At 38.3% G+C, this 144,179-nt stretch overlaps 1 protein-coding gene across 4 annotated transcripts; it reads left to right on the top strand.

The window, feature by feature from the left end:
• The first annotated feature begins 65,555 nt into the window (after positions 1 to 65,555).
• Positions 65,556 to 143,410, top strand: ZNF236 (zinc finger protein 236). 4 transcript variants are annotated; one of them, XM_082276549.1, is made up of 33 exons: positions 65,556 to 65,834; positions 76,254 to 76,396; positions 77,835 to 77,999; positions 82,849 to 83,027; positions 84,147 to 84,271; positions 87,435 to 87,607; positions 90,248 to 90,394; positions 92,219 to 92,290; positions 97,090 to 97,260; positions 98,381 to 98,609; positions 100,324 to 100,596; positions 102,325 to 102,528; positions 104,282 to 104,426; positions 106,754 to 107,014; positions 107,268 to 107,518; positions 108,157 to 108,258; positions 113,146 to 113,297; positions 114,437 to 114,543; positions 114,638 to 114,789; positions 114,905 to 115,117; positions 115,631 to 115,910; positions 116,438 to 116,541; positions 120,260 to 120,625; positions 122,583 to 122,728; positions 123,937 to 124,180; positions 126,234 to 126,413; positions 126,942 to 127,094; positions 127,712 to 127,902; positions 130,887 to 131,018; positions 132,263 to 132,460; positions 138,177 to 138,306; positions 141,105 to 141,281; positions 141,722 to 143,410. In XM_082276549.1, exons 1-33 carry the CDS (start codon positions 65,774 to 65,776, stop codon positions 141,847 to 141,849), a joined length of 5,754 nt encoding a protein of 1,917 aa, XP_082132675.1. In that variant the 5' UTR covers positions 65,556 to 65,773; the 3' UTR covers positions 141,850 to 143,410. The 4 variants fall into 4 exon arrangements, with proteins under 4 accessions (XP_082132675.1, XP_082132674.1, XP_082132673.1 ...); XM_082276548.1 differs by having other exon boundaries at positions 97,057 to 97,260; positions 122,613 to 122,728; XM_082276547.1 differs by having other exon boundaries at positions 97,057 to 97,260.
• The last annotated feature ends 769 nt before the right edge of the window (positions 143,411 to 144,179 follow it).

Genomic DNA, 144,179 nt, shown 5'->3' with positions numbered 1-144,179 from the left:
CATTTGGCCAAACAGTAGTGCTTGTTTACCGATAACCCATTAAAAACAGTAAAATAAAGCCTGCATTAAACAATAGTCAAATGTAGAGAATTTACATAATTGCTTGATCTTTCTGTGTGGAAAATAATGGAAGAAAGTCTGGAGTTACTAATGAGAGGTAAACAGGAGTACATCTTACCACTAGATGTAGCAGAGAAAGCTCACTGCCAAAGTATCCTCATCTCATTCCCCACCCAGATCAGTGCCTTTTCGATGACGTTAAGTCCCTCCTGATATAAATAAAGCACTAGCCTTTCTTAGTACAACAGATAGTATAGTGTGGTTTAAAACTCCCTGTTGTTTCAAGCTATTAATACTTAACTTTTAGATCATAGTAGCACCAAAAGGCAGCTGATCAAGGCCACATGATTCTACATTTAAGCAAAAACAGAGGAAGTAACAGTCTGCTCAGCGAGCTTAAAGTTGTCTATGTGGCCCCATAAGGCAATTTCTGTACCATTTTCTAGATTTGTCTCCTAGATGATACAACCCCAAGTTCACTGTCAAAGTGCTATTTTTGCAAGCTATTTCATGAGGACTTGGGTTTAGAATCATAGAATCATTCCTGTGCAGCTTATGCCAACATCTGACAACCCTTTCAGTGAAGAAATTTTTCCTAATATCTAACCCAAACCTTCCCTTGTGCATCTTGAGGCCATTTCCTCTCATCCTATTGCTTGTTATCTGGGAGGAAAGACTGACCCCCACCTGGGTACAACCTTCTTTCAGGCAGTTGCAGGGAGCAATGAGGTGTCGCCTGAGTCTCCATTTCTACAGGCTGAGCATCCTCAGGTCCCTCAGCTGCTCCTCACAGGACTTGTGCTCCAGACCCTTCACCAGCTTTTCTGTGCTTTTCTGAACTTGCTCCAACACCTCAATGTCTTTGTTGTCCTGAGGGGCCCAAAACTGAACACAGGCTTTGAGGTGCAGCCTCGCCAGTGCCAAGTACAGGAGAATGATCCCTCCTCTGGTCCTGCTGCCCACACTGTTCCTACTACAGGCCAGGATGCCATTGGCCTCCTTGGCCACCTGGGCACACTCTGGCTCATGTTCAGCCACTGCCAGCCAGCACCCCCAGGTCCTTTTCCACTGGCAGCTTTCCAGGCACTCTGTCCCCAGCCTGTAGGGCTGCCTGGGGTTGTTGTGACCCAAGGGCAGGAGCCAGCACTTGACCTTGTTGAACCTCACACAGTTGGCCTCAGCCCACTGATCCAGCCTGTCCAGATCCCTCTGCTGAGCCTTCCTGCCCTCCAGCAGATCAACACACCTGCCCAACTTGGTGGTGTCTACAAGTTTATTGAGAGTGCACTCAATCCCCTTTTCCAAATCACTGATAAAGATTAAACAGGACCAATCCCAATACTGAGTCCTGGGGAACACCAGTTGTGACTGGCTGCCAGCTGGATGTAATTCCATTTACCATCACTCTCTGGCCCAGCCATCCAGAAAGCTTTCAATCCACCAAAGAGTGCACCTGTCCAAGCCAAAAGCAGACAGTTTCTCCAGGAGAATGCTGTGGGAGACAGGGTCAAAGGCTTTACTAAAGTCCAAGTAGACAACATCCACACCTTCTCCTTCCTTCACTGAGTGGATCATTCTGTCATAGGGGGAGATCAGATTGGGCAAACAGGACCTGCCTTTCACAAAGTCATGCTGGCTGGGCCTGATCCCCTGGTAGTCCTGCACATGTCATATGATGACACTCAAGATAAGCTGACCCATAACCCTCCCTGGCATCAAGGTCAGGCTGACAAGCCTGTAGTTCCCCAAATCCTCCTTTCAGCCCTTCCTGTAGGTGGGCACTGCATTTGCTAACCCTTAGCCAACAGGTACCTCCCCAGTTAGCCAGGGGTGCCAGTGAGTGATGGAAAGTGTCTCAGTGAGCACCTCTTCCAGCTCCTTCAGTACTCTTGGGTGGATCCCAGCTGGCCCCATAGAGTTTTATGTGTCTCAGTGTATCAGATCACTGACTATTTCCCCTTGGATTATGCAGGCTTCATTCTCTTCCCCATCTCCCTTTTCCAGAGAGTTCAGGGAGCTGGGTACCTTGATGACAGCTGATCTTACTAGGGAAGACTTAGGCAAAGAGGGCATTAAGTACATCAGCCGTTACCTCATCCTTTGTCACTGTGTTTACCAGTGTTTACCATCCAATAAAAGATGGAGATTCTCCTTAGCCCTCCATTTCGTGATAATGTAATTATAGAAACATTTATTGTCTTTCAGAGTAGTAGCCAGATAAAGTTCTCGTTGAGCTTTGACCTTTCTAAATTTCTCCTTGCTGCCTGCCCCATCTTCCAAAGGTCATAAACTCTCTTTTTTTCCCCCTGAATTTCAGCCAAAGCTCTCTGTTCAGTCAGATCAGTGTTTTTTAGCTTCCTTCTTCAGCACATCTTCAAGCCCCTGATGCTGCCTGCTGGTGGGTAGGAACCATGAGACCAGAGCTGGGCTGAGTTCTAGAGGGAAGATGCACTGGCCATACTGTGTGGGCCAAGCAGGGCTGGCTCACAAAAGCAAAGTCAGCACACATGCCCCTATGCAAAGATACACCCCTCAAGTTTGCACTGCTCTGTCTAGCAGGTGAGGACTTAAGAGAACACCTTTGTAAATATATCATGACGATAAAAATCAGAGATGAAGACAGGCTACAAAAGCTAAAAATATCTTTAGTACAAAAAGAAATAACCAGGGGATTTTGAATTTGTTCCCCAACCATCAGCATGAGATTTCAGAGTAACCAGTCTACAGGAAGAAAAAAAGAGCAAAATTCTTAGGTATTTATAAGACAAAGCACAAGCCATTCATGAAAAGCACAATGTGCTGTGATCACCTGGAACAACAGAGGACTGGCATTGACAAGTTTCTAAAGGGTTTCAGGTTTCTAAGGGGTATTTCCTACAGCATTCATGTGTTTACCATTTTCACACAATCCAGGATTCACATGATGTTGACAACTGTAATATATTCTTCATAAATTGCAATTGAATCTTTGAATCTTCAGACAGCTGAGAAACTAGTTTCTCTCACCTGTTTAATTAACCATGTCATGTTTTCCAAAGAAAATTAATTGTCTCAGTGAAGCAGTAAGGAAACTCAAAGGTTCGAAAGAAAAATAAATATGAGCATGCAGCAGAGTAAACATTTATCCAATAAACATTTTCACAGCTGAGTTTCAAACTTCTCATGTTCCAACTTCTTATATTTTATAATCTCATCCCACTTGGTGCTGGCACCACATCTCTTTGAGATATGCCTCATGGGAAAACACTGCCTTGGTAATCAAAACATTTAGACTGCAGAAGAAATACAAAACAATTCTCAAGGAAGTTTTATGGCGCAGCAACTGCTCCAAGATCAAAATGTAACTTTTCCCTGCCTAGTCCTTAAGAATTGATGAATAGAATTGGTTTTATATCAAGCTAATTCTACCCTGATTGGCTCAAATTTTGGCAGATGTTTCCTCTAAGTAGAAGCCAGTAACGCTCCTGGTGACAAGTGTAGTGTGTCTTCTTCCTCACTCTTCTGCCCCTGAGACTGGCTGTTGTTGTTGCTTTCCATAGCCAGAGTTAACACTAAAAGTCTCAATTTTAACCAAATTGAAATTGCCTTTTTTTTTTTTTGCAACGGCTTTCATTTCTGCTTTTACCAACTTTTTTTAAAAGACATTACTCTGAGAATGGAGTAAACAGTTGAACGTGAAAAGGAGAAATGAAAATGATCTTCAGATAGTTGTTCCTACAGCGGAAAGCATTTTTGGTGTAGAGCTGTGGTTATATGATGGAAGAAAACCTTTAGGGTATCTGTCAGATGGGTGAAGTGGCACTCATTGAAATAATGATGTTAATCATTGTCAATTCAATGCTGAGAGGGCTGAGGCCTTTTCCAAAGATGCTGAAAGTTTCTAATTCTCTGTAACTTGATTCCACACAGAATGTTAAAGGGAAAGACCAGGTTTCAGCATCTAAGCTGAGCAACTTCTTCCTTGCAAAAAGGAATCTGGATAAGCCATGAAAAATATACCTGTGTTTCAATGACAAGAATTTCAGGTTTTGGGGGGGCTGGGGGGTTGTCTTCTGTCTTTGGAAATATTCACAACATTTTTCAAATTTTATACTTTGACCTTTTAATATTTCTTAGTCCTTAGAAAAACTGTTTCAGTACCTGCATTTAGAAGCAGATTTTAGTGCCAGTGTCCTCAAAGGTTTTTTAGCTCTTTAGGTCAGATATTAAAAAATCAGACCAATATACCATAGCCTCAGTGAAGTCAGTGGAGATAAGCCATTTATCATAACCAGCTAAAGGTCCCCCTTGGCATATTTCAGCTCTAAAGAGCAGTAAATCTCACAGAAGAAGTAGACACTGTGCTGTCTGGTAAGTTTTTGAAACCCAGTGATATATTAAGTATGGTTTAGATTTTGCATTAGTCAAACAAAACTGAGAAACACCCCTTTGATTTGTTCCATTTCTGAGTGGTTCAGAGTGGGTCTTAAATGATTAGTTGATGCTTTAATAATTCCATGTCTGTATGACCTTGATCTCAGTTTAACTTTTTCTTTCACTTCTGCTCTTGCATGTGCATATCTGTATTTGAACCTGTTCCTGTCCTCACTAGCAAAATTTCTATAGCTGCTCTTTCTTGGTTTTCTGAGTATCAAAGACCTTGGAAGCACCTGTACAATCCTGGGTGTCCAGCCCTTCTGAACTCAAACTCCAGGTGTCAGAGGGCCTCAGCAGTGGAGCAGGCTATATAGATATTCTTGAAACAGACAGCACTTTCAGATTAACAGAAATGCAGAATTTGTCTTCCTGTGACTAAAGGGGGAGAGTCAGAAAGTGCTACAAGCCACCTGATTTTCTTTGCTGAACACTACCCCAGTGCTTGGAGCAGTTCATGGACGCATCCCAAGATGCAGCACAACTGTCTCTAAACCAGCCCAAGTGGGCAGTGTCAGAGGAAAGTGCATTTACTCCACTTGAACCACAACTAGTGTGTCTTGCCTGCTCTTTCTGAAATGTCTGCAGAGGCAAGACTGTGATTGCTGCTTGTTGAATACCTGCCTGAGGAGACGAAGGCTTTGAGCTTCCTCACCTCCCCCTCATTCACACACCTGCTCCTGGGCAGCCACAGTCTGGCCATTGCTAAAAGCAATAACCTGTGCAGCATGAGAAACAAGCACACTGCTGAGCCTCATGTGTGTACCAGAGAGCCATCATGAGGAACTGAATAAGTGATTTTTTATAAGACGTGCTTATAAATCATTAAAGTGACATAGTACAGGTTTGGGGTTTGTTTTGCAAGCTAGAATGGGGATTGTAACATCCGTGTTTCAAAACATATACTCACCCTTATGCTTCCATTTCCTGTGGAAGGCATCCAAATTTAACCTTTAATTTCTTGAAGAGCAGCATCTTATATTTATTTGTTAGAATAAGCAAACAGCTGACTACAGCAAATCCAGGGAGCTCTTTGAAAACTATCCACAAGCATCAAGATAAGTGCATTTCAAACATCCCCCAGGAACTTTAAAAATGCACCACTCACCTGCTGCCAGCTGTTTCGCTTACTTTTACTTTACTGCATCTGGCATGGGCTTATCCCAATTTGCTGTGACCCCCAAAAGTCTGAAACCACCTCCACCTCTGTTGTGTTGAATACAGTGGGAAAAGGAAGGCTGAAAGGAGCTTGCTATCAAGCTAAGATTTCCCAGTGAGCCTTTGAGGGGCCACATTATCTCCGAGAATTGCTGGCCAGGCACCTGAGCACACCAACCACTGTCAGAGTGCCCACCTGGTGGGAGATGGTAATGCTCAGGAAGGGCCATTATCCCAGCCAGGGAGGTAGACAGGATGGGTGATCCAACAGCTACATGGTCACAGACGTGGGGACTTGGGTTATGGGATTTGCTGCCTTGGGGAATTAAGGTAGCTTGGGTGCCTGTTGGAGTCTTACTGCATTTAGGTTCAGGCTCCAGAGACACGGCTTGCAGCCCAAGGAAGCCCTGTGGGAGGTGGGCAAGTGGGCTTGGTCTGAACAGCAAAACCTTAGGTAAAAATTGGTCACCATAAATGACAGCAGTAACAAACACCATCTTTAGGGGCACTTATACAGTGACTGTGGGAATGGCTCTGGCTCTTGTGCTCATGGGAGGGGTGGGGAGGTGCAACGATGCAACCCATGGCATAAGGAAGAGCATATGCAATCCCTGGCAGAGACTGATTGGGATTATAGCCCTCTTTAATTTGCACCCCCTCCCTACACTCGGAAATCAGTGTGTAGGTTTTCTACAATATAGTGGTCTGGACCTGATGAATCAGGAGTCCAGTGCTCAGGAATTTGCTCTGAAACCTCACATATCCCCCTATGATCAATTTAGACCTGACCCAGCTTGCAGCCAAGCTAACCCTCATCTGTGATGTGTGGTGAAGATGCTGGTTGCTGCAGCACTTAACTATTTCTACTTTCCCTTCTGGCTGCAGCTTCCTTCAGGGACTGAGCCCATGCACTGCTTTCTCTGCTGCAGCTTAGTCTGGGCTGTCAGCAGGCGGTGGCTGCTGGTAGATCAGGTTTTGGTTCTTATAGCCCTCGCTATAAGCACCTCATCGTGCTGCCCTTTCAGTGAGGGCATTTTTAGTTTTATGTATGTAAATTTGAACATGCAGGCAGTGTGTCACAAATCACAATGCACCAGTTTCCATTTGCCACAAAGACCTACACAGGGGTGCATCAGCAGAAGGAGCAATGTCTGATGGCCCTTCACTGCCAAGATTTGGGATTGCCATGAGGAACTGATGGCAATTCTTTTCCATTAGCAGGAGTTGCAGGACTTTTAAAAACCTCACTGAAGTGCTAGAGAACTTGTAGCTAGAGTATTTGTAGGAGCTTGAGGACAGGCCCCAATGCTTGCAAGGGCTGGCTTGAATTACTAGAGGTTAATAAATGCTTGATTGATAAATCTGGCTCTGATGTTTACACCAAGGGTTTTGGAGGGTGGCAAAGCTGGGGAAGGGAGGGACTTTTCACATTGGTAGGCTCATCTGAGAACTTTTTAATCCTTATTACAGTTACACTTTTCTGTGCTTGCCAGCCCGCAAGAAGGTTTGAAAGTCAGCCTGACCTCTTGTGTGTCTGATCTAGGTCCAACAGGGAATGAGATCAGGGAGTTGTGAGAAGCAAGCTTAATGGGGAGACTGCTGCAAATGTAGCAAAACAAATAATAGAGGCTCAAGTTTTTTGTTGTAGAAAATACAGTGCTATGGCTTTTGGGTGCCAAGAGGCAGTTCTTTTAATAGCTACATTCTTTGTAATGCTGATGAGTGGCAATATAGAAAGATGAAAGTAGGAGGGCATTGTATTATGGTCTTACATATATTATGCCACAAAGAAAATGCGGTTGCTGGGTGGGGATTCTTCACCCTCCTCCTGCTGAGCTATTCATACAAACTCTCCTCTGTGGATGGCAATCCCCATTCCATCTCTCCTAAATCCCAAAAGGTTTGCCAACTGACTTTCAATTTTTCAAGTGGTAAACGCAGAACTGAATGGTGCATTGAAGTATTTCCTCCTACACCTCACTGCTCCTTTAGGAAGTGAGCAGACATTTTTTTCCAAAAGATGTATGCCATCTCCTGGGAACAGTAGAAACTGCAGGCCACTTGTATGGAAACTCCCCGTAAATTGTATTTGCCACTTCTCGGAGGGCATTATAAAACCACCAAATAAGCTCTGTGTAGCTAGGACTACCCTCCATGTGTAAATTTATTGAACTGTCCACAGTTCACACCAGAAAAAACTCAAATTACATCGAAAATGTCATTGTTTACTTTGTGCACCGGAAGATTTGGATGTATGCCAAGTAGTGTGACAAGATAAGATACACCAATACATGTTACTAATCAGTTACAAAGCAGTGGTGGATCTTAGCATATCACTGACGAGATGTTTTAACTCAGTGGTATGAGTCTGAAATGCATCCCACAACGTTGCTTACGTGTCTTTCTTGTCCTGCAGGACATGTGCAAGAGACAGAAGAAAACCAGAGATTCCCTTCTTAAAACACCATACGATTCTTTAGCATACTAGAGAAGATATGTTTCTCTTAAATCATAAACTGCAACTTGCATGTGTCAAACAACAGACTCATCTCCTCATCACCCTTATGCTTTTTATTTGCTACTGACATGCCATTAAGCTTTCCCTTGTCAAGAAGACATAACAGGGAATAAAATCCATGGATGCAAATAAATACATTTTTGCATTTTGAATTAATAAGTATAGGTGAATTAACCCTTTGTCTTTGAACTGGTCTTTAAAACGATTAAGTTATATCATGTGGACAGGTTGTTGAAATAACGTGTGCAAGCATGCTTTCATATATAAAATGTTTTTCTGGGTTATGTCTATTAAATATACCTGCAAATAAAGAAAAACCTTTTTTTTTTCATAAAGGTAGATCAATATCTACTTAAAATAATTAGGAATGACATAATATATGCCCATGCAATTTGCTTTTATGTGGTAAGCAGTAGATTTAATCATCTTAATTTATCACTTTTTTATCAATTAATAATCTTTTTTTTATCACTTTCCATTTCTTCCAAAGACTTGAGGGGCTTTGAACAAGAACTGAAATGGGGCTTTTTTTCTTTTTTTTTTCCTAAAAAAGTATCATGTCATAATAGCAGAAGCTTTACAGAATGGCATCAAACAGTAGGTAAACAATGACTCGGGAACAAGAGATGACAATGTCAGGTATCCACATTGACTAGTAGCTGAGCTTTAGCAGAGAGACATCTCAACTCCCTGAAGTTAAGTCAGGATTCTCCAGTCCTCGCCACCAAATTCCCAGTTTAATAGATATTTTGCTTCATGGTTTGTCTTCATGTCCCCTTTCCCGAGATCTGCAGACTGCCTCTAGCTACCATTTGGGCTGTCCTTCCTGTGCATGGGTGGTGAGCGTAAAGGTGGGAAAAGGCAGGGGGAGGTTCATTGCAGACAGGGTGCTGGAGAGCCCTTACTAGAAGGAAGCAGGCTTTTCCTTAGGGTGGATCCACCTGCACACAGGTTTTACTAGACCATGTTCTTTCATTTATGTACAGCTGATTGATTAATAAAATGAATTCCAGATCTCCAAACACACAAATGAAATACAGTTATGTCACAGGATTTGTGAAACTCTCCACCCAGGGAAGTGGAGGCAGAATATCACTAAATCACCATCTAGTGACAGTGACCTGTCAGTGATTTGTGTCCCCGGCAGTCAAGTTGCAACTACTCCAGCCCCTCTGCCCCCCCCCAAACCATCAACATAAGCTCCTGTCATTTAACCCCTGGCTCAGTGAAATCCCTTCGGCACACATGCAGGTACTCACACCAGCGTGGCTTGAATTTTTAGGGAGAAAGAGGGTAAGAAGTCTTTGCATGAGATTCCTCATCTTGATAATTTTAATACAAAAATCTCTAATCAAGTCAAAAACCTTCAAGCACTACAAAATCATTTAGCTCCACGCTTACACCAATATTTTTGAGTTTGAGTAGCCAGAGCTACGCCATACTTAGGTGCCCAAAAAGGAGGTACCTGGCTTGCCTAGAAGCTGCAAATCTCCTCAATGTCCATGGTAACTGTGCATTTCTCACAGTTTTGAAAATCTGACCATTTCCTTTTATGCAGCTTAAGTATAGTATGAGGAGTCTGCCTGTAGGAATCCATGCTTCCAAGATCTGGGCTTACACAAGGGAGTACCCTGCTGCGTGCCTGCTTCCTCAGGAAAAGTGCAGAGAAAATCAGTGGAAAGTTAGTGCCATCTAAGTGGATTTCTGCAATGTGTTTGCTGTGTGCAGTAAGCATTTGTTGTCTTTTGAGACCATTAATTTTATATATGTGGAATAATTAGAGCTGAGACAAGCCACTCTTTTATATACCATCAGCATGATGCAGGACATCGTTCCACAGGTTCTCGTTATAACATCTCCATTGTTTGGGACGTCTCAGAAGTAGACTTTTGGAGTGTGGCCAAAACCAGAGGGAAAGTATATTTCTAGAGAGATAATATTGCTATGCATACTCTCTCTCTGACCTGGATTTTTCTTCCACTGTCTCTGAGATTACTTTTCTCAACAATGCCTATATTTAGGATTTTTAAATCTTTAAGATTCTGTGTTTATGTGGGTGGTTACTGTATCAAATTTAGCATCATGGTCAAAGAAAGGCTATTTTATCCCATTTTAATTTTGTTTACTTTAACATCCATTTGCAAACTCCATCTGACAAAAAACCAACCTGTTTCTGAAACTTACAAACTCCCACAGCTAAAATTTCACTCATCTCTGCTCTGAGGCAGGCTGTAGAATACTCTGGGTTCCCCATGCAGTCTCCTGGAAAACAATGAACTTCTTAGGGTGCTTTTACTTTGGAAAACTTATTATTCAACTCTCACCACTGATTCCATTAATCTGGGAGTATTAGTGGACTGTGGAATCCTGATGTAGTGAGACTTAATTTTTGTTATTGAAATAAAAAAAGTATGAAATAAGCAATAACCAAAAAAACCCCTAAATACATAAAGAACTGGTGGTATGAAGTAAAAGGGCACTGTTTTTGAAGTCTGTATTCTCAATGGATTTTCAGTCTATGCAAGGACCCTGCACCGCCAACACACTACAGCTGAGCCCTGCTTGGCACTGAAGAGTCACCACCCCTTATGACCCCACAACACACTGTATCCCTGACCACCTGAAAGATGAAAATATCAAATAAGCTTTAAAAAAATGTTTTAATATGAAAAATAAAATCACAGTGGCAGCAGCTCTAGTATGAAATGCTGACAATATTTAAAGGAAAATGAGGAGAAAGTCCCCTGACTTTATATTCTGGTGATTTCACATAACAAAAATCATCTGAGTGTATGAAGACTCAAGCAGTTGTTGTTGGGGGGGTTTTCTTATTGTTTCTCCTCTTCCTGTTTAATCCCCCAGCTGTTGATTGCTGAGCTCAGGCTCCTCAGGCTCCTGTTGCAAAAACTGTCCGACGTCACTACAGAAATCTCCCTTCAGTGGACAGCAGCACTTAAACTTGCCCAGTGTTACCCAATAAGGAAGCTTCTGTGTCCCTCTCGTCACTGGGAAACAGCAGGACCCAAGAGAAGGAGGAGGGAAGGAAAGTTTGAAAGATTGCAGGCCACTGAGATAGATACAGAGCACTGAAACAAAACATGTTTTATTTATTTGCAAGGTCAGTGCCCTCAGCTGGAACAGAAGTTTTGGAAGTGTAGTAGAGGAAAAGTTTAATCTATCACAAGCCAAGGCATGTTTAAATTCTGTTTATGAAGCAGTTTAGGTAAATTTGGGCAATGGGACTTAGGAAATTGTAACCACATTTGCCTGGTAGATTGCAGAAATAATAGCAGCCAAAAAAAAAAAAAAATTCCAACAAACCTCCCTATAAAGTGACCTAGACAACACTCAATTCCCCTGTCAGGTAAAATGCATATATTGACTGTTATGAACAGTGATGTAGATGAACTTGACTTAAAACAACTATTTTCATATGCCTTTAACTTAAACCTAAAATGCCTGTGAAAGATACAGCAGTCAGGCTTGTCACAGAGCAATAAAATGAAAGGCACTTGCTCTCTGGCACGTCTTTGATTTCTTTCTGAACAGCTTGGCTCAGTCAGATAATTCTGTTCATAGTTATATCTATTTAGTCTTGGAGTAATGCCATCAAATTCAATGGTGTTATATGGATTTACATTGCTTAAAGGAGAAGAAAGTATTTTCATTACAGCTCTAGAGTTACTCTAGCAGTGTATTTAGCCTAGAATGTGCAGCTAATATGCTAGATTATTTAACTGTTACTGCAATGAGAAAAGCATGGGGCATAGTTTCAGAGGCCATAATGTAGCAAATATCATATTGTTTTACTGTTCAGCATTTCCATATGATTTGTCTCTCTCTTCCCACACATGTGGGTGATTATCCTTGAGGCCACAGTGCATTGCACGCACACAACATACATAGTAAATGCTTAAGAAGTTTAGGGAGAGGGTGTTACTGTGTGCTCAATAATAAAAGGAGAAGTGGCACTCCAACCTGATGTTTTTGAAGTACTCCTTGCAAACTCCATTATCTTCTTCCATATGCGAGTAGGCACACGCTGTGCTTACATGTACACAATCACTTTGGTGTCAGCTGGTTAATGTTACCTGTGGGTTCTTGACACCTACACCTTATCTAAGTGCAAATAAATTATGTGAATTATGCATATATAACAAGTGAAGAATGAATCCACAGGTTCTGAACAGTATGGCACAAGCCAGGTCAGTGGTAATAATTTGTTTAAAGAGTGCCATGATGGGGAGGTAAGAGTAGAGACCTCCTCCACTGGAAGCAGAAGATGTTCATACAATGGCAGCTAGCTTGTCATTAGAAAGATGTTCTTGTGTAGTAACACTGGCCAGTATTTTCAAAAGATGCAGAATGAAGCAATCTGAAATTAATCTGATGAGTCAGACATGACTGCTGAAGCACATCTAATCATGCAGCTATTAGAGCGCTGGTTTACAGTCACTGCACCAGTGTGCAAGTGTAGGTGCAGTGAAACTAGAAGAGGTCTGGTATTATCATGACAATATTAAGTTTTCATTGCCTTCCTGGTGAAGGAAACAGGCAAAAAGGTAAACAAGTTGTGTAGGGAAAAATTGTGAGTATCAGTAAGAAAGTATGTAATGGATATTCTGTAAGGTAAATTGTTGGCATGAAAGATGGTGTGTATGAAAATTGGAAACCCTGGTGTTTACTTGTATGTATGAAAAGAAATAGGTCAGTGACTTTGTTTCCATGGTGACCATTGATGAAATAAAACAGACACCAATGCTGATTTATTTCCCTATTCTGCACCCTTTTAAGCAATCTTTAAATATGAGGTTGCTACTGAATGAACAGGATGTCAGAATGAACTTCCACAATATGATCTTCACAGGATTATTAATGAAAGAAAGACCTAAAGAAAAGGTCTCCTTCAGAACAATTCCATCCTCTGAGCAGGTGCCAATTCCCACTATCCCGCAGTAACATAGCTGCCGTGCTGTAGAGTAGGTGCTCTTTGACAACTATTAGAACTGGTTTCAACAAGGTAAAAAGAAAGAAGATTCATCATCATCAGATCCATAACATTTCCCAAAAGGATAGTTTGGTGACTGTGAATCATTCCTGGGTTTGCTGGTGGCCCACACCCTGCTTTGAGTCAGAGCGTTGCTGTAGTTATTGGGGTCTGCGACTTTAGGAAGACTTAGGCATCTAAACCTAATTTATGTGCTTCTGAGTGCAGGTACATTTTAGTAGTATTGCTTGTGATGTTTACTTCCAAATACATAAAGTGATAATTATGAGAGTTTTCTCTTTCACAGAGGTTCTGTGAGGTTCAATTCACTGAAGATTTTGAGATGAACCAACATAGGTTTATACAGACATGCTGGAAAGATAAATCTTGCAGGTTGTTGACACAATCTACCCGACCAAGGATATCAGCCTTGTTATCTTACCACATCACATTAAAAACATTAGAGACACCATGTTTGTTTGGCAATGTTTGTTGTATAAGAATTGTCACAGATATAGAAATGAAGAAAAAGAGCGTGGTGTAATAATACTTGTGACAACAACATCAATATTTGGGAGTGGTTGAATGTGCACAGTTTGTTTCCCAATATCATTGTTTTGATCTGTTATAATCATAGCCAATAAATTTATTTAGGCAAGGTAATTAGTGAGGAACATCCCAAGTCAGAGTTTTATTGTTTTTATCCTGCATATGATATTGCAGCAGCCCTGCTTTTTTCATTAGCACTTGAAGGAAAACAAAAGATGAAGGAATGCATGAACACTTTTTAAACCTCAGCCTGTGAAAGCAAAGGAAGTACAATGTTTATCAGAAAATGTATGCCTATCTACAAGCATGTAAGTCTCTAAGGAAACAGAAGCATAAAGAACTGAAACCACAGCTATTAAACAAAATGAATTTCTCTCTCAGTTTTGTATGATGAAGTCTGTTACTTCAGTGGAAGCAAGATTAGACTCTATCTACTTTGTTTTAAAGCAAAGGAAATAGTGTCCCCCTCAATTCTAGCCCTGAGCCTCAAAAATGTTTTACTGATATTTTTGGTTAGGATGAAATTTTTAAATTAAACCTCTTTTCTTAACATCCTTTCAGTGAGTTTCAAGTGGAGATCTGGATGTCATAAAAGTAAAAAGAGTGACAGATGTTGTTGCTGCTCAGAACTGTACTGACAGTAGCCCAGTGCAAGCTAATTTTTATTATTGGTTGTGATTTCCTATACCATAGTTTTGCCATCTGAAAATCAGTAGTAGAGAATTGTGGCTACTCATTATCATGGACAGCAAGGCTTAAGGTGGACAACCATCAATTATCATATATTAACTTTTAAAAACAAGAAAAGTCATCTTTTAAGTTCATTGTATACTGATCTGCATCATTCAAGTTACCAAGTTATTCTTCTAATTATTCTATGAGTAAGATGATAACAAAATCAGGATTATAGGAAGAGTCCTTTTTTGTCTTAGTAAAATGGCCAGTAACTCAATGTCCTGAATGTTTCATGCAATGCTGTGATGGTTATCTTCTTATTCTACAGGGCCTCTTCTCTCAATCTTTTTTTTAAGATTTACCTAATCCATTTTAATTATTTGGGGTAAATGCAGATTCCTGTAAATTACAATGATCTTTTGATAACTTATTTTGCTGCTAATGTTAAGCTAGCTCTTATTCTGCAGTCTTCTTATCTTGTAGACACATACTTTCTCAGGAGATGTCACCTCTCTGATCAGGGAAAAGATACTTTCCTTGATGCTCCCCTTTCTGGTGGTTGTTGCTCTTTCACCATACTTAGGCTCACTTTTGCCCTCTACAAGTGCATCTTTGTTCAAAGCTTGGACAAAATCCCCTGCTTTTGTTTCTACATGTCTTTAAAAAACTCTGGCTTTGATATAGCCATAAATAGAAAGGAGTTAAGAAAGATCAGTCTTTGCTTCAAATTCAGCCCACTGAAGTCAAAGGTCTAGAAGTGAATGGCTAATTCTGATCCATCACACAGCTTTCACTAAATCCTGCCTTTTGGGCAAGCAACGGCATTCCTTTGAATTCCCAATGACTATTACAGGAATATGAAACTGTAAATGTCTACCATGAATGGATATATTCAAGACAAAATGTCAGAGCAGTGAAGAGAAGCAGATGTCTTTTTATCAGGGATAGTTTTAGAAAGATTAAATCAAATTTACCACAATACCAAAACATAGATGACTCATCAGTGGTCATATGCAATTCTGAACATGCAATGAAGTACTAAATTACTTTTGTATAACATCTTTAAGCTCCCACAGTTCTTTTTTTTAATTTAATTGGCCATTCTAGACCAAAAAAGAAAAAATAATAAAACAAACAAAAAAACCCCCGAACCTCAGAAAAGTATCATTTTTCTTTATTATTAAATTTTCTTATCAAGAAGGATGTCAGCTGAGGAATGTTTCACTTGATTTGAAAATAGATCATTAACACAAGGAATGTAGAGGAATATAGTGTGGATAAATTGAGGAGAAACACTTACAAACAACCCAACCAAAGTCATTGAACCATGAAATTACAATGGTACAACTGTTACCAAGACTTGGCTAATAGTTTTCTGTTATGTTTATCTGATTTTCACACTTACATATTATCTTCCAGTGAATAAAGAAGGTCTAGGGATAGCTCTACCTTGTTGTCAGAACTCTTCATCTATTACATAGTGTTTCTCAACATCTCTCTAATTATACTGCACCTTTTTTTCTCTCATCACAGACCAAACTTCTGTAAATAGTACAGGCATACACTTTTCCATTGTCAAAACTATCTAGAGGGGAATTAGGTTAAACAATTCCACACAACTCACCTAAAATTATAGAACAGGGTTTTTTTTAATAAGGTATTTTTCCTCTGAAAAACATGTTTGAGCTGCACAAAATGTAGGAAACACATATGTTAGCCAAGCTATGCAATTTGCCCAAAATACAGTGTGCTTTGTGTTCTGGGCTTCAAAAATACAGATGCATTAGGTTCTAGGTAAACGAGATAAGATGCTTTATCTCTGGGAATTTTTGGCTACTATAGGGCTCCTCCTTACCCAGAGGAAAAAGAGTCATTGCTTTCATAACCTTGCCCTCAAATAAACTTTAGGTTGTACCATGCTGTCACAACTATTCTATTTACATAAAAATGGAACAGATACATTGTGGGTGAGAACATATTTAGCACTGCTAAGGATATATGAAAGGATATGATTTCCTCACTTTTGTTCATATTTGGCCAAAGGGAAAAAATAACTCTCCTGTGGCACAACTTTTGGAAGAAGAGGTAGTATGGCTGCCTGGGCTCCCCTGAGCACTAGCTGAGTGAAACCAGCACAAGAGCAATATTTTGTCTCAAAAAAAAAGTGTTTGAGTAGCCAAGAGGATGCCTAAACTGCTGGAATATTTTTGAGCTTCTGAGCCCAGGTAAGCCTCTTGACAAGCCTCTCACCCCATACTGTGGTGAGATATACTCATGCCTCAGACCCTTCTGTCTTGGTTTTTGGTGCAAAATTCATGTTTCTGGGCCAGAGGGAGCCCTGAAAGTTTGGTGAGTGGCATATCTAGGGTTTTCTCTGGCAGCACATCCCCGTTGTTCCAGCTAAGGGCAGCCCTGCACACCCCAGCTGTGTCTGCTTTCCCTTAGGTTGCTCAGAGAAAGCAACTGCAATTCTCCATGCTGTTGTTGCAAATGCCATTAAGAAGGTTGTGAGGTGAATTGCAAGCTGTTTAAGAGATCCTGTGCTGTAAAGGAGTTTTGATTGAAGGTGGGTTTTTTATTTAGGAAAAAAAGCCCAAGTAAACAGCAAACCAAAGGGCACGTGTTCCAGTGCATGTAAACACACATTAAACAAATGCTCACTAGAAGCACAGCACAAATTGTGACTGCTGAGGTTAATTAATTGATAAAATCACTTGTATAGGGAGGGATAAAGTCTGAACTAGGTCTTCCTTGAAAACCCATGCCAGCTCAGACAGAGTAAATTACTGGATGAGTAATTTTGGCCTCTGTTATGCAGAATATGTTACCATAACCTGTTAATTGATGAGTGGATTGCAGAAAGAATTATGGGCTGCTCCTTCCCACTTTGCAGTTGAACAGCACTATATAATCTGTATAATTTCAGGTATGCAGATATACTAAAGAGTGTAAGTAATGATATCTAACATTTTAGACAGTATATAAATATGTAAGAGATACTCAGTAGCACCAAGTGGCTTGGATTATTTGCAAATTATTGGTTGCTCATACTGCAACTTTATATTCTGCTAATCCTACAGTGGCTAATGGGAATCAGAGAGACATATGCTAAATGGAAAGAGAGAATGGAAAAAGGGTTGAAAGCAGCCCTGAGGAGTAGAACTTTGGGGTGTTGATGGATAAAAAGCTAAGCACAACCTGGCAATGTGCACTCACAGCCCAGAAAGCCAAACCTATTGTGAGCTGCATCAAAAGCAGCATGGCCAGCAGGGCAAGGGAGGGGATTCTGCCCCTCTGCTCTGGTCTGATGAGACCCCACCTGGAATGCTGCATCCAGCTCTGGGGGACCAAAACTGGACTGCTTTAGTGAGTCCAGAGGAGGCCATGAAGATTATCAAAGGGCTGCAGTACCTCTGCTATGAAGACAGTCTGAGAGAGCTGTGGTTGTTCAGCCTGGAGAAGAGAAGGCTCTGGAGAAACCTTACTGCACCTTCCAGTACCTAAAGAGGACCTTCAAGAAGGCTGAGGAATTTTTTACAAGGTCATGGTGTGATAGGACCAGGAGTAATGACGTTAAACTGAAAGATAATAGATTTAGACTAGATATTACGAAGAAATTCTATACTCTGAGGGTGGTAAGACACAAGAATAGATTGCCCAGAGAGGTTGTAGATGCCACATCCCTGGAAGTGTTCAAGGCTGGGTTGGATGACGCCCTGAGGAACCCGGTCTAGTAGAAGTTGTTCCTGCCCATGGCAGGAGGGTTGGAAGGAGATGATCTTTAAGGTCCCTTCCAATCCAGGGCATTCTATGATTTTATGATTCTATGATTCTACAAATCTGTGATAATATCAGGTGTTCTGACATGACAGGAGAAAGCTTTACATGGCTTTCAGTTCTGCCTATTTCTTTCCCTCTTTCTTTCCTAGGTCATCTGTGTGAGACCCTGATGCTGTGAGCAGTCAGGATGACTAGCTAAGAACGTAGACTGGGATTAACATACAAGCAAAGAATAAAAGGGGCTCTTCAGGCAGCAGTTGCAGTCACTGGCTAGGTGAGGAGAGCTTCACCTCTTGGTGAGTTCATCTAGCTGCCAGTCCCATAGGTGATGTCAACCATAGTCACAAAAGCTGAGTTAGAGCACTTGGAAATTTCCCACCATTCATAGTATGGATTGTTCAGATTGCCAGTCAGCAAGCTTAATGTAGCTTATCCTCAAAATACTTATATGGACTCTTAATATTAAATAGAACTAACAACATCTAACTCTAATATAAAACTTGTTTGCGGTGATGCTTTCTTTTTCTACTTTAAGATACTAGGTAGAGTATACTTGTTTCTATGAGCAGAAAACCAGTCTTCAAAAATTTAGAAGTATTTTAATGACATTTGATGCTTTTCAACAAACAGTTATGCACCTGAGAAATCCTAGCCTGGTCTCAATGAGGCTGAGGTAGGACAAGGTTTTGGTTTTTTCTCTTCTACGAATCTATCTAGAGCATCCACCCACAGGGACATAATTCAACCATTTGGTTTCAAGTGCTTCTTTCCAGTGTGGTGACTTCTTTGTACATGGTTTTCTTTCTACTGTGTGCCAGGTGCTGTCTCTTATTTGGCCTTGAGGGTAATGAGCTGAATGCAACATGGATTACTCACATGAAGCACCATTCAAGTTGAAGAACTCTGAGCAAAAAAAGAAAGCCTTGAAATGAGAAACCTGAAAATAAATCTGGATGTGTATATACGACAGATGTGTATGTGTGCTGCCTTATGTGATAGCTGGAAAGGGGATGGGGATCCTTTAAATACAGTCATGGCAATAGGACATGAAGCCTAAGGCAAAGTGCTAAATGATTTAGCTCAGACACCATTTAGTCAGGGAAAGCCAAACAACTACACTGTGGGCCATCTGAGCTGAAACCCTGGGCCTCTGATCTCTCCAAGACAGTTGGTGTCTCAGAGAGGCAACAGCACTCCCTGCCTGAGACATCCAAGTCCTTGTGAAACAGCTCTGGACTTCTCCTTTCTGCTCTCCCTCTGTCCTTGGAGCAACAGTGGAACCTAAAGCAAACATGGGCTGCACACCTTGCTGTTGACTGTGGGTCTTCCAATGACATTGGAAGAGGGTCCTGTTGCATGGGAACAGCTGAACAGCAAGTGCCAAGTATGACCCTGGTGCAATATTTGGAGTTCTGAATAACTTCTGTCCCAAAACCCTGAGGTACCTGTCAGCAATGCCAAATACTGTAAGGGTGCTAGAGAGGAGGAAACAGCATGTGTCATTCCTTCCCACTGCAACATTTAGCTTTGGTTTTTATATCAGCTTCACTGATAAAAATGAGCCAGGAATAAGTAGAAAAATCTTACAAACATTTAAAAGCTCCCTTTAAAAACTTTTCATGCTTTCATTCTAGTTTTCAACTTATTTTTCCAAACAATGTGTCTCATTTTGCAGTATTTTTACTGGAGATCTAAATCTGCTTTTTCAAATCCTAGTTTATTTTGTCTCAGTATATCTTTCTGAAATAAATAAGAAGTGTTTTACAAATAATAAAAACTGAAGCATATAAAGGTTTAGTGACCTATTCAGGCAGAGAAATGCCTGTCAGAGCCATGAAGAGTAACTTCCTTGATTTCAGGTACTCTATCCTAATCAGAACGGCACTCTTTCTCTCTGCATCAAACAAAAAAGCAGAAGACAGGTTTGTTTTAGCTGAAAATGTGCTTCTATCTACAGAGAGCAGATATCATTTTTCACCATGTTTGAATGATCGAACTATACATTACACACCTGCTGTCTCTTCTTTTTTCTTCTGACAGTTTGCACAAGAGAGCCCAAAACAAACATTAAACATAGAAGGCTTTAAAGCAACATAGTCTTGTTTCTTGTGGGAATATCTGTAACAATCACATCTACTGGCAGAATCCTTTGTACACCTTAAAAGTCAGCAATGAAAAATCTTTAGTTGTTTCAAGTTTGGGGTTTTTTTTTTAATTGGAAAAAAAAAAAGAGAAAAATACTATTATTGAGGTAAAGCCAGCCACAAATGTGTGACTCCCACTCATTATCACATCTGTATTCACACTCCACACTCTCCCAAAGGGGTCCCTGAGCAAGGAGGTCATGCATTTGAGTATGGTAGCTGTTAATCAAGCTGATACTACACAGAGAAGCCAGTTTACTAATTTTACTGGAAGAACAATATTACTGAAAAATGTGACTTTTTTTTGGCTGAAAAGCAGAGAAGGACAAAAACATGCAAACAGTTAAAGTGCAATTATAGTGGTTTTAATAAAATAACACTTTACTGGAACTGTCTATTTCAGTTCCATTGCTACAATGAAAACTGGGACAAATCCCTCTATACAGAACTGAGAATTTTCTACTGCCTTGGTATTGCTAAATCAATAAGAGAGACAATTTATTCCTGGAACTGCTACAGATATTTCTGAATGATAATTTTGTTCCATTTGGGAGAAAGCAGAATGCACCAAATTTTGTGTATTTCCAATAACCTTGCTGAGGCATAAGACTTCAGGAACTGAACACAGGAGCAAACCACCATTTTTTCCCTCCACTCTCTTTTACTACAATAAAAACCAAATTCAGAACACCTCTAATTTCACTAGATATTATATTCTCATCGTTCATGAAATTGCACACCCTACTACAATTTTCAGGGTTTTGCCACTGGATTTCCTGTGGCTGTTCAGGTGTGTTGGCAGCACAGCATGAAGAAAGCCACCACAGCCCACCCATCCTTGCTGTTCTGTGAGCCATGCAATCCTCACACCCATTCGATTTCCTCATTGCTTCTACTTAGATGGGAGAGAGCTGGAATTACAGCTGCTCACTGCTCAAACTGAGTGAAATCCTTCTGGACATGTGTGTAGGGCAAGGCATAATGTGGCATTAAGAGGTGGCATTAAGAGCTGGCATTTGCTTTCCTCCAGTACATCTTGGAGCTGGGGACTGAGGTGCATCAGCATTGAATTTCTCATTAGGTACCACACTGCTGCTGTTGTGTTTGGGCTTACAGCATGGTAGGAAAACATGTTTGATTCAATATTTTTTTAATAAGGTTTTTACCTGCAATATTGAACAGACTCTCTTCACATCAGTCATTCAAAGGCAGCATGGCAGCTGGTGTAAAGGTGGGTTTGAGCTGAGGAGACCAGAAGTGAGTCAGTTTGCTGATCTGAGCTGGAGGGTTTTTGGGGGGGATTTTGGCTTGCGTGAATCTGTGATTTCCAAATGAACTTTGCATCAAACAAAAAGACTAGACAATCAGATTACCAGATACACCTATTTCTCTGAAAAGAATGCTGCAGTCATTCAGCTGTGTGCTTGCCATCTGTGTGTGGCTGTTTAGAGAACTTTTTCTCAGGAATACTGTCAAATATATTTGAATGAAGAATATAAAATAAACATTTTATATCAAGCTGCCATAACTTTTCTTGTGCTGTGGTAGGTTTCAAGAAAAATTTTAAAAAGTGGGTGGAAAAGCAGAACCCTACAGTTTTATTAAGCATGAATGACATTAAGTGTTGGCATAAACCACAGAGTGAGTCAGTGCTGTTACTGTGAAGCATTATGTCCATCTTGTAGTCATATGATAGAGAAGGAATGCTCCTCATAGCACACACAGAAATTACTTGTCTTGGCAGCACCAGCAAACGCACAGCCCCAAGACATTACTGTGTAATAATTTCCCTAGCAAAGGAACAAAAACTATGACTGAAGCTTTTCCTGACCTTAGAAGTTGTGTCAGTTGGTTAAAGCTGACCTACTTTGGACTTCCATTTTCAATTTCTTTAACTAATAGTTGGGATATTTTTGTTCTGTTACATTGGTTTTAGGTTTGTTTTGTGGGGTGTTTTTGATCCAGGGAGGAGCAGTAGATCAAGGATAAGGTTTTCAAGTATGGAGGGAGATAACTGGGGAAGAATTTTCCTTTGCAGATTACATGTTTTTTAATAGCATGTTTATTTGCTACTGAATTTACTCTAAATCTGGCAGACAACACATTTCCTTAATTACCCATCATAGATTTTGGTGAATCCTAATATCTATGAGTGATTCCTTAAGTAAAGAAGAAAGAAGAATTACCTTAATTGTTTGTGGCATCACAGTGCCTTAGTCACCAACTAGGCATTATACAAACACCAAAGTAGGAATTTTTATTTTTTTCTGTAGATTTTAAACATGCTGAGAAGAAATGGGGGTTTTATTATTTATTCTTTACAAAACGTAGGACTTAGTGTAGCCCATTCTGTACAGTACAAAGTAGAGTTAACCTACTTTTTCCAACCACCCAAGCAGCTGCAGGCAGTCAGCTTAGCTACAACAACAGGGATTTTTACAGAGCTACAACTTCCCTCCCTGGCTAGAGACAGAAGACAGAGTTGCATTCCTCATCCTTATGGGTGGAACCTCTACAATTATCCAAGGGAATTTCTATGCAACACTACCGTTTTGCCTTTGGAAAAAGGAATATTTATACTTTGGGTATGTGCACTAACCTCTTGCCTCTCACACATCCACTCTGGGATTTCATTTAGCAAAGGCAGCTAGTCAGTGTCCCTCTAACTAGCTGCAACTGGAGCTAAAGGACACTACAGTGATAGGCTGCGTAGTGACCAAGGTGCAAGTTTTTTAGGAATTTTGGGTCCCTTTTAAAGGGCACATTCTTCAGCCTCATGCCAGTGAGTGTCTTCTTCAAAAAATTTACCATTTTCCTCAATCAACTTAGTCAACTGTGACTGAAAAATTTCTTTCCCATCCTTCCTCCATAGTCGGTGTAATCAGAAGGCACTCCAGAAATTTAGACATATTTAAGAGCTTAATACATCCTACTGCATAGCAATGACTTGATTTTCTCAAACATAGACATAAAACCCAACACCTACCTACTACCATAAATGCTGGACAAATATTGCTTGTTTTAGTGGAAACAGACTATTATATATTATGTATATAAGCCTGGCATCTGAGTATGAAAACCACACAGACTGCCAAAATAGAGGGAGGGCTGTCATCTAGTACAGGCATGGAAACACTGCGAAAAAAGAGCAACACTAGTCTCCTTTTTATGGTAATCTCAGTTACCTTGAGCAACACTGGAAGACACTGTACAAATATTTCTGTTTGCAGTGTACTTCGTTATGAGCCTGAGAAGGACTTGGATCCTGGCCATCAGCGCGGAAACTCCATGGCACAAGTGGAGCAAAAGTCACATGAAAGGTGCATAACTCCCCAGATGATGGTTTCTCTGCATCCTTACCATCCACCTTGCAATTGCTGGCAGGGAGACAAGAATCTTATTGGGCGCTGTTAACAGCTCAAGGTGGGGCAATCGACAGCATCAAGTGTACCAACTGTCCCCAAAGGTGGGTTTCTGCAAAGAAAGTAAATCCACTTCTATCCACAGGGAGCTGCAGCAAGCACAGGCAAGCTAGGGCCATGCTTCAGGCCCAGAAGACAGTTTTGTTTGGACATGACTCTGGGTTATACTATGGATACTTAGACAAGGTACCCTCAGAGTGTACTGTGGTGCTAAATTAGATCGTAATCTTGCAGTTTCCAGTGGGGCTACTTGATAGCACTAAACCCATGTACAATTTTACATTTATTTTATTTTAGGTATAAATTCAGAAATTAAGGGATGCAGACCAGTTTACACCAGTTGAGGAAAACTGGTGTAAACACCTTTTTCCAAAATCTTTGATTTTCTCTAAACTGTGCATAAAGTTATAAAACAATAATTGCTTTGGCTTTATCCATCTGGAGATAGAGACATTTCAGCAAGTCTCTATCTCTTTCAGCAAGACAGAATCACACATCAAGGATCTTTAGAATAGCATGGAAGGAGATCTTAAGGGCTTGATTTAGAAACACTTTATTTCTAGTGTTTCCTTGGCAAGGATGGAGAAAATGGTAAAGAAAAGGGTGTAATGCTTCCCAAAATAAGATTTTTAACTGGTTCTGGCTTTATTTAGCATGGATAATATTCAAACATTCACCATATGACACCAATGCAGCATTCACCATGCTACCAGGGACTGGTTTGTTTCTATTGTAGAAAGAATTGAGATCTATCCAGAAGAATCTTTGTTTTACAACTAAATTCATTTCTCAAGTTAGATTAAAGATATATATTCTCAATTTCTGCATTATCACCAATTTCACTGATTTAGAAAACCTAAACTGTCATGCAATTTTGTGGGGCTTTTAGATTTATAAACAAGTAACACTTAAAATGTTCCTGTGATCTTTTTGTTCTGTGCAGGCATAATGCATTTTATGTTCCAAGTTTCCTCAGTGTTCACTCCTGTGGGTCATGACATCAGTGATGTTCCTCAAATGAATAAGCCTTTTTGTGCCCCAGAGCCTTTTCTAATATTGAAAATCCTGTATCTCATGAAGAAAGTGATAAAAGATAGTAACAAAACACAGGTGTAGTGTTTGTAAATTAACACAAATAATTATTTGACTACATGAAAAAAAACCTTCTATGGTTTATTTTCTGTCTTCTTAGGCACAAGTATCTACACTGCATAGATACAGTTTTATTTGTTAAGATATAATTATTTTTTTTTACAAATCTGTACTGAAATAGCCAAGAATTGTAACATTCAGAATAACTCCTCTGAATCACTGGGACAAATTCTACTCTTGTTTAGTTTGATATTAATTCAGCAAATTACATCAGTTTTCCAGAGGTCAGAATTTGCCTGAGAATTTGATATTTTGCCACTCTAAGAATAAATACTGGTTAACATATTAATAGAGATGCTAAATTTATCAATATAATAATTAAAATCTATATAGAACATTAATTCAATTCAAAGACCAATATTAAGTAATAATTTTTTAAAAACTATAGATGTAAGTTACATTCTGTACCTCAGCAAATTTTGAACCTGTTATTCAGACAAAACTGCTTTTCTTTTCATGTGCACCGTACATTTGCAAGGAAACAAGAATTATGTGGTTATGATGTATGTTGTCTTCTTGTAACCTGTGAGTCCCTTTTGCCAAATTCAACCCAATTCAGTGGCATATAGGTGCAGTATAGTAGTGCCACGAAAATAGATGGGAGCATATAAACAAAGCTTCATTGTTTATGTAGAAACATGGAAAAATTTAGGTTGGAAATGACCCCTGGAGACCACTTGGACAAACCCCTTTCTCAAAATGGCTTGCTCAGGGACTTGTCCAGTTCAAAGCACAACATCTCTGTGAGCTGATACTTCACAGCTTCTCTGGGCATCCTGTTCCAGTCTTGCAGTATTGTCTCTGTGGAAATATTTTTCCGGTAAGGCAAAGGATAGTTATGAACTTTTTAAACATTAAGAAGTCTACAATAGAAATGGGAGAGCTCTATTATGAATAACCCTAGTATGGAAAAAACTTAGAGTCTGTTAGGTCCCTGAAGATGCAGTTGCACAACTCTGCATAAATCAAGCGTCATTAATTTGATGGCTCCCAGAAAAACTTGGTTTTTAAAGGAATTTTAAAGTTTAGCAGAAGTGTTTTCCTACATTATAAAAGTCCTTGAGCAAGAACAACAGGACTTAATATTCAAAAAGAGACACAGAGAAGGTTGGACAGAAAGTATACCCCTAGTATCCTGCTAATTCATATAACTTTAAGAGGACAGAGGGTACCAGGTATTCACATGTTCCTCAGCATTCTTCACTACACAGTAAAAGAGGAGATGCAGATCCTGCTGACACATTATGTATTCTCCTCATGCAGGCAGGCAAGAGCAGGCAGATAGAGGTTTAGGCAGGAGAAAGCTTTGCCAGAATGCCAGTGCATTGCTGGGTTTTTGCATAGAGCTGTTTACCCTTCATCTGAACTGCATGGGAGTTGGAAAGGGGTTTTCTGAGTGGAAAACAACAGGATGTTTCTTCTTGCCCTGGATGCTTTCTGAAGCCCAAAGTGCTGCATGTGTATTGTGTTGTCTCCCCAGCTGGTGGGGCCCAACTTATGCTGCAGTCACATCCTAACTGTGTAGGCTGAGATCACATTTCCTATTCATAAAATCACAGAATCACAGAACGGGTCAGATGGGGAAAGACCACAGTGGGTCATCTGACCCAACCTCCCTGCTCAGGCAGGGTCATCCCGGAGCACATGGCACAGGATTGTGTCCAGCCAGTTCTTGAATATCTCCAGTGAAGGAGAATCTACAACCTCTCTGGGCAATCTGTGGCATTTTTGTCCTTTCAGCTTTGTCCTTGTGTAAATGAAAGCACAGTATGTGGCCTGGAAGTTGTGGGGGAAGGCAATTACCAGCTTGTTTTCCAATTTGGTGAACTGGGGCAAGCACAACTTCCACACAACTTAGATGTCACTTGTGTAACCCTGAGCACATACTTGCTCTGACAGTAAGCAACACGTATACATTTCACTGATCATTCACACTTTATTTAAATTCTCTTTTCCTTTTTTCATTGAAAGACACATATGTATACATAAAAGGAAATAAAAATGTAGCTAGAGTCTTAATGCAGCATTCCAGGGATGCAGGGATACAAAATAAAAAACTGTAAAACTTATTGCTACATTGTAAAACAAGGGGGGTTTTAATTAAAAAAAATCAGTTGCTTTATCTCTCTTCAGTACTGCCTATACATTTTTCACATGCCAAATATAATTTTTAGCATGTTATTGTATAATAACCTTAAAATAGATATTTGGTGTGGACAACTTAATGTGGTTGGGAAAAAAAATTCCCTTTAGGATCTTCTAACCAGTAAGTGTGTGGCCTTACATGTCCTATTTTACACCACCAGTAATTTTTCACACACAAGACTCACATTTGCGGATACACTGTATAAAGACTGACATGTAATACTTTGCTTTTGGTTTTCAGCAACAAGTGCTTTCTTTATTACCAAAGCACATTTCAGAGAGTCACTTCAGAGAATGCAGATGAAATCACCAAGTAAATGTCTTTCATCTTACTTCATGTTGGAGGAAAAGTGAGGTCTTTCTAGAAAATATTCTATTTTGGCATCATTTGAAAAGAAAGCTTTAATTAATAGTACGTTCAGTTTTCTGATGTTGAGTACTATTCAGAAATGTGGGCATCTGCAGCCAGCTAGAGGCCATTAAACATGCTTTTGCACTCTGTTGACAGGATTTTGCCTCAGTACAAAAAAAAAAGCTTCTACAAAAGTCTCTCCAGCAGCTACAGAAAAGCAAAAGAGTAGACGGAGCATAGGAAAGCATGTTAATACACCAGAAAATGCACAGAAGGCAGAAAATGAAATTGTGAATTTGTATATACATGGAGTGAAACGTTCATGTGAAATGGGAGCTGAGTGACTCATTTCTTGGTTTCCTGACTGAACAACAAGTTTGCTCCAAAATAAATGTTACAGGGTTGTTATATGTGGGATGCAAAGGCAGAAAGCAAAATGAAAAACTGTAAAAATTCACTTCATCTTGTAAGTCAACTAAAATTGCTGATATATAATGGTATTTTTCTGAAACAGTATTGAGGGGAAAAAATAGTGTACACTACTACTACATTACAGATAGTTCAATCCTTGCTGACCTTTTGCACTGGCCACTATTGAAACAGGAATGTTAAATATACTGTAAATCTGATCTGCAAGGTCCTATTGTCCCTAAATTTGAAGTGACCCATGTAATCCATCAAAGAGTGAGAATATTCTGAGCATCTGCTGCAGGCGCTTGCACAGTTGCATAATCCGCAGGAACAGGATCTTGAAGGGAAGGGAAAAATCTCCAAGCTATGCATTTAGAACTATGATTTCTAGTTGTTGGTATTTTAAGAAAAAGAAGATGAATGCAGTCCTGGAAATACACTTAACCTTGGTATCCCTGTTCACCAGGTGTTTCACTCTGTTCCAGTGAAATGGTTTAAGCACCAGCCACTGGAAAACTCCCCTGCAGGTTTGATTAATCCTGCTAATGCTTATGCATTTGCACAGTGCAGTGCTGGCACACAGTTGCTAGGACGCCTCAGCAGAGATTCGGGAGCAGCCAGGGATGCATTCACAGGATGGCTGACTCCGTTGCTATGCCTGCCAACTAGTGGACAGATCAACAGTGGGCCCCTTATTTAGCAGAATCCATGATAAGAGTACATTTTCTACATCTTTTGCCTCAGGCTGATACAATACTAGCTGAAATTGTCTTTTCTTTGTATTTTCTATCTTGAAATTTGCTGCCTGTTCCTTGCTACAACTCTTCTATTGACTTTGATGGGAGCTGGAAGTACTTAATTATTTAAAAACCTGGCCATTTATTTAAGTGCCCAGAGGCAGATTTAAGAGTGTAACTCGGAATAGTGATACATATTACAATATTTTAATTTTAAATTTATATAGCAAAAAATGGACATAGTGCAAGATCCAAGCTTAGAAATAAACCCACGGCATTCTGATCTCCATAGCAATGGTAAAAAATTACTCTAAAGCAGATCATGTGTCATAACATCAGTCAGGGTGAGTGTGTCTACAGATGTCCTACAGTAATTCTGCTCATGCCATCCATTCTTCCCTTTATACCTATTTGGAAGCATTAAGGCAGGAACACAGGTGTCAGAAATGAGACTTGCATTAGCTCCAGATGGTTCCAGAAGAGCTTGTTTATCAGTGGGCCAGCAATGCTGGGCTTGTTGATATATGTGCTGTGCACAGTGTGCAGAATCACCCTCGGGACTCACAGGGCTTGCCAAACCTGCCATGATCTGCAAACATGACTGCAATGACCAGGAAAGAGAGCAGAAGAGGCCTCCAAAAAATAGAAAATGGGGGTCTCTCTACTTGAACCCAAAGCTTCCTTCTTTTTGAGGCTGCCACAGCTTTTAACAGACATTAAGTAAAAGAAAAAACCCACACAGCTGAGTTTTTGTTGCTGTGAACATTAACAAAAGAGTAGGGGATACTGAAGAGAGCAACTGATGTCTACCAAATGTACCACGTGGAAGCCATCACCAAGACCAGTCACTTGCAGAGTGCAAATAAGGGCACTGAGAACTGTTTGGAGGGAGCAATTCTGCTGATTCAACCAGTACCCACAGCCCTGATTGTGAGCTGAAGGGCAGCTTAAAAACACGAAGCTCGCAAACTCCTTCTGTGGAGCAGAGGCTGCACCCATCCAACTCCCTACAGTTCTGACAGTCCAGAGCACTGGAGAGCACAAGGATTTTTTTTGCCTTTGTTCTCCACAGATAGAGTCACTGCTGGCTGCTGGCAGGTAGCACACACCTGCAGTGTTCCAGGGAAAGGTGAAAAAAAAATGTAGGAAGTACAGAGCAAATCTGCCATGGCCAAGAGTGATGAAATTCTGATACATCACCACACCTGTCTGGAGTAGTTGAAGGATGTGGAAAAGGTGTTTAGGACAGTTTTATGAGCATATCTGTGTGAAAACTGAGAAAGTGGCTAGATAAGTACGGATGAGGTGACTTACTTGGAATGTAGGATGAGAAGTGTCTAGATCAGACAGCAACTGGCTACACTGGAAGCTGACCTACCTAACAAATGCCAGATGATGACTTCTTGAGGATATTATTTCATCTCTTGATAAATATCTACTGTCTAATTGCCCAAGACATACACTAAAAGTTCAGTGTTGTGGTTTTTTTATTGCTGTTTGGGAGGATACATGCGATGAACACAGGTACAATGCCTTCCTGGGGATATTTCATTACCTATGGTGTGAGTACCAAGTCTCTGGTAATTTTCATTTCAGGTTGACCAGTAAAGTTGTTTGAAAAATGATCCAATCTGCCTCAAGTGAAAACAAGATTCTTGGAGTAAGCATTAGAATTAGGTGTCTAGGGCAGATGCCTTGTGCTTAATTTTGTCACTGCAAAAAAATTACTTCAGTTAATGCAGGACTATTTTATTTCTTTGTATCACATCTACTAATTTTTGCTTTCTCTCCTCTGGATAAAATATCATCACCTAAACATATTGGTTAATGTTATTGCATTCTGGTTGCACAATAACTGGAGTTCATAAACTAATACCTATTTTCCTGGATCCATTCTAGGCAGCGCTCCATTCAAATATGTGATGAATGCTCCTAGCCAAGGAAAGTGTCAGAAATCTCCTCCTGTGATCATACACTCATTTTTCTTGGACGGCTAACCCCTGAAGCCCTTATTTGAAGTCAACAGGAATTTTCCTTGGAAAAAAAAAGAAAACAAAATTTGCCCAAAGCAATTTTGTTTTTTAACACAGAAAGTTTTCAAAAATCCAACAAGCAGCCCAATCTTTATTCAAGCAAAATGTTTAGTAACATCACAAGAGAACATAAAAGCCATGCAAAGAACAGCAATAAAAATAAGAAAGCTGGCTTATCACAAAGGCAGTTATCTGCCACATGAATTAAAGCAAGCTAAGCGTGCTGTTCCTGATAACACAGACAACACAGTACCTTCTCATTAAATATTCTTTAGTGAATCTGCTAGTGGGTGCAGGTGAAGACGCATTTCTCCAGGAATTTCAAATATTTGCAAAAGCTCGAGAGATAAACAGAAGAATTTGGGGAAGAGCGTGACTATGAGAATTTGTATAGCTGGGGGGTTTCACTGCTGATCTGCATTTAGAGCAGATTAAAATTGCTTCAATAGCAGAAAGAAGCAGTGCCTTCAAATGACTTGCTTGGAGAAGTATAAAGCACTCTGGAATGGTCTCTTCCTCATGGACAGAGGACCCTATACCTACACTGAGATGGAGACAGACCACTGAAACACACACCCCATGTTTCTTTTCCTCTTGGAATTTCGGATAGAATTTCATTTTGATAAACTGACATTTATGCCGATGTAAATTACACATGCAAATCTTCCATATGTCAAGACGAGAAAATTTACCACTTATATTTTGTACTTTATACTTCTTTCTCCTGACTAAAGTAATTTTATCAACATAATACAGGCAGCGGGGCAACACTTCATAAACCAGATGTTTATTGACCTATGTGACCCTCCAAGTGTTTTCCTCCTGATTATTTGTGGTATGGACATAACAGACAACATCTGAACTAATGTGGGAAAATGGGCCTATAAAACCAGTCACTTTTGATTTTTGTTTCAGCTAATTTTGATTTCATTTGATTTCTCCAGGTAAGAACTTAAGGTGCTAAAACCCGAGAAAACAATTGAGCTGGCTCTCAGAAATTTCCACTAATTTCCACTGTCAAATGCTGTAAGGTGGCTCTGAAAATAGGATTAAATGAGAAAAAGGTCAGTAATTTGATTCTACAAGAGAATTCATAAAGCAAAATAGATGCTGTGTTTATAATTAACGTTTTAGTACTATCTATGAAGGGCACTACACTGGCATAGTCATTAAAAGTACTATATGAAAAACATTATTCTGAACTAAAACCAAAATGGAATATTAATTGGTACAGTGCATCTGAAGTTAAAGTTATTATAGAAGAATTTAAGGTACACTGGATTTTAAAGATGTGTAAACAAGCAGAATAACGCTTCGGAGAATATTTTGCCAAAAAGTAATTAACTATGACCAGATAATTTTATTTTTCTTTCTGGATGGCATCTGAATCCTTGAAATTCCCTTGTATTACACAACCCAACTGAAAGCATAATGAAGAGAAAGGAATCATAGAGAAGAAGAGGGATGCTCAGTCTCATCTGCTTTTTCTAAACAAGCAGTAGGCAGCCTTTGGCTAGGAGTTTCCCAGTTGTTAAAACAGCAATTGTAGAAATCACTGCAGCACCCACTCCTCTTCCTCTGTCCACAGGTATTTTAATGACCCTTCAACAGAAAACTATCAGCCATACAGCTGACTTAATGAAACAATTTATGTGTGCCCCTCATTCTCTTCATGTCAAATCGCCTGGATGCCATGAACTATTGTCAGCTAGGAGTTAGGGCAACCCAGCTGGTTTTATCCTGAAATGTTCAAGGCAGTGGTTTAAAAGACTTGATTCAACTGTCTCAGCTGAGGAGGGCATAAAGATGGTGAAACCCAAACATTTCCAATCGTGATAGTTATTTCTGAATTGTGCCTGGTCTCACTCATCTTCCTCTAAAGGACAGAGAAAGAGAGTGAGGAAAACGTAATGCTATTTGGGTAATCACAGAATCAGTGAATCACCAGGTTGGGAGAGACCTCTAAGATCATTGAGTCCAACCCATGCCCTAAGGCCTCAACTAAACCATGGCACCAAGTGCCACATCCAATCTTTTTTTAAACACTTCCAGGGATGGTGATTCCACCACCTCCCCGGGCAGACAATTCCAGTACTTCACCACTTTTTCCATGAAAATCTTTTTCCTAATATCTGACCTACATTTCCCTTGGGTCAGTTTAAGACAGTGTCCTCTCGTTCTGTCCAGTTGCTGCCTGGAGAAAGAGACCAACCCCCACCTGACTACAACCACCTTTCAGGAAGTTGTAGAGAGTGTTAAGGTCACCTCTGAGTCTCCTTTTCTCCAGGCTAAACAACCCCAGCTCCCTCAGTTGTTCCTCATAGGGCTTGTGTTCCAAGCCCCTCACCAGCCTTGTTGCCCTCCTCTGGACGTGCTCAAGTGTCTCAACATCCTTCCTGAACTGAGGGGCCCAGAACTGGACACAGCACTCGAGGTGTGGCCTCACCAGTGCCGAGTTCAAGGGAAGAATGACTTCCCTGGTCCAGCTGGCCACACTGTTTTTGATACAGGCCAGGATGCCGCCGGCCTTCTTGGCCACCAGGGCCATGAAGTTGGTTGGTTGCAGGACAGAAGTGTGAAATTACCCTTATGCTCTTTTTTCCTAATACTATTTACAGAAAAGGGACTTCTGCATAATCTTTCAATGCACAAATTGCATTAGATAAATAACTGACTTGTCACTAATTTCTGTTTCACATGAAAAATTCAATTCCAAAGCTCTGAATTTTGCTACTACTTAGCAAAAGGAGACTACTCTAGATACTTGCCACAGATTCAGACTACTTCATCATCATCCCTGGAGCAGAATCCTCAAACATTCAAACATTATTTCTCATTACTAGAAAACCAAGGATTCGACTGAACTATTTCATTTGCCCTAGGTCTCATAGAAAACTTGTAAGCTGATAGTGAACAAGCTGACCTGCATGTTATACTCCCTGCATCAGAGAAGATGCAGATGATTACTTTCAAACTGTATATGAAAAATAGCTCCAGATTTACAAAAATAGTTTCCAGGGTAGGATTCACTAAACCTAATACTTTACCCTTCTTTGAATGCTACGGGTTCCATGACTGAACTACTGTCTTTCATTAAAGACAATGCTAATGATGGTTGTTCTGTTACATATTTTGACTGCTAGTGGGATTTGCTGAGAACTGATTTTCCAGTTCACCATCAAAATGTATTACCAGGTTTGTCAAGCTGTCAGAGCAGAAAATGTTCACTTTTAACCAGTAGCTCAGAGTCCTCACCCAAAATGTGCTGCTGGGTTCGGTGCCACATGCTTCAAACAGCAAGAGAGAGCCATTATGACGTGAGTGAGCACTTGAATAGGTTACACAAGGTGAAGCAGGGAAAACAGGGCAGTGGAGGAAGACTCATGGTCAAGCAGCCCCAGAAGTGATGCTTAGGCAGATGGTGCAAGAGGAGTCAGAAGATCTAGACCAAGTAATGTTCATCAGCTTATATATAGGTGAACTGAGTCAGATACACACCAACAGCACTGGCTCCCCCATCCTTATATACTAAAGCTTTGGTTTAATTTATTATTCTGACCAGATAAGCCTTTAAACAGAGTAAACTCAACCTCTTTATCAAGAGTTGTTTCTTATTTCATCTTCAAATGTTTCAGACACATTACCAGTGTTTCAGTCTTTGATACCTAAATTGGATAGAAAGAAGCTGTTTTAAAAAAGCCACAATTTATCTCAGTTAATTTCCACAGATCGCAATTACTAATGTTTCTTAAATGAAGCATTAGAGAGCTTTGCCTGGGGTATGTTATCTATAAACTTTTTTTTAGCCAATAAAGCTAGGATTGAGAAAGCTTAAAGTGTACAAATAGAAGTAGTAGCTGGAAGTCTTATTTTAGCATGAACGTGTTTGAAATTAGATTCTAGATAACATGCGGAGGAGTATAAACAGAAAGCACTTCTGTTGCTGTGTGTATGAAAGAGAGCACGACGGCCTCTCACAGCTCACAGCACACCCTAGCAGTGAACTGGCCTCATAAATAGGGTCTGAAAATGCCAGATGGACTCCAGAAAACTGATCTTAAAAAGGATTTAAGTAGCTATGGGGGAGGGGAAGTGTCTAGCAGACAATAACAAAGCTTAAAGTGCTGCTTGGAATCGGACAAAGCATCAGCGAGCTCAGCAAGCATAAGTTTACCTGCCAAAATCAAATGTAGGATGCAGTGTGCAAGCAAGAGATGAACAATAATTGTATTCATATGGAAAATGTAAAACACTGCTGTGGTTCTTAGTGTAGAGAAAGCAACCTTTTCTTCTCTCTTTCATGTTTCAGTTTGATGTCGATTGTTTTGAACAACAAAAGAGAAAGGAATCAGAATTTGGACTGAAGCCCATTTACTGAAATATATGTGTAGGAAAGTACCAAAGATGCCATACGGGAAGATTTAGACTGTGCCTTAACAAAGCTGCAATGACAGAAACTGAAAAGAACAAATCACAAGGCAAAAGCATCTTTTGGTTTCTTTCAATATTTTATTACAATGCAGTGGGATTTAGATGTCTATATGACATATATATTACCTATCTGAATGACAACCCCCCCCCCCCCCATTTATATTCTTCTTGGGTATTTGGTTTGAAAAAAGAACATAAAATATTATTGAACGGCGATATACAAAATATATAAACAAGTAATTAACTATTCATTTGTACAAGATGGTATGGTAGTTATAAATTAAGTATTTGTGGATTCCCATCTGTGTCTGTATTTACTACGAGCTTCCTGAACAAGGGATTCAATATTTTGTCCATTCCAAAAATAATCTACTGGGATGTTTGTCTCTATGTAACATCAGTGGATTGAACTCAGCTCTGATACAATTCCAGTCTTTTCAAAAGAGTTACATCTGTTATATGAGGTCTGAATATGTGATACTCTTCTGAACTTCCCTGAATTTTCCTCTTTGCCCTATACAAAGCAATATGTACACAGTGTTTAGTTTTACTCTTGATACAGTTTTCCTCAGCTGTTTAGGTAAAAACAATGTGAAGAGTTTTAAAAATATCAGGATTTTATTTTTTTTTAATTGTAGCTATAATTTAAGCAGACGTAAATAAGGCAAAATATTAGGATGCCTGGTTGCTTTAGCTCTTTTTCTCCTTTAGTGGGACATTCCTAAAGCAGATGAAAGAAAGCAACTTGCCTTAGGCCACATTTCTGATTTCCCTTTATTTTACTCAGTTTGGCCAGTTTCAGATGTTGAGTATGTACATTTATGGTACACTAGATTGGATACATCATTTATGAGCATTATTTTAGTCCAATGCTTATATTCAACCCATATTTGCACACTATCTTCATCACCAAATCTGTCTCGCACACTTCGGGTTCAGAGGTTGCTTGAAGAAGACTCTTATGTGTTTCATTATAGCAGCTTAAATATATACTTCCTTTCCTGAACAATGTAAAGAATTCCCATAATTTCTGTAAGCAGATGCACCTAATTTGCAAACAGTGGAAATCTCACGCTCTCCCTCCACCAGTGTCTAAAGACAGTGGTGGGTTTCAGTCCCTCAGCTCCTTTGCATGTAGAAAATGAAAATGACAGCTGCATTCTTTAAGATGCAGGGCAGTCTGTAGCACTCCACTCTTCTGGCCCTATCAAATCATGGTGTCAAGAAAGTCTGCTGCAGTGACTGACTGCTGGGTGGTGATCTGAGGAACACAGTGCCAAGTCACCTTGAGCTCACGCTCCATGTCTGTCTCAATTTGCCTGAAATGCTCCTTTTGTATATGCTAGGATCATTACTGTGAGAGTAGCAACATGAACAGATTTCTAGCAGCAATTAGTCTTTTTGTGCATTGAACAAATGTGCTTTCTCTTTTAAATAAGATTCTCTTTTCCCACAACTTCAGAGGCAATATTTATTCCCCACAATTAAGAGGAACTATATTTAGGCTCACCACTACTACAGATTTTTACTTGCAGATGCCTGCTTTCATATTAATGCATGTATCTTTATCTGTGGCCTCTCTCTAGGCATTATAGTTTATTTTTAATCAACCATAAATTTCATTGCTATTAATCATGTTTTCCCCTGTAATTGCATGAAACATGCCAATAGCAATTACATTTGATTCATCTCCCATTTATATCTCTTTTACAAAATAAGAGTCTTCAACTGTTCTTGTTATGATCCTTAGAGTGAAGACCATTTAAGAATCTCCTACTCAACAGGCTGAACATTAACTCGGTAAGAAGACATTATCTCCTGTTTTAATATATTTTGACTTAACATTTACAATTACATCAAATTTTCATTAAACACCATTTTTTATGTTCCCCATTCATGTTTATCATGGCTTCGCATAGTTATTTATTTCCCTAGGATTCTAAACAGGTATACAAAAACAACATACATAAAGTAAGTTGCATTTCACAGAACTGGATACATGGTGGTCCTCATAATTATTCAACATGTCAGAATCTTTTAGTAGGAGAATACAGTTAACCCTGTGCTGCTTAAATCTGTCTTTTTATTAAATTTATGCTCAGCAAAGCCCTTTCTAAACTGTATAATTGGGGCTACAATTTATTTGGTATCTTCAGCATAGCACCAGAGTTTTTTAAAGCTTATCGTGTCTTTCAGACTATTTTTCTTAAGCAACTTTTATGCCTTCATCTACGCTATTATTCATTAGTTCTTTGTTTCTGGTGGGAAGAGACCTCACCTCCTCCAACCTCCTGCCCTCCTTCCCCCAAAGCAGGGACAACTAGAACAAGTTATTCAGGACAGTAACCATTGGCTTCTGAGTATCTTAAACTCTACAACCTTTCTGGGAAACCACTTCCGAAGTTCCACTACTCTCACAGTAAAAAATATTTTCTTATGTTCAAGGGAAGTTTCCTTCATTTCAGCTTGTTCCATTGCCTCTTGTCATTTCAAGAGGCACCACTGAGAAGACTCTGGCTCCCTACTCTTTACTCCCAACCATCAGATATTTGTGCGCATTGATATGATATCCCTGAGCCTTCTCTTCTCCAGGCTAAACAGTCCCAGCTCTCTCAGTCTCTCTTTCTGTGTCAGATGATCCAATTCCTTAATTATTTTTTAGCACTTTGCTGAATTGCTTAATCATTTTCGTAGCCCTTCACTGCACTCACTCTTGTACATCCATGTCTCTGTACTGGGGAATCTGGGACTGGACACAGCACTCCGGATGTGTTCTCACTGGTGCTCAGCAGAGGGGAGCAATCAGCTCTCCTGACCTGCTGATGGTGCTCTTAATGCATTCCAGGATGTCCACCAGCATTCCCAGAACCTTCTCTGAGAAGCTGCTTCCCAGGCAGTCTGCCCCCAAGGTGCATTAGTGCATGGGTTATCCCCCACCCAGGTTAGGGTTTTGCATTTCCTTTTGTTGAACTTCATTATGTTCCTGTTGGCCCAGCTCTCCAGACTGCCGAGGTCCGTCTGGTGCTATGTCTCTCATGACCTTTCCAAGATTCAACAATATTGAATTATTAAATAATAAGAAGTGGCCTTGCAATGACATGGGGTCAATGAGTCCTTGTGTTGAGCCTGTTGGGCAGCCCTTTTTCTGGCCTACTGCTTGCTGATCCATCCATCCATATGTTTTGTTGTGTTTGCTGCTTGTTTTCTCCTGCTGAGGTGACTTTGCACCTTCTCTCTGAGTTTGTAGATTATTTTTTCCTGCTCTCTTGATTCTTTTCTTGATTATTTTGTTAGAAACATGAACTATAATAAAAGACAAAAGTTTACTATTCAATATCATGTTCTTCACCACTAAGCAGTCTGTCACTCCTCCTGATATTAATTAACAGAGTTACCCTTAATTAATTGCCTTCATTCCTGCCCTTGATATAAGCATAAAGTAATATTAATATGAAATTGTGTGCCAGGAGTGTTATTTATGGCAATGTTAACACAACAATATGGTAGGATACGGGGGCTGAGGATGTGTCAAATTTCTGTTTAATCAGGAACTTCTTAGATATGAGTGGTACTTTGATCACCTATAAAATAATCGTTGCTTTGGCATGATAGTGTCACTATGGTATCATCTGCCTGGAAGTTTTTATTGCAAGTATTTATTCTCAGCAGCATCAGCTTCTATTTCAAAATGTTTCAAAACCTGGACTTACTGTGACCATGACTAATTTTGTGCATCATATCTGCAGGGTACTGAAAAAATTAAAAAAACAATATTTGAGGCAAAAAAAATGCTGGAAAAAAATGAAATGCAGCTAAGTGGAGAACTAAATACATGCTAGCATTGGTGGACACACGCTTCACAGAAATTATACCTTGTCAAAGTAGTAATAGGTCAGTTTTGCTGCAAGTTTCATCATAAACTAAATAATTACACTTGTAATTCTTCCAGCAGTTAAAATTGCAAAATGTCATCATTTTCTTTGTCTCTCTCAGTGACTTCAAGAAATAAATATATGGTCTGTTCAATGCAGAGAATTAATGAGCAAAATGTAAGAAAATATCAGTTTGAAGCCATAAGGCTTTGACACACCGAGAAGGTACCACGGGGTAATGAATTGCTGTGTGCCAGCTCCTGTGAGGTAACCATATCCACATCCTTCCTCTCCTGCAAATGCAATATAATCTTAGGTGGTTTTTCTCTCAATTAAAGGACAGGCTGCTTCACTTTTACTTGAAGTAAGAGAATGCACACAGAGAATTCAACATGGCAATTTCCTATGTCCCAATAATTTGTTCATGTTTCCTATGTATCTGCAACAGAGTTCAAATGCAAAGGTGCTACTTAGGATTACCTAATTAATATCCTGCAGAGCACTAGACAGCAATTTTCACTCAGTAATTTCCAGAGTCATCTCAACCATTGCTTGTAATCCAGATTACATATCTAGAAAGACATTACACCACCAAACACACCACTTAAAGACAATTAATTTGAAACCCCTCCTAATATGTCATTGATTGTACATTAAAAACTTGAGTATTTTGCTGCCCTGGACTTCAATACTGTAGGGGATAAAGAATGATAACATTTTCTCATAAGTGATTTCAAAGGTTAGTTCACTTACTTTCCACTTTGAGTGCATCTGGTATTATCTTCAGATGCAAGCCACCCTATTTTCCTGCTCCGAAATGAATACTGGGATTGACATAATCAGACAGATCAAAAATCCATCGAGCTCCATGAGAGAAGATCAACCTGGTTGCTTAGGGACATAGCATCAGAAACTGATCAAGGGTAGGGCACTGTTTCACAGGAATATTCTATTTCCAGGTACATCCTGCATCAAAGCCCTCTGTGGGCTGCTTCATTTGAGAGCTGAATGGATCCATACTTCCAAGGTGTGTCCAGTTCCTTAACTTCCTCATCCTTCCTGGCAGATGCTCAGTTATTGTGGCTAATAAAGAAAGCTCTGCAGCTGTGGAGCTGGTGTACTCACACAGCCCAATAAATTAGTTGGATAGCACTCACACAAACGGGGAAAGAATGGGTGCTCTACCGCCATCCTGCTCCGGCACTTGGTTAGGACTGGGCTAAAAATTACTCCAAAGCAAGTATGAGAACAATAAACAATAGGTCACATACTAGTTTTTAAAAATGCAAAATTTTGGCACTTTGGATGCTCAGAGATGCTTTCTCTAACTTAGAGACAAGCAAAATCAAAAGGGCAGTAGAAACTGGCTTTTCAGCAGCCTAACTGGAAGGAGCAAGTAAGGGCCCCTTTGGGGAGTGGTAACTAAGTAACTAACTAAAGAGGTTGCAATTCAAGAAGATGAGAGAGATGGAGGAGGTCCCTGGAGGGCTGTGAGACTGATTACCAATGCATACATATGAGGCGAGTAGAAACCCAGAAGAAAGCAAGAGGTGTCAAGGGCATACCTCTGTGAGCAAGATGTGCAGAGCTGTTTGGGAAAAAATTTCTGGAAAGCCAGGCAGATTTTGATTTTTGAACAAAGACGCTGTCTCATAGTGATTATTTTGAGTATTTCCTAGAAAACAGGATGCTGCACACATTCCTGTAAATTACCAGGATTGTCACTATTGGGCTATTCTCCATTTCTCTTCCTAATGAGGACAGGCTCTCAATATTGGCTAACCACTGCTACCAAAGGCAATGAATTTCTTCTTTACATCCAAAACTGAGAAACTTACCTTCCAAGCATTTATAGAACAACAATCTCAGTAATATTTGCATGTTTTACAGCGAAATAAAACAATTTTTTTTGTCATGAGGTTCCAAAGTGTGATGTAACACATAAGATTTATTTATATGGAGAAGTTAAACCCTGAAGGTTCCCTGAGTTTTGTAAAAAGAGAACCCTGGTTCAGTTTTCCCAGTGCACTGCTTAAAAATCAATGACACTACTACATGTGTAAAGTGATAAAAGATCATGATACTGTGACTATATATTAACAGTTTCATCTGATATAATAGTTTCCTTTTGTGGTAATTTAATTCCTTGCCTTTTAAGAAAGTGTCATACTAACTACTTTCAGGAAAAATTGGCCCCAGTCTGGATACCTTTGGGCATTTTACCCAAATGGCTTGCTCTGAAAAATGAGTGATAATCTGATTAGCTTTTCCCCAAAACACAATTTTCTTTGGAAAGGAACAACCATGCTGTGTCTGAGACAGATGTGGAAAAAGTACTCACCCTTTTTCCAGAGAAAATAGAGATTGTTGTAAGCCCACCTTGCCTACCCCCTTTCAGGAATGAAACAAAATTTCTTGTTTTAAGATGAAAACCAGCCAGTTTCAATGAGGGAGTGTTATATTTGTATTTATACCAATTAAAACTGATGTGGAAATGCCAAAAAGCTTTTTTTCAAGTGCCTTTTGGGTTGCACTAAGTCCAAAGTTCTAGTACATGAACTGAACAGTATAATTTGAAATGCAGTTGTCTTTTATTTCGCACTCCATTACTTTGGCTGAAATGCAGGTCCAAAATAACACCCCTCCAAACAGTCAGAATCCTGGCTCTAAATTCCCATATTAAATTTAAGTATGGTCATTTCCCAGGTATTTGTTATGCTGTCAGCATCGTCCCTTAGCTGAACAGCCATTTTCTTCTCTCATATTTTTCTCACCCTTATAGATGTATGGTTCAGGAGGTAAAACATCTGTACTGGGGTAGACTCCATCAGTGCCTGTGCTTCCCATCAGTTTTAGTTGCTATTTTTGTTTAATGATCATGACACAAGCAGCATGAAATGTGTTGATGTCACATATTTGGGAGCATCAATAATGCAAACCAGGACTAGAATATCATTGAATCATAGAATCATAGAATTGGTTGGGTTGGAAGGGACCTTAAAAATCATCTAGTTCCAACTCCATTGTAGATGCCCATCAAATTAAATACAACAGCCTAAAATGCAAGATGCTTTCCTAAAGTCTAATGGCAGAATTTTTTGCTCTGAGAACTTTTGTTCTTTGTGCTTATGGTTGAAAACCGGTTTTTGTACGTATTTATCATACATGAACCAATAGGCCAAGGGAGCCCAGAATACATTGGGAAAGGTACAGCAGAGATACTGAGTATCTCTGTATTCCACAGTGGAACTCAAATGTTTCAGGTCTGACAGGAGTGCAGAGAAGGACTGGGACATTAAGTACTGAAGCACACATTTTGTGAAGCATTTAATTGTTAGTCTCAATCTCTGTTTTATTTTGTAATTCCCCATGCAATTACAGTATTACATCAAGGTATTAAATACTTTAAATCTGCTGAAAAAGAGTGGAAGGTGATCAGATGAGATGTTGTGATTTAATTTTAGATCTTCTCACCACTACAGTGCTTTTATTTTACTAATTTTTCTTTTTCCTCTGTACCTTTGCCAAGTGTGGAAATTAACATGAATCTCCATGTCAGTCTTCCCCTGCTGTGCAGGCAATTTTTAAACACCAGGTTGAACTGCATAAGCAAAGCAACCTTGTGCTGCAGCCAAGCTGCTTCCAAAATGTGAAGTAATTTATGTACAGCTGTACTACATTTTAAACAATGCTGTAAATATGAGAACAGCTTAAAGCTTGTATTTTAAAACTCCTCTTAGTTGGGCAGAAGAACAGCACTCCAACACTTAAGAGGAGTCAATTTTCAGATTCCTCATAAAAATTCTTAGTGACTGTGACTGAACCCTTGCAACCAAAACCTTCCTCCAAAACCAGCCCTTAGAATCTGGTGGGGTTTTTTTGGTGGGGTTTTCTTTTGTTTGTTTGTTTTTGTTCTTTGTTGGTGGTGGCGGGTTTGGGGGATTTTTGTGTGGTTTTTTGGTTTTGTTGTCATTGTTGGGTTTTTTGTTTTTTTTTTAATTTACATTTGTGGTGGGGACATACCATACCATACCATACCATACCATACCATACCATACCATACTATACCATGTCATGCTCAGCACATGAAGTGGGGGTAAGAAGAAAGGAGGGGGACTTTCAGAGTGATGCTGTCACCATTACTTGTGATTGGGTCCTGCATTCCTGGGAATGGCTGAACACCTGCCTGCCCATGGAGAGTGGTGAATGAATTCCTCATGTTGCTTTGCTTGCATGCATGACTTTTGCTTTACCTATTAAACCTTTATCTCAACCCACAGGTTTTCCTCACTTTTACCCTTCTAATTCTCTTCCCACTCTCTTCCATTGGGGAGTAGAGTGAATGGCTACACGGGTCTTCATTGCCAGCTGGGATTAAACCATGACAACCGTATTGGGAAGAGTGTAGCCAGCAAGTAAAATGAACCAGGTTTTTCTCCGTTATGTTGTAATTAAGAGGCAGTATCTGATATTCAGTTTAGGGCTTTTCAGTAAAACAAGGATCTGGACATACCAGAATGAACCCACTGGAGGGCCACCAAGATGACTAGGAGGCTAGAACACATCCCATCAAGGAGGTAAGAGAGCCGTGTTTTTTCAGTCTGCACAAGGGAAGTTTAATGGGGGCTATCCTGCTATTATAAGATCACAGGGGCAGCTTCTTCTTGATATGCCATAAAAACAGTATGACACAATGGTCCTGAGTGGAAACAAGAGAAATTTCTATTGAAACTTATAAAAAATGTTTTCACTGGAAGAGTGGTCAAACACTGAACCAAGTCGCCCATTCAGGTTGTGGAATCTCCATCTTGGAAGCTATTCTAAACTTGACTGGACAAGTTACAGGCATAGCTCCTCACACAGGTGAGAAGAAATTTGTTTGGCTTGGTGAAGAAGAAAATATGGTGTGAGCTAACAGTGGCCTGCAACTATCTGAAGGGGCAATACTGTGATGACAAATTTTTCATGCTAATTGCAGACAATTTTGCAAGATGCCATAGCAGCAATGTGCAGTGAGAGAAGTTCCAATGGGACATTACAAAAAATGTCTTTGCTAAGTGTGGTACAGGACCAGGACAGAGAGACAGACTTCATCTTTGGAGGTTTTCAAGACTGAGATAGACAAAGCTATTGCTGACCTGCTCATCTGCTGAAAAATCCTCATTCAACAAACTATTCAGCTGGACTGGATGATTTTCAGAAGTCCCTCCAACCTATAAGTTTATATTTCTGTAATTCACAGTCTCCTATACTACACTGTTATCTCTCCTGCTGTGTTCCCTGGATATCTCCATTTCCCCCCTTCCCTAGCAGTTACTCCTGCTTTTTCCAGAAAATAAGTCATCTGTTTCTGTCTGTTCTTTGCCCCTCTTTTCAGTGATTTACACCTGTTTTTTGGCTTCTCCTCCACTAGTGATCTCTTCCTTCATTTTGACCTACGGCATATGGGGTTTTGGGTCATACAACCCATTCATGCATCTCTTCTCTATGTCATCTCATTTTATAGGTGTCTGTAAATTTCAAATGCCAGCACAGCCTTCTCTCTCCCTTCCTCAGCCCTCTAGTTTCATATCACTCTTTCACCAATCCTCCAGCTGCAGTGCTAATCCTCAGATCTTTTCTTGTCTGGCAACACTTCATCAGTAGGTAATTTCCATCAGGTACCTTTTCATGATCAGAAAATAGCCTACAGCTTCTGCATCAAGTCCTTTTCATGCCTGTTCCATTTTTAGTCAGATTTTGTTCATTAAAGCAACTGTATTTCTCTGTCCCTTCCCTGGTTTTAATAGACTGTGGAGGTTTTTTTGGATGTGTCATATTGAGTCAACAACAATCTGTGTGGACATGAAAATACATAGTAACTTATGACAACTATCAAGTTTGCCTGACCTTTTAGAGACATGTGGTGTATAAATTCTGTAAGAGATCAATTCAGATCAAATTTCCCCAAATTTAAAGAGAAAACTGTACTTCCTTCATGTCACCCTATAAAAGGATTTTTTAAAACGCTCTTTATTTCTTTGCTTTTATAGTCCCTGGACTTTCCTCAACATTGGCTACTTCCATTGTTAAACCTCTGCAGTTAATGGTCCATCAGCTGTGATTAAAAGCAGAAAGCTGCAGCTGGCTCAGATGCACACCGTCTGTGTTACTCAGCTCCCCTGGAGAAGACTGTAAACTACAAACTGCAGCAAACCACGGATCCCACACACTCTAACCCAGCCAACTAGCACCAACCACTGCAACCTTCACTTGCATTTGAAATTAAGTGGGAAACTGAGAGAATATGCCACAACTTTTTTGGTATTCATTGAAGCTCCCTAGGCTGAGGAGATGTAACATGACCACGTAGCTAGAATGGATATAGCTGGTTTGGGATGTGGTAACACATGAGTAAGTGACACAAATTTCTAGTGCTGCAAACCCATCTCTGTGTCATGATTTCCATATATTTGGTGATTTTCTTTAACATACCAGTTCCTAGGGTAAGAAGACTACAAGAAAACACCAAACTTCCCAGGTTTTACACATTGAGGACATTGACTGCAGTCTTCTGCTCATGGTGTACATTAAAAAAATCTATTTACCTTGAATTACTCCCAGTCCTAAAGATCTATTTATTGAACTGCTTTGCTCATGAAAAATGGCAATCACAATATTTTATTTATGCATGTTTACTGCAATAAAATAACACAGAAAAACTTCATGCAGCACATTGTCTCAACCCACACTTATGGACATTTATTTTAGAATAGGTGGTTCAATGACAATTCAGATCTAGATAAAACATCTGAAACTTGACTCTTCTAACCATCATTCCCAGTTTTGTTTGCTACGTATTTTTATGTCTTTTTTCACTACCTTTATATTAAGAGTCTCACAACATTTTGGAATAGGACTAGAATATCCTGTCACAGCACAGAGACTATGCTGTCTGTAGAAGAAGGGAGGATTTAAATGAATTAGTGATGCTGAAACAAAGCGAAATGAAAGAGTTTTAAAATCACATTTTTTCAGTTGATGGTAGAATATAGCACAACTGAAGAATAATGTTTTTTACTGCTTGCTCACTTAGCTTTATTTTTTCTTTTATAATGAAAATGCTTGTATTAATTCAAATTTACTCCATCCTTTCTCTTTTAGTATATGCAACCCTGTGTAAACAATGACACCATCTAAGGCTGCAGATCTTTTCTATTAGCTGGATATCAGAAAGCCTTTTAAGAATATGCTGTGGTATAAGCTGCCATTTTCTTTCTGTCCTGACTTACTTTATGTTGCCTCACCACAGTTTTATGCGCTAATTTTCTGCAAATCTTTGTCTTTGAAATATGCAAACATAACTTCATCACAAAAAAGTGAGATAACATACTGACCACAGGATTCTCAGAGTGATCCTCTTAGGGCCTTGCTCCTTTACCATCATGATTTGAAAAATCTTCCATTAAAGTACAAAGAGACTCATGAAGGGCATTAGGGCTGTGATAGAAGTTTTGTCTGACCTTTTGTGGAATCAGGGGATTAAAATTAGTTCTGTAAATAAGGAGCAATCCAGATATAGATACTTGAATGAATAAATAACTTGGAGAAAAAGGGAACCATTTTGTTCAGGTTAAAGCTGAATTCTTTATGTGTTCTTTTTGCTGAGCTGATTTTCTTTTCCAAGAGAAAAGAATATATGATGGGGTAAAAACCTCAGCTTCTTTCCTTTCATACAAGATTTGCAATCAAAGGACTGAAAGAATTGGTAAAATCGGTTAAATTCAATGTAAAGGCCAAACAGTTACTTTTTGTGTGTTGCGTGCTTACAAGTATGTTTTTTTAATTCAGGGTGGTTTATCTATTTCTTCTTAGCTAATGCACAAAATGTTTAGTGGGCAGTAGGAAGTAGGAATTAGAAGACTTAAAAATGAGACAATGAACAAATTAAGATAATTCAAATAGGGAATCTCTGTTCGCACCTAACCATTGCTTTACTTCTTTTCGTATCAAGCTAATGTGGAACACAGTTATAATTTAACTCAATTCCTACATAATAAGCACATTTAATTGCACAAGAAAACGAAGCAGTGTTTTGAAAAACCTGAAAGTCTTTTAAAGCTATCTGTTTTCTGAGATGATAGTTTTAAAATTATAATATCTTCTAAATAAATAACTTTGATCAAAGAAAAACATAGGTGTTGGAGAGAGAAGACTCTGTACAGAAGACTGCTTTTATATATCCAGAATCACACAAAGCACTTCAAATTTAGTTGTCTACTCCTAAATTTGCCCTAAAGGCCACAAAATTAATTCTAAAACCTGTAGACATCTTCAAGCTATTTTATATTACTATGAGACATTAAAAGGTTTGCTACACTAACAAGACAAATACTACAAGACCAAAAATCCAGACCCAAACTATAAATTTGTATTTCTCAAATGTAAAAAGGTTCACAACAAAGCAGGCATTTGAATCAAGATTTAATTTTTAATATATCCTCACCAATCATCACCAGTCTTTATCATCTCGAAGCAGTTGGAAAGAATTTGTGGAATACACCAGTGAACCTAAGGCTATGTCTGTGCCAGTGAATTAAAAAGTATTTGTGAGTGTTCCCAGACACTGGAATATGACTGGTCTGAAATTATTAGAGCAGCCCCCAACATGCTTTTGGCCTGCACCAACTAGCTGTCTCCCAAGCAATTCCCAGGCATGGAATTGCAACATCCCACAGACCATTAGCACCAAAGGATTTGCATCCAGTCAGCCTGCTCTGAAGGCTGGCTGTGTTTGTTTACTGGGGTACTTGTGAGTCAATCCATGCCAGCTGGCTTCTGGGCCTGGGAATATTCTTGGGAACGGTTTTATTTGCTGCTATAGACATACTTCTCTCCCTTTCTCAGTAGTGCTCAGGGCAATTAGGATGCCTAAGGAAGGTAAAGACCAAGTCAATAAAGTTTCATTCCTTTAGAATTACTTTTGATAACCAAATCCCTAAGGATGAGGTTTTTCCTTTTTTTTTTAAAAAAAGCCACCTTCCCCTGTTATTTTAATCCTGCTGCAACAGATGCAACACAGAATTCAACTAAATTCAGAAATTGTTTGAGGTGCAGCTTGTTTTTTCTGTAAATTAATCACATGCAGTATGTCAGGCTGGAGTTACACTTAAAGGTAGAATATGCCAATATTCAATGCTATAAGTAACCAGAAATGAGTGCCCACCACCTCAAGTCCTGGAAGCCAAGAGAGCAGAGCATCTTGCTTCTGCAGAGTTCCTCTCTTGTTTTGGACAAATTGTTTACAGCCCAGTGCATAATGTCTAAACTGTTAGGCTACAGGATTATGCTGCTTCTCTCTACCTCCAGAACAATCTGTTTAAGCCTGCAATAAGAAGATGATGCCCCAAAGCAGACCAGATACCGTAATGGTAAAGGCAGCCCCAAAGAGATGGTGATTTTAAATACTTCCAGCTGAAGAGAGACAAAGGGGAAGGGCCAGAGGTTCTCATTTGCAGGTTGAATGCTCTAGCCATTGGGATAGAAGGTACAGTACAACCAAAGTTTACTTTGTTCCCTTCCTACTTGTAAGTACTTTCAGAGGAAATCTAGATTCTTACCTTGCAGTCTTGCTATAGACATGCAAGTCCCAAACAGAATGAGTTTTCAGACAAGCCTACATTCTACCAGTAACTCTGAGATAATTTCAAATGACTTCTAAGAACATGATGTTTCTGGGTTATCCTAACTTTGTCTAGTCCCCAAATTCTGAGCTTTGGATTCCACTCTTCTGCCCAAATCTCATAAAATTTAGTTGTGCTGTGCTGAAATTATGGACACCTAATTACTGTAATAACCCTGGCTTTTAAATCTCTGCAGTATTTACACTGCCTTGTCACTTGGGGCCAGAGTCAAAATTCCCTGGGGACTGCCTGCATGTTGATTATTACTTTGCTTCTCATCTGGAAAATCAAGATGACTCTCCAAAAAAGAAATCTGAGGCAGAGATCAGGACTGGCTCATACCTGAGCTCCTCCAGGCCATACAGACATAGCTTCAGCCAATTTGGTTCTTTGAATTCAAACACTGATTTCAGTCAGTAGAAACATAGCATGGCTTTAACTCTCCATGTGTAATATGAGGAGTAGCAGAGCTTTTCTACCTTACAGCAATCAGGAAGATAATCCATTCCCATTCTGGAGTCACTCAGGCAGTACACCACGGGACCCACACAAAACAGGCAACCAAAAAGATAGAAAGTTTTTGGGCGTGCAGAGGAGGCTGAATGATGGAGGCAGTTACGGATCACTGATTCTTAGGACAGACTCCCACTGTTCTAAATCCTAGTGAAAGCTTCTTTATGTGCACTGACTGAGTACAGCTGAAGGACAAGGTACTTGGAGCTCTGTGACACAGGAGCAGAATGGAGTAAGGTGCCAGCCAAAGCAGGCAGGCAGGGGAATTCACAGCTGGGAGATCCTGGCTGCCTTCCAGCCTTGCTCATTGCTCACATGCATAAATACATACATACATACATATATAAAATTACACACACACACACACACACATATATATATATATACATATATATACCAGAACTTTTAAAGGAATCATTATCTTACATATGTCTTCTAGATTGGCTAAGTTTTTTATCTCATGTCTTGTCATAGAATAAATCTACAGATGCCTCATCTGTGATTATCCTCATCTTCCACATAAACCACTCTGTTAAACAATCACGTTGATAGAAATTTCTATGCCTCTCTTCTCAGAAAAAAAAATTAGGACTAAATATTCCGACAGTGCAGTAGTTGGAATATCTGCACTGGAGGAAGAAATATAGGTAGGCACTCCAAAGATCTTCAAAAACACAAAATACCTTTTCACACCTAACACAGATATGGGTGAGCAAAGGTATTGGCTAAAGGCAGAAGGGAAGAAGGAATACCTAAATGGATTTCATGAAAAAAGTAAGTGTTCATTTCTTCCACCTTAACCCCCCCCACTTTACTAGTTTCCAGGTAATTCTAATTTAATTCCTTTCATTAACGTCTTACAGCTTGTTCAGCCAGCTCTGCAGACAGTTGATTTTTATTACTACATGCCTCAGTGACTTTCTACACTAGGATTTGTTTTTTTTACTGACTATACACTTCCTTAAATCTCTTCAAAATTCTATTTTGTCTTTTCATCATTTAGTCTGCCTTTTCAATCAACCTTATCACTTATTTATCACATTCTTCTATAAAACAAATTTTATATATATTATATAACAGCAAATATTTACCATTATGGTTGCTGCTTTCAGAGGTGTGATTTCAAGGTTTTTATTGTGGTGCTGCTGCTAGTGAAAATTGCTGGAAAGACAGAAAAATAGCTTGATTATGATATTGTCACTATTTGACATGTGAAAGAACAACATTTGGAAAGCACTTTTGAATAATAAAAGAGCTTTTAAGATCCACAACTGAGAGTATTAAGTGATGGCACTGAAACTTCTTAATCAGATTGGTTTCACCCTTAATTAGAAAGGCAGAGTTCACACTGACACCTGCTGTTAAGATTGTCTAACGTTTTCCATTATAAGACCATTTTCAACTTGATTGTGTGGGCTGATCTCTTCTGGAGTAAGTGTCATCTTCAGAATTAAATCAAAGGATAAAAAGAGAGAGTGTTTCAGATGAACTTGTGATTTTCAATAATTATGTGGGCGATAATAGCTTGCTTACTTCATATGGACTCTCAGTTATTTCATTTTTAAAAATCAGTTATCTATATCCTTTGAAAAAAGAACTTGAAAATCTGCACTTTCACTTGCTGAAGTTCCCTAGAGAGGCATTCATACTTTGCCGAGCTACCAGCCCCAGAAAAACCAGACAATACACACTGACTTAAGTGGACAGGTATTACAATTTTGTATCCAATGTCTTTGAAGATTCTACTTTTACCTGAGACAAATCAACAGGAGTGAAAAAAGACAGCTGGGGAACTCAAACACTGACAAAGTATGTAGGATGAGGACAGAGGTGTTGCAATGGGATGTATAAAACAGAAGAAGAATAGACAAGTTTGGTAAGACATGAAATGACAGTGAAAAGAACAAATACAAGAAAAAAGAGAAGGAAATATGAGGAAAAGGATAGGAGGCAACAGGCATTTTAATGATGAAGCATTAAATCAAAACTCTAATGTCTTGACACTTCTTTGATCTTTAAAAACTGCTGTAATTTTTCATTTCCTTTTACTTACATGTCCACAGAAAAGATAACACATTTTTGTTGCTTCTTTGGTACTAAAACAATGATGAAGTTCAGTGCAAATGGCTTAGGCAGCCCAGGAGATAATTCATATGGAAAATGAGCCTGCAGTTGTTCTAACCTCCCCCACAAAAAGTCAGCATCAGGCTTCTGTGAAGGTGACTGCACACCTGGAAACTCAGTCCAGACATATGCTATTACAAAATGATTTGTTCTTCTCATAGAAGTGATATTACTCCATTCACGTTACATAGGAGATATTCTCCATAAAAGAAATGTTGTTTGAAATTACTGGCATCCCTAAAATTGCAATTGCTGAGTGCTCATCTGCTAAGAGCTACATATGAAATTATTGTTTGCTTTTTAATTGGGATGATTTTGCACCTTCTTCTTCTCTCCATCACCTTTGAAGAGGATTTGGAATCAGACAGTTTGAGGGTTTGACACTGAATTTGCACCTAGTTTTCTATATGATTTTTGAAAATTCAGTAAACCCATCTGCCTTTGCTGTTACAATATTTATAAAATAAATATGGGTGACCTATGAGCAATATACAGAGCTTTCCACATGTACATTGGCAACTACATTTTGGCCCAGGTCAGTGGATGCTGAATGTAGCAAAGACCACAATTTACATTAGTTAAGGGCAATCCTCCATGTCCTTCTTTGATGTCACACGGCTCAGCATTTACACCTCCCTTCTCCTGTACTGATGACTCATAGGAGCCCAACATATCATGGTCATCTGCCACCTAAATACCACTTCATTAAGTAGAACACCTGCAGTGATTTTAACCACAGCCCACCATATTTAGCCACTACTGGTCTGTATTAGACCAGCATGCATGAACTAGTTGGAAACTATCTGGTTGTCTCAGCCCTATGGGGTTCTAAGAAAATAGATTAATTGGTTTCTTTTCATTATTTAAATAATGAAGAATATTGAAATAAACATTTGTTATGATGCTGACTGTGTTTTTGAGCTGGTGTATTCTTCAAATACTGATAAAGATTATAGAGAAAAATTAATTCAAACAGCTGTGCTCCTGATGTAAATTGGCAATTATGGGTTTCATTTAGTTTAGAGTCCCAGGAGGTCATCTGAAAGTGTCATGTGGTTCTGGACTCTGAAATATGTTAAAAGATATGTGCTTACCATTTGCGTTTCAACAAAACAGTTAAATGAGTTAAAACATACAATAGCTGGAAAATTGCAAATGTAAATGAGTATCAAACTAATTGTACTTGATTAAAAAAGAAATTCTTCAGTATTTAGTGTTGAGTTGTGGTCATACACCTTGCTAAGTCTCTGTGCACAGAACTGCTGAGCAGCATTCACCATGTCTTTGGAAGCCCTCAATGTACTATCAAGAAGTATTCTGCTTAGTACTTTAGTATCTCTATTTCCCTCTATTTTACCCTCTGACTTTTCCTTCCACTCTATTTTTTTAATATGATTATAATTATTTATTGCCCCTAGTAATTTAGCTTCTTCCTGGTTCCTTTTTCCACAGTTTGCCCCTTGTCATTGAGAATATCTCTATCTTTCAGCCTGAAGAGTTGTAGCTGAAGTGATTTTTAACGTGGAAGTTATTCTATGTCTCTGACCATCCTAGTCAGCCTTGACTAAATGTTTTTCAGTCCCTTTTTGAGGTGGTAGGGAGGGACAAGACCAGAACTGAACAACATATTACAGATAGGGCAAAATCACAGATTTACACTACGGCAGAGTACTAGTCCCTCTTCTGTTCTTCATTCTTCTCCTAATGGCTCCTAATATTTGATTTACTCTTTTGAACACTACTGAACACTGATGTTTCCATGTGACTATTGATCATAACTCCAAACTCTCATTCCAGGCAGCTCATGAAAGTGAAATTAGCATTTCTTCTCTTTATGTACATCACTGAACATTTATCTACACTGAATTTAAGCTGTCATTTTATTGCTCAGTCACCAAGTTTTACTACCCTGAATAAATTAATATCATCAAACTTGATTACCTCACTGCTACCATGCTTTTTGAAGTAATTTATAGCCATGTTGAAAGGAAAGGTAGGAAAGGCTCTAGAATAGATCATACAGAACCTTCTACTGTGAAAATTGACCATTTACTCCTATCTTCTAAGCATTTAACCATACAAGGGTCTTCCCTCTCACGACATAGTGCAAAGTTTCCCTAAAAGCCTCTAATAAGACATTTCTCAAAAGTCTTTTGGAAAAACCAAGTAAGCAACATCAATTACATCATCACATCACAGTTATCCACAGAACTGTTGATAAGAATTCAGAAAGGCCAACAAAAACATCATTTTATCAAGATATTAATAACTGTTCTTGATAGCTAATCTACACGGTACAGATGTCATGTTTAACAAAAATGCTTAAGAATTTTGTACTTCTCCAGGTCTCTTCTTAAAAAGTTTTTAAAAAGTTGCCTTCAGATTTGCAGTTGTCCTTGGCTGCCAAGGCAGCTTTGAGAAAGTTACCACTGTCATGGTTGAGGAGTCATTCAATTCTTTTAGGCTTGAATTCCTCCTGAACTCTATCACAAGCACCACCTTGTCCTGGCAATATGCTGCTCTTTGTGTGCTCTGTTTGCTTCATCTGTAGTTTTCTGTAGCCACTTTATTTCCACGTGGGTCCTCTGAGAAGTATCACAAAAAGACAACTTCAGATCAGAATCTGCCCTCTTTCTTGTGCAGTGAGTGATGATGAAAATACTTAATTGTAGCTCCTCTGCAATGGCCTAAATCCTCCTCTGAGTGCTCTCTTCATACCACAATTACCATCCTTGCCCTTCAAATTTTGGCTTAATTCCTGCTTTTGATATATTGGAAGAAAGATTTCTTGCTACTTGTGAATTCTTCTGGTAGATGCTCCTCAGAATTCTTCTTGTCTTCTTGTGCTTTTACATGTTACCTGCCAGAATATGCAATTTTTTCTATTCTTTTAATATGGACATCAGTTTTTTGCAGAGCATCTCCTTGCTTTCATTATCCTTGTCACTTGCTCCTCAGTATGTGGGTTTTCTTTTGCCATTTCCCACACTTTTCTTCATAAGTAGGTGTGTTGGCCCAATGCTTCCAGTGTGGTGGTGACCAAAAAAAATTGACGTGAACTAAGAAGATTTCGTTCTTTTAAACAAGGTGCTTCTTTTCCACAGTTCCCTTTTTTGAGGAGCCCAACTGTGGTTGCTCCTAGAAGAACGCTGAAGCCGAGTGGGCTGCAGCAGCTGCTGCAGAGCAATCCCTGAGCTGTGAGGCTCTGGGGCAGCCCCTGGAAGCTGCTCTGACCCAGCTCACAGGCTGCAGACCCTCCTGGGCTCTGCCCAGCCAACGGCCCCAGACCCATCTACTGAGCCATCTCTGTGTTACAGTCTTATGGTATTTGACCCATGGCTGTAGGCAAATAAGGCAGCCCATGATTACTCTATTGCCTGATTTGGCTGCTTCTTTGACAGACTTAGGATACTGAAAAACCAGTGTTACCATCTTTGCTGGGCAGTTACAAACCAAATTATACATTTTTTTGATTTAGGCTTTGAGTTTCAGTCCATGTGTATTCATAAGGTTTGATGAAGCAAGTTCAACATTCATGGGAGCTTCTTCATTATAGTCTAACTTTTAAGAAGTAAATAACACCATATCACCACCATGAAGGCCTACTTAATTTTCACCTTTATCAACAAATTTTTTGTTTTGGTGTTATAATCTGTGGATTAACTTTCTTCTGTCAAGATTCTGGTAAGTGTACTATGCCACTTCTTCCACTTAGGGCAGGACTTGCTTCCCTCATCGTGTATCTTATTTTTTAAGAAGTTGTTTCTGCCACATCTCCTTCTTTAACTGGAAGCCTATTTGATTTTCCTCTGCTTTGACTGATGTATCTGAAGTTGCATAACATTACCAGTACCACAGTTTCCACTTCAAATCACATGTTCTTCTGAACATACTGGCTTTCTCAACACTTCTTTGTTTACAAGCTCACAATACTCCTGATCTTAAGTGCCAGAAGCTCAGTTCCCTAATGACCCCTCTTGTATGTCTTCCTTGTATGAAGGCAATGTCTCTAAATCCTATTAAATCTGGCTCCTTGATTTTTGCAACTTTAATATCTGGCTGAGGGGATAGAATTTGTGTTTGGCACCAGTATATTGTGCTTGCCAAAAGCATAACAATACAAATCCTTTAAAATGGGGTCAGTTCCATAGTCTCTTTCAAGTATGGTGTACCCTCTTGGACCATCATGCCAGCACAGCCCAGGCTGACAAGCTGTGGAGAGAAGAAGAATCAGTGTGAGAGTGGTAGGGAGGGAATTTCTAAGTGAGAACAGCCACCAACTATTTCACAATGTGCATTTACATCCCCAGAAGGGCTCTAAGTAACACTCCTTCATATGAATTAATGCTGTGAAAACACAAAACAATTAATTATATTGTATTGTTTGCTATTGCACAAGTTTCCAAAATTACAAGACTGTGAACATGAACATTCAGATATTTATATTGATCTAGAAAACTTCAGGCTTAATTTTAAGACAGAAATCTTTATATCAGATATTTTTAATAAAAGTTTAGAAGAAAATTTTATTATTCTAATAATATTTCTGTTGTTCAAGGAAATATAATCGCTTACTTTCTTATTCTCACCTTCTCTGCAAGCACATACTTACTTATTTTTGTGTTTTCTCACTGTGAGCTCAGTTATATTAATATCTCTGTGTGTGACACAGAGTGAGATACTCCCATCAACAAATAGGAAAAATATAGGCTTGTGAAATTATAAAAAGTCCTTAGTTATCTGTCTAAAGAATAGATTAGCACTGGTTACAGCAGCTAAGATCTCTGCCCTCCAAGAATGAAGCTGGGAAACTTAGTTTTTTCCTTCCTCAGGATGAAAGTATTTAGTCTACATTGCTACTTCAGGGGAAGTCCTATGCATAGTCTAACTCTGAAGTCTGTAAGTTTGTTTCCATTGAAAATTTTGGGAGAAAAACATCTCCTGTGCACTTAAGTTCAAGCTTCTGTGGTCTATGCAGCACACAGATTCCAGGGCTCTGTAGCATGTCCAAATCTGGAAAAATACAACAGATTTGAGGAAATACAAGTAGTGTCCAAATACAAAGATTTTTTCTCTATTAAAAAAATCCTTCATGTGAAAAGACCAATGGTTCAAACATAGTCTTCACAGTGAAAAGAATATGTAAAGTATAATTTGTAGGAATGGAAAGCCTTATTTCTGAAACTGCTCTGCAGGAGGTGTCTTTATCTGTGGAGGGCAGAACGAAGCCCCAAGACTGTACTTGTTACTTGTAAAGGTGACTACATTTTCCAATGGTACCTTGATGTATGAAGAAAAGTCACAGGCAGTTCATGCTTTTAGAGGACTTCTAGGATTTTACATTCTCCCAAGAATTAATGAACGGGGTTTTTCTAAAAATAAAACAACAACTGTGGTCAAGAATCTGGGGAAGACTGGTACTGAATTACGCAAATAAGCTGAATTCTAGAATTGTCCAATAAAAATCCTCATCATTTAGAAACTGGAATGAAGCTGCAGGAGATTGAACAAAAATGTGCAAAAGCTTCATGTTACCATTATGAGAAGATACAGACAAAAACAATATGGACAGCAACTCTCCAACAGAGCACTCTCGGGGACAATTTGGCATGTAAGAGAGGAAAAGAACAAAAAGACAGCAAAAAGCCTGCCCAAGAACCCACCCCCATCACCAAAATCATCAAAAAACAATACCGAGCAGAAAAGACAGGCAAATTACAAGATCATACATAAAATTTCTCATGATGTACTATGAAGAAAAAATAAGGCGATAGACAGATCTTCTGTTTGGGGTCATACACTTGCAGCAGAAGAAATTATCATGCCAAAACTTGTAGTCAAGGGAAAAGGAAATAGGAGAGGAAAAAGAAGAGGATGAAGTAGGAAGGGAACAAAAAGGCAACATAAAACAGGAAACATAAACCTCAGCCTATCGTTAGACATCAAGACAAGGCAGCATACAAACAGGAAATTAAATGCCAAGTTCACAGTAAGGCATCAGTGAACCTAGTAGGTTATAAAGACTCCCACACTATTACTTGAGCATACACAACAAAATTGAAAACATAACAAGATACATGAAAATTATAAAATGCATGATCAGAAAACCACAAGGATCATGCAATAACCCCCCAGAAAAGTCACAGAAAGAAAACATACAGAGAACACTTACAGGCTGAAATTTCAGGTAGTGCAGACAACACGGAAACTAGCGTCACTGAAAGAAATAATGAAGCTCCTTAGAGGTTTCTGACAAATGATTTAAGAGATTCAAAAATTTTTAAAAATCAACACCCTGTACTATCTAGAGCAGATGATACACTGGCATCCCTGCAGCAAAGCTGCTGAAAGATTAGCAGGTTGTATCTGAAGGACTGGAACCTTTTCCAGGCATATTACACTTGAACAGAGAATATAGTTCAGCTGGTGGCGAACCTGCATCACAGGGTATACATTACATAAATAGAAGAAAAATAGGAGAATCAAATGCAATAGAAAAGAGACAGCTCTGGTCATAGAGCCTCAGACTGACGATTGTGATAGTAAAAACTGCACCCTTAGGAAAGCTGCACAAAAAAAATGCTGATATCTGTGCTTGGTTTTAAACATGGAAGGAGATTTAAAATCCCAGTGTAGGAGCCAATCTAGGTAACGTGGTACTGTAGGAATTCATAAGAATCCAATTAGAACTCTGACACTGACAACAAATGTAATGTCTATCCTTTAGAGGATCAGTTTGAGTTAGTGCCCAGCTGGCAGAAGGTGAAAGTCACACAGATGTGAAATATCTAAGTTCAGTAACATATGTTAAAAGAAGCTGCTAGACTCAGTGCTGTTCTCATTTGATTAGTCATCCTGGTCTCAAAATAGATTTCACCTTTAGTACAGCTCTACTATCACAATGTACTACAGTACAACCCTACCTTACTATACTGGATTTCCTCTTAAAATACTGAACTGACATGCAGCCTCATGGCTGCCAATAAGATTTTAATGTATATTATTCAAAGGGCATTTACCTTTTCAATCTTCACTAAATGGGGGGGGGGGGGGGGGGGGGAGGGGTGGTGAAGGGGGTTGTAATAACTAGATTTTCACAAGGAATTAGTTTTTCATCAAAATACTATTTTTCACTGGAATAGCACCTTTAGAAGCAGGATAGCTGACTGTGCTGGAAATCCAAGTCCTTTAGCCACACAAAAGGAAATCAAGAAAGTGTAGGAGGCACCATTTCTTTGATAAATGAACAAACCAACACAACAAAGCAGGAAACATTTACCTTTCCTTGGAAATTAATAACTTAAGATTGTAAAACTACCTCTTTAGTGAAATCCTTCATAAACAATGCATACTGCAGTTCTCACAGTGTATAATTTTAACAATTTCATACATTCTGAACATACACCAGGCCTATTCTAGCTTTTGCTATTACAGCAATACGAGAGAAGACTGTTGCTTTTATTGACATTTCCACATTACTGCAGGTTCTAGTCCAGATTATGCACTATAACCATAAAGTTCCTATTTCCAGGACAGCGTATTTCATTTTGGCAACGGTACTAAGTCACTCTTAAGTATATTTACTGTTTTGTGCCAACAGTTTGCAAATACAGTGTTCAGGCCAGGTTGGATGGGGCTGGGAGCAAACCTGGTTTAGCGGAAGGTTCCCTACCCATGGCAGAAGGGTTGGAACTCAATGACCTTTAAGACCCTTCCAGCCCAAAGCATTCTATGAAACTTGATGGTATAGCTCTCAAAACACCCTTCTACAGAGGCCTGGCTATACTGTGTGTGTAGGATATTGAGATGGCCTCTCTTTCTCTCACTTCTGGCTGAACACAGAACTACAGAACTACAGAACTACTTTGGTGTATCAGCATTTTCATCATGCTGGAAAAATTGTGATTTTTTTCCTTAAAATGCCATTGCTTGAAGCCAAAGCATGACACAAAAATGCATTTACTAGAAGTATGTTTGTTTCTAGTTGTCTTGGTTTGAAAGACAGGTGTCTGCTAAGGAAGGCGGATGCCTCCCTTGGAATGGCAGATGTAACCCCTTTCCCTCCGAGTTATTATAATTTTGAAATCAAGGGCTTTTAGGCAAAGATGTGGGAAAATAGGAATAACAGTTCTTTATTATTGTATATATAACCAGTCAAACAAACAGCAATAACCATGGCAGTAACAGCAAACAATCACAAACCCAGTGCCAGCCTTCTCGGCTGTCGGGCCCTTTCCCCTCGGGTGCAGTTCCGCTCGCAGCCGGCAGGGGCGCTGGCGGCTCCCGGTGAGCAGGGCAGGTGCGATGGTTCCCCCGCGGCTGCAGGGGGCGCTCCGGAGCGAGCTCGGGGAGCACGCGGCACTGGCGGCCTGGGATCCCGGGAAGGGATGGGACAAAGGCTTCACAAACCCCTGGGCAGTCGATCCCGGTGTCCAGCGGGACTCTCGGGAACAGCAGGCTGGAACGGCAGGCTGGAGTGGCAGGGACGAGCACAGATCCCAGAGGACAGACAAGATGTATCCAAATGGGGAACCCCCGGGAGGTCGGGCAGGTCGAGCAGGGCTGCAGCGTAGCGAAGGCTCGAAGCAGCAGCAGCGGGGCAGGGCGGCCACAGCCCAGCCTCCAGCAGGGCAGGGAAAACAGCTTTGGGATCCCGGCGTTGTTTCCAGCAGAAAAGAAAAACGGCCGAAGAAAAAGAACCAGCAGCTTCTTTCTCTGCAGCTTCTCTCTCCGAACACCGAGAGCGAACTGGCCCCACACCCAGGTGAAACAAAGGAGTAGCCAGGCCCTCCCCACCCCCAATGGGCAGCTCTTTTTGTCTTTCTTGAGTACAGCCATTTGTCCCCTAGCAACATGCATATGGGAAAAAATTCCTTTAACAGGAAAAAAACTAGGACTAAACTAAAACCCCAACACTAGTTCACAAGCATTCAGACATGCAAAAGCCAAAACATAAGAGCTCAAAAGGTGTGTTACTTATTTAAATGTCATTATTTTAAGCAAATTGTAGAGAGATTTTCCAGTCTGTATTACTACACATCTACAGCCTCACCTCAGGGAAAGTACTGTGCTGCCTGCCCCAGCCTGGAAAACATGGACAGAGAGATGTCACATGACCCCTAAAGTGAAATGGAAAAAATAAAGAAAAAAAAAATTACCACAGTCTAATAATTCATTTGAAACATATTGAAAAAGAATAAATTTGAAGTTTTATTGGAATGGACTCCTCCTGAATTAAAATTCATGCTAACATCAAAATTTTCAACCACTGGTTTCACTGGTGAGTGCAGCAAATGATTTCATGTGCCTTTTTAAATAAAAAAAAACCAAAACCCAAGACTGATAGATAATCTGACAAATAGAAGCAGACTATTCAAATAAACAGCAGTGAGACATCTGGCATGGAAATTTTAGTCCAAAGATTTCAAGTGTGACAAAGCCATAAGCAAATGAAAAAAAATCTTACAATAGTAAAACAGTATCTGACAACTGCAAATAGTACCCTACTTACTAGTTAGCTTTACTGTAACAGTTCACTGAATTTCATTAGTTTCCCTTAAAATTTAGCAGCACACCAAGTACTACCGGTTGGTAGTAAAACCTAGAACTACTCTGCTGCTACAGTTCATCTGCACGTATAAAATAAGCGTAACTTTTAATGTTACATATTTTAAGGGATGACACTACAGCTGCTTTTCTTCCTCGAAATCAGCGATACCAGATAAAATTAATCATAGAGAGAGTTAAAGGCTAAACATCTCGCACTCTGTATTACATTACAGACTCCATCTGGGAAACAGACCTGTGGTTTCTTTGTATGGACAACAAAGCATAAGTAATGGTCTGCTAGGCCCTGACCTGAGAAGGCACCGGGTTGTAATGCTAGGCACACCCCAAAACTGAGAGTTTCCTGTGTAGCACTTCTGGAGTAACGCCAGAGACTTTAGAGAAAGACTATAATCGGTGATTTTATTATTTACAAAATACTAAAATTTTGAAATATTTTGAAGTATCAGCACTATCAGCACTTCTACAAATGCAGACAATAGAGTCACTGACAAGTAGCACAGAAGTTCTAGCAATGCATGCAGTACATTTCTTCCCAGAGCTGCAAAGTGCAGGTGGAAAATATCATGTCAATCACACAGACAAAGAAGGAAAATTACAGAGAGATTAGACAATTTGGAAATGTCTATAAAGTTAGGCATATGATATACCACTGAATTTCCTTATTAATAAAATTTTTCATATGCTCTTCTACACGCATTCCATACACTCTTCATAAACTGCGTATCTCCCAGTACCACAAGCTTCTTCAGGCTCTGAAGAAAAACATTATGTCTATTCTGATTTTATGCAGAGCTAGTTTTATACAGAATGAGACTGATGCAGAAGTGTTAAAAGACTGATAGGCAATGACAAACATACCACATAAATGTGGAAAAGATAATGAACAGACTTTTGCAGTACAAAATTAAACACAATTGTACGTACTGCTGCTGAACACTGAAAGACATGCAGGGAACAATAATGTTGAAAAGCTGAAGTAGAAATGAAATTGGCTTTTGCATTAGACAATTTTCATTACTACCTGTACAGACAGAAGTTGCCTGCACATACAATCTCATTTACGTTCCTGTAAAGTGTGCATCAGGTCTTTTCAAAACTGAAAATAAACTCAAGATTCAAGGTTCTTAATCCTAAAGCAGACGACCTCAATAAAAAATACAGAAAATTTTGATAACAAAGTTCGAACAAAATCAGAAGCATGTAAAATAATGAGCTTGTTCAAAGTTTTTCTAGATACTGATTCGGTTCGATTTCTTTGGTTTTGAGTCCTGTCCCTGGGGCCTCTCTGAAATCACGCAAAAAGCTGTCATTGTGTTTCATGTACTTGTAGGTTGTAGTTCACTGCTAAAACGACTGGCGATCATAATATTGTATCACAGAACTATCCTACAGCCACCAGAGGCCACTGCTGTTCTTTGCTCTTTTCCTGCCTGCAGCTGGGCTGCCGCGAGTAGTCAGCTCACGGAGGCCCCAGGCAATGGTCACACCAGCTTCAGTCCTCCTTTCCCTATTTATATGCCAATGCTGCACTTCTGCAGAGAAAATTAAAAACAGTACACTTCTTACTGGTGGAGAGAATGCGAAATTATCTAAATATTGCTTACCCAACCTTAGCCTTCAGGAAGAAAGGAAACCTTGCATTCCAAAAACCTTAATTCATTCTTTGATATGATTAAATTGGGTTGCTTAAGGCAAGTTTTTAGATGTAATTTAATTAGGTATCTGAAAGGCTTTAACTTAAGAAAAAACTCTCAACATTCATTTGCAATGGAACAAGATAAATGAATTAATGAAGTGATAATTAACATTCAACGATGAGAAAACTATTAAGCAATGCTTTGCTACTATAGTTTACAGATATCAGTACCTAGCCATCCTATTTTTTGATCAGTGATCTGAAATACTTTACTAATACTATTTGCAGAGACTACAGAAAGTGACATTAAAGTAATAAATGTAATAAATGAGGAAAGGATCATCCAGCCTGATTTATGCATCATATTAAATGTGTTTTAATACAGAGTATTGAAACACTATGTATTTGGTAATAAAGAAACTGGCTACATGCTGGCATATGGGATGTGGGGAGGAAAAAGGGACGTCCTGGAAGGCAATGAGGAGAACTTGAGCATTTTAACAGTTTAGCAAATAAACAGCAGCAACCCAGTTCAGTGGCAATGGGCTTTGGATCCATTTTTGGCTGTAAGACTTGAGTAGCTAAAAAAAAAAAAAGGTAGTTTGATCACTGCAGGCAGTATTCTCATACTAGTTCCCTCTATACAGAAATATACTCCTTTTAAAAAGGCATTTAAAAACTAAAAGTTGCAGAAAACCCCTATAATTAATGAGAAAGCTGTAGAATTTTAAATAGATGAAACTACTGAGATAATGGTGGAAGAGTAATCAAGTCATACATCAAAAGTAAATATGTTCTATTAAGTTATATTTAGCAAGAAAGAGGTGTAATAAACACCTAATTTTAGAGGCGGAAGCCCTATGTATTAAATGATGACATACAGCAGTGTCTTTGAAAGCAATGTGCTTTCATGAAGTGCTGAACGTGCTGTCAAGAAAAGCATATGCAACTTTATTGGTATCTTTCTGGAGCACAGTTCTATTGCACACAAGTTACAGGGAACAAAATCAAACACTATGGCTTACGATACCAAAAAATTGCTATTGAACGACCCAATGATCTTTTATGACAACTCACATCAAGATCTGGAGAGGGACTTCTGGCAAGGCTCACTCACAAGGAGTGATAGGGCAAGTGGGAATGACTTTAAATGGAAGGGTGCATTAGATACTAGAAAGGAATTCTTTACTGTGAGGTTGGTAAGACACTGGCACAGACTGCCCAGAGAAGCTGTGGATGCCTCATTCCTGGAAGCGTTCAAGGCCAGGTTGGATGGGGCTTTAACAGCCTGGTCTAATGAAAGGTGTCGCTTGCCATGGGCAGGTGCATTGGAACGAGATCATCTTTAAGGTCCCTTCCAACCCAAACTGCCCTGTGATTCTAAGATCCCCTTAGGCAGCATTCGTTTCAGGTAGCAAAGCTTGGGCAGGGCACAGCCAGGCCAAACAACTCCGTCAAGTTCAGTTGGCTTCAGCAGCAAACCCCGCCTGCCCTGGCAGCTGTGCAGGCTGGAAGCCATCGCCTTCCTGGGCACCAGGTGAGTCCCTGTGAGGTAAAGAAATTCAGCCAAATTAAATTTAATAAAGAAATAGATTTTATTCCGCGGCCGAAAGATCGGTCACATAGAAAGCCACGATCGAGAAAAGCAGCTCCGAGCCCGGGATCAGAGCTGGGTGAACATGCATAGGTCTGACCTCTATCGCATCAGACCTCCCAAGTTCACGAATGCTGTTTCGGCTGGTTCCTTCTTATACAGTTTTTGGGCAGAGTCCGAATTAATTCTATTCTTCTCGTAATTTTAGCATATTCATGAAGTTTTCTTGTCCCGAAGTTGGGCTGCACAAAGCCTTTCCTGGGTCTGATGAATTGTCCATCCTAGATGATGAATGGGCCATCTCTGGTTCCTGGAGCAGTTATTTTTAGTTCTCGGAATGTCCGATTCCTTATCAGATGAGATGTAGATATCAGAAGGTGGTGATCAAGTCGTCATGGTGTCAACGTCCCGGTGATAAGATCCAACCCCACCTGGGTGGAATCCTCACTTATTGATTACATCTGTGAGACAACTTCTTTCAGTGTTGTGAAATTTTTCTCTCAGCCAGGCTGGTGGAGGGATTTTGTGTTACAGCGGGGATACTGTAACACACATATATCAAACCAGGAGTCCTGTGGAAAAGAAATATATATGGACAGACGGATTCTTGGTAGATGTTTCGGAGATGTTTATTTCTCCAGCCGCATGGCCGGAGCTGTGCCCAGGAACTGTTCCAGTCACCGGACCAAGGGTCCTTTGCCCGCACAGGGAACACAAACCAACCAATGGGGAATGAAGCTGAGCAGGGGCAGGGAAACCCTGTGCCTCCCCCCAGGGCCCCTCTCCCAGGGCTCCATGGCGGGGGGGGGGGGGGAAACCCCAACAATTTTGAAACTCTGTCTCTGCATGGTCTAATTACATTTCAGTTTTATACATAATAGCACAAATTACATACTTTATTTATAACACCTGTTCTCATGTTGTGTGCCCCTCAGCCTTAAACTAGAATTTATGGAGGGCGTGGGAGGGAAAGGCAGGGAACAGTCACCCGCAGGGAACAGAATCACAGAATATCCACAGCTGGAAGAACCCACAAGGATCAGAGTCCAACTCCTGGCCCTGCTCAGGACAGCCCTAAGATCAAACCATGTGCCTGAGAGCATTGTTCAAACACTTGTTGAACTCTGTCAGGCTTGGTGCTGCGACCACTTCCCTGGGGAGCCTGTTCCAGTGCCCCAATACCCTCTAGGTGGAGAACCCTTTCCTAGTACCTAATATCCAACCTAATCTTCCCCTGACACAGTTTCAGACCATAAACCACGCGGTTCTGGCCGAGTCCTGCTTTCAGGCTCTGAGACTCCCACCCTCAGAGAATCGCGGAATTGTGAGGGTTGGAAGGGACCTCTGGAAATCACCCAGTCCAACCGCTCTGCCAAGGCAGGATCAGCTACAGCAGGGGACAGAGGAACACGTCCAGATGGGAGCCACAGGCAGGCAGATCAACTGCGCCAAAGCCCGACCAGGCCGACTCGCGTTCCTGAGCCGGCTCCACCAGAGAGGCCTCCCGGCCCCGCCCGCTGCCGCACCCGGATGTATCGACCTCCCCCACCCCGGGCAGAAGCCGGCGCATGCGCACCGGGGGCCGCCGCCGCCCCTCACCCGCCGTGCGCCCCCCGCCCGCCCGCCCGGCCCTGTCGTGAGTTCGCCGCTGCCCCGCTCGCCCCCCTGCTCGCCCCCCCCGGGAGCGCCGGCGCCCGCCCCCCGCAGCCCGTGTGTAGGGCCGGGCCCGCCCGCTCGTCCCCGCCCCGTCGTCCCCCCCTCCGCCGTTGCCAAGAGTGTGTGTGTGGTGTGTGCGTGCGCCGGGGGGGGGCAGGAGGCAGGGGTTGGGGGCGGCCATGCCGAGGGAGCGGCCCCCCGAGCCCGGCGGGGACAGTGGCGAGGCCGGCGCCGAGGCAGGTAACGAGTGCGGCCGGGCGAGCGCGATCCGCGCCCGGGGGTGGGAGGTGAGAAGCCTCCGCGGGCTCCGCATATAGTCCCCGGATATGGGGGAGGAAGGCCGGGTCTATTGTGCGAGGGTACAGGCGAGAAGGCGGAGGGAAGGAGAGGAGAGCGGAGGGAGCCGGCCCCGGCCCTGCGGAATGATACCGGGCGGGCAGCGGCGGAGCGGGCCGGCGGGGCCTCGCCGCCTCCCCGCAGTCTCCCGCTGGGGGAGCGGCGGCCGTGGCTGTAATGGCTGGTGGAGGAGTCGGGCCTGGCCGTCCTCCTCCTCCTCCTGCCGCGGTGCGGGTCCCGGCGCCGGGCCGGCGGGGAGGGCCGGAGGAATTGTCCGGGCCGGCTTGCGGCGGGTAGGACGGGAAGGCTCTGGCTCCTTCCGCTGCTCCTCTCCCTCCCCTCCTTCCCCCGGCCAAATTAACGAGAGCTTCGAATAAAGGATGATAGACAAATGGAAAATGAGGTTCAACTCGTCCATCTCTCTGATTTGCAAGGAGGACGTTATTTTTAAGTTTGTTGTTGTTTTCCTTTAAAAGCACCTTTGTAGTAGTTTTCTTTGTGAATATATGTATAAAAAAACCCCAAACAAAACTGTTTTTCTCTCCCAACATGTACTAGTCTCACGCATTGATTTTAAAACTTTTGATTATATTTTACTGCCGTTGATACCTTGAGAGTACTTCAGGACAGGATTAGTTTGATGGGCTGGCGGTTTTTTTGTTTTTTGGTTTTTGTTTTTTTTTTTTTGACAGCAGTTGGTAGCTGGTGAGTTTTATGGCTCTTTTGTGTAGTTCATTCCTGCTGATGTTACTGTGGTTCTGTGAACAATATCGGAAGGCCCACAGACAAAAAAATACTGTTGTTCAGGTAGGCCTGAAGCCCTCATAAGTGACTTCTTCAGCACAAGCGTGTAGCAGTAGGTGTTTGTTTTAAATATGTGTTTTTTAAGAGATAGAGTGGAGAGAGATTTCATAAAGTATTTGAATACCGTGCCTATTTCTGTCATGAAAAGTCAGCCAATTAATATTTTCTGTATATATTTAGAATTTTTAGTTTTCTCAATGCTTGCACATGAGCTCTGGCTCTGTAAGGGGAATGTGTAGGTGAGCCTACTGTGGAATACTTTTCTGTAGAATTGAAATGTGCTGACAGGCAGAGAAAAAGCTGTATTGTTATGTGAGAGCTGGGAAGTTGGGCAAGATGTTTTCTACAGTATGGAAAGCCAGATGGGCCACACGTTCCTACCAGCAGTGGTTGGGGTTTTTTTTGTTGTTAATTCTGTTGTGGCCATTGATCTCAGCTTTTGATCACTAGGTAATAAGGATATAAAGAAGGTCCCAAAGAACATTTGCTGTTGCCAGCTTTGGATGTTGAGGGTTTGGGGTTTTTTTTTAATTATTGAAACTAAAAATCTACTTAAAGATCTACTTAGTCCTCCAGTAGTTTTTGGAAGGGTATGCATGTGTCATACGTGTGTGAACTCCTGTAGTAATACTGTGATGTCCAAATGAGAAAAGGATGGGAATTGAGACAAGCTGTCCAGAAAAATACAGCCTAGTAGCTGTATTCATTTTGCTTATAGTTGGACCTTGATCTTAGACTATTTCTATAGTAAGAGAACTGTATGGCTGACAAGACTTACTGTGAGTTTCATCACGGTCTATTTTTCATATATTTATTTCTTTTAAAAGAAATTTGCTAATTTATTAATGATACTGTTTCATAGAGGTGGTTTGAATGCAGACAGCTGTTGAGAATTACAGGGTCTAGGGCTATTACAGGGATTCAGAGAGAACTGTAAGAAAACCTGCCTAAACAGGCAGGTTTTGTGGATGCTGGTGTTTTTGATCCTTGAGATTTCAGCAGTTTGGGAAAGCAGCAAAGTCAGTGTTGGCAAGCATAGTGTTTTTTTCTGCACTTCTCTGTGACAAAAAAAGGTCATGAATGAGGAAGCTCTGGCTGAACAGCACATCTTGAATCTGGGAAATTTATGTGTTCAGGACATTTGGCTGTTTGTCCTGTTCAGATACAGACTTTGAAAACTGGTTGTGCATTTCATAGATTTCACTTTTACCAGGAGGAATTTTATTTAGAAAACAGGTGTTTACAAAAATAAATTTCATATCTTTTACTTAGGAAATGGCATGGGTTTAAGTGGGTTTTTTTAAGTGTGGTCCTTGGAATTCCTACAGTCGTGCTATGTTGATATCTTTCATGGAAGTGTTGCTCTCTGTAGTTGTACAGTTTGTATATTTAGGGTAATACAGCTCTGGGAGAAAATAAAGGTGAATCAATAATGTTTCATGTAGCTTCCTTAGACTTCTTTAACCACCATACATGTCAAAGACTAGAACAAGTTCTTTGCTCTAGGAAAATGAAATATGTTGGATAAAAAAATGAACACTAGGCAGCAATAGTCAAAATAATATCTTGACCTTAATAGCTGGTATTTTAAAAAAATCCTTTTTCTCTTTTGGCATTGTAGTGTTTTCCCGAAACTATCTTGCAATTTTTTGTTTGTCTTGCAACTCAGTTGAACTGCTCAAATTGACCTCTCTGGGTACAAACTGAAACATGGTAGGTTCTGTCTGAGCATAAGGAAACCCTTCATTACTGTGAGGGTGACTGAGCCACAGGTATTGGTTACACAAGGGAGTTGTGGAGTCTCCTTCCACAGAGAGGCCCTTTCTCTTTTTACCTGTGATGTTTGTCACTGAATAGCAGCAACATGAAATGAGTGGTTTTGACTTTTGCTATCTGAACATTTTCAAAAGGAATGCTTTGAACAGCAAAATAAATATTTCAGGGTGTACTGGAGCAGTTTTTAAGCCAAGAGTGTATGTCCTTTATTAAACCCAAGGGCTACTTTTAAACATGTTTGAACTTGTTGAATTCCTCTATGAGTGCAGTTAAAACTTGAGTATTTCATATCTTCAGAGGGCCTGAATTGTAACAGGATTCACATATGAAGAGTGATAGATATTAAATAGACAAAGCTAAGAAACACAGAGATGACATAGTTTTAAGTCTGCCTCTGCAGACCTGGCTGTATTTTGTCTGCTGCCTGTCAGTCATCTAGCAGCACTTAGGATGTGGGTACACTGATTTAGGGAAAAGTCAATTTAGAGGCTTTACATTCCAATTTTATGTAACTGAAGAAAAATAAAATTTGAACTCACCAGTTAAGTCTTACCAAATTTTTTTTTGTAGATTATTTTAGTAGTTGTGCATTAAGGTTTTATGTGGTGACCTCTGACTGACAAGAGAAGAGTAGGTGAGTGATGTAGTGCAGGCAAGAATGAAGAGGTTGTGGTACTGCTTGTGTGGTGTGCCCTAAATCTCTTAAATAGGTATAGGTAATTCCTTTTGAAAACATACGGGAGGAACAACTGCTCAAACTTTTGCCTTAGAAAAGTTAATATTTAGGCTTTAATGGTGATACTGTTATTTGGTCGCTCACTGTTCCGCAGTAAAACAATCCACATTTATGTACGAGGGGCGTGTTGGGTGATAAGGATGATAAACTCAGACTACACTGGCCTGCTTTAATTCCACATTAGTTCCTCACTATACTTGAAATAATGTCCCTGTCTTTTCCCAAGTAATCTATGTTCTGTCTGTGTGATAGCTTCAGCCCTTGTTCTGTCCCATGTCCATAGCTTTCAGCCAGTTGCAGAAATTTTATTTCCTGTTGCATGTGTGCTCATGTCTTCATACCTCATTTATTCCTACACATTAAGTGCTTCTAAATATAATTAAAATTTCTATTTGAAATCTTTCATGTCCCTCTTTTGAGTTTCATTGCTGCAGTTGGATTATGTTCATTCTCTGGAAGAGGGAAGACCATGTAGTAAATAATTCAGTTCATTCAGAAGTTTCTGTTAACAGTGTAGTGACTGGACACAGGTAAAGGTCATGGTTTCAACCATGAGAAATCCAAATCACGTGAAAACAAACGGCTGAAAAATGGTAGCTTGGTGTATTCATATGCAGCTGTCAAAAAAAGTGTAGCTCCTGGAGTATTTACTAATAAATGTAGCAATATTTGCCTGAATGTCAAATGAAGCTATTGAAGTTACTTGAGGAAATGCCAATTTTCAGCTGTCTCTGTAGGTTAGGATGATGTGAATGGTGTGTCTGTGTGGTGGGTTTACCTCAGCCAGCAATTACGCACCCTCCAACCACTCACTCACTTTCTCCTGAAAGAAAAGTAGAGTGAGAGAAAGAATGGGAATAGCAAGAGCAAGAAAAAGCTTGTAGATTAAGATGAAGGCAGTTTAAGAAATAAAGGGAAAAAGTTAGAAAAAAAAGTAAACCCCAAACCAACCAAATTGCCAACCAACAAAAAAGTCCAACCAAGTGATGCAAAGGTAAATGTTTGCCATCTCTCACAGAGGTGCAGTCTGGTGCTCTCTCTGAGCAAAGAGCACTACCTTGGAAGAACTACCCCCAGGTTTATATTGCTGAGCACGATGGTTTATGGCCTGGAATATCCCTTTGTGTTAGCTTCAACTTTTCTCCCACCCTCAGCCTACCCACTGTGGGGGCAAAGTGAGAAGCAGAGAAGTGCTGTGCAGCACTGTTCAGCAATAGCTTAAGCAGTGATGTTAGCAGCATTGTTTTAGTCACAAATTTGAAACACAGCACCATATGGGCTGATAGGAAGGAAGTTAACTCTATCCCAGCCAGACCCAGTGCAACCTACTTAGCCTCTAACTGGCTATGATGGAGCTGTTAATTCTGTGTCCTGTCTGGCTTCTCTGCAGCAGCGGTGTGGCTGTGCTCTGTCTGGACTCATCTTTGCTCCTGAAAGGAGTGCAACTACTTTGTATTGGCACATGCTGAGTGACTGGCCCCTGGATGTCCATCCCAGCAGTGTGTTCCTGGAAACAAAGTGTGTGGACTAATACTACTTGGCACTCCGGATTAAGTGTTGATCAAAGCATAATAAAAATACCTTGTCTTATAGGAGCAAATCTTGATTGGTTTCTGGATTTTGGCTCAATATGTGGACTGAGAGTTGAGTCTCTCCCCTGCTCTTCCCATTAGAAGTCAGGGGGAATGCCTGCTGCTTTTGTTTAGGAGTGCTGAGCTAGATTTAAAATAACCTGTTTTATGATTGCAGAACTAAGCAAAATGTTCTAATGATTCATCATCATTTGTGTTCTATGAGTTCAAGTGTAGTATGAGGAAATGTCAATATTGCCATCCCTGTTCTGTTGTCCTACCACTTTCTTTCCATTCATAAATTAGTAAATAGGTTTTGATGGGGTCAGACCCTTTTGTCCCTAGGCCTGCCAGCTGCCATTTAAATTCAGTGACAAGTTTTCATCCATGAATTTCACAAGCTTGAGTGTTTTATTTTCAGTGTCCTCTCAGTCGGATTCGAGGAGGTTATTAGAGATCTAATAAGGCTGTGCTGCATTCACAGCTGAATGAGTCCATCTGCGCCTTGCAGAGAGGGCTGTGGGCTGCCATGAGGCACAGTGCTGCTTACATAAGGAGAGAATGGCTGGGAGTGCTCTAATTCTGTCTTCCTCCTTCCACATTGAGTTATCATCAGTGGCTTCTAGCAGAGAGCACCTGCTTGCTGACTCAACTCCTGAGGTCAAGTGTTGGTGAAGGCTGTATCACAGCTGAGTTCACCCAAAGTGATTGCTGCTGCTCTGTGAGAGACAATAAATTCAGGAAAGAAATTACAGGTTGTAACATTAAGAGTATTCAAGTAAGACCATCTTTAAACCGGAAGTTTGTTATCATTGATAGGTGTACTTTGCAAATCTGATTCTGCTGGTTTTGGGCACTTTGGACAAACTGTAAGAATATAGACAAAAATATGTTTGACAGTGCATGTTGACAAAAATGTGTTTGATGGTGCATAATGAGCTAAGTGCTCCCTGTTTAGGTTAATTGTATTGATACTTGACTGTCTCTCCCAAGCTGTGAAGGAATAAGGTTGATTTATGTTGCAGCTAGACTAACATGCAAATTGAAAAAAAAATAGAAAGTGACAGTAGCTTCTGCACTGTTTCTGTGTAGTTAATACTAAAAAATGCAAATGTTTGTAGCTTTCCTTCTGTTCAGCAAGGTTTATCATTTGTTGTAGTGTGCAGACCTGAAAGAATCACTTACTTTTCAGGAGGTTTGTTACACTGGTATTCTTTTTGTGTTTTCTCTCTCTGTGTTTGTTTACAGATACCAGTAAGAAGCTGCTCTCTAGTAAGAGCATGCCAGTTTTTTCATGTGATTGTGTTGACATTATGTGCTTAATCAGTTAATGTCTTCTTGAACTAAAACCTCCAAGTTTTGGCTCGAATGGCATTCTGGATGGCATTAATTCATTAACAAACAGCAGACTTGTGTTTTCATCTGCCAGAGTATACCTGACAATAAATAAATTGCTTAATTTGTGCGTATTTAATATGTGTATTTTTCTGAGAGCATAAGCATCATATTGGCTATTTATGATACGCTTGCTAGTATGATAAATGATGAATTGTGTCCATCAAATGCTGTGTCAGTTATGTCAGTATTTTGATTTTTTTCACTTAGGTACCCAGGGAGTGTTTAGAATTGTTGCATTTTTTTAAACTGACAAATTTCTCAGTGCATTTAAAAGTACAGGGTTCATACCCCACTGCCAACTTCTTGAACTTGCTTTTGTCTGTGTGTTTTTCTGGTATTCAACAGTATGGGTCTTTAAGATAGAGTCAGTATTTTGCAGTGTTTGGCTTGTTTGATGATCCAGGCTGATGTGTCAAAAACTTTTTTTCCCTCTGATATAGGGAAAGATTATTTTATTGTGTATTTATCTGAAATACGGTAGTGTAGGTTATTACTTTGACTTGTTATGAAATAGGTATCAGTGTAAATAAAGTTTTCATTGGGATACTCATTCTTCTTTCAAATTTTGTCAAATGGTTATTTCATTTTTTAACATTTTTTTGATGATTGAAATGAAAACAGACCTGAGTCATGTGACACCTGCTTGAAAAGTCAAAATATGCCTCACTTGCTTGTTACTTCTTTAATTGACAGTGTCTTTCCTGTTTTTACTGTCCTCTTAATTCTAGACACAGTATAACAGTTTAAACCTTGCTGTTACTCAATTGTTTGATTTCAGGAGGAATATTTTTCTGAATGCTCTCCTTGTTAGTAGAAGAGTAAGATATAAAGTCCCTTCCTACGTCTTTAATAAAAGGGAGTTGTGCAGCTCTCTGAAATACCTAGTATTTGGTAGGTGATAGAGGATCAGACTGTTTTAGTGACAATACAAATGAAAAAAAGATTTTAGTCTCATCCCTCCCATAGGCTACTTCAGATGAAGTGTTAATGAATAAAAAATGAGTTTGTGAGTTTGTATTTTAATTTAAACCCGTATTAGATAGCAATCCTGCCCTTTGAATAAAAGTGAAGTTTTGAACTTTCAGAATTCTTTCATATCCAAACTAGACTGTTTCTGTGGACATACTGGCTGTAACTATCTAGAACAGACTTCAGGCTGATTTCCCAATAGCTAAGCCTTTGAAGACTTCTGGAATCTAACTTAAGCTGATCTGCTGTACCTTGTCCTTAAGGATTTCTGCACTGAGAGTCACCTGGCAAGAGAAGCTGGACTTTACAGTTGGTGATTCTAGGGTCCAGTCCTGATTCCCCAAAGCCCTTTGCTTTTTACCAATACGAAAGATAGGACCAAAAAACCCTGTAAGATTTGGCTTTGGAAAGAGTTACGAAGATTTTCTTTGAAAGCGTAGTGCTTAAAATGTTACAGATGTAAGCAGTCCATTTTCTATATAGGTGCCTTCTGTTTTCTTCTTCCGTGGGATCTGAGTGCTTTTGAGAAGGCAGAGCAGCTTGGAGGGTTTATGATCATCCATGAACTAGTCTTGAGAACTTCCTGATGATTTGGCATGGGATGTGATATGTTCAACTCCTCATTTTTCGAAGTTCAGGCTGTTTTTCTGTTCTTTTCCATGAAACATTTTAGGATTATGCACTTGTTTCATCTTTCTGTTTAGTTTAGTGGTGATCAATTCTGTCTTTTTACAGAAAAGCTACAGTACTTTCAGGTACTGCATCAGGTGGTCTGATTTCATAGAATTATAGTCATCAAATTCTGTTGAAATACTACAAGATACTTAATTTTTCATTCTATAGTTAAACTCCTTTTTGAATTGAAGAAGAACATTTGCAGCCTGTAGATTAATCAGTATTACAGTCAATACAGATATGATACACATTTTAATAAAAAAGATACATAGAAATATTATGAACCCAAGACCAATGCCACTTGGTAGTATTATTCAGAAACTAGTGAGCGTGTTGGGTTTTTGTTTCAAAGTATAGGGAAGTTAGCACCTTAGATGATGCCAGTGCTACATTTTTGCTACTTCAGTTGCTTAGGCATTATTTTTGCATATTGTCCTGTGCCTTTGATCTCAAGAGTGAATGTTTAAAGATAATCTCTTTGGCTCAAGGAGAAGGTTTGAAGGTCTTTCTAAAGTCATGGATTGGATGATTTTTCAGTTGTCAATTTAAAGTAGAGGTCAGGCCTTCATGGGGTTGAACAATTACTCCTTTTTCCAGGGGAAAGGAAAGCCTTGTGCATTACATTTTCATATAGCCCAAGTATAGGAGTAGATTTTTCTTTCACTTCTCTTGTGTTGCCATTATTTACAGAAACTGATCTTGTGTCCTTTATTCTGCTCAGACATATTTATCACAAGGATGCTTAAAGGATTGTGTCTTGTAATTAAAGCTGTGGTTTTCAGCTTTTGAAGAAATGTGACTATTTCAGGGTTGCTATTGATAGTGTCTGCATACTGTGAATTTACAGTTTATTAAAAGATGCAATAAATGCAAGTGTACACATGATAAAGATTAGTAATATTTGCATCATTGTGTTACAGAGAAATACATGAAAATGAAACTTTGCAAAGCAAAATTTAATTGGGTGACTTAGTCCAGAAAGGAGAAGTATAAGTCCCTAGGGCATTGTTTTTAGTTGGGATTTCTTGCCCAGAATACATTGTGCTGAAATGTTTTCTACAGCTTCCTCAACTACAAGCTTTTAAAGTTTGTTTATGAGAATCTTAGCAGGGAAAAAAAATGGTCAGGACATAAGGTACTGATTTCTTTTTCTGCTTGTAAATAGTGTGGTGAATGAGAGAGGACTTTGAAGTGGGTGCAGTAGAGTGGAAATACTGTACGAATTGTAATCTTCAGTTTCCTCTGAGGAAATTTAAACAGGATGCTGTAAACTTCTACTTGTGGTGTTGTTACTTCCTATGCCTAGTTCTTACATATGTGGGGAAAAGTACTGACTTAAACATCAGGCCTTCCATGTCTACATAATAAAATCAGTGTTCCCTTCTTTTTGTGTTCTGTTGTTGATGCAGTTTTAGTTGTGGCAGTGTTTGAATTCTATAGATTTTTTTCTCTTTCATGACCCTAACCTGCAGCACAAGCTGACCCCTCCTGCCAGTTGCTTTTCTTAAATTTTTTCTTAAATAAAGATTACTTCCTTAGTAATAGAGTATCTTCTCAAATGTAAAATGTGCTTAAGTTCCTTAGATTAATATTTTCCTTATATCATAAAGTATTTAGAGGATTGACTTCACTCATTTGAGCAGAAGGATATAGAAGCTTGCAACTTGTATGTCAAAAGTTGTATGACTGTAGGAGTTTTAAAGAAAACTATATGGGCTTAGACTGGATCTGTTCAAAGAAAAATACATCTCTTTCCTTTGAATTAATGTGTACACACTTAGACTTGCAGTTTATTGCATCTCTCTCAACTGTTTGAAACATTGGTGTTGGTTTTGTAACCCTAAAGGTTTTAAAATAGGTTTTAATAAAGGTTTTATAATGCCAGAAGAAGAAGAAAGAAAAGATGTCTAAATTTTTCTTAAGGAAAGAGAGAGAGCAAGGAGGGAGGGCAGAAAATCTGTGTAGTCAGAACTGCTGACTAGGTAATTTTAAAAAACTTTATTAAACAGGTGATGTAATACTATTAGAAGTAACCCCTGGCAGTATCTTACTCATACTTAGTGTTTTTTGCAACATTTCATTTTGTTGCGAACTTGATGGGTGTTTATGAAGCACAGAAAGAATTTATTTCAAATTACGGGGAAGAGGTGATTATTTATTTCTTTAGTGACTGGCAGCTTGAGATATGGATGTATTTGGATGATCCTGTGTCAGTGGAAGCAGCAATGTTTATGCCTGAGATCTTCAAGATCTCTTGAAGTTACAGTGTTGGGTAAGTCAAAAATCTTAGAGGAATTGGAATAGTTTCTGCTTCAAATGATTCTGTTTTTTTACAATGAGTTATAAGTAGATGAAATGTGACTTCATACAAATCTTTTGTTGCTTGTTTTGCAGGTGTTGTTCTGACACCAAAAAGAGAGAACGGTGATTTTTCCTACCAAGTACCCAACTTTCATAAGTGTGAGGTTTGTTTGCTGTCTTTTCCAAGAGAGACCCAGTTCCAGCGCCATATGAGGGATCATGAGCAAAATGACAAGGTATGAATTATAGTAGATATAACCAGTGTATATTGATATTTTCATATACTATCAACTGAAGCTAACACAAGATGTCTTTTCCATTTCTTCTCAGTCACACCACTAATAATTATTACTTGGGGGCCTCAGTTTTGTGACATTCCTCTTGTTTTCTCATGTTTCCTTTGAGATAGGACCTTCCTTTGATACCCTTTGATTGGATTATTGTTTCCAGATCAGTAATTTTTAATTTTAGCCATTTTCCTTGATTTTTAAAATACTCAAGTAGGTGAGAAAAGGTATGAGTTTTTTGCAATAGTTTGCAAAGTGATTCTACACATTAGCAATAAAAAGAAAATAGTGCTTATATTTATTATCAGGACCCTACTAGTGAACTAATTTAGTATGTATGGATTAATCAGTAGATTAATGTCATCACTTTAGCTACTTACAAATCAAATTTGGGAAGAATGAGAAGAATACAGATATGTGATTAAGACTAGACTGGCTTTTAAAATGAAGCTTTCGCCACAAGTTGCATCTGTAATATGAAGCATTTAATTTATTTCCCTTGCTTTCTATTTCACAAAGCTAAAACTACTTACATGTGATAGGAAAACAATTTTATTACTTTTTGAGATAGCCCTAAAATACAGATTAATTTTTACAAAGCTTAGCACTTGGAGATAATTCATATATACAAAGAACAACTTACGCAAGTTTCAGTGTTGTAAAGTTGACAAAGTTAAACCCATGCTATTGCAAGCTTATGTGTAAGAGCCTTTACATCTAAAAGCGAAGGTGCTCTTAAAGAATTAAAACTGATTGTGCAGATGCCAAGTGAAAAGCAGTCAGTCCTGGTATAAACTAAGTGTTTTGCTGTTTTGATTATTAATTTTACTTAAGGAGATTTCATGGAATCACAGAATATACTGAGTTGATAGGACCCTCAAGGATCCCAAGTCCAACTCCTGGTCTTGGGCAGGATCATACCATATGCCTGAGAGCATTGTCCAAATGCTCCTTGAACTCTGTCAGGCCTGGTGCTGTCACCACTTCCCTGGGGAACCTGTTCCAGTGCCCAGCCACCCTCTGGGTGAATTGTGACCGGAGTTAAAGAAGGAAAATGTATTTCTGTCTCTTGCTCTTTCCTCTCTCCTGCTAACTTCGCTCTTTTCGGACAGTCTCGGTTTTGAGTCTCTGGTTTCCTTAGTTCCCCTGCTTTCTTTCCCTTTGTGCTCTTGTAATGCTGTTTTTGTATTTTTTGTATTGAGATGCAAAGAAAATAAAATAATTAATATTGGTATTATTAAGCATCATTATCCTACGCAGGTACTTGAATTGCTCTTATTTTTAATGTTTAACATTTAGATTTGTATGGTTATATGTGTCAGTCAGGGTATGTGTAGCTTATGGGAAGACTGAATTTTGTCTTTATTTTTGTGATTTTAACAAACAGCCTCACCGGTGTGACCAGTGTCCGATGTCATTTAATGTTGAATTCAATTTGACACTTCACAAATGTACTCACAATGGCGAGGATCCTACATGTCCTGTGTGCAACAAGAAGTTCTCCCGAGTAGCCAGTCTGAAAGCACATATAATGCTACATGAGAAAGAGGAGGTAATTTCATGAAACCTTGTAACAGAATTTTGAAAAGACGTGTCATAGTGGTTGTATTTAATCCCTTACCTGTATGCTTTCAATTGGAGGATTGAATAAATTATTTTGTTCCAAAGAAATATAAAATTTTAAGCGGGGATTAGTTACGGAAATTAATATCCTGAATATAAGTAAGTGTTCCCATTGTGTCTTTATGAACAAAGAGCATCTGTGCACGTTTGATAGATACCATATTATAAACATTAACTGATTGGTTATTTACATATCCTTTTATTTTGGAGATGTTTCTGTGGCTTAATCTGTATTAATAAGCCCACACGTAATAAATAATGTGTGATCATGTTTGATGGCAGATGTCATGGTGAGGCACTTTCACCATCCATAGAAATAGATTAAACTGTTCCTTTATCTACAGCTCCCACCTGCATTTTTGAGTGGTTGTTTTGCTTGAGAGTACTTCTTGTTTCTTCCCCTCTCACAGTTTCATTTCCATTCTGATAGTGTTGGTTAAATTCTTAGCAAACAGTTAATACATAGTGGTGTATTTTACACACTTTATAGTCATGACTGCATTACTACAATTGCCAGAGGTGATTGCACTGCCCGAAATACCAAGTTTTCCATCACGTAATTGCGTCTTCCTCCTGTTAAAGTTTTTTCAAAATTGCACTTGGTGTTGGAGAATGGGAGCTGAATCAAAAATGCACTTTTGTTGTCAGACTTCTAATCATAATTGTAACGGTGGTGTGTTTCTCCATGCCAATTGCTGACAGCTTACAGTGGCCACCATACAGTTCTTGTCCCACCTGGGTCACCAGAAAACTGATGCCTGAAGTGGCCACCTAAAAACAGAGACTAGACGAGAGTAAGGGAATAAAGGTAGGTATTTATTTGAAAGGCCTTCAAAGCTACACTCTGGGGAGCCAGAGGCTACTGCCAAGATGGACCCCAAGATGGACAACAGGTCACGACTTCTTCACACTTTTATAAGTTTGTTTCATTTGCATATCAGGGTTAATTCTCCAATTAAAGCTTCAGTTAATGATGTAATTTCCCCAAGCTTGCCCCCCCTTTAGAGGCTTTTGGTTTCTACTTTTGGGCCTAGGACGGTCTGAGTGTCCTTGGAGAGCAGGCCTAGCACGAGAGAGCAGAAGTTAACAGGCTACAAGAAACTTCAGAGTTACACAGTAGGCAGCACAGGGTTTGAAAAATATGAAAGTTAAAACCTAAGGCATCAACAGCAGTTTTGACTTGTCAGTTTGCGATAATAGGCCTGTTTGCACTTTTCCCTAAAACAGATGCCGGCATGCCATCTGTAGAGGTTGTATTCCTTCTTTAATCATATTTTAGTTCATGTTTTGTCCAGTGCACAGTCAAGTAGGTAGCCAAGTTAAGTACAATTTTGTTGCATATTAACATATCTGTAATGATAAATGACTTAATGAGTATTATCAAGGAAACTTGATTTATGAATTGCTAAAAACATCAGAATAAGGAAACTAAGCATCAGGAAAGACACCCAAGGGTGGTTCTTGATATCTGTTTCTGCCACTAGTGATTTTTCATGCACTGCAGCAGGTCTGAGTTTGTTGCTTTGGTGCAGATGTCAGAAGAATAGGTTGTGTGATGCCTTACAATTTAAAATTCAGTCTGCTGCTTGAAAATTAAATTTATAAAAATACAAACATTTTAATACATATTTAATGCAAAAATACATACATGTTTCAGTTGCTAATGAATATGTTTCTTGTAATGCTCAATGGTTTTGTGATAAAACAGAGACGAATGTAACAATTCATAGAAAACTGCAGGTATAACTTTCACAGTAGTTATGCGCAGGACCTGTAGGAGAGCTGGAATTTGAACTTGAAGCAGAGGGTATTGGTGATGGCACTAGCTGTCATTGAGCTTTCCACAACATGCAGGATAACGAGTTACCAGTGGAGTACATTCTCCCTCCTGTTTGCTCTTCTTCCTTTTGCTGTTAGAAGAGTTAAAAACCTGAAATCAGCGCAAAGGGGCGTAGGGGGAACATACATTAGGGGCCATACATAGCAGTTAAGGAGATGGCTTCACAAACTGAAATTTGGGGAACCTTACTCTTGTTTTGTGCTGCATCAGGCAGCTTTATCTACAGATGAGTTCAGATGGGCAAGACAAAGAAGTTAGTGTGCCTAGCTTCTTGAGTGCTCCAGTGAGATTTGTGAGAGTGGGTCTGTCTGTGAAACTTGGATTTTTGTGATTGATTGCACCTGTGAGAAGTTCTGGAAGGAATTTTCTGAGCTATTGATATTGAGCTTGCAAGAGACTGTATTTTCTCCTCACATTCTTTGGTGATTTGCGTGTGATAAACTGGTGTGAGGGAAAAACGTCATGTTTGACGTTCCTCACTAATACGGGGTAGCTTTCTCTTGAGAAATCATAAAGAACGGTATCTTGTGTAAATATGCCCCATCTTCTAGAGGATTCTTGATTTTGTCCATTTCCTCAGTGGAAATGTACAGTGGTTTTCACTGCTGTGTTTTGCCCTGGCAAGACATAAATGCTGAATAAAACTGAAAAAAAAAGATTATTTATTACATTAGAACTGCTACTATGTCTTCTTTTTTTCATGAACATGAGGGTTTTTGGGCTTTAGGAGAACCTTAATATGTTGAAAAAGTTAAAACCGGTATTTGGTGAATATAAAGTGAAAATTCCCTCATTATAAGATCCTCTTGTTCTGATTTTTTGTGTTTCATTTGTGCGATGTTGGGGTTTTGTTTGGTTTTTATTAAAAAAAACTATTCTCTGTATTTGATTTGTCCTGTCTAATTAAATTTGTGAGCAATGATCTTTTGGAAAAGTGCAGATTAAAATCCTTTACAGATGCTATAAATCATAGATATTAAACAGGTGAAGATCACGAGTTCCAAAGTGTTCTTCAGATGTTGCATCTGGTAAGATAGGGAGAATTAATACAGGCAGAATCCAATGAGTAGAGCTTTAAACATTTTTTTCTGAGTTTGGGAATTTTACATATGACCAGCCCCTTTTGTTCAGTGTTAAAATGTGAGTTTAACCGTAGTGAGGTTACAGTGTTCAGTTACTTGTTGTGTGTGGTGGTCAGTTTTTTTGTTTGCTTGAGAAGCAAAAAAATAAATCTGATATTGCCTATAGCAGAGTCTGTTTGTAGTTATATATTGCTGGGTTTTTTGTAGTTTTTCTGCTTGCTTTCCTGCAGCAAATTCCACAGTACTGAATAGAATCATGAAGTCTTTTAGTGTCTCAAATACTTCATCTTGGGCTATTTTTTTGTTTGTAGAAGTTGCTTAATAGGATACGTATATTAGCAACTTAACATGATACATATGCATGTCTGAAAAATGCTGAGGAGTGATTCAAAATCTCACCGTTTTGAGGTTCATGAGCTTGGCATAGTAATTGTAAGCTTCCCTTCATAAAATTTTCCCCCACTTTTAGTTTCGTTTAATCATAAACTAAATTCATTGTGTAATAACAATAGATACCCATAAGAAGTATTCAGATTTGTATGCATGTCCTAGCAAAAAAAAAGTGTTAGTTATTTGTCATCTCACACTATAACTTGAGTCCAGTAATGACATCTAGGCTAGATTAAACAAGTAATTTTTGAGTTGGTAAGTAATTTCATTAAAGGACTTCAGCTTTTTAAGCTTTTGTGTGGACATGTGATACAGCAGAAATTTTCTTTTTCAGACTTAAAGAACAAATTTATTGTCAAAACAGTCCAAAAACAAGGTTGCATACCTGTGTTCCTCTTGATTAAAACATTGTTGTCAATATCCTTCTTGAAATGAACACTGTTGTTTTCTGTTGTTTGTTTTTATTTTTCTTGTTGATCATTAAGGGAGAGGGAAAAAACGGGGCAGGATAAAATACATTTTAGTTTGCAGTGATAATCACAATTACTGAAAAATGAGCTTATAGTTAAAAAAACCAGTCTGAAGTTACTTAGGCAGACCAGTGGAGAACATTTAACAGGGATGCATATTTTTAGACATTTAAGATTAACTCTCAGCTTAGGTTTTCTAAAATAAAGATACACTGACAAATAAAATCAATGATTTCAAAAGGCCAAAGGAAGTCAAATAAATGCAGAGCTTTTAATTTTCACTGAAACAATATTTGATTCTTACTCTGAATTTTAGAGAAATGGCAATACTTTTGTGTTAAACATTACAAGTATAATTTCCATTCTAGATGACATGGAATACTAACATAACTGGAAAATGGTGTGTTTAATACTGCTATAAAATAACAGGTTGAAGCGGTATCTGTTAGAAACATTATGTATCCCTCTTTATTTCTGTCATGTTTTCTGTCAAGATAGCTTAAGAAAAGTCAGTGCTAACTGTGGTGGGATTGCTGTTTAAAAGTGCCAGTCATTACAGTTTTAACCGGTAAAGGTGTGAAATCCCTGAATCTACAGTTAAGATGCTTTTGGTTAGAAAGTGCTATTTGTTACAGATGTTTCTGTAGACCATGATGTAATGGCACTGAGGTGAGCTTCTGTGTGTTTTGAAGCAGCCCACCAAGGAAATAGGAAGTGGTGATGATGGTACTGAACTGCTTGTTTCTGCTGCCGTATGAAGTTTTTCAGAACTCAGTTCTAGTGGAGTTTCTTAAAATATAAATATTAATATAATCTTGCAGTGATTATTGTACATAATTTATATTACAGGGCTCATAAACTTTTCTTGCTTATATACTTCTCTTGCTGCTTGCTTCCAGCTGCCAATGTCCATAGAAGGATAAGTTAATCTATTTGAGCAAAGCTTGTGCTTGTGTACCGCTGTTTTGAAAAATCAGTCGCTATTATCTCTTTCAGAATCTCATCTGTTCAGAGTGTGGAGATGAATTCACTTTACAGAGTCAGCTGTCCATACACATGGAAGAACATCGTCAAGAATTGGCAGGCAGTAGGATCCACAGCTGCAAGTCTTGCAAAAAAGAATTTGAAACTTCCTCGCAGCTAAAGGAGCATATGAAAACTCACTATAAAATAAGGTGACAATCATTGGATTGTAACAAAATGAGCAGATGTTACTTTTATGGTGATAGCTGGGAAAAGCAGGAGTAGTATTTCCAGTCAGCAGAGTGCCACGATTTATGCAGATCATTCCTTTTCTTTGCTATGCTGTTCTAAAATGACACTTGCTTTTTAAAACTTTGCTTAAGTGGGTGGTTATTTTTGGAGGCCTCTTTTTTTTTCCTGTTTTTGTATTTTGGCACACATACTAAGCATAGTTCATCTGCCAGCTATTTGTAAACATGGGTTAAGTTTCTCTGATGCAAAGTGATTTTTGAAGTGTGTTTATGATTTTAAATGCTAATAGCAGTACATTGAAGCAAATGTATATTAATTTTACATAGCATTTATTATAATGACAAAAGTTTTCATGCTTTCATCCTGCAAAGATGTAACTTGTTCTTTGCAGCTTAATCATCTTTCCCAAGAGGTCCTCATTACAGCCTCCCATGAGTTTCTTGTAAATCTGAAAAAGCACAAAAGGAAGGGGAAAAAAAGAGGCCTGGTAAATGCTTTTCTTATTTTTGATGAATATTTGTTCTGTCCTTTATTTCAGCTCTCTATTTTAACATTACTTTTAGCAAGGTGAGAATTACTTTAAGTTAGAAGGAGGAAAAACTTCTCTTGGTTTACTTTATATATTAAAAAAGCCTTAAGTCTTGACAGGTGATCTCTCTTTTAATCTTTACTCTTTCTGTAAAAAACAGATGGGGAAAATTACGTATTTAAAAACAAGAAATATTGTCTATTCCCAGTTCTTAGAGTTGTGTAGAGTAGAAAGTTCCCACCAAAATATCTGTGAAGTTGCTGTATACTTCTGGCAGAATTTACCCTGAAGATGTCTGTAGAGAGCCTCTAAGATGTACTGGATTTTTCCTACAGAAATAACTGAAATTCTTGGTGCGTGTAGGTACTGAGAAAAGAGCTGTTTGTGCTGTTCTTTCAGTATGATTATGGAGTTTGGGTTATCACTGTTGCAGCTGATACTATGTTGCCATCAAGTTTACGCTATGTTAAAAGCGATGGGGTAAAATAAGCTTCTTCAAAATAGCCTTTCATATTAAAATTATTCCTTTTCTTTTTTTTTTAAATCACAGGGTATCAGATACCAGATCTTACAACAGAAACATTGACAGAAGTGGGTTTACCTATTCCTGTCCTCACTGTGGAAAGACGTTCCAGAAACCGAGTCAGTTAACACGACATGTTAGAATACACACAGGTAAGGCTGTGGAAGTACTTATTTTAATTTCTTTTTGTTTTACAAAAATCAGTTAATCTGTGAAATACTACATATTTTTTCTTCTGTTGGGACTTAAAATAGTATTAATACATTTGGCTCATTAGATGCAGTTACTTGTTGGTTTAAAATAAACCTTATGTAATTCTTTCACTTAGGAAATTTATATGCTTTTAAAATTTCCAGATTTATCTGATTAGAAACAGTTAAAAAAACGTAAAATACTCTATCGATTTCATTTGTTACCAAATATCATCTGGTTTAAATTACATCTTACATGCTCTAGAGAGCAGGTTCTAAAATCTACAATTGCTAAAAGAGAAAAAGTACATGAAAATTAATAATACTAACAAAGTAGTGGTCTTGCATTTATTTAAATTGATTTATTTAAACTTACAAAGTGATCTTCAGAGCTGGTAAGCCTAGGTAGTAATTTTAATAATCGAAGAAGTACAGGTGGCTGTTCAAATTTGCAGAATGAATAGGAGATGTTTTTTTGCTTAATTTCTGTCATAAATATATGCATGCTTAAACCTTAAGCAATTGAAATAATTGAAAAATGCCAAGCATAAAATAATACAAAAGTTTTTAGAGTGTACAGATGACTATAAAAGAATAGTTCTTATGTTTTAGCCAAATATACTACTATAGCAGGAGTTTGGCTTTAAACAAAGCCTTTGTTGAAGATGTTCCAGTGATGTTCAATTTGTATTTGTATTTTTCATACATATTGAATAAATTGCCATTTGTCTAGTTTTTAGCTAATTCAAGTATTCATTTATGTAAACGTGCAATTCTGTTTGTAATATCAGTCAGTCTAATATCACTGTTCAGACAGTGATGTGATGAGTTGCCATTTGCAAGACTGGCCTTGTTTACTAAGAAATAAAAATACCATTGTGTGACACTTTCTTAAGAACCCTTTGAAGTTTTACAGATCTAGTTATAGAAAAGTAACACAAGAGGTCACCCTTGTACCTGCTTTAAAACAATTGCTTGAAAGTAATATCCAAAAAATGGTCGGTGAAAATTAACTTCAGTATTTTAGATTCTTGATTCTATTTAATACATTAGTTTTTTCTAGTCACAATTAAAGAAACAGTATTGTAGTTTGTTGAGGATGCTTTTTTAAAGCTTCAAAAAGTTCAAGGGCATTTATAGTTGGTTTGAATACTAGAAAGACATTTGTCTTTTGGGAAATCTGAGACAGAAAATGCAATCCTAATCTGCACATGACAGGAGGTCATTTTAAGTTCCAAGTAGCTTGCAAATACTCATTTAATTTGTGAAGTATGTTAGTACTCTAAATCTGCAGGCAATCTGTCTGGTGTTCAGCTGCTTGAGGTACTGTAAATATGTAGAAAAGAACAACTCTGCTTATTTAGAATGCCCAGGTCTTCAAGTGTTAAAATAGCAGGTCTGTGCACAACATGCAGCATTACATTAGCCTCTTAATTGCAATACTTTTTTTGTTCATAGCTAGGCATTTTGAGTACTTACATCCTTTTGGGAAAAAATTCAAGTCTCAGGGACTGCAGTTCCCACATTAATAACTAAGTAAGGAACCCCTTATTCTCCACCTCAAGTCTGTATTTTATTAAGTTATACTTGAGAAATACAAAAATTTCACATTTCCACAAAAACATTAAGATTTCATTTTTACACTGAGATTTAGTTATATAGGCAAACTTCACCTGAAGGAATACTTCTATGTGTCCAACAGCAGCTCTTACTGGACGCTAAGCTTTTTGCCTGTGAAAGCCCAATAGGAATTTAGTATTTCCAGATATGAATCAGTGTTCTTTGTTTTAATCTCTGTTAAAAAATACACAGTTAAAACGTGCAATCCTTAAAGCATCTTCAAAACCCCTAAACAGCAGAAGATATATATTCCTGCAGTGAGTAATATATTTCAGAAAAATAGCTGCTTTTGTTTCTGACAATGTGAATTTAATTAAGAATTAATAAGTTTAAAGTAGATGTAATTACAGCTATAAAATTAGAAAACATATAAAAGTATTTATTAAAACTGATTTAGTGTGCACATGGTAGTACTTACTGGTGTAGCAGACATAATATACTGCGTGCTTATGCTGCTCTTGGCTATAGAAATGTGCAAAGGCAAAGTGTTAAATATTTTCGAGGTCCTACAGCTACCACAGCTGAACTATTTCGCTAAAAGAAAAACAAGGGTAGTAGTGAGTTCGCAGTGGGGGTTTCCAGGAGTTAATTAGAACACATGGTTGTAAAAAACAGAAATTTATTCTTGGTCTCTTTAAAACATGTAGCTTTGTAATCTGTTTATGCAGTCCTCATATATTCTGTAACTTAAAATTTCTCTGGAGTTTTTCATGCTTATCTGTTAATATACAAAAACTGTAATTATGCGCAGCGCGGAGGGCACCAAAATTGGGAAATCGTGACAGAGCATTTCTGTAACAATACTGGCTAGTTTTTCTTTAAATATTCAATGTGAACAGTTTTAAAAATTATTTTCTCAGCAGAACTGTCCAAAACATTGTTTCATTGCATATTTTCATTAGGTGGTTGCAAAGAATGAATGGCTGTTAATATTTATTGGGGAGTGGGAGCCATATGCCATCTTTTGCAGTGCTGCTGTAAGACTTTCTGATTTTAAATTAGATAAAAGCTTATATTTTTGACTGTTAGTTATTTATTTCTGTGCATTTATCCGCTGGGCCAGTTTGTTTCTGTGAAGGTATATGCATTTGATAGGATTTGGTGTAAAACATATGTGGGTTTCTTTTTTTCTTTTTCCCTTTGTTTTTTTTCCCCCATTGATTTTGCATAGCAGCTTCTGAGATCTTCCAAACCACAAGATGAGGGAAGCTATTTTAATTTAGTAATTGCTTCATGTAGATCTCCTTTATTTTACCCATTTCAACTGATAATCATCAGCTTAGTTAGAAAACTTTTTCAAAAGCTTACATTTTCATAACAGTGGGTGCCGAGGTGGTCAAGGTAAGCAATTTTATTGTCAAAACCTCCTAATAACATATATAATAATGTGTGTATTTTATTTTAACTGATACAGTTTTTCTTTTAGATACAGGAAACTGCTGACATTTACTTAAAACTCCTTACCCTTCCTCCTCTTCATCCTCCTGCTGTTGTTTCCTTGCAGGTGAAAGACCTTTCAAGTGCAGCGAGTGTGGGAAGGCCTTTAACCAGAAGGGGGCTCTGCAGACCCACATGATCAAGCACACGGGGGAGAAGCCCCATGCCTGTGCCTTTTGTCCCGCCGCCTTTTCCCAGAAAGGCAACCTGCAGTCACACATACAGCGAGTTCACTCGGAGGTAAATGCAATTATTCATTGAGTCCTGCGTGCTAACATGCATCTTAACTCAGTTTTGCTATTCCTGTGTGCTCCAACCAGTATAGATTTACTGCTGTAGTGTAGATTCTGGTTTGCTGCTTTTACCTGTGAGCTTTCCTTAGCTTGGTCTGGATAAATGTATACTTAGGAGAAGTAGCAAAACCTTCATTTCCCAGTGTCTTTTAAATGCATAGGTAGATTAATAAATAGTGGGGTTAGGTGTTCAAAAATGTACTTATGTCAGTCTTGGGAGAACGAGGGCTAGAATCAGATGAAAGGAAGGCAGTAGCGGCCAAGCAGAAAATGGTGAAAAGTTTCAAGGTGAAACAGCAACACACTAATTCCACTGTAGAACGTATTGCCATTTGTCTTTGAAATATGTATCTTGCAGCCTTTTACAGAGGTTTTTTTGGTTACAGGTAGAAGGAAATTCCAGAGTAAGATTTAAAAAATTGTTTCAGATCTCCTTATGTCTGTTTTTTTTCCTCTTTTTGACAGTTTTTAAGATTCAAAAGGTACTGCTGTAATAAAGTAATACCATCTTCTGAACAACATGAGCTATGCAGCTTTGTTCAGTCATTTCCTTGCAGAGTTTAATGATTTGTGGTTGGAAATACCCATAGAAAGAGACCTAGTTTGGAACTTGTGAAGTGGTAGAGGTAGCACTTTTTCCTTCTTTTTTTTCTTGTGTATAGAATATCATCTTTGTTCTCACTTTTCCCCTAACTCTGAGATTTGTGTTCTTGTTTTCCGTTTTTGTGTTACAATGGTAGATATCACTAAGGATCCTTTAAGCATGTTAGTTCCTTACTTTTAGGATATGCCTTAGTATATGGATATGTCTTAGTAGTTTGTAATACACTTAATTTTGTTAAATCATATAACTTTGAGTACTGTGTCCAGTTTGGACCACTCAGTTGAGGAAAGACATTGAGGTGCTGGAGCAGGTCCAGAGAAGGGCAGTGAAGCTGGTGAAGAGTCTGGAGCACAAGTTCTGTGAGGAGCAGCTGAGGCAGCTAGGGATGTTTAGCCTGGAGAAAAGGAGGCTCAGGGGAGATCTTATCGGGATCTTATTGCTCTCTACAACTGCCTGAAAGGAGGCTGTGGCCAGGTGGGGGTCAACATCTTCTCCCAGACAACCAGCAACAGGACAAGAGGACACAGTATTAAGCTGCACCAGGGGAGGTTTAGGCTAGACATCAGGAGGAATTCCTTCACAGAAAGGGTGATTAGGCATTGGAATGGACTGCACAGGTGGAGTGGAGTCACTGTCCCTGGAGGTATTTAAGAAAAGACTGGACTTGGCACTCAGTGCTGTGGTCTAATTGACATGGTGGTGTTTGGTCAGACGATGGACTTGAGGACCTCGGAGGTGTTTTCCAACCTAATTGATTCTGTGATTCTCTGACTTTGTGTGACTAGTCGTCCTCGAGGTTAACAGCTCTCTATATGTGATAGCTTTTGCTAAGTAAAAAAATGCACCAACGTTGATTTAATAATTTAAATTGACTTTTTTCAATATTAGTTAGGGATGCAGTAAAAAATATTTTTCACTTTTTTCTCTGTTACTTTGTTATTTTGTAAGAAAGAATCAAACTGTGGGTACAGTACTTTAAATAATGCTACCTCTTGATCACATTCTGTGCTGTGTTTTGCAGTCCTGAGCCTACATTTGAGTTACTGTTTTGGATAATTTATTGATTTTTTTTTCCCTTTCTTGCTGTTGCTGTGTTTTCTTCAAGCCTGCATGGAACTCTATGAATTCTTTGTTTTATCCTGAGACAGTTACAAAATAACATTGCAGCTGTTAATGAATTACAGGTTGATTCTCACTTCCTGAAGCACTGTTTAGGTGTAGCATATTTTATTACTTAATACCTCTTTGTGAAAGTCCTGTTCGCAGTTTAGTGTCACAAAATACAAAGTACCAATACTATATTGCAAATACTACGGTGTGTTTTCTTTTGAGTATCTTGTTGGTCCCTGCACGTTGCAAGTGCTACACTGGATGTTATTGCTGGACTGAGGAGGAATGGTGAGGATGGTTGGAATCTGCAAATTTAGCTGCTTTAATTACCTTAACCGATTGGTGTGAAAGTCTCAAACAAGTGGCTGCTGATCACTTTCTCATTCTGTGTGTTCAAATTCAGTTCAAACTAAACATTAAACTTCCCTGCCCTTCACAGTGTTGGTTTTGTCTGCATTTTTTTATCTCACACTTCTAAATTTCCATTTGTATAATTTATGATGTTTCATCTTCAGCCACATCTTATTTGATAAAGTTGCATTTCACTCTTGCTTTTAAGTGTGGAATGGTAGGAGATTGTAAAGAGATTGTAAAGTCTGAGGCCTCATTTGCCAGAGGACATTTTTTTTGCTGTCTGGTGCTTCACAGTGCTGAGAAATGGTAATAAGCAATTATAGTCATGTACAAAGATTATAGTTCATTTATATCGAGGAGGTACCAGCCTGGTTCAAAAACTGCATATTGGTGACTTGAAAAAACAAACCATTTTAGCTCTCATAATTCCGTAGTGTAGCTGTTATACAGAAAAATAATGAAAAACGTAATATTTGGTAGATGTAGCGGAAATTAACTGCAATTTTTTTTTTTTTTAAGGTGAAGAATGGCCCTACATACAACTGTACAGAATGTAGCTGTGTCTTCAAAAGCTTGGGTAGTTTAAATACACATATCAGCAAGATGCACATGGGTGGTCCACAGAATTCTGCAAGTGCTTCAACAGATGTATCTCATGTTACAGCGGTAAGCTTTGCTTGGTATATTGTGAAAATGCCTTTGAGAGTTTTATTAGGTCTATATCTTAATTCCAGTAATTCTTCAGATAGGCCAGCACTTCTTGTCCCTGTGGCTGTCTTTTGTCTTTTTCAAGTTTTGTGTGATTTTTGGTATTAATTTGCAGGATTAAATATTAGGAAAATATAAATTGGATGATTGTATGTAAAAAAGTATTTACAATTCAAGGATTTGGTTGAAAATATAGCAGTTTATTTCTACAACAAAGTATAATTCTTGTTCTTACAGATTATGTTAGCTTCCTCTGATAAAACAAAAATGATGGGGAAGTTTTAGAACTATTGAAACAATGTATTAGTTTCAACTCATCTTCAGAAATTGTTTATATAATTCTAGTCCATATAAACACGTAGTGGATTCTTCTGTGTGTGTCTGATAACTTGTTTTAAATGTTAGCTTCTTATTTGGGAGATTATAAAGGAAAAGATATAGCTTTGTTGGAAGCAGTGAATGTTTTTCTTTCTTTGCCAAGATACAAAAAAGAGCTAAAATTCAGGAAATGCCTCTGGTTTCAAAAGACTACTGTATTTTTTGAGCCAGTGCATATTTGGTTTATTACAGTACTCATCATTTTTTTCTTTGATTAGAACTACCTTTTCTACCTTTATTGCATTTTGTTTTGCCTAATCTCCAACTCATGCTTTAATGTTCAATGGGTGATGAGTAATACCAGACTTTGAAAGAGAATGGTTAAAATTTGAAGTCTGAACTTCATTTTGCAGCTGTGTCTTGTTGAAAAAAACTGTCTAGTAACATTGTTTGGAAAAACTTTTTTTTAGATTTTCTGAAGTTGTTTTATAGGGCAGATGCTATTTTTTTCTTCATGTTACTTCCTAAAAAGAAAGACTAATATGTCTTATTTGTTTGCAAGTACATATATTCTCTGTCTTTTTTTACATTTCTACATTCTCAAGCCTAATCTTAAAAGCAGAATGGAAAAGAATTCCTTCATACTACCCATGGTTTATTTTCCCTGGCCAGCTCTGGTTTTATTTTTTTGGTTTGCCTAAATATTTTGGATTTTCTTAGCATATTGATATTACAGCAGTGTGGTATTATCTCTGCTGCATGAATCCTTTGCTGCTTGCATGCAAGAGGGGAATAGCAAAAGCAATACAGTAGTATAAGCAAAGAGAGAGAAGGGAGAAAAAGATTCTTTCTAAAAATAGATGCCAAGAAGTTTAGCAAGGAGGAGCAGAGATAAAAAATGACATGTCAATTGCATATTAGAGAGGATTATGCTTTTTATTTGTAATTTTATATCTGAACCTGCCTATATTTAATTATTCCTATTTTTTATTGCTTTAGAAACTTAGTGCATTATTAGATTAGCACTAGCATTCTTAGATTAGAACTTTCCTTCATTCTGCTCAAAACTTGCAGAGCTGCTTTAACAACAAATCTCCAGTATAATAATTCTATTCTGAAGTTTGCAGTCAGTCTCTGTCATCCCTTGTTGGCATGTACATACCTGGGGATAAGCAATGATTATGTCCTTATTAAGAACCCATTCTAAAAGCTGAAGTTTCCTGAAGTGCTGTGATACCAAAGAATGCACTCTTGTGTGATACATGAGTACATCTTTTAAATTACAGTGACTGTAAGGCTGTCATTTTGCTGTCATTTGCTGCATTAGTATTTATAACTAAGGTGATTTTGTGTACTTTAGTTTCTCTCACATAGTCTCATTTTTCTGAGCTGCTTTTCTGCATTATATGAGCCATGTTTTTCTTCATTTTGACAAAAGTTTAAAATATTTTGATTTCTTTATAGGACTCTGTCACCCAGCCTTTAACAACATCCTCTGCTAATCTTTTGCAACCTGTCGATAACAAATGGAAGAATGTAAGTGGGAAATTTTTGTTTTATTTTTGTGTCAAGATTATAAGTGAGAGAAACTTCACATAATTTCACAAATTTTCATTTAACTGGTGAGAAAGAATATGCTGTGATACTTTGTGGAAGTTGGATCAGCTAGTATGTGAAGGGAGGCTCCTTGGCAAATGCAGCTGGTTATTTAAGGGTGGAACAGGTCTTGAATGGATTATATTGCCTCATTTGTTTACACACCCATGATTTTGGATGTAAGTCTGCTTAACAGCTTTTCAAAATGGAGGTAAATACTCTTCTGTATAATAAGACCAGAGAGTAAGGATTCTTAAAAGTACTGAATTGCCCTACCCCTCTGCCTTTACTTTGCAGGGATTACCCTTTGGTTGGAGAGGGAAGGAGCTGTGTTCGTACTGGTTGAGTTGATTGGAATTTAGGCAGCAGAGGAACTGTGGGGCTCAGGAGGAGCGATGGAGCTGGGGAAGGATGATGCAGGGCTGACTTTCTGGAACTCCATAGCAAACAGTTGTGGTGTGCAGGAAGGCCTGTAGGCCTGTATGTGCCAGCCCCCTGAGAATGCTGGTATGTTTTGTTGCAGCTGTACAACATCTTGTTTGTCAGCTGTAGGTTGCAGCATGGTATCTTAGGGACAGACCATCTGACTTAAAGTCTCTCCCTCCCTCCCAGCTTCAGCTACTGGTTATTTTCTCATGCACTCAAATCCACAAAACCAAGAACTGGGAAATGTGGCAATATTGCTTTAAAGTCACCATAAACAGCCCATCCACTGTAGGCAGGGCAGAACAGGTGGAGGGGTGGCACAGAAAGAGTGTACGAGAAGGGTTAGAAGGTTTGGAACTCACAGTTGGCAATGGAACAGTTGAGCACCTGGATAAGAATCAAGGGGCAAACAAATCATGCAGATACCATTGTGGGAGTCTGCTGTAGACCTTCCAGCCAGGACGATGATGTCAACAAATTATTCTTTGAGGAACTAAAGGACACCTCTGAGTCAACTGCTGTTGACCTTACCGGGGGCTTCAACTTGCCAGAAATTAACTGAGAGCATCACACAGCTGGCAAAACCTGGGCCAGAAGATTGCTAAAAAATCTGGATGACAACTTTATGGAACAGGTCCTAAGGGAGCAGACTCAGAAAGATGCCCTCCTTGATCTGCTGCTTCTCAGCAGAGAGGATCTCATAAGCAAAATGGAGATTGGCAGCCATCTTGGCCACAGTGACCGTGAAGCGATTGAGTTTAAAATCTCTGTTGACAGGAGGAAAAGTGCCAGCAAAACCTCAGCTCTGGACTTGAGGAGGGCAGACTTCAGGCTGCTCAGGGAGCTTGTAAATAAGGACCCCTGGGAGAATGTTTTCGCAGGTGCTGGGGAATATCAGTATGGTCACTTTTTAAACGTAACCTTCTGAGGGCAAAGGAACAGGTGATTCCCAAGTGTAACAAGTCAAGCAGGTGAGGCAGAAGGCCAGCTTGGCTGAGCAGAGATCTCTTCTTGGAAATAAGGCAGAAAAGGAAGGTGTATGCCCTGTTGAAGCAAGGGCAGGTGATAAAGGAGGAATACAGAGATACTGCTTGTTGCTGTAGGAGAAGATTCATGTGTCCAAAGCTCTGCTGGAGCTGGAGCAGACCAGAACTGTGGGGGACAAAAAAAGAGTTTTTTCAAATTTATTAATGGCAATAGGCAGAGTAAAAATAACATTGCCCCATTACAGGATGAGGATGGTCACCTCAGAAATAGGGACAGGAACTTGGTCTGTTCAGCCTGGAGAACTTAGACCTCATTGCAGTCTAGTACAACTCCCTCATGAGGGGAAGGAAAGGGACAGACTCTGATCTCTTCTCTGTGGTGACCTGTGACAGGATCCGATTAAGTGGCCTGAAGTTTTGTCAGGACAGGTTTGGGTCGGATATCAGGAAAAGGGTCTTCACCCAGAGGGTGGCTGGGCAGTGGAACAGGCTCCCCAGAGAAGTGATCACAGCACCAAAACTGACAGAGTTCAAGAACATTTAGACAGTCAGGCACATGGTGTGACTCTTGTGCATGGTTCTTGTGCAGGGCCAGGAGCTGGACTTGATGATCCTTGTGGATCCCTTCCAACTCGGAATATTCTATGATGTGATGAAGATTGCCAGGTTTTTCCTAGTGAGAGGTGTGAGTTGGAGGGAATGGATCCCATTGCCTTCTCCTCCTAGAATTGCCTAAAACTGACAGGCATCTTTCCAGGCACTCTGCCCCCAGCCTGTAGCTCTGCCTGGGTTTTTGTGACCCAAGTGCAGGACCCGGCACTTGGCCTTGTTGAACTTCACACAATTGGCCTCTGCCTATCGATCAGGTCTGTCCAGATCCAGGGTTGTATATAGTCTGTATTTCATTCTGGCAGTTTTTAGGGGTATTTCAGTTGTCTGTTTATAGTGTTCACTATTCATGAACTGTTTTCAGTGATACAGGAGGAATCAGAGCCATCAGAATCCTTAAAATATGCTATGATGCATTTATTAGTGCAGACATTCAAGGTGCATTAGCTGCCTTGCTCATCAGATGAAATACATAGGGGTGATTTCATCTTCTGTTTTGAAGAAGAGGGAAAAGTCTGTCATCTTAATAGAGAAGAGGAAAAGAAAGTTCGAGGGCTGAAGCTAGGCAAATTCACACTTTGAAATAAAGTATGAAATTTTAGTGGCGATAATTTCTCTTGGAGCCATGTATTGAAGTTGGATAGCAACAGAAAAAGTTAATCATGATAAACTACTTGATTTAACGAACTGCTCTAATGTTTTATGGTTACTGTGACTTGAAGGAGTAATTCACTCAGAGCAGTCACACTGTCTGTGCTACACAGCAGATCAAACAAACCAAGGGTCATCACAAGGTCCACTATTCCAATTGAGCAACAGTGGAATAATGAAGTAGTAATAAAACATTTCATTCTCCATGTTAGCTTTAAAATTGGATGTTCAAATGAGACCTAGAAAGAGACCTCTGAAACTTTTTATAAATAACAGTGTATCTTAAGAGTAATGGTAACAAACTTCATGTATGTGTATGTGTGTGCATTATTGTTCAAAAAAGATAACCTCCATGAGACTGTATATAAACTGCTGTATAATACTCAGAACACACTGGCCTTAAGTGCATGTAATGCTGTGATTTTCATATCGAAGATGATGTTGAGAAGTTCCTTCATTAACAATTAATTTTTCTCTTGGTAAAGCCTGGGAGAATTTGATACACTTAGTGTAGGCATCCTGCTCTACATAAGAGCTACCCTACATTGTGTTTCCAGAAAAGAAATTATCTATATAAAGAGCTGTTACACTCTTTAGCAAACTGCTTTGCTTCAGTTCCTGTTTATTGCAGTGAGAATGGCATATAGTGTCTTACCCATATTGAAATGTTTATAGCACTTTTGCTAAACTGGAATCTGAAGAGTTGGAGTCTTTTTGTGTCTCACTGGTGAGGTGAAAAAAAACCTAATCGTTAAATCAGCAAAGTAACAAGTGATATTCTCACATGCACACAAGAGAAACAAGATAAGGATTTGTTTTATATCATCTCATGAGAAGGCATTAAGAATACTTCATCAAATTCACAGGACATAATCTGAGTCAAGCTAATGTTGCGTAATATAATTCTCTGTAACCATCCGTTCTTTACTACAGTGACTGTCATCTTAACTGTCCAGTGTAAAGTGTCAGTATAAAGAATATCTCAGGGAAGTTTTCAGATTAGAAAGAAATAGTACACATGTGAAGCCTAAGATTATTCTTTGCTAAAAATGATCTGAAAGAAGACAGCCTTTTATATCTGTGTGTGGTTACACATGCACCTGGAAGTGGTTAGAGAACAGAAGTGAATATTAGAAGCAAATAACCAGTGTGTTCTAGGTTACCCAGCTATGGGGCTAACCATTGTATAAATATATATTTCTCTTTTCTGCAGTAAAACAAATCATTGAGAGCAGTTGTTTCAGTAATAGTATACTTATTGCAGTCTATGTGTGGTAAGAAGAGAAGTTTATAAATGCAGGCAAACAGGAGACTTTATTTCTGATTTTAAAATAAATACCAAGGCTCTTTATCACTTTTTTCCTTCATATTTGTTACTAAGGTTGTCTAAGATAAAATTTCAAATTAAAGATTGAGAGATTAGATTTTTACACTTCAAGGTTTTTTAGTATTTTGACAGAGCCTGATGTGTATTTAAATTTTTAGAATATGAAGGGATTCCTCTAAAGCTAAGCAGTTTCAAAGGTTCCAAATTGAAGGGGAAAAGTTAGTCGTTTGTTCTGAAAGGTTTTCATACAGCAGCACACAATAATTTGCTAAAAAAAAATCTCTAATGGAAGGTTGTTTTTTCCAAAGGACCTGCTTGAGGTAAATGTGAACTTTAAAAAGATAGCCATGTCAGTTTATCTCTTTTGGGAATTACTTTTCATGTGGCCTTTACTTGTGGAGTTTTGTAGTTGATCCTTGTGTTTTCTTAATTGGTTGCAAGTTCAGTAGTTAACAATATATTTAAATCAAGCCGTAAGCTTACAATTTCAAGCTTGGGAAGAACTGAAAAAAAAGGGATATAAAAAAGCAATTCTATAATGAAGTGAGCAAACTTTGAATGAGGCTCTGTATAGTCATTATGCCTTACACAAGTAGCTATCCTTGTAGTGGACAGTTGTGAGACATGTCAGGTAAGGGAGCGGGACAGGTCAGTTCATAATATGTACTTTTGATCTTCCTTGACAAATGTACTGCTGTATATTTCAGGCCACACATTTTCGGTCTCCACTTCTTCAACAGACAGAAAACCAGGTGTCTCCAGCTGCTGCTCATCAGGGTCAGCAGACTGTCACTGATGTCATTCAGCAGCTCCTTGAGTTATCAGAACCAGGTCCTGTAGAAAATAACCAGCCTCAACAACCTGGTCAACAGCTCAACATTGCAGTGGGGATCAGTAGAGATATTTTGCAGGTAAGAGCTCTGTGTGAGAACAGCTTTACATTTCAATGGTTCCTTTCTCATTCTTTCTTAAATTTTAATGAAATTCGTTCTCAGTATTATGGCATTCCTTATGAATTTCTAAACAGTTTTTCAGTCAAGAAAGAATTGTAAAGATTTTTTGAACCGGTGTGGACTGTACCAATGTATCTTTTGTGTAATAATGCAAGAGAAAGGCTATAAATATTAATTGTATAGCTTTAAGTGTACATCCCTGTATATGGATATTTTTATTTATACCTTTAGCTTTTTTTTTTCCAGTTGCCTAGAAGGAGCTTGTGGCATATCCGTAGGTTATGCAGTGCTTAAAACATGGTATCATTCAAGAGGGGAAAAATACTTTTATCTGGTTAAAAAATGAGAAGCTATACGTGGCCATTACCCTGTTCTAATTAATAAGGGCTTTCTGAATATTTCCTATTTGTGCAAGAAGTTTTTTTCCAAGGTCAGCCAGTGTTTTTCTTAACTGTATTTTGTCCTTGATAATGGCAGAAGGAGATGCGGTATAACAGAAGAGATGTAGGATGGTGAATTACTGTCTGTGCTTGTTCTCCAGCTTGTACCACATAAAAGCACAGACAGGATGGAACTGGGCAGAGAATAATATTCTTTAGTGTTAGTGGTAGCCTGCTAACCTGTAAGATACCTTTTCATCTCTAGACTTTTAAGTACCATTTAAATTTGGTTTTGGAAGTCCTAAATGTTAGATGCAGCTCTGTGCAGGTTCACTCTGTTACCTGTGGTGGATTCTCTAATGGAATGTAATGGAATGTGATGAGGAATTGCAAAAAGTAACAACATGATACATAACTATTATCCTGATAGCTATTTAAATTAAAAAAAAAAAAAAGTTGTTGTTTCCTGGAAGGCAGCTGTTGGCAAATATGTAAGCACAGAAAATCCAGCGTAAAATTTTACAGGCAATCAGAAATCAATGCTGTGTAATAAGGCATTTGCAGGTCTGTGAAAACAAGACATTTAATTCCTTTAATTATATTTGCATTGTATCTTCTAAATACTTGTTTGAGAAAAGTTGGGGATAACTGTGGAATGTTTCTTTCTTTATCCAGAAGTTTTTTTGTTCTTTTTTCAGCAAGCATTAGAGAACAGTGGGTTGTCGTCAATTCCTGTCTCTGCACATTCTACTGACTGCAGCCAGGCTAAGGCTGCAGGGACCCAGGATCAGAACCCAGATGTCCCGAGCCTCTCAAATCATCAAGCTGATTCTAATAGTACCAAACAAGAAAAGGACGAAGACAGTACAGATAAACAAGATAAAAAAGAAAAAAAGTTCATTAAGAAAAAATCACCATTTTTGCCTGGTAATATTGCCACTGTTTTCTACTTTTTGTGCTGTAAGGAGTGTAGTAATTGTGGGTGTGTTTATGGCTTTATAAAGGGATTTCCCAAAATGTATTGTGGATTATTTATGTACAGTATTTGCTCTTACCTGAAACACAGTGTAAGGTATGATCAATAATATTTATAATTTTCATTATAAAATATATTTTCATAAAGAAAAATCTCAGGCTGGCATGAAGTGAAGTTATACTTCTAAATCTTTTGGATTAGATCAGTGGAGTTATAGGAAAAGGACAAAAAAAGTATGTGAATGTATTTTCCTCTCCCATCATCCTTCTCTGACAAGGACTGGGTTTTCTTTGTGTGTCCCAGAGTAGAGAGTTCTTGCAAGGACTGTTCTTCCCCTTTGGAAGTGAGGCCTCACAGAGGCATAAGGGCAGGACTGCAGATCTTCACTGATCCCATGTAGGGAAGGATGAAGGCTGGCATTATATTATATGAATAATACTTCATGTCACCTGTCTCTGCAATCACAGTACTGATATGATATTGTCAGTATAAATCCATGTTATTATTCTGCCTCTGTACTGTGTTGTGTATATGCAAGCCTGCATTTTGTCTCTGTGTGCTTAAATGCAACTTCACTTTCAAGGTTGCTTGAGCTTTATGGCTGCTAGAAGTTGTTTGTTCCAAGTAAAGCCTTCATACTTCAGTGGCCAGCCTGGTGTATACAGTGCTATAATGCAGCCTTTGATCTCTGTCTGTAGTATCTTCATAGTTACGTTGATGTTGCTTTTACTTCTGCAAGGCATGGAGAAATTGATCCAAAGTAAAAACTTGTCTTCTTCAGTATAGCTGTGATAAAAATTAACTTTTTCCTGTGGTAATAATTACTTTGTTACTTGTGTATAACAGTAACAACTCTCTAGCTGTGACTACAAATAATAATAAAAGATCACTGCTCTACAGACAAACACAACCACTTTTGTTTTTTGATAAAGTAACATGACCTCAGTGTGTTGACAGGAAAAAACCCACTATGTGAACCGATTTAAATGAGCAGACAATCTGATATTGAACAACATATATAAATAAAAAACTCTGATAGGATTTAGAAGGGGTTCCTTTCATTTTTTGTTGAGAAAAAACATCCTGTTGCCTTAGGACAGACCTTAGGGTTCTTGGATCATAAAACAAATTTTGTAAAAAAAGTAGCCTTAAATTGTAAAAATATCAGAAGGACTTGTGCAGTTTTTCTTCCTTTACAAGTTTACAAAATGTAATATACGTCTGAACTTGCAAAAGAGAGGGTCAAGCAAAGTATCTCCTTCAGTTAGGTATGTGTTTAGTATGTAAAATAATTTGTTGTGGTTGAGGATTTACAGTCATTGTTGGATAATTTTGTGTTAGATATGTTATTTATAAGTTAGCTGGTATATTATATTGCGTTACAGCTGCATTCTACGTTTCCAAGTGGCATAGAAGTTGCATTGTTTGAATTTCAACAGGATTCTCTTGGGGTTTGTTTTTGTCATTCCAGCCCACCACCATTTTCATGAAGGAGAATATATCTGATAGAGAAGTTAATCTTCTATGAAGTGTGTTGTGATGGCATCTATTGCACAAAATGTTTTTGTGGTCTGATTGCTTCGTACAATAACATCAATGTGGTGGGATTTTTCAAGAATTGTTAAAAGGTTTAAAGAGCATTCATTTTGGTATTCCTTGTTTTAGGTTCTATACGTGAAGAAAATGGAATAAGGTGGCATGTTTGTCCATCCTGCTCTAAGGAATTTAAAAAACCGAGCGATTTAGTGCGCCACATTCGCATTCACACCCATGAGAAGCCATTCAAGTGTCCCCAGTGCTTCCGTGCCTTTGCCGTGAAGAGCACTCTAACAGCACACGTCAAAACACACACTGGCATTAAAGCTTTCAAGTGCCAATTTTGTATGAAAAGCTTTTCCACCTCAGGGAGTTTAAAAGTTCACATTCGCCTGCATACAGGTAAGGCCTTGAAATCACTTTGTGTATTCTATGATGTGGGTGAGACCTTGAATGAGAAAAGACTGTGAAATGTGTAAGTTGTAGACATGTCTGTCATGTCATTGTTAATATCTATCATAGAATGTATCATTTTAGTGTCATACATGATGAGTGTAATTTTTTGTCATAACTTTTTAGTGTTTCATGGCTTTGAAACTTTGGGCTCTTACAAAAACCACGGACATTCAGTTTTCCGATGAGTCAGCTGTTGTTCCTTTAATTGTGCTTTCTAAAGAGTAATACTCTTAAAATTTGAGTTCTGATTTTACTTATCCCCAGTCATCTTTAATATTTACTCTGCATCTTCCCTCCCCTTCCCCACACTTTTTGATAATTTCACAGTAACACTCAGGACTGGTTACTTCCCATTTTATGTTCTACATTACAGTGTTGTTTCAGGTTTTCACCAACTTACATGTCTTCAGCATCTTACACTGCATATCCTAAAACTCCTCTGATCATATGGTCTTTGTTTACATAATATATGACGTCTTCAACATGTGTTTTTATGTGATTGAACTATCCTTTCTATAGAGAAAAGTGAATTTTCTGCTTTTGGTAGGCTACCTGGTTGTTTTCCAGTTTCTTTCTTTGTTCATACAGGTAGACAGAGTTTTCAGCATGATAAATGTGCTGCTCTTTCCTTTCATTCCGGTTTATGTAATTACCTTCTGCGAAAGTATCATTCATTGGCTTAGGTACATTTGGTATTCAATGTGTTTTATAGTTGGATGTATTTTATCCATGAAATATCAATGTTGGATTTATCTGCAGAAAGTCTTTGACTTTTTTTTGTAAACTTGTAAACCAGTGTTTTTTTCTGTTAGTTTAAAGTCAGGCTTGCTTTATACAAGAATTCAGATTAATTCAGAGTGGCAGAAGCACTAGGTGGCTTGGAAAATAGGTAGTCCAGTGTTTATGGAACTTCTCTGTAGTTTCATATAATGTTTTGGTTATTGCACTGTGAAGAGTGGTTCATTATTCTGCATTTTTTCTGCCTGTGATTGAACTTGATAAAAGCTTTCTTCATAATATTCAGTCATGTTTCTTAGCCTTTTAAATTCAAGATTTCCCCTTGAACAAAACCAGAAAGTTGTTCAGCTTTGCCTGTCTCTAACTTAGCAAATTCTCTAGGAAATCGCTCCCAAGGAGATGTTTCTACTGGATTTTGCATTACAAAAGTCGTTTTTTGATACTTCTGTTGGCATGCTTTTTTTGACTGCCATCAAACAGAGTTGATGTTTTCAGAGACGGATGTATAATTTTTTTGACTTTGTCCCATCACAGTTCCCTCTCTTTTATCCTATTATATAACATACTTGCCTGTGTGTTTGCTGATTCCTTTTTCTCACAGTTTTTTAAAAGTTTGTTTTAGAAGGACTTTAACCTGCCATGTGCAACTCTTAGGAGAGCTTCTGAAACACTTGAAAATTGCTGTCACTTTCTCATCATCCAGTTTCTTGATAACAAACTTGCTTCAAGTGATGCATTTCAATCCATTAGCAGTTCAGCAGATTAGTTGTTACTTTGATTGGTTTTATGGATCTGTCTTGAAAACCTATGTAACAATAAACACCATGAGAGAAAGCAAAAAACAAAAGTACAGGAAAGAGAATCAGCATTCTAAAGCTACATTTCTAGGTTGATGGAAATAAAATTTTTAACTAATTTTTTTTTAATATTTTGCAGGTGTTAGGCCTTTTGCTTGTCCTCACTGTGACAAGAAGTTTAGAACATCGGGCCATCGGAAAACTCACATCACTTCACATTTTAAACATACGGAACTAAGAAAGCTGCGACATCAACGTAAACCCGCAAAAGTTCGAGTAGGAAAGTCAAATGGTCCAGTGCCAGACATTCCTTTGCAAGAGCCCATACTCATAACTGATTTAGGTAAAGATCAAGTAAATCCATACTCTCTTGAAATTTGGATTTCAATGGAATATAAAGGTCACATTTTAATCAAGCAAAAGCATTCAGAGCTCACTCATCTTCAAAGTTGCGCTTTGAAATAAGTCGTCAAAAACAAACTTCAGCAAAGTGCCATATTTTATAGTTTGCTTGCACTAGAATTAATAAGAAGAGGATTTTTTATTTACAGTGAAACTGTGTAATCCTTACCAGTAAAAAAGTATGTGCATTTTTGTATTAAGGAGTTTAAGTATTATTAGATTGTAGGTATAGAAGAGATGACAGTTCATGACCTAGATTCTTCTTAAGATGATCATGTTTATTCAGATTACAAGTATTAAGGAGTCAGTGTGTTACATGATTTTAAGGTATTTGTTATAAATTGTGACCTCAGCTGAATTAATGGTAATGATTAGTGGTCGTATTTCAGAAAGGCAGCTTGATTTTGGAACCTGCTTTGGAGAATTCATCCAATTATTTTATGTGTTGTATAAATATTGTCACAAGGTTATATAAAATGACTTTTTGGAAGAAGTTTTACAGCCCAATCAAAACAGTATGTTGTCCAGTAGAGTTCAATGTAGTGGGTGAGGTGTTTACTCTTTGTTGTTTGATTGAACAGTCTGCTAACCCCTGACTTGTCTGTTGTGCAGTCATCGTTATGGTGGAATCTTATATTGGTAATACCTTCAGCTTACATTGATAAAATTTTTATCACTTCTTAAAAATTTTTTTGCTTTCACTGCATCCAGGAGTTAGTGAAAGCAAGAGTAGGGGTTATTTTGGTATCAAATAGAAGAAACTTTAATTTTTGGGGTACAAGCAAAATTTAGCTGACAGTTTCAGACAGATCACACAGTATTTCTTTCTTGAGTGAACCCCAGGAGCAAGTATAATCCCATTTCTTGATTTTAAACAAAAACTCCACTTCAATACAATAAAGATCTGCACAGTTGAAGTCCGATTGTTGGGAAAAGATGATTAACCAGAAATACTATAGAAGTTGTTTCCTATGGATGCTGATAACACATGAACTCTGCTGATATTAGAATGTTCAGTGTAAAAATAATCTCTACTGTTTCTCAGGAAGGTGTAATGTTTTTTCAACCCCCTCACAATATTTTCACATTTTTATTCATTCTCCCGCAGAAAAATAATCTTAGTTCTTTTAGAGGTGTCAAGAACCTAATAATGTTACTCTGTAATAGTGTTGATCTTTGAGTGGCACTTCTGTTGATACATATTTTGCTTTCTAAAGTAGTCTTAATTTTTCTAAAAGCCTGTGAAAAAAAGTCTGCAAATTGTTCTCTACCTGTTTCAATACTTTTCACAAAAGGCATATTAAATATTTGTCAAGTTGTATACCTGATATACATTGATTAAATATCATTTGCTAAATTTGAGATTGGAAGATGATGATGTTATTGGATCAGCAATGAATTCATTACTGCCAGCTTTTTCTAAAGTTAATGCTTATTTTGGACAAGGATGCTACTATAATGAGGTGGACCTGTGGATAAAAGAAGGACTTACCACTAAAATAGCATGTACAGTATAATATCTATAATGCTAAATAGATGTATGCATAATTTTAAATAAGTGCTAGAAACATTTTCTTTATATTTTTGGATACTACAAGTTTAGTCCTGCTTTCTCTTCAAATATGAGCTCTTCCGACTACTGCAACTTTACCAATCAATTTCTCCTTTTTGTGTGTGTGTGTTTATATATGCAGGTCTTTTCCAGCCAATCCCAAGGAATAGCCAGGTCTTCCAAAACTATTTTAACAGTAATTTTGTGAATAATCCAGAGAGACCATACAAGTGTTATTATTGCCATCGAGCCTATAAAAAATCCTGTCATCTTAAGCAACACATCAGGTAAAATAAACACAATAAAGGAAGAAAATGTGTATAATAACAGATCCATGGAAAAGCATACAATTTATATAGTATTCACTGAAAAGATTTTTTTTTTACCATCTTTTAAACAGTGAACCGTTGATAATTGGGTTTTTTTTCCCCTGGTTGAGTTGGAGGAGGCTTTGGAATAACTCGTGCCTATGTGCAGTTCTAGCAGTACAAGTGGTTGTATTCAACGTGCAGTTTAATTTACTAACGCTTGGATTCTTTTTTCCTAAACTGTGTATAGGAAAAAACAAGCACTATTTGTGAATTCTTATGGTAATTTTGTAATTGCATACTCCAAATTGCCTGCTTTGTATGTAACTCCTATTTTTTGAGAAGGAAATTTGCATTTTGTTCCGTATAGAAAACCTCTAAAAGAATTTGAGCTTACATTGTAATCGACTAAATATTGTTTGGGATCATTATGTTGCTTGAAGCTGAGTTCAAGTTCCATGTAGTCAGTGGTTGTTACAGCCACAAAGTCATGGAGTCATAGAAAAATTTAGATTTTAGGAGAACCAGTGGAGATAACTAATTCAATCTTGTTTTGAGAAGAAGAGTAGCTTCAAAGTTAGATGAGTTTTACAGTTTTGCAGTCTTACAGGCAGTGAGATTTAACATTTAATTAGGTTATGAAACAGTGCTCTCTGACTTACAAACTGTAAATAATTAGAAGAGGAAATATGAAAAAAAAACACCAAAGATGGTGCCTGGAATCTAAGGGAAGAGTCCGTACAAGCAGGTGGCAATCTGCTTGTTTCTGCAGTGTAAGCTCTGTGCTGCTTTCTTACTTTCTCTAGCCCAGATCATGGTGAGTTCCTCATACTCTCTTTACAAATAAAGTTCTGTATTTTTAAGTTCTCAGACTGCCTTGAAACAGTTTCCGGGTTTTATATGCTGTCTTAACAGGAGGAAGGGAAGCTTTACAGTATCACATCTTTACTTTTGTAATATCCTACCTAGATTTCTCACTGTCTTCTGTAGATACATTCCAGATGGATTGATTTAAATGAAAATAATTTTGAATTATACTGAAAATGCAAAAATATGATGTGGGTACCAATCACCTGCAACTTTCAGCAATCCCTGATCTTTCAACAGAGTACTGAGTGAAGCATGGCTTTGTTTAAGGTTTCGTGGAGGAATGAGAAACTTCTTACATGTTTGCTCTTTGTAAATTGGCATTGCTATAACTAAATTGCTATGCTTGATAGTTTTGTGGACAGTGTGTTCTCATGGAGTAGTGCTGGTCATTGCTTGCAAAGCTTGTTTCCCTCTCTGAAAAAGAGGGAAATTTGTAGTAGGGCATTTTCAGTAGAGCAGGGACTGTGAATAGTGTGGTAAATTATCCCCCATGCACACCAAGGAAGGTCAGGATACCCTACTGCTGATTTTTACCAGTGTATTGGTAGCAAAATAGTAATCTTAATAGCTCTCATATATTAGGTTATGGCATCTGATGTGGTGGTCATAGACTTCCAAGGTTACTGTAATCATAAGCTGTCCCTAATTTTACCTGAGTTTATTAAATCTTGCTTTTTTATCTTCCATTTCCTAGCATTCCCATTGCCTTCCTTGTAGCTCTCTCCTGGGATGCTACAGTCGTAACCCTTAAAATTCTTACTGCATTCCACTCCATCTCCTAACTTTTCCTCCCATCTGTTTTGTATTTCAGTGTAGTCCTAAAGGGAAACTCCTCTAGCACCTCTGGAAGGAAGGATATAGCCAGTGCTATGTACTTCGATAATATAAGTGAGAGGCTTTCCTCTCTTGAATATTTTTTTCACATGGCATTAGGAGAGCCAGGTTGTATTGTGCCTTGTTCAGGAGGTATTCAGGATGGACACAGTTCTTTTCCCAAGAGTTTTGTTTGCTGCTAAGTGTAGCGGTTGTATGTATAAGGAGAACCAGATCTTTTTCTCCAAACTTTTGTGGACAGTTTTTTAGCTGAATTGAGGAAAATACATGTGAGTGATAATGTACTAGTCTGAAGAACTACTATACCATCTGGAATAGAAAAATTAAACCCAAGTATTGTAATGGAAACAAAGTATGATCAGAAAAGGAGATTGGACTGTAGAACATAATTAAAACTACTCAGATAGTATTGTTTTTAGCGCTGCCAGGTTGTTTGTAACTTTATTAAATTTAATTTCTGGAATTTCTTAATTGAGACCTCTTCCATCCATACAGCTATCACCTTAGTTTGGTTTATTTTGTTCATTTTAAAATTAAGTCCTTTAATAACGTTGTAAGTCAAACTGTTACATCTATTTTAACTCCCGCTTTCTCTTACAAAGGTCGCATACTGGTGAAAAGCCATTTAAGTGCTCTCAGTGTGGAAGAGGTTTTGTGTCAGCTGGAGTTCTGAAAGCACATATTAGAACACACACTGGATTGAAAGCTTTCAAGTGTGTTGTGTGCAACGGGGCCTTCACTACTGGTGGTAGCCTCAGGCGACACATGGGGATCCATAATGACCTTCGACCGTATATGTGTCCCTACTGTCAAAAAACATTCAAAACATCACTCAACTGTAAAAAACACATGAAGACTCATAGGTATGTTTGCAATTTTTATATGAATCTTTCAATGTAGTTCAGCAGCCATTCCTTAAAGATACTTAGAAAGGCAGCTTTGCTCTGTAAAAAGTGTATATATTTGAATAAGGGTTTTTATTTATGGGTAGCAAACCGTTAGGTACCTTTGCAGGTACCCAATAGTAAATTGTGGTGTATAGTAAAAATAAAAAATTGTTCAGATAAATAGGATATATGTCTAACTAAAACCATACTTTCTCACCTTTCTTGGTAGATATGAACTTGCACAGCAACTTCAGCAGAATCAGCAGTCTTCTTCAATAGATGATTCTACAGTAGATCAGCAGAGCATTCATGTTTCTACACCAATCCAAGTGAAGATTAAAAGTGATGAGCTACAGGAGTCAGAAACTGTTGCGACGGATCAGCAGGCTATTTTAACGTTAGACCAGCAGCCAGTAGTAGGCACAGAAGAAACAGCACTAGAGCAAGAATTGGCTGATCAGCCTTTAGAGCAAGATGAGGGTGAGTATTTGAAATGTGATAAGGTTTGTAATGAGGTAAGTTTACATGTTCTCAAATAGTTGTTTCTTGACAGGAACTAGAAAAATACATGGAGTAAAGGCTACTTACTATATACTTACAGTATATAGTACAGTTTCATTCATTGGTTTACTGTTAAAATATAAAAAGATTAGGATTTGCACCCTTTAGCTGTAGCAAGAAAAACTACTAAACAAATATACAGAAAAATAATACATCCACAAAACCTTACCATGTCAGTTCTCTTATTGTTAAAAAGCATTGCTGTATAGTCTACTTAGAAAGTAACACCTGTGTTTTGAGGTGAATGAATGTTCCATGTACTTACTCTGTTTGTAATAGTGGAACAAAGTATTTTGGTTTTGCTTGTTTGCTCTTTTTCATGGTGCAATGAGTTATCAAGTACAACAGGAGAATATAAATAAAATGCACTATAAACAAAGATTTAAATACTTGTTCAGCTAATAATTGTTTAGTTTAGTTTTAATGCAAAAATTCAGATGACTGCAAAATATGGGGATTTTGAAACAACTGATACATACAGTTAATTGCATCTTTTTTTCTTGATATTTTCCCCTTTTCTTTCCCCTTTTCCTTTCTCCTTCCTTTCTCCATTACAGATAGATTTGTGGCATCCCAGCATGCTTTACAGGAAAACATCACTCAGTTTGAACAACAAACTATAACACAGCAGCCATTTGATCAACAGAGCTTATCACAAGGTTAGTAATAAATAAAGGAGGTAAAAAGTAATCTTTATAAATCTGGCTTTACAGCATAGCTATGATAAAACATTTCTAAAGTGAGCATCTGTAGTCAAAGTAATTGCAATGCAGAGAACTTGCAAAAAAATCATCATTTTGAAGCTGTACTTGGTAGATTGTTATGAATACTTAAATTTTTTATTTGTTTTTATGACCTGATGTTTAGTTGTTACAGTATGGGTTTTATAGTCAAGCATTTCATATTCTTTCCTTGATTATGTTTGAAATTGCTGTGGCAGTAAGTAGTTTGCAGAAGTTCCTCCCTCAGTATACATTCTCATAACCTGAGATGTTCAGAAACACATTCTTAAGATTTGAGTGAGTAGCTACTGGGATTCATTTTGGAAAAGGACAGTGAAAAATATAGTCACATAAAAATCATACTTTAACCTATCCACAGCAGTTTCCTTTTATATTTTATAGAGCAATGAAACTAGCAAATTAGGAGATTGTAGGCACTTGGCAAGTGTTTTTTTCCTATAAAATACAGGGAAATATGTGTAGGCGTGTGTAGCCTGCAAATAGTGAAGAAATGACTGTCTTTCTTTGCTTCTCACAGCTGGATTTCTTGAATTGTTCCATAATATGAAGCTACTAATTTTGTTTTCGGTTTTGTGGCTGGGGGGCTGTTGCTGAGGTGGGGAACGTTCAAGGGGTTTTCATTTGTTTTGGTGTGGAAGCATACATCCCTGGCTGATTCCTTGATCTCCTTGTTTCTGACTCTAGGAAATAGCTCTGTGTAGCTGGTAACCAGTAATTGGTATTCTGTCTGCACAAACTTCTCTGTTCTTAGTTTCATTCCCTTTTAATTGTATAGTATCATTTGTAAAAACTTAATTGACTGTGGTATCACACTGAAGAAATAGTATAATTTGCCAATTTTAATTCTCTAGGTTGTGCTGCTTTGCATGTAAAGAAAAGAAAATTAAAGTCTCCACCTTTATTAAACAAGACTAATCCTGATCCTCTTACAGTATTAATATTTTCACTGGTTGACTTTTACAGTTTTTCAAGTGAATGAGAAGACACTACAGGAAAAAAAAGCAGCCTTTTGTTCTACATTACTCTGAAGAGTGGTGGTGGTTTTTGTTTTGGTTTTTTTTTTTTTTTTTTATGGCTCCCTGGAATTTGAAAATTCAATAAGTAACTCTTGTCTTGTTATCTTACTTAAACTTCAGTTTCTGTGTATGTGTATCTTCTGTACTATATGAATATTGATTGATTTCTCGGGGAGGGGAAAGACTCTTCTAGAACTCACAAAACAATTCTTTCATCATCAGAAATCTAGACTGATCGTCACTACGTTGTAAAATTGGTTCAGAGAAACAGAAAATTTGTGGTGTGGGCTTTTTAAAGTCTCATTTGTATAAGATGTCTCCTATTCTACTTGGAATCTCATCCACAGATTCCCAACTCTTTGAAGTTTCCTTGAAGATCCTGGAGCCCTTCAAATTTTTTGAATTTCAGGTAGGTAAGCATTTGCGCGGATGCATGCGTTAAATTGGTCGACCCTCTCCCTATGTCTGCATCTGTGCTTCATGCTCCTGATTTCTTTTTCCTATCAGCTAGGCAGAACATTCAAACTTAAAACACGATGTCTTTTTTATTCTTGATATTTATAGGCCGTATTCTTGCTAAAATATTTTGCTTCAGTGTTTATTAATAAAATAACATAGGAGTTCTACAAAAATCTTTGATAGGTTTTTTGATTTTTCTTTTTCCTTTTTTAAGGGAAAAACCCCAACTTTGCATTTTAGTCAGATGAGTCTAATCTCTAGGTCTGCACAGACCTGCCAGAATTTTGTTTCTTCTTTCAGGTTTGTTCATAATACTTCTGTTGAATTTCTTGTTTGTTCAGATAGATGTTCTTCCTCGTACGTTCAGACTTGTAAAGAAGTGCAGATCCTATGAGGGTGCTACAGTATCATAATCTGTGATTCATTTGAGCTAGATTTGAAGGCTTGGGAAAAGGACTTACGTTCTTCATAGTTTGTGTTCAGGCATCTTCATTTGAAGACTTTTTAGTGATGTCAGAACAAACAAATGTGTCTTTTATCTGAAATTGTCTTTGGTTTATTGAACATCTGTCACCAAATGTGTTTTCATATGAATTACATCACCTTTACTTCCTTTAAAGTCTCCCTGTAAGCGTGGTTGAATGATAATTCAAGTAGTGGTGACAGGCAAAGATCTTGAAAAACTGGAAGTCCAAATGCTGTTAATTCTGTAGCCTATACAAATATACACTTGCCACCAGAATGCTGTTTTGCTTTCCTGAGAAGCTGATCTGCAATCTCAGGACTTTGAATTCTGATCTTTCAGTAACTGTTTACACATATTTGCAGCCAGTACTGTTCAGCTGGTTGCCAAAGTTGCCTAAGAAGCAAACCTGCAGAACATGTAATTGCTGGTCAGTGATTCCTGCTGAGATGCACATGTGCATGTCAATGTTTATAATGTTAGAATTTGAATGATCTGTCAGTAAAGACTTGAATTTTTTTCTAGATTAAATATTGTATTTGCCAGAAACTATCACATTGTTGTTTTCTTGTTCTCACATGCAAGACACATCTTTCTGCTAGTGAAATGATTTCCAGAATATTCTGTTTTTCAGTATGTTTTGTTAATATAGAAGATAATGGGTCAGATGATGTCCTAAAGCCAAAAAAACCCCAAGCAACACAAATGATTACTTGTACTGAAAAACACGATATCCAATTCCAAGTTTAGAGGACTTTGTACTAAGAGACTCCCATTACTATACAGAGCTTAAGATGTTCTCTTGTTCTTTGAAGATTGATTAAAAGCATCGAAGGGAAGCAACATACGGTGATGAAAATGAGCAGAAAATAAAGGTTGTGAAATTTCTCAGACTAAATGTCTGGGTTCTGGTGTTTGGTGGTATGGGGTTGTTTCTTAGTGCTGGTCTGTAGGAATAGTATGGTGGTAGCAAATGCCTTTAGAATGCTCAAAACTGTCCGATCTTTTTTAAATTTTGAGGGGAAATTGACCCTTATGCTAGGTATTGATTAAAATGGGGATGCCTCATGTATATTCTTGTTACAACTTTGGTTTGTATTTATTCCAAAACTACTTTCAGAAGTAGCATTTCTTTCTTCAGTTTGTCTCAAATACCTCTACATTCATAACTTCTCTTCCTGAGCGTTTTGTTGCATGATCTTGGGAAATTTTTCAGGATGTTAATAATTTGTTTAAGCATTGTGAAATGAAACAGGTCATGGTATGGTGACTGTTTTTTTCCTTTTTAGCTAGTAGAATTTACCTACTGATTAAAAAAGAAGTTTCAGGTTTTTTGGACAGTGTATTTAATAGTTATGTCCTTTTTTTTTTTTTTTTTTTAATGTAGAGCATGGAAGTGACATCACTTTGCTTCAGTTTCTTGAGTCTTGTTTTTTTGTATTCTCATCTGGTGTAGTAGAAACTCCATTTTTCTATTAAGATACTTCTAAAATTTATTTGGAAAGTCAAAATTAGCAGCCCTCTTATCACTGCAGAGCTTTTCATTGCTTTCTTCGGGCTACTTTTTTGTCATTTCACAAAGGGTAATTGAGGTGCAAGGTTCAGCTTTTAGGATCTCTTTTTCTTGTACTCTTGTGGTAGTTCTAGGAGAGAAAATAATACAAGTTTCAGTATTAGGTTTGGTCACTAGTTATGACCTGATTAATAATACCTTCAAGATTTGTTTACATGTGTGAGTTTTCATTCTATGGTGGAAGCAATAGCATACAAGTAGGGGGTTTTTTTCCTCTACTGATTACAATATTCTTCTGCTGTGGAAAGTGTCTTTGGGAAAATTTCTGCTTAAACTCAACACATCCAGGTTTTTGTTTTACTGTTACTCGCAACATTCTTTAAGCATTGCTTTTTGGCCTTTGATGCTGTGATCATCTGATGTGGCTTTGTTTCTACCCTGTTTTCATAATCTTCACCCTTTTTGTCCACTAAAGGCAAACTGCACCGAAGTACTAAAATTTTTGCCCATACTTTAATTACTGGTACCTTGGTTTCATTTTTTTCCACATGACATTGTGGGTTATTTTTTAATACTAGAAGTATTAAGACTTAAAGGGTTGATAGTATTAAAAAACACTGCAATCTGAGCTATATATCCCTGGCTCTGAATCATTGGTGCTATCATTTCATTCATTTGTTTAGAAAAGAAGATGATTAAGATCTGCTGTTTCAGGAGAACAAAACCAAATAAAAATTTCTGGGTTTTATACTGGAAATGTGAATAAAAATGTGTTTACTTTTTACTTTGCAGTTTGCCTTTGAGAGGCTCTACTTTACTATTATCTAAAGAGTGGGAATATGTGGAGGAGATCCAAAGTAGGAGACTATGGGGTTACTTTATCAGAAACTGGAGTTCTCCTATTGGGTCATCTCCTCCACTCACCCGCCATCCTCCCCACTGAGCTTTGCATCCTTGTGATCAGCTTCCAGTGTAGTTGAGGGAGCGTGGTACCAACATGGATAAAGGGAGATGGGTCAACCTGTTTGACACATGCATGCTTACATACAAGAAATTCAAAATTTCAATGGCTCTAAGGTAATTGTGGCACCCTGAAGAAACTTCAAACAGTGTTTTTCTGTGGAGGAGATTTTCCAATAGAATTCCAGCTAATGGTAAGTAACCCTATTATGCCTATTACGTAGATGCCTGAAACATACATGTATTTTGACGCTCAACAGTGAAGAGCACAACTATTACTATGTGGTAATGATACTTACTCTCTTTTGAAGGTAGTCTTCAGAAAAGTGTGGTGTTAGTCAAAGTCCAGTATAGTGTATTTTGCAGGTTTATGACTGTTTGATTTCTGACAGGTTTTACAGTGAATGACAGCTACAATCAACAGACTCAATTTCCAGCTGTACAACAGCTGCAGGATTCAAGCACACTTGAATCTCAGGCTCTTTCAACGAGTTATCATCCACCAGCCCTTCTTCAGGTTCCAAATACAGACACTATTAACGTAGTAAGTATTACTCAAAGGCAGGATTCATTGTTCCATGTTCAGTCGTGACTTTCTTGCACCGTTTCATTGGTGATTAGATAAAACGAGAATCAGAAAAGTTTCAGGATTTCTTCCCTAGATGGCTTATGCTTTACAACTGGAAAATGGAAAGGTGAGGGGAGGATAAGTGACTTGACTAGTTTCTAAAAAGGAATTATATGTTTTGATGCTCTAGAAAATACTAAATACTGTAAAAATTTAATTAAAAAAATACTGCAGTGTTGGATTGTGAGTTTAAAACTAAGGAGAGAACGTAATGTTATGAAATAATTTTACATTATTGTATTATATTCTCTCCTAATTATTAAATGTCTATAGGCATATATGATCAAGCAATAAAAAAAAGCATTACAATCTTTAGTGATCATTCATGGAGCTTGCATATTGCAGTGTATGATGTTCTTAAGTGGTTCTCATGTAGTTAAATATGTAAAAGGATTCAATTGCTAAAAATACAGTCTAAATGTAGCTTTTTATGATGGTAGAAGTACCTAGCATGAAGATAATCTGTTGTACTGTATTTACCATTATGATCTTTATGAGTTACTGTCCCTTCAAGCTTGTTTGCAAAGTGCAATTGTTGCAGAGAACTGATGAGGGTTTTAGGATCTGGAAGAGTTTGAGTCATTTCAGCCTACAGCCTTTGGAATTTCCCTTGGCTTCAAATTTTGAAGCATACTCTTCTTCTCAGGGATTAGTCTGTTGTGGCTTTTACTTACAGGAATGTTCAGAAAGTAGTGAAGTCTGTCAGCAGCACTGTGTTTTGCTGCTTACTCAGTGTTTAAAATGGCTGCCCCAATTTTAAATTTAACTCCTCAAACACTAGAAAATCTAGATGACTTAGATACATTTTTGTGGAGATTCAGAGAAGTGTAAGTGCACTATGTTGTCTATTCCAGTTCAGTAGCTGAACATTTTGATGCTTTTCTTCTCACTATGAAATAGGTATTATATTGCACTCTTGATTTCCTGACAAAATGTATGAAAGCATAAATTTAATTACTGGTGTTGACTGTAAATGCTGCAATTTTTTTTTCTTGCCTATTTGTGTGACTGTATTTAAATGTGTTTTGAAATTTACTTGAGGCTTTGATTTTTAGGCCACTCGCTTGATACAAGATCAGTCACCCCAGGAAGAGCTTGAATTGCACACCCAGCGGCCTCATTTTCTTGAGGAAAATGAAGATCAAAGTAGGCGCTCATATAGGTATGTTACGCTTTTAGTTTTTGTAACAGAATTTCCTGGATCTTTTATGGATAATAATTACGTGAAACTAATTAAAAAAATTTTCTTCTAATAGGTGTGAATATTGCAACAAGGGTTTTAAGAAATCCAGCCATTTGAAGCAACATGTACGATCACATACTGGTGAGAAACCTTATAAATGCCAACTCTGTGGCCGTGGTTTTGTTTCCTCGGGAGTTCTTAAGTCGCATGAGAAGACTCATACAGGTAACAGAGTATACCAGCTCTTTATGAGCTTAACCCATGTTTGGGTTTTGTAAATGTCCTATGTGAGTAAACTTAAACAAATAGCATGCTACTTATTTGTTTCTGTTGCTTTAAGGAGTTAAAGCATTCAGCTGTAGCATTTGCAATACCTCCTTCACAACTAATGGCAGCCTTACCAGGCACATGGCAACTCACATGAGCATGAAGCCTTACAAGTGCCCATTCTGTGATGAAAGCTTTCGAACAACTGTTCACTGCAAAAAACATATGAAAAAACATCAGGCAGTCTCCTCAGCTGTAGCTGCAGCTACAGATACAGGAGGGGGAGGTAAATTATTTCATTTTTACTTTACAGTCCTTACTACATAAGAAATACAGATGTTTTGATGGATTACATGAATGCTATAACAGTAATGGTACAAAATAGCCTTCCAGCGTGGATAATGTCTGATGTTCAGAGCTGCTGAAATTGCTCTGTTACCTAAATTGTTTAAAGAAATTAGTTTCCCGGGATCTGTCCAGTGCATTAAAGGTATTGTATGTGACATAGCTACTTTAGTATGTCACTAAAGTAGAAGACTTTTTTGTCCTATATTACTTAACCTGTGTTAGTTATTGTAAAAATAAGAATCATAAATCCAGCTTTTTTAAAATGAAGTACAGACATGACTAGTTAGACCTCTGAATGAGATTAAAGTCCAACCACATAATGTAGTGGCCATGTGTTTAATAATAAAGCCTTCTATTTTTTGTAATTTCAGCTGGCAGATTAAACTAAACAGGCATATGATTTTTGGTTTGGTTTGATTTTTTGTTTGGTGGTTTTTTTTTTACTTAATAGTTGCATGTGTTGAAGATGATGATGAAAGATCTGAAAGAACTTCCAGAAAATCTCGTCCTGGTGTTATAACTTTTACAGAAGAAGAAACAGCAGAACTGGCAAAGATTAGGCCTCAAGAAAGTGCTACTGTTTCAGAAAAAGTTCTTGTCCAGTCAGCTGCAGAGAAAGACAGAATTAGTGAGATCAAAGATAAGCAAGCAGAACTGGAAGCAGAGCCTAAATATGCCAACTGTTGCAGTTATTGTCCGAAAAGCTTTAAAAAACCCAGTGATTTAGTCAGGTGAGGAATTGAAAAGTTTCATGTGTTTTTAATTTGCTGAGTAATTATAGCAATAATAATTAATAATATATATAATTATAAATAATATTATTAATAAATAATAATTATTTTTGTTCACCAGAAACTTTAGCAATAACAGTTTCATATAACTCTCTATGCCTAAGTTGAAATTTGACTAATATTTACATAAATTTTTCTTTTTCACAGTGGTTTAAAAATGTGTCAGAATGTTACATATTCTGAAAATGACTAATCCAGCCTTTTCATATTTCTTTTCCTGCAGTATTAAAATTATTTCTATGAAGTTTTAGAATAAATTATTTTTCTTGCATATTTGCAGAGTTGCATATAAAAACATGTAAAGATCTGTTGAAAAAATGCAAATACTTAAATCATCTTGTTCTGCTTAGTGTAATGCTAGTGTAAGTATTTAATTAATTCCAAAACTAGTAAGATAGAAAATAAATATTTGTACAAACTGACATAAAAGTAGAAATTCATGTATACATGTATCCTGGAATTTTTAGGCATGTTCGTATCCATACTGGAGAGAAGCCATATAAGTGCGATGAATGTGGAAAGAGTTTCACTGTAAAATCCACTCTGGATTGTCATGTTAAAACACACACAGGTCAGTAAGGTTTTGCATGTCTTTGTTTAGAAGCTGGTTGCTTTCTTGACCAGTTGTTCAAGTACAGATTTTGCAAGGAATGCTATGTTTCACTGTGATCTATTATTTGGAATTGTGGATGGCAGTGCTGGGGGAAATTTGGTACTTGTGACATCATCAAATGAATCACATTAGAACATTCTGAGTAAAACCATGTTATTACAGCCTTCTGTATTATTAGGCTTCTAAAGCATAGTCTTAGTTCATGCAAAAACTGTGTATGTAAGTATCCAGAATATGTTCATGTCAAATCTTCTGTAGCATTTCAGTGATAAATGATTTTCCTGAGTAAGAAGGTAGAATTGGGGCAATCTTACAAAATGAAGTTCGAGAAAAAAGCCAAACTATAAACATTAATGTTTGTGATGCTAAGTAAACTGGAAAATAAGTGTACAAAAATCTTGAGCATTCAGCTGTTTGAATCTTGCAAGTTGAATGTAAACCTAATATCTGCAATATTTAGATTTTTACAGTAGTTCTTCTGTATTACTGAGAGAGGTCTGTTTTTAATAGTGCTGTTTTTCAACCCCAATTTTGTGCTAATTAAAAAAACCCTTCTAAGTCTTTCGTACTTGTTTTCTTCTTACCATTGAACTTCTGTAATAAACCCAGTCCTGAACTAATTAATTTCTTAAACTGTCTACAGTTTCATTAAGTTTCATTATTATGTCTTTTCAAAAATACAAAAAACAAGATAGAAGACTTTTAATGCTGTAATGCATAATTATTTTGTTCATGGAAGCTCCCTCTTCATTTTACTGTATTTGTACTTTCTAATGTTGCTTAGTGTTTCTAATGTACTTAGAAATAGTACTCATGTTACATGAAATTGTTGTGTAGATCAGTATCTTGTCTCAGACAGTAGCAGATAAGTAGTTAGCAGTAAGGAGAATGAAAATAACAAAGCAGGGATTTGGTCATGTACCTCCAGATGTAAGCAGTTTACAAATTGTGGGACTCTGAATTAGAGATTGCATCTCTTTGCTCGCTAGCTTTAATAGAATATTTTACATTAGTTTTATCCAGTTGTTTCCTGAACCCAGAAAAATTGGGTAAAAAGGAATGGCCTTCAGTTGAGTCAGTAGTAGTAAGTTCCTGGAATCAAGTGTGATTTTCAGTTTGCTGTCTTGATAATTTTGTTCCTAGGCCCACTAGATTTTGTTTGAGAAATAATGAGAAATTGTTTCCCTTTCTTAATTTTTAAGCTCTTTATGGTTGTACAGACTTTTTAATAATATATAATGGAGCTTTGTAAATTATTAACATCCTTAAACTGATTTTCCCAACCTGATATTCATTCTCTCTTTCACATTACATATAGTACAATTTTAACTATTTGAGTCCTTGCTCAGGTGCTTAAGAACTCTTCTCCTGGCTTCCAGCCTTGTGCAAATTGTCTGTATAAACCTTTTGTCTTCAGTCTTAAAACTGTTTTTATTTAGTTCATGAAAAGACTCTGTCCTTTCATCCTGTGACAGAATTTTTATTAACATCTTTTCATATAAAAGCAGTGTAAAATTCAAAAAACCCAGGTACAGTCTTTTCAGTGGAAATCTATCTTCTTCAAAGAGCGCTCACAGATTTGTGAGGTATAATTTTCACTGCAAAAACCGCATCACCTTTTCCCTATTGTAATTCATTTTATCTTGTGGAGGTTTTCTTCCATGTTCTTTTATACTTGGGCCAGCTTGTGCTGGATGAAGTTTAACTAATGTGCAGTTTCCTGCATTTGAGCCTGGATTCCTTTCTGGAAGGCTGTCATAATCTGTGGGCAATACCTACACCAATAGTTCATTGGTTTTATATTGAGACGTACATAATTTATTTTTTAGAAAAATAAAGAAAAATTTTGCAGTATTAATGTCTGGAACTACCCTAATAATAGTTCAGTTTGAAAAGCTACTCTGTTCCTCAGCTTTTGAAAGTTGCCTGGATAGGAGCCTACCTGATATCATCTGTAATCATCATTGATACAAAGAATTAGTTTGGGGCTTTACTGGAAGTACTGGCTGATTGGAAGTTTTCCTTTGAGGTCTTTGGTTCTTTGTCTGAACACTTAGCTTCTGTATCCCGATGTAGCATAAAGTGGGATAATTGAAGTCACACACTATTGCATTTCTTTCTTCATTGCTTTTCCAGTTTCCTGATTATGTAACAGTTCTTCTTAACATGTTAGTTGTGTAGCCAGTAGCATGGCATAAAACACATTTAATTTTTGCTGTATTTGGAAGCAGTGCCAATTTAGTGTTTGCCGTTCCTCGATGATTTTTCATCCGAATTTGTGACTGTCTTTCCTCCAAGTTTCCCTTGTGCACGCTAGGTAAAAACTACTAAACAACTGAAAGCATACTTCAACCATCTTTCTATTCAGATTCCTAGTATTTACACAAATGGCCCAAGAGTGAGGTCATAATCTCATTCCATATTTAAATAACAGGGCTTCAAATGTTTAGTTTGTTCCATCCTGCTTATTTTCTTTTGTTTTCCTCTCTCTCTTGTTTTTCTACCCCCTTTTCTCCCAATGGGCGGGGATTTTTTATTTAGTGGGAAAGACTGCTAGATGGCTTCTTTTATGGCACTCTCAATGTGGTAGATGACTTTGCTGCAGCCCAGATTCCCACTGTCTTACTAGTTCATGTTATTGGGTTCTTTCTTCTCCATTATTGTCAGAGGTTTACTTAGTTTTGTTGAACAAGAAGTGACAACAGTGTGCCAGGGTTTTGTAATTTGAAGTAGGTTGAATTGTAATTCAGGACTTTGATGAGAGATTCTTCTGTGTAAATGGAAACTAGAACCCAATAGCAGGAATCATAGGCATATACTGTTCTTGTGATTTCTTTACCAAATGCATTGGTTTCTTTCCCTTGTTTAGCTAGGAAGCAATATTGTGCTTAAAGGCCTGGGAATTTCAGGAGTTATGGTGGGTTTTCAGCTGCAGTGGCATGTTTTCTGCCAGATATTTTCATTATGCTTTTTGTGAATTGTACAGCTGTGCATATGGTTAAAGAAATAAACTCTGTAGTTTGCTGTTACTTGTAGTAGATTAAAAATTCCATTTGAGACCATGGATATTTTTCAGATGTTAGGCACTCTGAAAGGAGAGACTAAAAGGACTGTGTATGTATAGACCAGATTTCTGTACTTCTGGATTACTCTGAGGGGTTGATACTTTGTTTTAGAATGTTATCTCACTTAATTTTAATAATTTCCTACTTGTAATCCGTTAATACTGGTTAATTGAGGCAGCATTGAAACAGAGGAATAAAGCTGCTGGAATTAAAAAAAGGAAATGAGTGGCTAAGTAAGTAGGAGCCAAATGCTGAATAGGTTGATATAAAACCTTTAATTCTTCAGTTTATGAGCTGTGTAGTTGAAACAACTGGATTAGTCAGGAAGATGAGATGAGGAGGAGGACAGAGGCATGAAGGTGACCAAATAAGATTCTGCATGAAAGCTTTAAAAGCATATTGAGTTTTAGTAAAAGAAAAAAGTTAATATGCACTTCATTGAGAACTTTAATTCATTTGAAAAGCAGCCAGGTGATAAAATCCAATTATTTCAAATTTATTCTGTTCAAATTAGTTTAGAATCTGTTATGGGTTTTGTTAAATGGATGATGTAGTCCTGTCAGTCTTTAGAGGTTTAATCACTTATCTTTCTGGTTTTGAAACTCTTCTAGGCCAGAAGCTCTTCTGTTGTCACGTGTGCAGTAATTCTTTTTCTACAAAAGGCAGTCTAAAAGTCCACATGCGCCTGCATACAGGAGCAAAGCCCTTCAAATGCCCACACTGTGATTTGCGGTTTCGTACTTCGGGGCGCAGAAAAACCCACATACAGTGTCATTATAAACCAGATACAAAGAAAATTAGGAAGCCTGTTGCCCGGACTTCAACTGAGGGACTACAACCAGTCAGTCTCCTTAATTCATCCTCAACAGACCCTAATGTTTTCATCATGAATAACTCTGTTTTGACGAGTCAGTTTGATCAAAATTTACTTCAACAAGGACTTGTGGGCCAGGCTATCCTGCCTGCTTCAGTGTCAGGTAAAGATGGATGGCGTGGCGGTAGTGGTGGTGGTGGTGTGGAGATCGAGTTCTGAAATTTGCTTTCTCTAAGAGTTCAGAAAGTTTTACCAAACACTTCTTGCCAAACAGGTAAGAGTTGTACTGAATTTATGGTTTGATGCGCAGTGGTGACATGAATGGAAATTTACTTATTTAAGAATGCAGTTCACCAAAAAAGTCTCTTCAGTTCTGCTGTGGTGGTGTACTGCAGAGAGGAGGAAAATGCAGATAACAAATAGCTGGAGTACTTGTATTCTTTGTGGTAATACTTTCTGGGTTTTTTAAAAAAAGAAAAGAAGCAAAACAATTGCTTTGTTAGTCTACAGTGGTTATTTATGTGAATAATGAAGTGTGTCTTTTAAGTGCATATCCTCTGCTGTACATGTAGAGTTACTTGTCCAAAATAAAAAGAAACCCCTCCCCCCCCACCGACACCAAAAGAAAAACAGCTAAAAGACCTGCAACCTCAAAACAAAACACAAAAACTCTAGCAATACAAAAAAACAGTAGTGTAGGCAAGTATGTTAGATAATTAAGTGCTGAGGATGTAAGTCTCACCCCTTGGCAGTGACTACGTCTGCATTAGCACAATAAATGTTCCACAGGCCATTCCTTGAGACCAGCTCTCAGAGAATACCCAACATGCTTCGTGTTGCAAGAAAGTTACCTTTTGAGAATGATCCTTGCTAATTTCTAATTTTTTTTCAGGTATTTTTTGTATAAGTGCTCACTGACCCAATGTTTGTGTAAGTGCTCAGGTAAACTTGGGACAGGGATGATTTTAAGAGCAGAATAGTGTTCAGGTCTCTGGCAACATGCCTTGGTATTATTAAATGTGCCACTTAAATTGTGAGTCTTGGACTGTCTGTCATTTCTGAAAGTGAGACTTATATTTCTGTGCTGCTTTGGCATTTTTTTCAGTACATGTCTATGATCTTGCAGGTATGCCCACAAATTCAGAGTATTGTATCAGTCTCATTTTTAACTGTAGCCATTCTAGCTTATCTCATTTGATCTAAGCTGTTGTCCAAAACGAGCAAATTGTTGGTGTTCAGAAGATACTGATCTTATTTGACAGGCACAGTTAGTGATAAACTTGTGATGAAAAATCGATTGATGTTTGCTTGGATTTTTGAACATAATAAGGAGGAGTGGTTTTAGTATGTTCAGATGTCCTAGAAAGAGGCCTTCTTAAACTGAGACTAGTAATGTGGGTTTTGCCCAGGGCAGGTAATTTTTGGGTGCATTGTGAACCAGATTTATTGTACTAAAATCTTCGGAAGAGGGAAGGGTAGGTGTTTTTGAAGTATCAACCAAAGGAAACTGGTTGATCACACGCAAGGTGTTTGGAGAAGAAGGTACATCAAACACAAAATGACTTTTGCCTTATATTCTCTCGAGACCTTTTGTAGAGATGGTCTATTCTCCACTATGGAAATTAGAACCTTTTCAAGTTTTAAAGACTTTCAGATTGCAGTTGCTAATGTACCTTTATTTTCATCCATATAAGTATGGAGGATGAACTCTGGCACTTTGATACTGAACCATGTCTGTGCTGTGCAAAATGTGGCAGTAACTTTCATGTGTATGTTCAGAGTCAGAATGTAAATATCCTCTGTGTGTGCTGCTTTGTTTAGGTGCAGCACACTTTCCAAGGAAATCTAAACCAAATTTTTCCAGATTTCTTAATGCTACTCTGGAAGGATTCTTGTTTTGTAAGCTGCTAGCTAGTGTCTAAATAGCAATCCTTAAATCACATGGGATTTATGAAGATTTAAAACAGGCAGTCGTCTACTTCAAATTATTTTTCTTGTCATAAATAAATGTATGTGTACATACCTTTTGTACTGATTTAATTTATAAAAATAAGCACACTGAAAGAGGTAGTCAGTAATGGTAAATAAAAACATTACAATATAACTGTTTTCTTTGGTAGCTGGAGGTGACTTAACTGTGTCCTTGACAGATGGTAGCTTGGCCACTCTTGAAGGAATACAGTTACAACTGGCTGCTAATCTGGTTGGACAAAATGTTCAGATTTCTGGAATAGATGCCACTGGTATTAACAACATAACGTTACAGGTAAGTTGCTCACTGTTTTAATAACTGCTTTTAATTCTATAAAGTCAGTTTGGAGGCTGATGAAAGTTTAAGGAGCTTGCATAATTCTGGAAGAGTTCCTTGAGTGAGCAATAACATATTGTATCAGTTGTACAATGTTAGAAGACTTAAAAAATAGCTGCACAATGGGATATTTTGCTTGTTTGGTTTCTTTCATTTTCATTTTTCTCAGTTTGTTTTACTTCTCTGGGATTTCAACATACTGCTTTAAAATATGTATTTTTTTCTTTTAATTGCATTTTGTCTTTACATTTCAAAAGTACTTTAGGTTCCCACTCAAAAGGTTTTCACCCCCCCAAAACAAACCCAAATTATTGCACAGAATGTGCTTTTCTAAACATAAGACACTGTTACTTTGCAAGCTTTTAATAGTTGGATTCACAATTTAAATTCCCACTAATCCTGTAAAAGGAATGACAGGAAGAGGTGAGATGATTGCATTTAGAAGTATTTGAGATGTGTGAAACCATGATTTCCTTGAAATTGGTTGTGTTTGATCAGTTGCACAGAATTTCTGATGTTGGAGGAGACCTCTGGAGGTCACCAGGTACAACCCCAAGGTCAGGGACGGGACATCTGCAGAGTTGCATTGAGTTGCTCATAGTCCCTCTGCTCAAGGAGTTTTAAGCATAAAAGGAAGGAAAATTTTTTTTTTCTCAACTGCTAAACATCTCTGAAGTGTAAAATGTCTTATCTTTTAAGTATAGAGAACAGCTATTGGCTTGTGAAGTGAGACCTTAATGACCCCTAGAAGCTGAAAAAATAATTAATTTCTGGTATCAGTCTTCTCTCTGCGCCATGCTATTTCACTTTCAAAAGCATGGAGGCAGTGATAGGCATTACATGCACTAATAAGACAGTACAGAATACCAGCCATGTGTTTGCCTGGGGCCAGGCAGGCTGATATGTAACTGATCATGATTTCCCAAACATTTTGCTGAGGGAAGGGAGGGAAGGTGAATCTGAATAGACTGGTTACATAGTCACTTTAGAGACTGGCTATATAGAGACACATACAAATTAAATTAAAATTTTAAATGGTTAATTATGTATGTTCAGTACCATATATTCTCTATATGCAATAAATATGTATTCTGAACTTATGTTAAGAACATTCATTTAACCCATTTTATTAACTTCAGACTGATTGCAGAAAACTTGTTTTTCAGATCGATCCAAGTATCCTACAGCAGACATTACAGCAGAGTAATTTACTTACTCAGCAGCTGACTGGAGATCCCACCATGGCTCCACAGAATCCCTCCCTCCAGGCAACAGAAAATGCAGTGCCAGCTAATGTGGTTATTCAGCCCATATCAGGCTTGTCTTTGCAGCCCACAGTAACATCATCTGCTAGCATGGCAATAGGGTCCCTGTCTGAGCAGGAGTCTGTGCTGACAACCAGCGCTAATGGTAAGCACTGTCAGTAGTTTTATTGTGCTTTCAATTTCTTAATTTTACTTAGGGTATTACCCACAGTGAGAAAATGTTACCCCTCTGCCTCCCCCTGCTCTCACCAAACAACTCATTGTAATAAAATAAACTTGCAGTTCTTGCTTGAGCATTGTCATAGGTTGGCAAGCTAAGTCTAGGAAGTGATGTTCTTCTACAGCTTTCTGTATGACCTAACAGAACCTATCAGTGGCCAGTTTGAATATGGACAATTCTTTAAGCCACTTAAAATTGTGACCGCCTCTGTGATCCACACTTAAGAATAGACAGACTCCCCCCCCAAGCTCTCTCTCGTTTCCGGCGCTGGCACAGGTGGCTGCAGGCCCCGTGTGGGGGCCAGCGGGCCCGGCCAGGCCCTGCTTGGGCCGGGCCGGGCTGTGCCACGGCCACCCTGGAGCCGATGGGCCTGTTCCACCCACGGAACCCCCCGGGCAGCCGGATCGGCTCGGCTTCCCCCCCCCACTGCAGCCAAGATCTCAGTGAAATCGGCACCACTGTCCGGCAGAGGTCATGTGACCAACAGTGGTAAGACACATTCCAGCTGCAAGGCTGAGGTGAGATTAACCCTTTTAGTGCTGTGAAGAGCTGAAAACCTGAGGGAAGAGAGAGAGGAGATGCTTAAAGCTGAAATTCTGTTGTGAAGCTATGGTGGTGATGGACTATGATATATCAGAGTACCCACTGTAATTTCATGAAGATATGGGGGGTGGAGTGTTCAACTCGTAAGCAAAAGCACCTGCGCTGAGATAGGCAGATGCTGAGGCAGCTGTAATTTCATGAGAAGTTTGGACAGGGAGAGATGGACCAGATGAGGACTTTGGCTCCAAATGGAAAAGGAGAAAACCTCAGTTCCTAGAGATACTCCCAGAGATAGTCCTAAAGATGAAGCTGAAGAAGACCCTTTGCTCCCAGGGAAGGAGAAGGGCCTCTGTTCTTAGAGATGAAATGCTCCCAGAGATGGGTAAAGAGAACTTTTGTTTCTGAACAGCTCAACCTTAAAATTGTACCCCAAAAACCTTCAAGAGTGGACCCTCGAAAGCAACTGTGGGAAAAGCTGCAAGTTGGGGGAAGGGACTCACATGTGAGCAGAGAGACTCCTCTTCCTAAATGGACTGAACAATATTTGGAAGTGGGCGGCTGTCTCGTTGTGATAATGTTTTCATAGCACGAGCAAGAAGAGACTTCTCTTTCTAAATGGACTTAACAAGGTTATTATGGAAGTGATAAACAGACTGAACATCTTAAGGGTTGCCTTTTACATTGTCAGTGGGAGAAGGGAGGAAGGTGGGGGGAGGAGGAGAGTTCTGAAGGTGTGGTATAATTTTTTTTTTCCTCTTTTAGGTCTATTAATAAACTTCTTTATATTCATTCAAGTTTGGTGCCTGCTTTGCATTTCTCCTAATTCTTACCTCACAGAAGATAAACAGTAATGAGTATCTTGGACCAAAGCACTACAAGCATCTTCAGCCAATTTTACAGCTTTGTGTTACCCTATCTTAATACAAATTTTTTCAGAAGGTGAATTAGAGAGTAGGTTTAGATTAGCTATTAGGATGAGATTCTTTTGAAGGTGAAGGTGTTGAGGCACTGGGACAGGTTGCCCATAGAAGCTGTGGATGCCTCATCCCTGGAAGTGCTCAAGACCAGGTTGAATGGGGCTTTGAGCAGCTTGATATAGTGGAAGTTGTCACTGCCCATGACAGGGGAGTTGGAACTATGTGATCTTTAGGGTCCCTTGTAACCCAGGCCATTCTATGATTCTATATAGTGGAAACACTTAAAAACTTCCATAGTCTTGAGCAAAATATATGAGTTCTGAAAATTTTAACTGCAGAGGAATAAATTGGATGTGAAAAAAGTTTGTATTTTAGACTGCAAGTTCTAGCATCTCCCCTTTGCTGCACTGATTATAGTAGTTCAGAAAATAATGTATAACTTGCTTTAAAAAGTTAATGTCAAAAATTCCACCAAAGGATATTAATGGAATTTTTTTTGTTCGACCACTTACATTTAGGTGCACAAGACATTACTCAAGTCATGACTTCACAGGGTATGGTGTCATCTACAAATGGACAACATGAGATAATGCTAACCATAAATAATTCCAGTTTGAGTCAAGTTCTAGCTCATGCTTCGGGTTCTGCTACTGCGACGTCATCAGGAAGTCCTCAAGAAATCACTCTTACAATATCTGGTTTGTGTTTTTAAAAATCTTTAATGATACCAGATCTGTATTTCATGACGTACCTGTGCAGTAGCATACAAGGATTTTCACAGTCCACAGTTTTCCCATGGTGTACTTTTTGTATATTTATGAACTTTAAAAGACACTCCTCAAATCCACATTTGAAAACCAAACACATTTGCTTTGAGAACATGTTAGATTTGTTCACTGTTTTATTTATAGCCTCAGTTAACAGCTGGATGTTTATAGATTGATCAAGTTGGTACTTTGAATCTAGATAAGTGAGATCCATATTTGTCTAAATATTACTAATCTCATGTATTTCTGTACATGTTTGTATCTGGATTTGCATAATCACATCTGTATTAAAAACTTGTCAAACCTCTGCATAAAAATCTGTATGTGTAGAAATTAATTCTGTGTTTTGGTTGTATTTTCTGCTTTTGTTATTTTATGATCTATTGTTTATAGTTGTAAGAACGGTAGCAGAATAATGTTGAGACTATTCCAGTTACAATAGGACTTACTTCTATTCAGGCCAAGATCTTATTCAGCATAATTCTGGAAGCACTGATCTGAATACTGGCTTAAGGCTGACAGCACCAACCATCAGTAGTCAGACTACAGATGCTACATTAACTATAAGCAACGACCAGCTGCTTTCTCAGGGCCCTTCACTAAATGCTCCAGGTATGCATACAATGATATTTCTAATTGAAAATAATATTTTATTTTAAAAATAAATATTAGAATGAAATGGTATAATCTTGCACATCATGATTCAGGAACTTTAGGTATTTTGTGTTTTCTCACAAGCTTTAAATTGTTACGTCAGTTTAAATGAACTTTATTCCACACAGTAAGAAAAATGAAAATAAGAAGACATATCTTAAATTAGTACTTTTGGGCAGTTACAGGAGTACTGAAGAACTATATGTATAAACTTGAGGATGACAAAATCTGGTGCCTTTGCTGCAGAAGTGATAAAATATCAAATTTGCTCTAGTACTGATTTGAGATTTTAAGTATGTATATGAATTTCTACCTATATATGTTTGTATACACACATGACCACCTGTGCATGCAATACTATGTTCATGAAGCTATATTTAAATGCCATTTTTCTAATTTTATCATTTGACTGACAATTTTAGATGCTTGATTAGCTGTTTAACCAATTTTGTTGATTCCAAAATATGAAGTCCTAGCAATGAGAAACAGAAATTACTAAGTTCACTTAGAATAAGTTTGCAGTTTAGAGTTCATGTATGTAACAGATAATTTTTACCATTTTGCATATATTCTAGAACTTAACACAACAGGTGGAACAAACCTTCCTCCAGCAACACCTATATCTCAGTCTGCAGTTTCTGCACAGAATTTGGTTATGTCTTCATCAGGAGTTGGAGGGGATGGTAGTGTCACTTTGACTCTTGCTGACACTCAGGGAATGTTGTCAGGTGGTCTTGATGCAGTTACACTTAATATCACTTCACAGGTAAGATGCTTTTCTGAACTGACAGATAAATTGATCTTTCTGTCTTACAGGGCAGGAATTGGAGATTTTGCTTAGAAAGTAATTTTGTCCTGTAAATACGCAGTATTTGAAAATTTAGTTAATTTTCCTTGTCTCTGCCAACCATGTGTGTATGGCATGTAGAAACATGAATTATTTAAACAGAAGGGCAGATAAATTTTGCAGGGTTGTTTGTTTTTTTTAAATTAACAGATAGGTTCTACTGTTTCAAACAGTGTTTGAGAGGAGTTTTTAGTGTTGAACTATGTACTTCATCATCACTATTCAGTAGTACAACTTAGTACTCCGAAATATATTATTTCATGGGGTAATTTTTTTTCCTAGTTGTCAACTTGAGAGTTGAAGAGGAGTTGCAACAGTTGTTTTGACAGCAAGTAACAGGAGAGAATTTAATTGACTATGTTTAATAACAGGTGGCATGATAAGAAATTTTATAAAATTGGTGCTTTATGGACTATCATCTCCCCAGTAACCTTACTATTAGTTTCATTTATATCATAATTTAAGAATTTTGTGGTGTTGTGTCATGAAGAGCCAAAGACATATTGGCAAATAGAATCTACAGAGTGGGAGATAAAAAAATAATACTAAAACACTACAAAGTGAAAATTTAGGGTTGTGTGGCTGACATTTCAATGTAGATTTTACATCTGGAAACTTGGGCTGTTTCTTCTATTTTCATGGCTTAACTAGGTTTAGATGGATTTTTATTTACTTTTTGACCTGAGTTAAAGTGTGTAAATATATATAAATTAAATACTATTTATCTTGCTTGTGGTGTGATTAAAACTGGTGAAGCAAAGTTATATGCTTCCCTCTGCAGTTTTGCTTTGGGGAATGGAAGAAATGATTTCTTAAATAATTCTTATGATATGTTTGTGATTTCTGGTATCACAGAGTAACAAAGCAGAACATGGTTTTATTTCAGACTTTGTAATAATTTAAGTGATTACGTTTGGCAGTGTTGCTGTTTATTAATAAGATCCTGTGCCTTCTGTTAAGACAAGCATAAATAAAATCTAAACATTGTATAATAATAGTAATAATAGCTATACAAACACAGGAACTCATGGTGAATAGACAGGTGGTATGTAAAAAACCCGTGTTTCCCGGGAAAATTGAAAAATCATTAAAAGTAGTGTAGAAATAGAAGTAGTAAGATATTAGTAATCATATATCCTAAGTAGTGATTTCGTATCATGATTTCATGGGGTTTGGAAGTATGTTTAATTAAGATATTTAAATAAAAGAAGATACTGTTGGAAGGCCATGCAGGAGAGCAGAATACAGGGTTTAAAAAAAGGCAAGGGAAGGCTGAAATATTCAGCATTTCACACAAGGCTGGTAAAAATTAATCAGAACTGAATCTAATCTTACAAACTTCCAGCTGTTGTTACCCTTAAATTGTTAGATTTAAATTTAAAGGATGTCATGGGTTAGCTAGCATAGTCTCAGAAGTGATGTTCTCGCAAAGGAGTGCTTACAGCTTCCCCCATGATCTGACAGAGCCTATCAGTGGCCAGTTTGAATATGGACAATTCTTTAAGTCACTTGAAGTTGTGACCACCTCTGAGATCCACATTTAAGAATAGGCAAACTCCCCCCCAAGCTCTCTCTCGTTTCCGGCGCTGGCACAGGTGGCTGCGGGCCCCGTGTGGGGGCCAGCGGGCCCAGCCAGGCCCTGCTTGGGCCAGGCCAGGCCGGGCCACGGCCATCCTGGAGCCATGGACCTGTTCCAGCCATGGAACCCCCCCCACTGCCTTGCCGTGGGCAGCCGGAGCAGCTCGGCTCTCCCCCCTCTCCACTTCAGTAAGCCATATTCCAGCCGAAAGTCCGAGGTGAGATTAACCCTTTTAGTGCTGTGAAGAGCTGAAAACCTGAGGGAAGAGAAAGAGGAGATGCTTAAAGCTGAAATTCTGTTGTGAAGCTATGATATATCAGACTATCCCATTGGAATTTCATGAAGATATGGGGGGTGGAGTGTTCAACTCGTGAGCAAAAGCACCTGCGCTGAGATAGGCAGATGCTGAGGCAGCTGTAATTTCATGAGAAGTTTGGACAGGGAGAGATGGACCAGATGAGGACTTTGGCTCCAAATGGAAAGGAGAAAACCTCAGTTCCTAGAGATGCTCCCAGAGATAGTCCTAGAGATGAAGCTGAAGAAGACCCTTTGCTCCCAGGGAAGGAGAAGGGCCTCTGTTCTTAGAGATGAAATGCTCCCAGAGATGGGTAAAGAGAACTTTTGTTTCTGAATGGCTCAACCTTAAAATTGTACCCCAAAAACCTTCAAGAGTGGACCCTTGAAAGCAGTTGTGGGAAAAGCTGCAAGTTGGGGGAAGGGACTCACATGCGAGCAGAGAGACTCCTCTTCCTAAATAGACTGAACAAAGTTATTTGGAAGTGGGCGGCTGTCTCGTTGTGATAATGTTTTCATAGCACGAGCAAGAAGAGACTTCTCTTTCTAAATGGATTGAACAAGGTTATTATGGAAGTGGTAAACAGACTGAACATCTTAAGGGTTGTCTTTTTACATTGTCAGTGGGAGAAGGGAGGAAGGTAGGGGGAGAAGAGTTCTGAAGGTATGGTATAATTGTTTTTCTTCTTCTTTTAGGTCTGTTAATAAACTTCTTTATATTCATTCAAGTTTGGTGCCTGCTTTGCATTTCTCCTAATTCTTATCTCACAGAAGATAAACAGTAATGAGTATTTTGGACCAAACCACTACACTAAATTGGTGTTTGCGCCCGGTTACAAACCGAACCTGCTACAAAGGAGAAAAGGAAGGAAAACAGTTGCATTTGTGTAGATAGGATTCTGAAATGCTTATTTCTAAAGGAAAAATAAAAGTTCTTTTGAGGTGTGAAACATGACTGCAGTTAGCCGTTTAAATAGAGCTTTTTAAGTATGGTTACTCTTTTTTTTTTTTTTGCTCCCCTTTCTGACAGGGTCAGCAGTTCCCTGCTATACTCACAGATTCCAGTCTTGCTAACCAAAGTGGATCAGGATCACAGCAAGTCATACTGGTGAGCCATGCACCCCATTCAGCACCTGCAAATTCTGATGAAATAACATATCAGGTAGGTACCATACATTTCTGTCTCTTTTGTGATAAAGGACTTCTATTTAATCAAAACACTGGAATAATTCCTTTTTATTCTGAATCATGAGGGCTGATACCATTCCCAAACAAGAGTATTGAGAAGAGGTTCTCTGTGACTTCCTAGTCACCCAGATGCTGTTTTAAGTTTTGAGTTTAAAACCACTTTCATATATATATACATATTCACACAAAAAAAGAAATGTAATTAATAAGATGTTTCCTTCTACAAATCAGATAATCATGCGCTCAACACAGACTGCTCCAAAAATTTCCAAGTAAATTGGTAGTTAGATAATAAAAACAGATAAATTTTGGAGCTGTGGGAAAAAAATAGCACCTATTGGTACACTTTTCCCATTCTCTTTCTGTATCTAAGTTGTTTCAGTGATGGTGCAACGTAGTCTTTTCAGCTTCTTATGCCTTTGAATCACAATAGAAACTTCTGCATACATTGTACGGCTTTGATACTAGAAAAAGTGGTTCAGACTTGTTTTGTTGAAGGAAAATGAATGTTTTCAACCAGCCTGATAACCAGCAAACTCTAAAATAGGAGTAATGGGAGAGGTAGATGGTGACTTCATTTGTTGCTTTCTGTGTTACTGTAGTTAGGATTCTTCTGTATCTATAAAGTTGAAGGAATTTGGTGTTAAATTATCTGAAGAAAGTAGTTTCTCCAAGCAGTTTTCACTAATTAAAACAAAACAATAACACAGCACACAACCATCCAATTCCTATCAATTTTTCATTGTGTTTCAGTACTTCTGGAGGTAGAGCTTTACTTCCTTATGAAAATAGAATCCTCAGTAAAGAAGTTAAACGAATAGAAAATATTCTTCTCCTCTACAAAATCAGAGATAATTTTTTTCTGTCTGAAATGCTTTTGGCTTTGAATTTTGTTTGATGGGAAATTGAGGATCATCTGAGATGTTCAGGAGCATAAAACTGAATGTAGGAAAATACAGATACACACACATTCTATTTATGATTAAGTCAGTTTGATCATAGTTAATTAATGTTGTTTTCTTAAAATTCATATATGTGTCATTCTTTAGAACAGTGAAATAGAAGTTTATATTTACATATAACTGACTTCTTTTGTGTCTGTAAGTTGCTTGAAGATGCTGTCCAAAAATTTGTCATGTTGAGGTAGATTTTGAAAAATAAACCGATGTGGATGCGTGTATGAAATTAATCTGATAGTGTATTTGTAAATTGTTATAGGTGACAGAAGTTTCCCCTAATGTGACTAAAAGTAGTCAAACAGAAAAAGAAACTCGTGGGCACCAGTGTTTTGAATGTAGCCAAACCTTTTATTCCGTCACCATGCTGACGCACCACTGCAAAGAGGTTCATGGCAAGGAGCGAATACACGTTTGCCACATCTGCAATAAGGCCTTTAAGCGGGCAACACATCTCAAGGTATTTGGTAATAACAGTTGATTGTTCTCATAACTCCTTTTGTTTTGGACTTTCTGTGATATTAACAAAAGGTACCTATTAGCCCTTTGTCTTTGCCTTCCCTTTACAGTGTGACAGGTGTGCATCTGAGAGAGGGAGTCTAAGGGATAATGTATGCACAGATAGAGAACTCTCTTCTGGAGCATGGAGAGGATTTTAATGCGTATTGACTACAGAATGAAAAATGTTAATGCCTGTCATGCAAGTAGTAGTGTCAAGAAAGGATTTCATTTACTTTGTTTGCATATGAGTATCATCAGTGCTAATCCTGATTTTCAGATAATCTTTTGGTATCTCAGGAAGTTACCTGCTTTACCGTTTTACCATTTCATTTGTAGATGCTCTGTTGTGCGAGTACAAGTGATAGAGGAAGCGTTTGTTTTAAGAAGTCCTTATATTATTGCTGTTGTCTAGTGATATTTTGTCTGTTTTCTCTAGATTATGAACAACCTAATACTTCCAAGTCTTGTAAAAAAGATTAGTGGTGTACCTAAGTTCTTAGTGGTGTACCTAAGTTCTTAATTGGATTATAGAATGTTCCTGTTAGTAATATTGGGCTGTACTAGACAAGTGCTTTGTTCACGCTGGTATCTTACCTCTGAGAGATACTTAAAGGAAGTAATTTGAAGAAGAGCTTTAAGAAAAGATGAAACATATAAGTTGCCCAGAATTTTGCCAGCTTCCCAGAATTTATAGCAAGATGTTTTTGGAGCCAAAAAGAATGTATTTATATTCATTTGTATTATCTTTATATTAGCTTTTAGGAGAGCTCTTCAATAGATTCCCCTTCCCTTCGATATAATATTTTAAGGAAATACACTCTCTTTGTGAAGTTCACCCCCTTGGAGTGATCATGTCTGTCAACTAGACTATTGGAAACTATCATAAAACGTGTTTTGTGAAACTCTTAACCTCTGACTTAGAAGAAATTTCCCAGGAAAAAAACCAAAAGAGTCTTGATACTTATTTTCCTTAAATAATGATAACAAACTCCAAATATCAGTCTCTCCAATTTGTTTTCTTAGTACTGGCTGGTGTTACTTTTTTTTTCCATAATTAAAACTTGATTTCTATTATGTCCTGGGGCGAGGTTAAATATATGACAAGATATCTTCTTACCCTCGTATGTCCCTCGGATTATTATCCGTAACTGATTTTTCAGGAAGGAAGCGATTGAAGTTGTAATAAGAAGTTCAAGGTCAGGCACAAGAGACTTCAGGGCCTTGGGACAACTTGTTAAGGGATCAGAAGCACAAGTAATCTTCTTCTCTATCCTTGCAGTTGCAGAGAATGATGTAGGAGGAGGCAGGAAGAGCCAGCAGATCAGTAACTATCTTGAGACTGACATCACCAGCAGAATTTTGGGGTTTTTGGTCATGGATTGGTCTACACAATTGGCCTGCTGCAGTTGGGCTACACTTGTCTCAAAGGGGGAAAAAGATCTTTGCTGAGGAGCTAGCAGGGCTCATTGAAAGAGATCATCTAAACTAGATTTGTAGGGAGAAAGGGATAAAACCAGACTTGCTGGAGATAAGCTTGAGGGCAGCACGCCAGTGTTTTGAGGGTTCGTGTGCCAGCGACGTCCTTTGGGCTCCACCCCAGTGTGCTGACTACACTGGAGCACATTTGAAATGTCCCTGTACTGGTGCGTGCAGCACCGTAGCCATCTTGGTGGAGGTAGGGGAAGTGGTCACGGAGCTGCTACACCACTTAGACATGCACAAGTCATCTGTAAGACTGGATGGAATCCACCCAAGGGTACCAAGGGACCTGTCAGAAGAGCTTGCCAAGCCATTTTCAATCATTTATTATGATCAGTGCTGGTAACCAGGGAGGTCCCAGTTGCCTGCATCTTAGCACTTGTGATGCCCATCCCCAAGGGCTGGAAGAAGGATCTGGGAAACTAGGCCTTTCAGCCTGATCTCAGTGCCAGGAAAGGTTATGGAGCAGCCCATCTTGAGTGCCATAATGTGGCACATGCAGGACAGCCAGGAGATCAGGCACAGCCAGTATGGGTTTATGAAAAGCAGGCCCTGCTTGAGTAATGTGATTTCCTGTGACAAAGTGACTTGCTCAGTGGAGGAGGGAAAGGCTGTGCATGTTGTCTACCTGGACGTCAGCGAAGCCTTTGACACTATTACCCACAGCATACTCCTGGAGAAACTGACTTCCCGTGGCTTGGACAGGTTCACTGTTTGCTGGGAAAAAATTGGCTGTATGTCCAGGCTCAGAGAGTGGTGGTGAACGGAATTACATCCAGCTGCTGGCCAGTCACAAGTGGTGTTCCCCAGGGCTCAGTACTGGGGCTGGGTCTATTTAATATCATTATCAATGATCTGGACAAGAGGATCGAGTGCACTCTGTCACTTTGCAGACAACACCAAGTTGGGCAGGAGTGTTGATCTGCTGGAGGGCAGGAAGGCTCAGCAGAGGGATCTGGACAGGCTGGATCAGTGGGCTGAGGCCAACTGTGTGAGGTTCAACAAGGTCAAGTGCTGGCTCCTGCCCTTGGGTCACAACAACCCCGGGCAGCCCTACAGGCTGGGGACAGAGTGCCTGGAAAGCTGCCAGTGGAAAAGGACCTGGGGGTGCTGGCTGGCAGTGGCTGAACATGAGCTGGAGAGTGCCCAGGTGGCCAAGGAGGCCAATGGCATCCTGGCCTGTAGCAGGAATAGTGTGGCCAGCAGGAGCAGGGCAGTACTGTCCCTCTGTACTTAACACTGGCAAGGCCGCACCTCAAATCCTATGTTCAGTTTTGGGCCCTCACTTCAAGAAGGACATTGAGGTTATAGAGTGTGTCCAGAGAAAGCCAATGGAGCTGGTGAAAGGTGTGGAACACAAGTCTTAGGAGGAGCAGCTGAGTGAAGTTGGGGTTGTTTAGCCTGGAGAAAAGGAGGCTGGGGGTGTCACTTATCACTCTACAACTCCCTGTGAGGAGGTTGTGGTCAGGTGGGGATTGGCTTCTTCTGCTGGGTAATGAGCAATAGGACAAGAGGAAATTACCTCAATTGTGTTAGGGGGGGTTTAGATTGACTATTAGGGAAAATTTCTTCACTGAAAGGCTTGTCAAGCACTGGCACAGGCTGTACAGGGAAGTCGTTGAGTCACCAACACTGATGGTATTTAGAAGATGTGTAGATGTGGCGCTATGGACAGTGTCTTAGCAGACATAGTTTAGTGGTAGACTTGTTAGTGCTGGTTAATGGTTGGCTTTGATCTTAAAGGTCTTAAAGGACAGTTTCATTTACCACAGGACCAGCATGTACTAAAACAAATTCCACCCCTTATCAGACTCTTTATCAAGGTGTTAATAGTAGCAACAGCTGTGAGCAGCCTTTAACAGCAAATTCAACAAAGGTAAATGAAACCATGGGGTTTGTCTTAGGATTTTGGGAAGGGTTTAGTGATCTGTTACTCATGGTCTTCATTTTATACTGATGGAATTCTGGAGATCACCAGAAGTATTAAGGGCTCTGCCAAACTTCATGCTTTTCAGAAAAACCCAGTAAGAGGTAAGGGTATCAAGGGTATCAATGTTTAGATGCCAGTACTTAACTATGTATGTGTTTTTTCCAAAGATATCAGTACCAGCAGATTCGCAATTATCCACAAGAAAATCCTCTTTAGAGATCATGTACAAACATGTCCACCACCCACCTTACCCCCAGTATCAAGACTTTTCAGTCCAGTGACTTCGGTTCCCCTTCTGATGTGGGTTACTGTCCTATTTTACAACTTCAGAGATGAGAATCTTAAGATGTGCACAGTGACTGAACTGTCCAATTTCATATCAGTATGTAGTGGAACTATCTGCAAGATGACTGTTGATAGTAAATAAGGCACAGACATGATTCCAAGATGAAAGGAAAAAGGCCTTATCTTATTAAAACAGTGGAACGAAACAAACTTTTTATTGCCACGCTTTCAGAGGTGGTTACAATTAATGTTTGAGGAGAGGTGGGGTATAAGAGTGACATACCAATGCACGAGTCATTTCAAAGAAAGTTTCGTGATCTTATTTTCTGATTAGATAATGCTTGTTTGGTGCCCCAAAATAATTACTCTCTGAAGAATAAAAGAATTACACAAATAAAGTTGTGAAACATCACATGAACAATCAGTAAAATACTGAATTATAAAGAGAGGATTGCACTTCAGAATGTTGCATTTCCATGAAGTATTTTCAAAAGTATATTTATTTTACAGGAAAAATGTAAGAGATGCACAGGTCAGTGGAACAGAATTGCACCACAAACTGTTTCTTCAGAGAAGGTTGTCAGAAAGTTTTACAGGGCTATCTGGATGATATCTTTGCTTTCAAGTGGGAAGTGGGGTGGTGGGCTATTGGGATTTGGAGGTTTGGTTTTGTTTGGTTTTTTGTGTGAGTTTTGTGGTGGAAGAAAGAAGCAACTGGTTTCAGATCATTTATCTGGAGTAGGGCATAGTGTGCTTCCACCGTTTCAATGCTTGTGGGGGTAATGAACAAGATAAAACCAAAAGATTTTGTTTATTTCCACCTAAGCTGGGGTTTATAGATATCTGATTTTTCTAAGAAGACCTTACATTATTTCCCTATAATACTATATTATTATTATTACTGTAATAATAATATTCTTCCATGTAACTGTCTCGCTGATTTTCCAGTGTAAACAAACTGCAGACAAAGTTTGCTTCAGTTCGTGGAGTGAGGAATAGGACTTCATAGACATCAAGAAGGCTTATTGTTTAGGTATAGTAAAGACTAATTAATAGTTTAGTCTGTAATGAAATAGACTAGGAAAGAATATCCACACACAGTTTAGAAAGTGGACAAGTATTTGCAGTACTGTTTCACAGACAGTTCTTGATTAGATTTTTGTAGTTATATATATATTTATTTATTTTCTTTTGTAATTTGAATTTTATGTTGGCATTGATAAATAAAATGAAAAAATTTATAGATAACATAAGATACTCTTCTAAGTTTGCAAAACTTCTGGGCCCAGCATCAGTGCATTAAAAACAGCTGTTATTGATGCTTCTTCACAAAGATAAAACGTACTGCTATTTTACCTGTAAGAACCTTAGTGTTTTTATTTTCTGGTGTTTTTTTCAATTAAGAGTCTGTTGTGAAGTGGTTCTGTTTGCATCTTGACGTCGTGCAGCTGTGTGTGTGTATGTTGTGATAGTTGCCTCTTTGAGGCCTGTACAGTTTTACAGTGTGTTACAATTCAGGTGTTGAGAAATACCTACATAGACCAGGAGGGAGATGGGATACTGTAGAGGAGAGGGGGAAAAATCTTACATTAGCTTACAATGCACAGTTGTCAAAATACCTCTTTGTAGATTAACAAAGCACTTAAAGAACTCTGGTTTGTTTTTTTGTATTTTATTATGCTTCAGATAATTAGTGAAGGGACTAATGTATGCCAAAAAAGAAAGACATACAGTTATTGATGGAGTTTTTCAGAAGTGTAAAGATACCAATGGTTCAGCCTTAGAGAGAGTTGATACACAAAAATAATCTCTCAATTAAAAAAAAAAAAAACAAATGCAGGCTTCCATTTTCTTCCAGCTTGTCTGCTGATGACTAAAATCCTCTGCTTTTGTCTTCAAGGTGTGAATATATTTTTATGCTAAGTACTGAAGTCTTTTTAAATGGTCTGAATTTTTTTTTTTTTTCCCTATACTGGCTTAGGAACACATGCAAACCCATCAGGGTGGACCCTCACTGAGTTCCCAGAAGCCTAGAGTGTTTAAGTGTGATACTTGTGAAAAAGCTTTCGCTAAGCCGAGTCAGCTGGAGAGACACAGTCGCATCCACACAGGTGGCACCAGAAATTATTTTTATCTTACAAGGTTTTCTTGTGAATATCTGGCTGTTATGTTTGGAATCCTTGCTTATGCTTTCAGCTAATTGCATTTAAATATCAATTTAAGCTTAAAATATCAAGTCAATTTCTTACGTGTTTGGAAATTAAAAGGAGGAACAGCAAACTTGAAAACTCGTGTGCTTCACTAAGTTGATCTGTATTTTGGGACTGGCAGTACTGCAGTGATAATGTGAATGCATGAGCTTTTATCTAAAAGTTTGTCAGGCTTTGAAACAGATTAATAAAAGCATATTTTAAAGCACTGTTTGAAGTGATGTAAAGACACTGGATGTGGTCATCCTCAAGCATATAGAAGAATGTGCAAATGAGTGGGTGTGCTCAGTGATGTTAAACACAGGACGGGCTTGGCTGCTGATATTGACTGCTGTATGCAGTGCTTCATTGTCACGGGGCTGCTTGTACAGGTCATTTGTTTCTAATGCCAGTGCCTTCAATTTGTTGTGTTCTTTTCCACTTAATTATTTTCTTCAACAGTTAATCTGTAAGAAATCTATACTGGCTTCTCCTAGGGAGCACTCATTTTCTGTGATGTAAGTGCTTTTTAGGTTGCAGCTTCTGCCCTGCTGTAAGTTGAAAGCTGTATATAGGATGATAGCCCAGCTGCCCTCCATGCCACCTTCTGTGCCTGACGAACAGTCTTCGTAACAACATGAGTTCTAAATACAGGAGTCAGTTCTCTGAAACAAGTTCTTTCTTTTCCTTACCACTGCTACCAATAAACAGCTGTCATGGCTGCTAAACTTAAAGAGGACAGGGGACAGTTATCTCTGTTGCTACTAAGCTGGAGGGGACCAATGAATTTGACTGGATGTGCTGTAGAATAAGAAGACTCACACAAAAGGATAACTCTCTCTTTCAGTGAGTCAGCCAAAGCTTTCTCTTTCCCCAGCATCAAGCTGTTTTGTGGTTACCGTGTTAAGAAGGAACATTCTGGTTCTGCTGTGGGTAGGAAAAGAGAAGTGGGAGTTAAAATCCAAGGAGATGGAAATTCTTTAGAATCCCTCAATAATTTGCTTTTTGCAAAACTGACTTAAATAGCACAGACTCTTAAAAAAGTTGTCTCCTAGTTTAATTGTTCCACAAAATATCTAGAAAGCAGGAAAGACAATCAGTTGCCACTTTCCGTGCTTAGTTTCATGCTGCTGCCCCACTGTAATAGGCATGGAGCAGTTCAGGAAGGCTGAGAACAGAGCAGAGTCCTTTTATTAATCTGTTTCTCATAAATCTTCATCATCATAGGAAAAATTATTTCTGCTTTGGAATGACTTGTCATTGACTCAGTAAATCCTTAAATCCTTAGATATATTTGGATTTCTCTTTACTACGGTCCTCATGTGCTAGGCTGTAACAGACCTTGCTAAACTCATATTTATTTTTGTGTTTCAACAATGACAGACAACAGTAGGTCAGTCCATATGACAGTAATTCTTTCAGAAGATAATGTTCTTTTAGAAATTGCTTAAGACCAAAACAGTGAAAATGTGCTGCACAGAAGTGTTTAGATGGATGCACTTACATAAACTATGATAGGAAAGGTTGATCTGAACCTAAACTGACTGGTTTTCACAGAGGTACCATCCTTGTCTGTGACAAAGTATTTGTCATTTCTGTCTTGATTAAACATTTTTAACCATTTCTAATGGGTAATATCTACTGAATCAGTGGCCAGAAGGAAAACACATTATTTCTCTGAATAGCTCTAAATATCTTGTTATTTAAGATTTATCAGTGAGGAGTGGTTTGCTGAAATGTTGAAGTTAGTGGGAAGCAGTTGCTTCCAGTTCTACCAAAAACCATGTGGTAATCCATTACACCAGAAAGGCGGTTGACCTTCACTGAACTATAAAAATGGAAACAAAAGTATTTGAGGAAATCTAGATTCCTCTTCAAACTAGTGAAAAAGTTGTTAACAAAAATAGAAAGAAAATTTCTGTGCTTTAAAGGACCTTCTGTTGATTGTCTGAGAAGTTGATTTGGCATGCATGTGGGAACACTGACATAAGAGATATTGGTCCTTCAAGGAAGAACTTGGAAAAGTATTTTTACTGCTGCTTGTGCTTTACTGTGCTGACTAATTACAAGGTGTATCTTAGAAAGTGCTTTTAGAAGTCCTTAGTGACATACAACAATGTGTCTGGTGTTCATGTCAGAGGTTGTGGTGTTGAGTGTTGAAGCAAAAGTCTGATTTTGCAAAGTAGGTATTTTTAAATTTTAAAATATTTTTTAAGTTAATATGTTCTTGTGTTTATAGTTAGAAACAGTAGTATTCTTGCAGTTGCTGTTGGCATAGGAGGCCACGAGTCCCATGTAGAATTACCAGGACACTTTGTTTTTTAACATATTTGACTTTTTAGTTTCTTAAAGGCATCAGCTTTATTAATTCTAGTACATTGCTTTGTCTGCCTTACTCTAAATGGTGTAAAAAGGCGATGATTTCCTTGAGTACAGAAAAGTCAGATTGGTGATTTTTTTTGTACCTCTGTTAAATAACTTACTTAGATGAGAAATTGGATAGGAAAGATAGTATCAATGATTTAGTACTTATGTAACTATTCTGATATTTAATTTGAGATTTTTTCTGACAATATGGAGCTATAGCACTGTTTGGAAAAAGTCTCAAGGAAAATGATGTCTCTTTCATTTCTAGATCGTCTTAATTTTTACTGAATTCTGAACTGTATTTTAATGTTGAAGGGAAAAATTAATTAAATATGTTTTTCTTCTTTATAAAGGGGAACGGCCATTTCAGTGTACACTGTGTGAAAAGGCATTTAACCAGAAGAGTGCTCTTAAAGTCCATATGAAAAGGCACACAGGAGAGAGACCTTATAAATGTGATTACTGTGCAATGGGATTTACACAGAAAAGCAATATGAAACTGCATATGAAACGGGCTCATGGTTACACTGGTACGTGGCGTAGCGGTAGTGCTGCTGAGGGCAGGAATCCATATGTTCTGTTAGGAGAGCACAAAGCATTTCCCTTAAGTTATTGAGGAATCAAGAACTAATAGCCAAAGACCACAGCTGATGAACTAGTTAGTTGCACATGCAACCCAAAAATCAGGTTAACACTGATGTTTTGCTGTTTATGGTTCCTTGTTTTTTATGTGGAGCTCTGTATACAGAAATACAGAGTTGAAAAATTATTCCAGAAAAACAGTATATTGTATTAAACTTTTAAAAAATTTTTTTTCAAAGATTGTCGAATGAATTTACAGTATCTGAAGTAATTGTGTAATACTCATGTTCCCATCATGTTTCCTTTGTTCTCAAGTGCTATATTTGCATTTTTCTTACACTATACATCAAATCATACTCACTTGCCTTTTTCTCTTGTGCCTTGGTAGGTCCTGTACAAGAGCCTGCGAGTCACCAAGAACAAGAAGGGGAAGACATTAGTCGTGCTCTGAATTTAGAAGAAGTGGTACAAGAATCTTCAAATGAGTGGCAAAGTATAGGCAATGTTTTTCGATGACACCTTAAAATTTGAAAGTTAAAAGTGTTTCTGGGACTTGAACTTTAAAGCTTCAAGCATTGAAGATACTAACAATAGAATAATATATTCTAGTTTTTTTAATTATTTACAAAAATTACCTAAAAGATTAATTCTTTTTTTTAAACTTGTAGAAGAATATTGGGAAAACATCATTTAATCTCTGCTAAGTTGTCTGTGAATCAATGAACTCAGGTAATAATGTATACAGTTTCATCTTTGAATTCACAGCCAGTATATCTATTTAAAAATAAACTGGAACTTTATATCAGAATAGAATGATTCCCATTTTTAATGGAGATGAATAATAACTTCACAGGAAAATCATGAAAGTGTTGGTCAACTTTTTTTTTAAGTGTTTAAAGAAATAATTGAGATTGGAAACAGTGTTGCAGTTGATGCATGCATGCAGTTAAAATAGTGGAGTTTTGCCTTTTTTTTTTCTTACAAGGCACAAGAAAAGGCTGTATTTCTTTTGAAAGCTTTCTTTTTTAGTGCATTTTGAGAATTTGTTAAAAAAAAAAAAAATACTGCGAGCTCATGGCTTTTCTTGAGAGGGAGCATGTTCATTTTCATTCCAACCACAGAGGCAGACAGATGTTCGTTTTTACAGTAAAAGTCTGAGATTTTGGACTTGGCAATAATTACTTAAAAAGAATCCAAACAACGAATGGTTCCAGTAAAAGCCTCTGCTGTTGTTTGTTGTACTGGGTCAGCAGGTACATATCTCGATTATCTGTGGAAAACACAGCCATATACTAAATCTGTGAAGTAAACAAGTACAATTTTGTGGTAGCAGTGAGAAAGTTAGATGCACACTAGGTCACATATATTATACAATGTTCCCCAGTGCTGTAAACAGTTATCATTTTGAATCTGTGAATTCCTTATTACTTTCTTTGTGGATGTTGGAAATATTTTACATTTATTTGTTGTTTAAATCATTGTTTCAGCAAAACTGCCTAGCTGAGTATTGCTTTCAAAGGTGCCACTTGTTGAGTATATTCATAGCAAAGAAACACTGGAGTAAAATCATAGTTGTCTTTTAGACATTCCAAAGACAGAAGCTGTTTTCTTATTTTTGCCTTGTTCTTTTGAATTTTATTTATATGTTACATATATATAGATATATATATATGTGTGCTTATATATGTGTATATATATATTTAAAGTTTATGAGCCTCTGTGTGGCCGATCAGTATTTTTGTAAATACTAATCCCAGTTGCAAGAAGTTCATCTGTTCGGTTGCCACAAGTACTTCTAGATCAGTGGTGGATATGTTGTACAATAGTACAGACCTGGACTTTAACTTACCTTCTAAAAGATAATTGTTCTCAGATCCAAAAAGCTCTTTTCTGTAAATATTGTCTATACTCTGTCTATGATAAAAACTAGTTATTTCAGATTGCTGAAGCAAGAAATTGCTGTTGGTTTTGATAGGGCATCTCTTAATTCTTTTGTTAACTGTTCAGCATATGTATATAAATAATATAGTTGGTGACATGAAAATAACACTTTTGTTATGTGGAATATTTAATTCAAAAACATGCTAAATAATATTACTTTTTTCCAAATTCTGTTTCGTGTATTTTTTAAGCATATGATTCTGGATTCTAGGAGATTGGAAAAACTCTGTTTGCAGAAGTGTGTGTCTGAATATTAGATGTAAAGAATAAAGTCCTTCCAGCAGTGCCTTCCCTTCCGGGCAGCCTGTGAGTGTTTTGGCTGTTTAAGAAAGACATTGTGTTTTGCAGTTGTCTGGCCTCATGGCATAGCACCTGTTTATCTGTAATAATATTGCAAAATGTGCTGTGTTGCTTGTACCATGTATGAAATATTTTCCCTGCTATTTCAGGGAATACTTTATAAATGCACAAAGGGCTTGGAACTACGAGATCTTTAAGGTCCCTTCCAACCCTGTGATACTCAGTAAGCACAACCTAAAAGCTGATCTTGTGAGTAAAAAGATGCCATTTTTAAAGGGCCGCTTTTCAAAGTGTTATGCCTTGGTTAGAGTGAATCTGTAGCAAGTCTTGGAGGTGTTAAATAAACAGTGTAAGTTATGGCATCAGCTGACATTTTTCCTGAATTCAGTTTGCTATTCCTTCAGCACTTGGAAATCCTGTCAGTTACAATAATAGACTTTTTAAAAAATTCTTTTTATCATTGTATTTGATTTGCTTCCCTGCATCCTCTTCCCCCATGAACTTCAAGTGTCCTGACAGAGATTTTTATAGCCTTGGTAAGATTGAGTTGGAGCTTTTCAAAGCAATGTGTGTGTTGATGTTCAGTACAAATACAGACACGGTAA

Source organism: Coloeus monedula, assembly GCF_965178545.1.
Source record: "Coloeus monedula genome assembly, chromosome: 1".
Taxonomy (NCBI): Eukaryota; Metazoa; Chordata; class Aves; order Passeriformes; family Corvidae; genus Coloeus; species Coloeus monedula.
This window is presented reverse-complemented; position numbering and strand designations above follow the sequence as displayed.

Bases quoted from the DNA above. Each gene is read 5' to 3' on its own strand.
- ZNF236 (XM_082276547.1), top strand. From the start codon at position 65,774: ATGCCGAGGGAGCGGCCCCCCGAGCCCGGCGGGGACAGTGGCGAGGCC. The intron at 115,118-115,630 runs GTAAATTATTTC...TTTACTTAATAG, and splicing joins TACAGATACAGGAGGGGGAG to TTGCATGTGTTGAAGATGAT. The intron at 124,181-126,233 runs GTAAGCACTGTC...ACTTACATTTAG, and splicing joins GCTGACAACCAGCGCTAATG to GTGCACAAGACATTACTCAA.